The sequence below is a fragment of the Periophthalmus magnuspinnatus genome, chromosome 2 (assembly GCF_009829125.3).
Source record: "Periophthalmus magnuspinnatus isolate fPerMag1 chromosome 2, fPerMag1.2.pri, whole genome shotgun sequence".
Taxonomy (NCBI): Eukaryota; Metazoa; Chordata; class Actinopteri; order Gobiiformes; family Gobiidae; genus Periophthalmus; species Periophthalmus magnuspinnatus.
Genome location: NC_047127.1, coordinates 11,112,026 through 11,233,921, shown reverse-complemented (window position 1 = coordinate 11,233,921; position 121,896 = coordinate 11,112,026). Strand labels below are relative to the sequence as shown.

Here is a 121,896-nt window from a genome sequence, read left to right as displayed (position 1 = left end):
GTGTGAAATCAGGTAAAATGAGCCACACAAGGTTTGAGCTCCCTTTGTCTTTAAATATTCTCTCCCATTGTGTTGATTCTTCTGCATTTAATGAAAAAAACAAAACAAAACATTTGATTGGTGTGTGGTGTTATTGTTGCAGGGGCCAAGCTTCATATCGAACATGCAGAGCAGATCAGTGACTCTATGCACTAGTACTTGGTTGTAACTTGAAAACTTTAAGGTTCATAACTAACTTGAAAATGAATTTACACTTACATTAATGATAAGCAATACATGGTGTGACTGTGCGCACCCATTAATGTAATGTAGGCTGTTTAGCTAACCTATATTTTTTAAAAATCAAAGTGATGGTGGCTTAATTTATCAGCTAAAATGAGCATCACCATCATATATGAGGTTTAGAGTGTTGTATTTTGATGGTACTAATCACTTAAATAGAATGCATTGCACCTTTATGAAAGTTTAATAACATCATGCATGCCCAACTGTTGGAAAATGATGCAATCCTTTAGAAGGCCGCACCATGATCATAGTCATATACTGTTTTACTTTATGTATTTGACATTATGCTTCTTTTAAAACTATAATGGCCAGAATCGTGATTTAAAACAGTTGTCCTCACAGTTAAGGCAGTATTTTCAGTAAAACATGAGGTGTACAATGACATGTGCACCTCCTGCTGCAGGTTTCCATCAGGATCAGGGTTCATGCACAAGGGGCTCATACCAGTGTCTATGGGCTTTAGGTGGGGACATGTGTTCGAGATGTGTACTCGTCCAAAAACTGGAGCATAGGAGCTGTGATCTCTGGGTTTGGTCAGTGCAGTGTGCTGTGGAGAACAGAGAACTGAGAATCAGAAGAGGCAGAGCTGAGGGATCTGTGTTGTGTTGAAATTGTAGATGTAAATTGCATAAAATGTAGATAAAATGCACTTCTATCACTGTCTTTCCCCCTATTTCCTTCTACCCTATTAGTAATACAGATTTGCACACACTTTTAAGTCATGCAGCTTCAACATCCATCTCTGCACGTTTTTCATTTTAATACTTTGCACATGGCTTTTATTTTGTTTCTTTCCCGGATGTTTTGCTTGTTCATTTTGTCACACTTTTCTGCAGCATCACCGCTACATCTCTGGAGCAAAAAAAAAAAAAAAAAAAAAAAAAAAAGCGACAGATCAGCTGAGTTTGATGAAGCTTTTAGAGCCTAAACACTCCCGAATTCCACTGCGCTTATTTCTGATTTTTATTTCGCATCCACCAAGCTCAAAGTTCTACAGATGCTAAAGTTCTAGGAAAGAGACATCAGTCGAAAAAAAACAGTAACTTGCACCAAACCCGGCTAACAAAGAGGCTCCCAATTCAACGCCAACATTTTTCCTCCATACTCCATAGTTATGAGTCATGTGGCCGTCGAAAATGCACACGGTCTAGAGCAGCAGGTAAGCTATTTTATACTTTTTCCTCATCGCAAATTGACTTAAAGCATTGCAAAAAAAACAACGAAATGTCAGCGTGCCGGGTTAGCCTGGAAAAGCTAACGGATGCTACAATGCTAACTGGCGCTGGGGGCGTTTGATTTAAACACCGCGTAAGCGAAAAGCTAGCGTTTATCGCGGTTGACCTACTTTGTTACACAATTATAACAAATTCCCCTTTAGCTTCACACTTGTATTCTAACATGTGATAATCAACACGCAGTGCGCAAATATATTAATTTATTCTTTGGTCGTTAATATTTGTTTGTGCCAGGATACAAGGGAAATGTTTATAAATTATACGGTTTCCTATTAGAACGTCTACGTGGCTGGTTGTGGTGCGCAAAAGAAACGCACCCTTGAACTAATATCTTCTCTGCGTTTGTCTCTCAGTGAGCTAGGTACAGTAATAAAAATGGAGCTATGCAGACAGTGATGCTACCAAGTCGAATGCTACAAAAAACACTTAACCCGGACAGGTTTAATCCATGATAAATACAATAGTTTGGATAGATGCATCGTTTAAAATAGTTGCACATTTCTTCTGCGTCATCAGTAACGTAGACAACGCCATTTAGTCCCAGTCAAGTACAACATGTCCTTTATAAAACTCCACAAAACAAATATTAAACCTCCTCTTCCTCGATATTATCTATGCAATTAAATACTTTGCCCAGGGAGTGTTTCATGTGCGTTTGCTAACTTTAAGAAGGGAGCCTGTAGTTTGACAGATAATGCAAAGAACTACTATTGTTTATTTCTGCACGCGCTCAACAGTTGTATTTATTGATTTTTATTTTTTTTAATCATTTTTATACCTGCTTAAAAGTTGATATTATTATTATTATTATTATTATTATTATTATTAGTAGTAGTAGTAGTAGTAGTAGTAGTAGTAGTAGTAGTAGTAGTAGTATTAAATTATGAGTAAATCAGAAATGTATTCTAATAAACTAGGCATACAGTGTCAGTGGAGTCTAAAATTCTGCCCCATAGTCTAAAAACAACTTATAAATTATTATATATTAACATGACAAAATCAGAATTAAAACAGTATAGTTAAATCTAATAAATATAATATGAAGAATATGCAATATAGACAGTGTAAGAGGAGCATTTTACACTTGTGCTTGTTTGTGCCTAGTTTAGTCAAGATGTAGACTTGGTTTGATGCCAGTTTAGTTAGTTTTTGTGTTGTAGTCTGAACAAAATCTATGGATAACACTAGCACTACTTTTGACACATGTAATTGTACTCATTTAATAAATTGCTTGTATGATATTTGTTTTGCAGCTTGCTGTCCTAGACTTGAACGCATCAGACGGGCAGGGTGGGGGCACAAGCAGTAAGTAAACAGTGTAGTATTACTGTATATTATTCAACACAAATGTTTTGCAATTTTTGATTCTTAAATTAATTATAAATTTCAAGTTTATTGCCATTTATTGACTTGCTCTTGGTATTATAGTGAAATATGTGAGTTACTGTAATAATTACTTAGTGCTTAATTTGGGAAAAATAATGTAATGTAATTTTTTACCATTAGATTTGCCATTTATGTTCTAATTATAGGATTCTCTTCAGAGTTCACATTTTAAACGCGTCCATTCATAATAGATTGAAATATGAACTGACAAACTAATACAAGAATCACATTTCATAACAAGTTTGTACAGATCTAAACCACAGAGTTTAGCAGTTTCACACCAGTTTTTATGCAGAATAAGATGGGAGATTTTGTTGTTTGTAGAGGAAATAATGGTGCTTCATAAATTGCAGCCTTTGTCCTTTCTTAATTGCTCCATTCAAATTGCAATTTTGATTTATATTACTATCTATTTCTATCATTATTATCTTGCAGCCCAAAGCACTATGATAATCTAATACACATTTAAGCTGAAATAAATTTATTTTTATTTTTTTATTTTATTTATTTATTTAATTGCAGGTTCATTAATACAATGTGCTTTTTTAACAGGGCGATACATTCCTCCACATTTACGGAACAAAGATCCTTCCAAAAATGGTGAGTAGACTGAAGACATGTAATAGCAGTATGTTTATTAATATAGCAATAGTTCAAATCTATTTTCTGTATTTATTTATTTCTTCAGCAGGAAATGCTTTTGTTCCACGTCAGGGAGCTTATCCCATGGCACCAGCCGCCAACTGTAAGAACTAAACATTTACTTGAGTAATTTTTCGCCTTTCCAAAACTGATTGGCTCTGTAATAGCATGGTAATGGGATGGAAATAGCTAGGTAATGAAAATGATCATAATTACAAAGCCATTTAAAGCTCTTCCCATTTCATTAGTCTAAAATAAAAAAACAAACATTTATTTAATTACAGTTGTTTTTACTGCAAAAAAAAAAAAAAAACACATATAAAAACAAGCATCTTTACTGTTTTCTGGCTTGACTGTTAAGTTAGCAGCTTTTCTCATTCTTCAAAAGTTTGGCTTCTTGTGCCCACCACCAGAAATGTTACACAGTGGTGCTTTAATTACTCATGCGAAGAAACAAGACCGATCTGGTATCCTAGTTTAATTAACCCTAAACCAGTTGAAAGACTGTGAATGACCAGGGACCTCAGCTAGTGCTTTGTAACAGGGCCGGCTCTAGCTATAGATAAGAGTGGGCATTGAATTTCTTGCCCATCCATTCGAACCTACTACCTAATACGATTACACATATATTTGCCACCTTAACGTTTCAGTCTGCCCACACAAGTTTAGCTGGATAGAACCGGGTCTGCTTTGTAATAATATTCTTGGTTTACAGCTTCCTGTTATATGCAACATTTTGAAGAGTTTTTCCCCATTCAAAAGATATAATATTTAGTTTTAACTCTTAATATTTCATAATTCTGAAACTCATGGTTAAAAACAGGGCTGCAAAATGCTTTTATATCTTATTATTCCAAATACCATAGCGTTTCATCCTCTTATCATGTTATTACTGTTCTGTAACGTAAAGCGGGACCTTTTTTGTATGTGCTTAATATGTTTATTGAATTTAAACTGCATATGAAAGGTTAGAGTACTTTTTCACAAAAACATAGTCAACGTCATTATATTTAAGGTTCTGTCTATTATTTTTTATTCTGGCAAAGTTTACTATTTTACTTCCTGATTGGACATGGCCAGCCGATGTGACATACATAGAGGTAACTACATAACTGTTACCTAGCAACCATAATGTTAACAAGAGCCAAAATTTGTCTAACTTACACATAGTTATGATTACCTTTCTGGAATTAAATTAAATGACAACTATATTTTGTTAAATGAAGGTTTAAGTTGTCAGGAAAATGCCTTCCTTGTGCGGAAATTGTCTCTGCATTGGATGAAGTTTTTTGTATTGGTGACTTAGGTTTTAGAACTCAGCGCTACTTCCTGTATTTTTGTACTTTTCTTCTAAAACTGCCATTTAACTGATGTGAAACTATGATAAATATTTACCACAGTTTCTATCTCACCAAACCAAGTCAGAATTCGAAAAACATGAAAACCTGCCTTATGCGCTTTAAACATTTTCAACTATACAAAGTAAAGTTGGACAAGGTTTATTCCGAGATAGTTTTGCTCTGTCCTGTAGACGGTTGGGACGCCGCACGCAACAACTTCGTCAACGGTTTCCACGACACCCGGATGGCGGGCGGAAACACATTCAACCGCGGCCCTCCTCGAATGGAGCGTAACAGAGGGGGAGGCGGTTTCCGAGGCAACAGGGGCGGAGCCTTCAACCCCATGAACCCCACGCAGCCAATGGGCTTCGTCGCATTCGAGAACAAAGGTCAGGGCGGGTTTAGTTTAAAGCACTTTTTAGACTATTTTACTATCATAAAAATATGTAAAACAGAACTTGTTCACTTTAAACAGTTTACAGTGGTCCAAGGTTATTCCTCACTTACCTTATGCATTCTGAGCATACAAATTATTCACCATGAGATTTTCACAACTTTCAGAGGCCAGATCAGAGTTTTGCTGTCATGGTAATGCTAACAACAACTAGCATGCTGACAGCACACTTCCTGATTCTTGGACAATGCAAAGCTTTATAATTAGATACAAACAGTACAGAGCTGACTTATTTTGACGGCAAGAGCTGCTTATACTATACACACACACTGGGACAAGACATAAAAAATAGTTTATAGTAATATTTATTTATTTAATGTAACTGTCAAGAAATACACTGGCGCATTGGGTTGGATGCTTTCACACCACATCTACACATTTAATGCATTACAAAAAATACAGTACAATCATTCCGTGCTGTTCTAATTCAACTGTTTAAATGTCTTTGGTATTAGGTGATAGTTTAGTGGCCAAATGTTTTGTAGAAGCAGTGCTTCAGATGAGTGAGGTGTGTTGAAAAGTGTTTCTCTTACAGACACAAGTGGCTGGAACACAGCTAAAGACGCCTACAGTAACTTTGGAAACAATCGTGGCAAATCTGCTTTTTTCAACGACAGAGGCAACGCCAACAGGGGCCGGTATGAACACACAAAGCATCAGTAAGAAGGTTTTTTCTTTTATTAGATGTGGATTAAGCTTGAATTCTTTCTTCCAGGTTTGATCATGGAGGGTTTAACGCGGGAGGGAACAGTCGCTGGGTGGAGGAGCCCAGAGACGACGGAGACTGGTCCAAACCAACACCACGAAATGAGCGGCTCGAGCAGTGAGTTACCGTCTGTGTAAAGTCTGTTTAAGGCCTAGTTTGGTTTCATGTGGGTGGCTGTAGCCTAGTTGGTGCTCGTCCTCTGATCTGAAGGTGAGCATTTAGAATCATTTTTGGTAGAGTGGGCAAGACACTTAACCTGCCTTGTCCTGAGTCATACACCAGTCTGTGTACACTGGTGTGTACATGTGTGTGAGTGTGTGGTTTGTTGATGTGAGGTAGAAAAATGTGGTCAATGTGGAATGGTAATTGTGACATTTACCATTCAGTTTTTGGTAGCTTGAGCTGTGACTGATTTTCCATCAGTAACTTGTTGCGTGCTGCATAATGTTTCAATATTTATTTATTTTAGCTTGGCAAATTCCCCATAGGAGCATAATGAAATCGGGTGGCTACACAATTTAGTGATTGGAGCTAGCCCACACTCAAAACAAAGTACTTGATTTATAGGACAATAAAAAGAGAGAATTGAAAATAATACTTTTGAATTGAGTCTGAAAACAGATTTCTGTTTAATCCCTCCTTAGACTTGTCAGCCCTTCTTGATGTTGTTTTTGCCTCTACAGTGAGCTGTTCTCTGGCTGTAACACTGGCATTAACTTTGAGAAATATGACGACATTCCAGTAGAAGCGACCGGACAGAACTGCCCCCACCACATCGAGAGTGTAAGTTTTCTAAAGTGGCTTCTGTGTTTTAAATTTGTGATTTATTTTTATTTTATTTATTTTTTTACTCTGGAAGTACCTAGTGCATCCTTGTTAGTTTTACTATGCTATCCTATTTTTATTATCAATATACTTGGGTTAAAACTCATTGATTCACATTTTCCCCCACATTTTCCAGCTGCTGTACTGAGGAGGAATTTTGAACACTATTCTTTTTTATTAGAAACCTAAAAATTAGGCTGTTTTTATATAGGTAATATTTATATGCATTAAAAATGTGAAGATTGGGATGGAGATCAGTACTAAAAAACTGGATCAGGAGCCAAAAAAATTGGATTGAGACATCACTACTTTCTAGCTAACTAATGGTAATGGTATTGTTGTGTGCTGTAGTTCCAGGATGTGGACATGGGTGAGATCATCATGGGGAACATCGCTCTGAGCCGCTACACTCGACCGACTCCTGTTCAGAAATACGCCATTCCCATCATCAAGGGCAAGAGGGACCTGATGGCCTGCGCACAGACTGGTACAATATAAGACACATGATCACACACGTACAAGTCACTGGACCTTTCTACTGTCTTAACTAGTTCTGTTTTGCAGTTTTTTTAATTTTAAACTGTTTGTAGTGGTCCAATTTTTTTCCTCTTTTTCCATCACAGTAACGCTAACAGCCTTACTTCCTGGTGTGCGGAAAAGGTTTATTCATGGGTTTCATCTTCCTATTATATGCAACATTTTGAGAACTTTTTCCACATTCAAAAGATTCACTATATTGTCTTACCTTTTTAATGGTTACAGCAACTGCCCTAGATTCTCATGGTTCTGAAACCCATGGATAGTTAAATGAAAATAGCACACAGCTCTCTCATTCTGACTCCAAGAGCTGCTTATACAAAATAGCTGTACTGGGGCAAGACCAATTTTACTGTATTACATGAAAAGAAGATAGAGTACAGCCCCTTTAACATAATGTCAATGTAGTTTAATGAGTCTAATGTTCTGGTCTGATCTCTGTAGGATCTGGGAAGACCGCGGCCTTCCTGTTGCCCATTCTCAGTCAGATTTACGCCGAGGGACCAGGAGAGGCTCTGAACGCAGCTAAAGCCTCTGGACAGGTGAGAAAGAGGAGGAGACAAATGTACGAACAGTTCAGGAGACACTGCAAACTATACTTCCTTTTCAAAGCATTGTAAACTTCTTCACTTCCTCTTATTTTCCTACATATTTTGAATTAGTGCTTCATAATTTTAGAAGAACATCTAATTGCGTTCACAATTCGGATTGCAATATATGTTTAAAGAAGACCTATTGGTCTTGTGGTTGCTCTGCAGTTATAATCTCTGACACCCGTGGATCATTATGGGACAGTTTGGACATTTTAAATCACAATATTAATCTAAAATAGCTTAATAAAAGAGACAAGTCCACTGACTTCCACGTTAGAAATCTGCAGTGCCCAATGGGAGATGACATCATTGTAAACGTCACTACGACAAAGACACCTCCGATAGGCAGCTGCACGTCGTGCTAGAGAGTGGCGGATTTTTTTCGTCTGTACCAAAATGACTACACACCAAAACGGACACTGCAAATCCTTTGTGTTTCACCGATTAAGAAAATAAAATTGAAGAACAAAGTAAGTACGGGGTATTGGATGTGTACCTGAGACGGTGAAAACAGCGTTTGATCGGCAATATGGCATCTTGAAAAGCGATTAAAGATTGCTCAGACATGCACGAATCAATCCAAATAGAACTTTGAGAGTGTAAATGGTGACAGGAAATGACTATAACATTGTTAAAAGCTCTGAAAAGTCGATTTTGCAGAATAGATCTGCTTAAAAAGGAGGATTCTCTTCAGAGTGCACATTGTAAACAACTCCTGCAGCATTAACATTGGAGAGAAGATGTTTGTAGAGGTCTAAACTACAGCTACAATTTTTATTATTATTTTATTTTATTAATTTGAATATCATTTCATTAGACTCTGCATTCTAAAAGAGAAAAGAATTATGTATTAAATTATTAAAGGTGCTCTGTAACCTTTCTCATGGACCGTCACCTTCATAGAGTTTTTATATATTTGCCTGAAATGTTTCATAGCATGGCGTTAGATTTATATTTTGCATCTTTTTTTTTTAAATTTTAAATACAGGTGTTTTTATTTCTGAAACAACCTCCAAAAGCATTAATTGTTACAGTTAGTGGGCTCATCTCGCCATAGAGCTGACCTGTTACTTGACCTAGTACTCTCACCTGCTTCTTTCCACAGAGATAAATAAGATAAATGCCATAACTGTGGAGCACTCTCAGTAAAACAAAAAAACATCTCCATGACAACAAGCGGGTGTCCGACTGTCCACTAGAAGTTACATAGTGGACCTTTAATTTGAGTTTTCTTGGTTGTCTTTTCCTCTGTGAAGTTATAAAGGAAAAATATCTGGTATTATTCATGGATCTCTTTGTTTGTGTCCAACAGGAGAATGGAAAGTTTGGCCGTCGTAAGCAGTATCCCATTTCTCTGGTCTTGGCTCCCACTCGAGAACTGGCTCTGCAGATCTATGACGAGGCCAGAAAGGTGAATATATTATAGTTTTATCACCAGATTACAAAACGTTTTCATCCAGACTAGTTTTCCTAGCATTAGCTGATTTTGCATAGTAAATAGATATCATGCTTCTCTAATTCTGGCCTGGTTTGGTGGGATAGTATAGATAGTACATCAGTTAAGTGGCAGGTGAAGAAAAGTACAAAAATACAGGACGTAGTGGTGAGTTCTAAAACAGAATCCCTCTACCTCTGTCATCAACGTGGACATTCTATCCAAAACACAGGGAAGACAAAGAAGGCAGTTTTCTGATGGTTTAAACATTAATTTAACAAAAATAATGGTGTTCTCATTTTATTGTAGGAGTCTTATCATAAATATTGTGTAATTTAGATGAGTTTTGGACCTTGGAAACATGGTTGCTAGGTAACAGTTATGTAATTACCTCTAAGTATGTCATATCTGCTGCCCCGTGTCCAGCCAGGAAGTTCAAAATTAAAATTAAAATACAAAAATAAGGCCATATTTTTAGTACAATTGTAAATGATGTTTTAGTGAAATGAAATGAGTGTGAGTCATATCCACTTTAATTTGACTGTATTACAACTCGGTCTAACGTCTCTCTTCCTTGGTTTGCAGTTTGCATACCGATCCCGTGTGCGCCCCTGTGTGGTGTACGGAGGCGCTGATATTGGGGGGCAGATCAGGGACTTGGAGCGAGGGTGCCATCTGCTGGTAGCCACTCCGGGACGCCTGGTCGACATGATGGAGCGGGGCAAGATCGGACTGGACTACTGCAAGTGAGAAAACACAAAACTGATCTGAACTGAACTGATCTGAACACCTGACCCTAGTTCTATTCCATCCTTACTGACCACCAGAACTCCCTCAATGTCATAGAACAATAGTTGCATTCATAATCATTCATTTTCGTATTCTAGCTTTGTGTTATGTGTAAAGTTTAACCCTTTTTAGCAATGATTGTCATATTTCAAATGTTAAATTCAAAGTGGCTGTAGTTGATTTCTTTCCATGTAGTTGAGCAAAGTTGTCTTGCCCCAGTACAGATATATTGTTTAAGCAGCTCTTGGGGGTCAAAATAAGTCTGCTGGGTACTGTCTGCATCTAATTACAAGGCATTTTATTGTCTGATAATCAGGAAGTGTGCTGTCTGCATCTAATTATGAGGCGTTTATATCCTCCGCAAACTAGGCCTCCACTGTGGCCTCTGAAAGTTGTGAAAAGCACTTATAAACTTCTTGCGAATGTGAATAATTAAGATGCTAGGAATGTGTTAAGAAAGTGTGGAATAACTTTGGACAATTGCAAACTGTTTAAAGTGAACTAGTTCTGGTTTGCATGTTTTTTAGACAGTAAAAATCAGGTACAGCGCCTTTTAATTCCTAGTGTTTATTCTGTGTACCTCTATGTTTGTGCAGTTACCTGGTTCTGGACGAGGCTGACCGGATGCTGGACATGGGGTTCGAGCCTCAGATCAGACGGATTGTGGAGCAAGACACGATGCCCCCCAAAGGCATCAGGACAGGACTATGATGTTCAGCGCCACCTCCCCAAAGAAATACAGGTGAGTCCCATTCACACATGCAGCCTGACCCTGCATCTGGCCTTTTTCCCGGATAATTACTGACATGCAGCAGAAAGGCTTTGGCTCGTGAATAAAGTCTTGGTTTTAATGCAGTCAGGCTGGCCTAAAAGATAAATGACTGTTTATTCTCTTGGGCTCAAACATCTTTTAGGGCTGCAAGAATAATCACAATCAAAACAAAATCACAATTTCAATGGACACAATTGGCAAATAGCCAAGACTGCAGTTTCCTCCACAAACAACAAAATATCTTGTTCTGCATACAAACTGCTAACCCTGTAGTTTAGATCTGTACAAACATGTTCTGAAATGTGATTCTTGTGTTAATTTGTCAGTTCATGTTTCAGTCTTTGTTGTCAGTTCTTCTGGATGAGCTTAAAATATGAACTTTGAACAGAATCCCATTATTAAAACATAAATCGCAAGTGCAATGCATGCTTGTCAGAAAGATCACAGTTGGATTTTTTCCCTAGCCCTAGTTCAGCCCTTGCATCTACAGTTTTTGAAACAATGTGTCCTTCTTGTTCTTTCAAAAATCTCCCAGCTAACTTGCTATCCTGTCTTCCAGATCCTCGCCGGGAACTTCTTGGAGGAGTACATTTTCCTGGCCGTTGGTCGCGTCGGCTCCACTTCGGAAAAATATCACCCAGAAAGTGGTTTGGGTCGAAGAGAGTGACAAAAGATCTTTCCTCTTGGATTCTGCTCAGCGCCACCAGGTAAGAACTAAACTGTCTCACCTGTACAATACCATTCAAATATGTGTGTGTACTTAGTCCCCATTACAACTGTTCAGTGTTTTTGAGTCCCAGGACAAATTAAAAGTCCCTATATCATTTTAGGTGTGGTAAAGGTCCTATATTATGCAAAACTGTCTTTATTTTAGCTTTAAGCCATGTCATATTGTTGTTTCCTCATCAAAATCATATCTGGAGTTGTGTTTTTTGTTTGATTATTTCGTGCAATGTTTGAGAAACCCTACTATTTGATCTCTCTCTCCTCTCAACATCATCTGTTGGTAATCCAGAAGTGCTCCTCAGTGTTTTTAAAGTCTTAGCATATAACATTTATGCCAAATAATAGACTCAAATATGGTGGTGTGCTGTGCATTTCACCCTTGGGCCTTCAGTCACGTCCCACTTACACATTACAACATCACCTCAATATAAGCTGGTCAAGAAACACCTAATTTCAGGAGCATTTAAAACCAATAAGCTGCATTGCATTCACAATTAAGAGTAGGAGACTAAGTTCACAGATACTGTCAGAAATTAAAAATAAAAATGGGATTTAAAGATGTCGAACAAAATACCACCAACAATACACTATGTGAACTTAAACAAGTCTGTCCAGTAATCTGCACAATGTCGCTGTTTCATATAAGACACCAACCAGACAATAACAAAACAAACTATTCTTTCAAAATAAAGCAAACGGATCATTTGCATTTTTTCGCAATAGGTTATTCAACAGCAAATAACTGAAAATGTGGCACAGCTGACTTCAATGCGCCACGTTATTATTAACATTATAAACTCACTTTTTCATTGTGGAGCTCTGTCTTCCTGTGTGTCGCTGAGCTGCAGGTCCACTTGAGTGTCTCCAAACAATTTTAAACGCACCGTAGCTTGTAAGTGCCCAGCCGTACAACAACAGTACAATTTGCAGCTGTGAGCCACGGGTACTGTTCATAGTTGCTCATCTGGAAATTACGGACAAACCCTTTTCCTTGCTGGGACAGTTTGCTAGTGCAGGAGTTGGCTGACCTCTTCTCATAATATCCAGCTTTTTGTGAAAGGCCCATCTTGAAAATGGTGTGGAAAGTATCTGCAACCAGATCAATCTCTTCTCCTCCTTCGGCCGTTATGTGTTAAAAATACAGCGATAGCTGTTGGATCTCAGGGTTTAGTTTGACATTCTGCAAACTGACGCCTTTCCGGCTCTAGCAGTGCTCATCCAATCACAGGACACGTACATGTCCAGTCTGCATCGGGCCTTCTAGGTGGCCCTGAAAGGCAGAATCGAGATCTGATCGTCTATTGAAACTGACCGTGTCTGTGTCTTACAGTGGGCGGGGCCTGCTCTGTTTACTCTGAAGGCCCCAGGAAAATGAAATTTGCCGAGCAGCTGAAATATAATAAAATAAAACTCTAAAAACTCTACCACAATAAACAACATTGGAAGTCACTCAACGAAGTGGATATAATATGACATAAAGAGAACAGAGAATATAGAATATTTTAGTTGACATATTTATGAAAATAAAATAAATTCACTTTTCTGAGCATGCTCAAATATAAGCTATGTTGTTTTTTTTTGTTTGTTTTTTATTGCACTGAAAAACCTACAAAAACTTGTGAGCGGGCTTACATCTCCACAAACCTGACACTTTTATTTTGGCCTTGAGGTGGGCCCTGCTTGTTTCCATGGAAATGTTGTTCCTTTAGCAATAATCTTCCACTGTATGACATAAAACACAGCGATCTCCCTGGAGACTGCTCCCATGTAAGGCTTTAACTTTATTTGTATAGAATCATGCAGGTGATGTCCTCCAGAAAGTTAAATACTGTTGCTTTAAAGTCAATATAATCTAATCGGTACTTTGCTAATTTCCTTCACTACACAGCTGACCAACTTTTGATATTAGCAGCTGTGTTCAGCCTGATTTAAACACTTTAGCTCCTCGGCACAGAGACAAGGCTCAGACAAAATGTACTTGTTTTCCATATACATTATTTTAAGTTATGCAATGTGAAATTCCAATGCTATAGTGATGCAATGCATAATATAGGACCTTTAAGGGCAGGTACATAGCAATCCACAGTGTAATTTGTTTTCATGTATTTCCACTGACTTATTTATGAGCAAATGTATAGAATTCTAATATGTTACCAAATTGTCAGAAATCAAATCTAATCAAATTAACTGCCTTTTACAAAGGATTCTCTCAACCTATGTACATTATTATTGTTTACATGTCCTTCACCACTAGATGTCACCTTTAAACATCTCTAAGCATAGGTGAAATGATACTACCACTATGTTCTAGTCAGATTCTGGCCTGTTCTCTGGTCACTGGTGTCTGCCCTGTGACCTTCTCTGTAGTGTAATGCTCGTACTAATATTTGGTGGTTTGGTTTTATCTAAAGTCGTCCCCACTGAGGCACAGGACAATGCAGCAGACAACATAGAGAAACCTGGTAAGACCTGCACCTTAAAGTCCAATATTATTCAGATATTATAATTTTGCCTGCACTCTTCCTCTTGGGGGCGCTCTCGTCCTCAAGCCTCAGTTCATTTCATTGGTAAAACTCCATCAGCTCAGGTACATTATGCTGCTGCTACATTATGGTTTTGTCACAGTAAAGGGTTTGGTTAAGTTTGGTTTAATTTATTTAAACCACTTTACCTCTTCCACAGTGCCACGTTTTGACTAAGAATGGGCAGCAGATAAAGGGATTTTATTCATCTTAATAGCCTCAGCTTTCACTGGGATATTATATATCAGAGGAGTCTAGCGTTCTGTTTGGGTCAGGTCCTGGATCAATAAGGGCCTTGTGTCAGGAGGTGTAATGCCTGTGTTAGTGCAGATCAATGTGACAGGTGATCTGGTCCTGTGGAAGTCTGCTGTAGTTTCCTCAGCATGTGTTTCCTGTTGCTCGTGAGGCCAGAGACTAAAGTTTAATACAGCTCTCATTTCAATATAGAGAAGGTTTCAGCCGTGATCATCTGGACACTGTTTTTGTAATCAAGACATTTCAGCTCCCATAATGGCGACCCATGATGAGGTTAGCTTGTATATAACAGCAGAGCAGTTTCATTCTAAAACTAAAGACATATTTAACTCGCAGTAGGTTAAATCTCCATGTTTCAAGCCAGTACCGTCAAATTGAAAATGACTTCTGGATGGGAGCCGAAACATCTTGACAGCATAAACGGTGTCCAGATGAGCATCTCTGAATTCTTCTGTACATTGAACCACTCCTGGACAAATCACCATTTTCCATCTTTCATTTCAGCTCAAGTTTGTCTCCTCGCTCGCCCCTGTGTGGGCAGCAAACTCAAAACTACTGCACATTACATCACAGTGGTCCTTATTTAAATGTCTCTGACCAAACTCTATCACGGCTTCAGCTCTTGCATGAAACCACACGGTCTATGGCCATGCATTCATTCACTGATATTAAAGTTGTAGCCACACATTTATTTTGCACACTTTTGGATTGCTTTTTATACAACAGAATGCAGCGGGATGTAGCACTGACATGTTAGATTATGTCACATGTTGACTGAAAAGGGGGGGGTTCATCAAAACATACCTGGAGTTTTGTTTCATTCATGCATGTTTAAGTGATCTTATAATCTCTGCTGCTTTCTCTCTGTCAGCTGAACACTCTGCTACCTACTTTTTTTTATTTTAAAAAACGCCTGTTATGTAATTATTTCTGCAAGACGGATGCTCCTAATGCCACACTGTGAAACATTCCAAGGCAATAACCTCAGTAAGGAGAAAAGTTGCATAGTGCAGCGTTTAATAAATACTTGATATGATACTAAACTAGTTTTACAGAATGCTTTCCACACCAATCCTGGCCAATGTTGAGAGAGTTTTATCATTGTAAAATCCCTATAGTTCAACCTAATCTGGAGACAGGTCAGAATTCTATGGTGGAATTTGCTGTTTCACTGTCAGATTACAGATGTGTTGACCTAGTTTATGGTTAATATCTCTGTAATTACTGGGCTTATCCACATAAAACAAAAAGTGGCACAAAGTTCAACCTCTTCTCTGTCCATATAAATTAACAAAAGTGAAATTTTGTTTTCAAAATGGCTTCAAAAAATGGTGCCATTATTTAACCCCGAAGATGTGATTGTTGTCAGCTGAAAGGACTTTTAGACATAAGATTAATATGATAATTATTAATATAAGTTTGTGGAGCCCAAACAAATAATAATTCACAGTGAATCTCTCATAGAGTTGTATAGACCCCTGCCCTCCATCTGAAATTATAACATCAAATTCAACAATGTGAAGGCAAGCTGTTAAATATGTAAATTGTCTTGATGTTTTGTGCACTGTTTCAGGTAAAGACTCTCTGACCCTGGTGTTCGTGGAGACAAAGAAAGGTGCCGACGCTCTGGAGGATTTCCTGTATCGCGAGGGTTACGCCTGCACCAGTATCCATGGCGACCGCTCCCAGAGAGACCGCGAGGAGGCCCTAAACCAGTTCAGATCTGGCAAGTGCCCTATCCTGGTCGCCACCGCTGTGAGTTACTACTGCTACTATTGTTTTTACTTGAAATTTTAGTCACTCTTCAATGCAAACAATTCTACGTGTTTGTGAATTGGTGACAATTCTTGGGTTTTAGCCTTACAGAAAGTTTGCACCATTACCATTGTAAGTAACAATTCAAAACTACATTGTATGTTTTGAATGAGCAAAAGTCCTTAAAAGTTATTAATAGTCAACATAATAAGATACATAATATGCATATTTTTAAAGAAACTGTACACATCCTGCGCTTTTACTGTTTTAAAAAAGGTATTATAATCACAACTGAAGTTGCCAGAGCCTTAACCTGCAGATAGAGGACACAGAACTTCTATAATTCACTCACCGAGCTGCAGAGGCTGCACTAGCACTGATTAATGATTGGCTGCAGATGCTGGGGTTTAGGTACTAACATTCAGATCAGAGAAACCGTTTTAGGCTTAAAGCAACTGGATTTTAGCATTGAAACCAAAATGTGAGGCTCATTGTGCTTTCTGATTGGATATTTCTATTGAGAATTAAAACACCAAATTTTAACACCTTGGCATCATGTCTAGTGTTTTTGTAATTAAGAATAAATCAGCTTTACAATAGTTATTAGCAAAATCTATATTTGATTTCAACATGTCTGTCTCAAATCTGGTGTCACAGGTAGGTAATCTTTATGGAGTTGAAAATCTAAATCTTACATGCAGTTTCTTCAAACCAGCTTTTTGGACATTTCTTAATATTGTATTTATACATCTGTCCTGTAGGTGGCAGCTCGAGGTCTGGATATCTCCAATGTGAAACATGTGATAAACTTTGACCTCCCCAGTGACATCGAAGAGTATGTCCACCGCATTGGACGCACAGGGCGAGTGGGAAACCTCGGTAAGATGTAGATAGTTTATTTCTATTTCCAAGATTATATTTATTGAAATTAATACTTCATTAATAAGTAGATTAATTGCAGTTGGCTCTGTGGTAAAAGCCAAAAGTAAAATCTGTCAATTGGACAAAAGGTTGTAGGAGTGAAGACGTTCTTTTGGCTTTTACCCTGGATCCGACCTGGACAACAGAGGGATTATACAGATAATTGGCTCTGTGCACAACCACACCCAGCAACCTCACTGTTGGCGTCACTACTTCCTGTCCAGTGTTATCTCTGAGGTTTTTGCTGAGTCACGCTAAAATGAATAAATATTTAAAGATAGGGCATTGGACAAAGAGCTGCGGGTGGATATCACTGACAACATGTTAAACACTACACAAACTACAATTAATACCTCACCGGAGGACACTTCTGTGTTTACAGATGTTTGTGTCTCAATGCTAACGCTAATGCTAATTTTAGAGACATAATAAATATTAAGACACCACCACAAAGTACCACTGAATTATTTTACATATAAAAATAATTTGATTATTATTATTATATTTATTTATATTTTGTTTTATTTTAGGTTTTCATCTTATTTTTTTTTTTCCTGAACTAAAGTGGCTGTTAGCTTTGAGACACAGTGAGGTACCTAGCATGCTGCTGTGCACAGAGATTATTGGATCAAAATTGCTATTTTATTTTTGCTGTAGTTTAGACCTCTATAAATGTTCCGAAATGCATGGGACTTTTGGATTAGTTTAGCGGTTCAGATTTCATGTCTTGTCATAAATGTTAATGCCTCTGTGCCTGTTTTTTACTGTCTTAAAAAGATGAAAACAGACCTAACTCATTATAAAAGGTTTGCAGTGGTCCAAAGTTATTCCTCACTTACCTTATGCATTCTTTATTTTTTGTATTTTGCTCAAATACATGGAAAAAATCAGATACAGACTCTTTAAATATATATAGCTTGTAATATTTGTAAATAACTTAAATTAATTTGTCTTATTTTTAGGTTTGGCCACATCCTTCTTCAACGATAAGAATGGGAACATTACTAAAGACCTGCTGGACATTCTGGTGGAGGCCAAACAGGAAGTGCCCTCATGGCTCGAGAGTCTGGCCTATGAGCACCAGCACAAGACCAACAACAGGGGGCGAAAGAGGTAACGCAGCTTTAATTGTACTGCAATCACCTAGTGTTAGATCTTAGGAAAATGTGGATTCTGGATCCCAGGCAATGAATTATTTAAAATCTATTGCCCATCTTTTACTCTAATATAGGGGTGTCAGACACATTTTCGCCGAGGGCCACATCAGCAAAATGTCTGCCCTCAAAGGGCCAGATGTAAAATAAATGTAACAACTTTTTTGTTAATTAACTATTTTCTGTATTTATTACTTATTCAAATTACAAATATTGCATATGCATTTGCCTAGATGTAACAGCGTATCTCCTCATAAAATTACATTTTAAGACCATCATACATTTTAATTTACCCTGTTGAGGGCCAACTTAAAATGTTGTGAAGGGTCACATTTGGCCCGCGGGCCTTGAGTTTGACACCTGTGCTCTAATACTTTAAGAAGATGTGAGTCTCCCAGAGTTCAGATGGGTGACTGACAGGTGGATTATCCAATCAGGGACACACATGGTCCATCCATATCAAAACAAATATGACCTGTTCACAAGGAAAAAAAGAAAGAAAGAAAAATATCACAGTGGACTGAAAACATTACAGATTTCTGAAGAATTGATGAGCAAAGCACTAAAATGTTTGTTTAAATTCTCGTATTTTTTTAGGTTTTCTGGAGGTTTCGGGGCTCGTGATTACCGTCAGACCGCAGCCGGAGCAAACGCTGGAGGGTTCGGAGGTCGCGGAGGTCGGAACCAGACGGGACATGGAGGAAACCGTGGATTTGGAGGCGGTCTGTTTTACTTGCACATTTGGCTGTTTGAACAATGACTTTAAACACCACCAACCAAGATGTCTGTGTAGATCCTCAGTCGTCCAGGTCTGATCCATAGCAAAAAACGAAGTTCAAATCTGTCAACTGGACAAGTCATTGTAGAAGTTTCACTCCTACAACGAGGTTTACCCTTACCTACTTTAATATTTGTTCACATTTGGTGGGTCAGATTATTAAGCCCAAAGGGCCGTGTGTGGCCCCCAGGCCGTAGTTTGCCCATGTCTGGCCTAAGGGCTTCATAAGTTTACTTTCCCATTGTTCATTCTCGTTGTTGACAGCAGAGGGAGCCCCAGTACCTAAATGGAAATGGGAGTGTAATTTATAAAATGTATTTTCCAAATGTAGACATTATTTTAAGTTACAAAATATGAAGTGTTTATCCCAATGTGACCAAAAGCATGTTGTAAAGAAAATTAAAGCCACTAGTGTATTTGTCCTTTAAACTGGGACTAAACACTTAAACACCGCCCACAACCACATTACAGCTAAACTGAGCAGTACCTGCAGGACTAAAAAAAGAGAGTGAGGGGGGCGAGGGGGTCTGGAGGTATAAGGAACACTGATTGGTGATTGGTCTAACAGGTATCCACACTTCAAACTTTGCCCCTGCAGCCAGGTGTTTGTAATCAAAAACACCTCGATATAATCAGGGTAGTCATGTGTGATGTCACCAACTACTGGAAAGTGCAGTTCCCACTGGAGGCAGCACACACTTTGTGTTCAAAAATGTATAAAACTATATTGCACATTTACCTAGTTTGCACTAAAATTGCCCAAAAAATGATTTGGAACAGTAGATAATTCTATTCAAACACCATATGCACAGTTAAATCGTGAAATATGTGGATTTAGTGTTTATTTCCACTTTAACCATAGTTATAAATTTAATAACTTCTCCCAATTAAAAAAACTGTCTTTGTCTTTCAGGCGGATTTGGAAACTTCTACGCAGCCGATGGCTATGGAGGAAACTACTCCCATGCCCAGGTCGACTGGTGGGGCAACTAGACCTGCCCCTGCCCCCTGTGTGCCCCCTCCATCCACCCCCCTCATGCATGCGATAAAACTATTTATACTTATTTAGGTGGCTTCATTCCCCTCTTATATTTGCACCAGACTTCCACATCTTTTCCTCCTTTTTGTTTTCGATTAAGGTAAATATATTGTAGCTCTGATGACACTCGCAGGTGTACACTTTAGTTATGTTCACAACGCTTTTGGTGTCTGAAAAATTGAAAGAAAAATGCAGGATTTCTTGAACTGCCCGGTCCAAAAACATCAGTGTATTTTGACGATTTGTATTTATTTTTTATTGTTTTTATTTTATTAATTTAATCTTATTATGAACAAGTACTGAAGTTTAAAATATTGTTACTTCAAAATACCCAAGAAGTAATATATCAAATTACGTTGATTTCTAGGAAGAGAATTTTACATTTTTGTTTTTTATTTATTAGACTTTTTGTGTAAACATAAAAAGTTCCTCATAAAAATATTGCTTACTGAAACGCTCTTCAATTCATTATAAATTACTGAGTATGATATTTTTGGCTGTGACTGTAACTACTTGAACCCTTTGATCAAATGTATGCTACCTACTTTGCCACTAAGGACCAAAATGACTGAAAAAGTTGCAATTTCTCTTAGTAATATTAATTTGGCATCAGTTTTAAGCCAGATGCCCTACCTTTCATTTTATCTTGAAGAAATGGATCATCTTGTTACGACGTGTCGCAGGATTCTTTCTATTGTTATTTTTGCCCTCAGAAGGGCTACTGAAGTAAACGTATGTATTTAAAAAGTTGCATTTTTTCTAGTATTGTCAAAATATTTGGTGATCCTTTTTGGCCTGGGCAGTTGTTGATCTCAATACTAGCTTCAACCAAACGCTTTCCTCCTTTCACATTATAAAACTCCCATGTTGCGCCAGGCTCCGTGTGTCTTTCCACCTATTTGTAAATGTAAAAATTGCATGGCCAAGTTCCACAGGGCCCAGACTATTGTTACTTTTTCTTAATATATATAAACGTACATTGAAAAAAAACAAAAAAACAAGCAAAGATAGGCACATTTCTGAACTGGCTTTTTGGTCTTTTTTCACACAAAAGAGACCACGCTAAAAATATCTTATTATAACTCTTATTTTTCCATGTTTTTAAAAGGTTTTATGGCATTACAAATAAGCCAGGTCTACGGGAATAATACACACTGGTTGGACTTGACTGAAGAAGTCTACTTAGTGAGTTAAAATAATAATATGAAGGATTTGTTTCTATACGGTGCCTTTAAAAAACTGTCTTGTTGATTTTATTGACAACGTAATAACTGGCTACAAGTAAGGGCCGACTGTGACTAAAATGTAAAGGAGAAGTAAGTGATTATTTATTATTTAACTGAAGAAAAAAAAACGTTTGAAATATTGTACGCCCTTTCAGATAACCTTGCTCTCAATGTCATGTGATACAGTTATTGAGGATGTATTTTAGTATTGTTAAAAAATGACATTGAAAACTATGTATTTGATGCACTTTGAGACCTCTTCTGAGGCGTTGGCTCTGTCTCGCAATGATATAAAATTGAACCCAGAACTGAACCTGGGATAATAAGGGGTAAATACATGCGTTTATATTTTTAAGTCGTACATGTCGAACCAATGGTAAAGGATCCAAACCAAATTACTTGTGGCCAGAGTTGGTATTTTTGGCTCTATCTTGTAATTGGTACAGAATTCTCAGACAAAATTTTGAACAATAATGTTTGCGAACAACTTTTCCACAGACAACATGCGCGTTTTAAGTTACTAACAAGTCGCTTACTTCTCCTTTAAACTGTATTAATTTGTTTTTTGATTAATACTGGAAGGAAATAAACTAGGCTCGAACTAAATCAAACCTTGGCAACACTAAAAAAAAATATTTAAAACTAGCTGCTGTGAGAAAACTTGTCTCAAAGGAGCTATAATATCTGTTTCACATTTGCCAGAAAGTCTAACCAAAGTATATCACTAATTATTGCATCTCTAACATTTCAAAATCCACACGTTTTGCACCTTACATAGTCAAAATAAGCATGAAAAAATCGTAAATTTTGCAATATTAGTGATAGACTTTTGTGATTTAAATTAAAAATGGCGAACTTTCTGGAACTTTTCTGCAACCAAGATTGGAGCTCGAATTTCTCAAACACATCTTGTCACTAATAGTCGGCCATTTTATTCCTTGAGCCACTGAGAAGGCAGTTGAAAAGCAATTTCTATTATTATTTTTCTATAGTGAAATGCCAAAGATCCTTATTTTGTCATATGATAAGCTAATACTGTCTAGTTTTACCTTTTATACACTCAAAACATATATTTGTATAGCATCCTAGATAAATTATTGTGCACAGCTAGCTAGCGCGGTACAAACGCTAGCTTTTGAATGTTAGCTTGTTGACATTTATTTTGTATGCTAAATGTAGCGCAGGAACAATTTGAATGTCCTTTTTGCTTTCACAAGTAAAGCAAGAGAGGTTTGAAAAAAATGTGAAAAAGTAGCCCGAAAGATGCTATAGCAATTATTGAAATTAGTTATAATTCTCAATTCATGTGGCTATTATGCATTTTAAAGCACTTATTAGCGTTTTTTGTTTAGTTTTTTAACCAGTGGCTTTCTTAATGGACTTTTAGTGCCATTGTGATGTTGAGAAACTGGCTCCTGTTCCACTTGTTCCCTTGTTCTAAAGGGAAAAACAAAAACGACAAAACAAAAAATTCAAAAAGTTTAATTTCTTCTCGCTCACTCTATCCTGGAGAGGTACACGAATCTATTTCCCGTCGTTTAACTCGTAGGTTTTCTTCTCAATAGAGCTCGGGATGGAATGCCAAAAAATGTCCGTCACCATGGAAATCCGCCATGTTTGTGGCAGTAGTGTGAAACTCTCATACAGATATATTGGCCATAACAACGTTAAAAAGTAAACACAAGCAAGGTTGAACTGCTAAAGTGCTGTGTCACTACTGGTAAAGGCGTCTACCACTTTATAGTGTCAGATATCATTTGAATGAATGCTATCTTTAGCATTTAGCATCTTAAAATCTCCATTGATTTAACATTAGGCTAACTCAAAATTCTATGTTGTGTCACAATCCCGAGCTCTATAAGATGGCAGCGTTCAGGCATGGACAAAATGGGAACATTTAGTCACAATAAAATGGTAAATATGTGAAAATGCCACAATATTTAAGCACAGTTTTACATATGTGAAAATTGTGTTTTGCCAATTTATTATATGAATATAATCTAGGTTTTAAGTACCAAGTTAGAATATGTACATCTACTAAACTAGGTCAAAACCATGATTTAAGTCCAAACAAGGTCTTTACCAGGTCTTAACCAGGTGTTACCAATGTGTAAGTGAGATCTAAACAAAGCCTAGCATTTTCAGTCCCAAAAAACTAAAGCTTTACTTTTTTTCCTAATAAAAGCAAAGTTATTTCACCCGAATTATTATTTTTGCCCTTATGCAATGTTTAAAGTGCAAAAGATAACATAAATAAGCAAAAATTAGAATTCCACACAAAAACATGAAACTTGGACAGCTTGAAAATGGCATATGTGAAGTCCTGTTGTGACGATAATAGGAGCTGACTTTGTAATACACAACTTTGCTCAACTTTCCATAAATACGTTAATTTTACTTTTGGGATAGGACTATTAAATATACAGTTTTAAATGGTGGGAATTTAAGAATGGGTCACAGATAGTTTTTTTTGTCAAAGTTACAGTTGTGCAATATTCAGAGCACTTCTAGACAATCATCATGCAGTGTGGTAATGTTAAAATACTCTCACAACTGGTAAAATATAAGAGGATCACATTCAATTTAAATTATTTTACAAGTGCACAGAAAATCGTATCTCGTAGATGAGTTGTTAAGTGTGATGTCACTTCCGGGTCCAACCCATAACCACTGATTTCTTGCTTATTTTTTGTTCCTTATTCATCAAACAAGAGACAATTACCTTTAAAAAGCCTATGTTAAACTACAAATTGTATCAAATATGTAAATAATGTAGCATAACATAGGATTACTCAGTGCGTATATATCACTAACTGCCAGTCACTGCTAATGCTATCTTAGCCTAGCCTAGCTTCTTACCTCAACCTCCCTCGTACACTTTCTGTCACAGTTATTGTAAACATGTTCATTGTTTTCAATCAGCTGATGGACCCGGATATCACACTTAACAACATCTGTCTAAAACACCTAAAGGCTAACATGCTTTTTTAGGTTTAACAGCTTCCACTTCTTTGCAAGTGAAATTCAAGCGTCAAGTCACTAAAATTTGAAAATAAGGAGTAAATGTTACTGGATTTATTGTTGATAAATTTGTAAAAATTTAGTTTTTTGAAGTTTTATTTCATGTTTGTATTATAATTTATATAATTAGTATTTTTAAGTTGCATAAGTTGTTTTGGTCTATTGAGCAGTTGCAAATGACAATCTTAATTTACATACATTATGAGTTTTGTTTACTGTAATTTTAGTCAAACGAAGGATTATTTGAGTTAAATTTAATCACTCCTTGAATTGTTCGAGATATTTAGTTTTGATCATTTATGTGTTGGTTATATTGTTGTCCATCTTAATTGACTCACCAACATTTCACCTTCAGTGTGTAGCTAAACGGCTATAACACAAAAATGTTTGCGCGTTAAAGTGGCAGGCTACTCACAATATTTTATTAAAAACAGACGTATCACTAGTATCAGTTGCGCTTTTATTTTCTGAAAACAATCTTTTATCAATTTTAAATCAGCATGTCAAGGTACTATTATGATGGGCCTTAGTAAAAATCAGTACAACTTTCTTAAAATAATCCCCAAGTAATCAAAGCATTAATGACCAGCTTTAGAAATTTAAATAATTGTGTAAATTGCTTCTTTTTTTATGGCAATTTTATCATTAATTTTGAATAGTGATAGTTGTTAGTAAAATAGCTAAACCCTTTAATGCATAGGTTTTTCAAAATAATAGCGTGAGCAGGAGAGCACTCCAGACATTGCCGTGCCTTTGACCAAAAAATGGGCATTTATTGTGAAAAGCGTTAAAGGCGACCTATTATGTTAAATCACCTTTTTGAGCTTTTAATTATAATGTGGAAATGTGATGAGACACAGGACTTTATGAAATAACTTAAATTAGCTTCACAATAGGATAAAGTATAAGTGTTAGCATCATGTTCACAATAGTAATGCTGCAAATGTATCTTTTCAAAACAACACACAAGTTCCAAGGTATAAATCTGAAATCACACTGCAGAGTTGTCAAAATTTTGTCCCAAAAAGCTGGTTTACTATAAAGTGTCTCCCTTTAACAATATTATGCACATTGTCTTAAGAAATCACTCCGCAGGGATTGTTAGGACTAAAATCCGTATACCTCATTTTACATGTTAATAGCAGTTTTGTCTTGTTATACACTTAAATATGCAAATCATAGGTACAAATTTGTTGTTTTTTTGTTGATCCGTTGTGCCCAAAATGAACCTTTTACTTCCTATCGTGCAATATACATAATGTTAGCGTGGTGAGTTGTAGCAAACAAAATGAAGTTAGCGCAGTGCCTTCAGAAAACCACTTAAAAAGACTGAAAGGACCACATTTCTAGTCCATAACAAGATGTCTGTAGATATTTCAACAATTGTATACACAAGTTCATATGCAAAGGATTTAGTGTCGTTTCGCTAAGGCTAGGTCAATTTTGGTGTCAATAGGTTTGAATGTAGCATTAGCCGATTAGCTTCTCATGCTAATTTGGACAGAATTAGCATGGCGACTTAGATTTTTAAGCTACATAAAGATCCCATATTTAAGGCTTTACTTTAAAAGCGCTGTACCTAATTTTTACTGTCATGAAAAACTGAACTATTTAATTTTAAACAGTTTGCAGTGGTAGTTATTCCTCACTTACTTTATGCATTCAGAGCATCGTAATTATTCACCGTGATGAGTTTTTAAGCATTTTTCACAAGTCCCAGAGACCAGAGCAGAGTTTTGTCATTACAGTAATTCTAATAATAACTAGCATGCTAACCACACACTTCCTGATTCTCAGACAATAAAACACAACAATTAAATGCAGACAACATGTAGTGGGACAAGACAAATACAAATGCTCAAATACATGGAAGAAAATCTGGTACAAGCCCTTTTAAGTTTAGGTAATCACTAAGTGGGGAAAACTGTGTAGCTTACTTGATATTGAAGGTAAGGTATTGTTCTCAATGAGTAGCATTTACTGATAAAATGTATGTAATGTTTGTATTCCTTAACACTATCCGTAAGTATCTTGAAACAAAAATGGCATTGGAAAAGTTAACCAATAACATGCCATCATTTTGTGCATTTTATTTTTTATTTTTTTTATATTGAAGGTGAGATAAGGAGGTTACGTGGTGCTACACTCCCATTGCTGCAGCTATTTAAGATTTAAGTCCAGAAAATTATCCGTGGTCCGCTGTTTTTAAAGGACAAGGTTAAGTGTGAATGAGTTGGTTGTTTGTGCGTTTTGTGAATTTTTTCGAGGTCAGAAACTAGAGCAGCAACATTTTACGAAAAACTGTAGGATTGTAATCGCATAATCTTGTTATTTTGATTAAATATTGGGCAAAAATGTAGCAATTAATTGGATTTAGCTAAAATGTAGGCCTCCGCTTTTCCAAATGGTCATTACCAAAAAAGTAGTTACTAATATAACCATGGCTCTCTGAAATTCTGTTTTCACTTCAGGGTGTATTTCAAATTTACCAATAAAAGTTAGTCAGATAATTGGGTTTCTGCATTGCTGGTTTAAAATGATCTGTTATGCTATCATTAATTAGCTTGGTTAGCAACTGTTTAGCTAAGTAGCATTATAGGTTTACCATTTGCCTAAATATTAATCAAAAAATTGCCCACTAGATTGTAAAATTGAACAAGGGGCCTATATAAATAAATTCAACGTTAAAAATGTAAAATTGAAAAACTATTCTGACTATTTTGAAGATTAAATAAAAGTGAAATGTCCATATTTGGGTTAACAGTCGCCATAGAACCCGTACACAGTTCCGCGTGTTCCTGCTGCTTGTTTGTTGTAACTTAACAAGGTTTTTGTTTTGTTTTTTCCTTTTTTGGAGAAATATTTATTTTTATAACAAGAAACCGTAAATACAAGATTACTGTTTTAACATAAGATAGTGATCGTAATGAACAAGTGACTTGACCAAAAGACGGAAAACAACACTGGCTAACTGAATGTTGGATGTCATTGTATGCGTGCAAATTTCTATTTTTCTGGGGTAGTGTGAGCTTTTTATCGTCAAAAACATGCAACGTGTATGAGTCTTTCTTTGGATATGTCACTAAAAATGGGGGATGAAAAGTTTTTGTAATAATAATGGTAGATTTCATATTTTGAGCACTACAATAGTAAGATGCTGTAAAGCAAAATGTAACCTGGCAAACAACATGGAACAGGTATACCATGTATTGTTATTTCTAAATGGCTCAAGTTTTAAGCCAGATGCCTTACCTGAAGTAGGGATTTCCTAAATACAAATAAATTGGTTAAATAAATATAAGTATTGAACATATGAAGTTACATAAAGCCTCACTGTGTAATGTTTCAGCCAATAATTGTGATGGCTTTTCGCTTAATCCATTTATTAGCAGAAATGTTACACAATGGGGCTTTAAGAACAGTGAATTTAAAACTTTTAAAAATTCTTATAGGCAAGTGTTTTCCTAAATGTTCTACTTCTACCCCAAAAATGTGTCATGTTCAAAGAAGTCTGCTACAAAACTTCAAAATTTTGGATTGAATTTCTGATCCACAACTCTTTCCTTAAAACAAAACCGTAAAACTATCACTACATCCATTCACAATTGGCTAAATATGAATTTTAAATCTTAACTATGCCAAGGTTTGGATTACCTAAAAACTGCTAAAAATGTTCAAATAAAACATTTTGTATAAAAAATATACCCTACGGAAATTAGTCAGCTGTTTTGTCTTATGAGTTTTCCACTATTTCCTTCCTGGTAGGAGTAACACCTTTTGTGATTGTCTGGCAAAGTCTTCATGAACACGGTATAATAACTGTGGATTTATTGCTATGCTGTTGTGATTTGAATATTTTCAGGCCAATTTTAAACACCGGTGTTCAAACTAAAGATGAATTTGGACCAATCGGAATGAAGTTTAGTGAATGACCTCGTTTGATTCTCGTCTCCGATTGGTTGAATTGGTCCGATACCGACACGGGAGGTAACTATAAGCGGCCTGGTAGTTAGTATTTGCTTTATGTATTAGTTTAGCAGTTGTGCACGATTGAGGAGCACTGCACGAAGTTAAAAAATAAACGAAAACTGTGCATCTATTCTGATTTTACCACAATAAAAGTTTGAATTTGCAAATGTAACATGACTTCTGTTGTGTTTTGTTCAAATGTATTTTTCTATGTCTTGCCTGTCAATCAAAAATAGCTAGATTTTTGATTGACAGATTTTTGTCAGTACTTGTAATCTGAACAATCTAGTCTCCATGGAGATGTAACTGCTATGCCTAGAATGTTACAATGCCGTTGTTCCCTCATCAAAAACATGTCTGAAGATGTTTTACATGTCACCTATGCATGTTTGAGGAATATAGACATGTCTCCCGGGCGTTATTCGAACTCTCTCTACAGGATACAAAATAAGCATGATACAAAACAATATACTACAACTTTACAAACCTGATGTGATAGTAGTTAGTAGTAGCAGTAGTTTCAATAGTGGGATGCACACTGTTGTGATAGTGGTCTGAAAGAGGAATGACTTAGCACAGAGAGCAAAGGGAGGGGGGGACTCAAAACGTCAAAAACAACAGAAAAACTTATTATGTTGATATGTTGTTTACAGTGAATATAGCGATTAATACGCCCCTTTAAAAGAGCAATCTTGTCTCCATGCTCTGCCTAGAATTCACCGCTGTATAGCATTAAACTGATATATCTCATGTATATCTTTATAGGTCTTTCATTGCTCAAAATAAAAATACCTTAAAAACATAATTGCTTAATTTGGCACAAAAACAAGACGTCAGTGCATCAATTTTAAGTTTTTAATTACGAAAGATTTTTAAGCATTTTCATTAATCGTTCAAATTCTCTTAGAAAAATAAATTAAATATTACAGTTGTATGGGAAACATGATTAATTTCTTAATTTGGCTGTAATCGTTTGGCACTGTTGGTCCACAATACATTTAATAAAAGCTGCAAATCAGCCATAAATCAACTTGGCACAAATATTATGAATAAAAATACTCCAAAAGTGAAGTGAAACCACTGCCCCCTGGAGGCGGACAGTCAAAGTGCAGGTCGAAAATTCTTGGATTTAGGGAGGTTTTGTTTTTGTTCATCACTTGGATCAGGCCAGAAGTCGGAGTTTTCCTCGTACCATTTTACTGAAAAGGAGACAAGAAATTAAACAAGTATTTATTTTATGACATTAACAAAGGAATAATTTGAGTTAACAACAATTAACCAACATTTTGGGACTTCTGACTATTCAAAAGAATATTTAGTTTTTATTGTTAATTTGCTGTTAGAGAGACATACAAGATAAATCCTTATATATGATATTTGTGAGTTTGTGTAAACTCAGAAGAATCCATCTTGTCATGCTCCCACTGGTGCAATAGGGCCTAGGCCACTGGTGGTGAGAATCATGGGGCAATATCAGTGGTTTGAGTGGAGGCCAAAGGCAAAGTGCCCAAACAAACCAAAGCAAACATGATGACACCAACCAAAGTACTTACTCCTAACAGAAATATAGACTATTTTGTTTTTTAAAAACACGCAGAGGGAAATATACCTGTAGATTTAACCAGTTTGATTTCTCTGCTTGTTCTGCTGTTGTTACGCTTCAACCAATCAGCTGGAGATTCGTTTGAATGTCCCGATGGCTTTCAGTGAGAGCCATCCCAGACTGATAAATGTATAGAGCTCAATTCAGAGCAACAACTATTAATTTGGCATCAGTTTAAATTGCTATGGCAATGAGTTTTAATAATTGTGAAAGACATATTTGTGTTTTCATTTCACCTGTTTGTCTGATGCCCTCAATCCAGCCGACTTCAGCGCTCCACCCGAGTCTCTGCAGCTTCTCACAGTGAATGGGGTAACGCAGGTCCACCTGAGGCCTACACACAAACAAGGTACAAGATATTAGACTCAAAAATAGATTACATTTAAAGTACATATGACGGTTTTTATGATTTTCTAATTTTGACTTGGTGGGATAATCTGTGGTAAATATAAAGAATACTTTTACATTAATCAGATAGCAGTTTGCACCATTCATACTGCAATCTGCCATCATTTTTTTTTGTTACATATTTTGTGACCTAAAATGTAGACAGATTTCTTATTTAATCTTAATCTTTTTTTTTTTTTTTTAAGATGACTAGTAAATTTAAGGAAAAATACCTGTCAGGTACAAACTCAATCCAGTTGTTCAGTTCAGAATCCGGGACCTTCTTTACCTGGAAAAAAAAAAGACACATAACGAAAACTATGAATTAGCTTCAGTCAATTATTATCATTTTCTGTAATGAAGCAGGACTGTACCATTTTAATGAGTTCTGTAGCCAGTTGCATGATGGGAATCTCACAGCTAGACCCCATGTTGTAGATTTCTCCCACAATCCCTTTCTCCAGCACCAACAGGAAGGCACTGATAGCATCGTCAACAAACAGGAAGTGACGCGATTTAGGTAGCATTCCCTGAATTGTACTGATTTTTAAAAAAAAATACTTTTGTTATTCAGTTGAGAGAATTTGGGCTTTTTTGCTTTCTCAATAAGACGCACCATTTCTGACTTCTTTGCAAGAGACTGATAAATCTTGGAATGACCTGGAAAATGCAGAATAAACTATGAGGAACATAGGATTACATTTAAAAGGTCTTTTATTATATTTAACTGAATCCTACCTTTTCTGTATACTGCCTTGGTCCATAAATATTGTTGCTTCTTGTAATTATCACAGGAAACTAAAATGAAAAGCAATCAATGTGTTATTAAATGAAAATCAAACCTACAACCTTCTAGTAATTGGGCAAAACGTGTGTGCACATGTATTTTACAAACCTTGTATTTTTCCCAGTAGGACTGAACGAGAAACTCTGCAGCTGCTTTCGTGGCTGAGTAAGGATTAGACGGTCTCATTGGACTGCTCTCATCAAAGTGCTAAGAACAAAACACTAATATATTGGCTGGAATTGAAAATACCACAATACTACAATTACAATATTACAGTAGTATAAATAATCGTGCTTTCAGTATGACTTTTCTGAACATAAACGAGACAGACTTTTAATGAATGCCACATAAAGGTTTTATATTACGCTAAATGAACACTCGTGAGCTTTAAGTCAGGTTATAAAGTTGTTACCTCATCAAAAACATACCTGGAGTTGTGTTTTATTTCATTCACATGTGTTTGAGTAATCCTGCATTATTAGTCATCTGCATCTCCAAAGCTCAAAATGCTCTGTTCCACCTTGTCATGTCATGTAATGGAAGTTTTCAACATTGGTAATTCCAGGGCTGAAATTATCCAAATGATTCTAGTGAAGGTGTGTGAAGTTTAAAAACACAGTGGAGCACTTCCTGTATTACCACATGACATCACAGGGTGGAACAGTGTGTTTTCTGTGTGAGAGAAGAGCTGAGCCTAAATATGCAGTGTTTATGTGTTAAACATGTGTGAATGAAACACACCCAACTCCAGGTCTGTTTGTGATGAGGAAAGAGCATTATAACATAGATCAGAAAACAGCGGAATATAAGCCCTTTCACACAAAAAATTGCCAAATTTCTTCCTCCAAAATGCGAACTCTGCCCCAAATGAAAGATGGAACAATCATTTTCCGGGGGAAATATTTATCGAGGGTACTTTTTTTAGTTACTTTTTTGTAACTCAAAAAAGATTTGAGCTCTTTTAACAAGTCTACTTTAGGGTTCTTGTGTCAATGGCATAAATTAGTCTCAATGTTTTTGTTGACAATAATAATAATAATAATTTGAATGGTCTTGCCTGGTCGATCCCTGGTCCGTAGACTTCATCTGTACTGACATAAATAAACCTTTGTATTTTGTGCAGCGCTTGCTGAGCTGCTCTCAGTAATACTCTAGTTCCTTCAATATTTACAAGCTGGAAATCTTTCGGGCATTTGAATGATGACTCTGAAAAGAAATAAGAATGACATTTTATTTGGGTAAAAAGGAGAAATAAACTAGTTACACATAATTGCTGGGTTTCAGATGACATCACAATATTCTATAGGCCAATAACATTTAGCTAAAATTTATATTGTTAAAATGTAGATTTCTGTTGTAATACAGTGAGTTCTTGGATATAGTCACTAATAGAAATGATCAGGTTCAACATTTATATATTTTAGGGTTGAAAGCCTTTAGTTGTTAAGTCGATTAATTGGTCGATGGAGTCTTGGTGGTAGGACGAGCATAAGGGTCAAATTAAAAAAAAATTATGCAGGAGCTACGAGAATAAAGTCGTAGCATTTTGACATTAAAGTCGTAATTTTACAAGAATAAGAAGCCAGAAAATGTCGTAATATTACGAGAATAAAGTCGTATTTTTATGAATATAGGCTGCTGTGCGTGAATGAGCGACCGGGTGGCTGGGTGGGTTTGGTGGGTGGGACTGATTTTAATGCTTTGTAAAGCACTTTGTGTTACTTTTTTTTGTATGAAAAGTGCTATATAAATAAAGTTTGATTTGATTTGATCAGTGTGTTATGAAGAATTTGGAACATTTTGTTCAGATATAGCAATTTCTTCCAAATCTGTCTGGTTCCTCTGACTAAACAAACTCAAATACTTGTAGTGTCCCTTCAAAGTACTTATACTGATGATAGTGTGGTGATGGTGGGCTAAAAGACACAGTATTTCATTGTGCATAAACCCCAGTTGAAAGTTTATCTGAACAAAATGCTCCAAATTCTCCACAATGCACAACGCACTGGTCACTCATTCATGCACAGCAGCCTATACTCATAAAAATACGACTTTATTCTCATAATATTATGACTTTATTCTCGTAATATTACAACTTTTTTTCTTGTAGCGCCCGCATAATTTTTTTAATTTAAGTGACCCTTATACTCCGTCGTATGGTGGACCAAAATTTGAATTTGTTATTTGAACTAGTTATAATAAGGATTTATATGGGACAACAGCAGAAAGGAGAAGTTAGTGAGGGAGTTAACTGAAGATGTAAAAAGGCAGATTAAATTAATTCAGAAGTTTAATCTGTCTTGATACAAATACATTGTTTCCTAGTACTTTTCTCTGCATAAATAAGTAGTTTTTGCATGAACTCACCCTGCAGGTATAGTGCTGTGAGTGCCGTTTGGATCAGATACACAGAGTTAAGTAATAGTTTTGAGCTTTTGCCACGCCCCATTTTTAGTCAGCTAATTGATCCATGGCAGGTGTCCAACAAGAATTTCTTTAGTTGACTACAAGCCTAGAGCATTTACCTTTTAGATATTTTATACTAAGATACAATGTAATCAATAGAGAAAATGGTCTCTTTCCCCCCATCTGGGAGTATGACATCATCACGTACTAGAATCTAAAAACCACCAATATCGGTAAGAATAGAATAATATAACTTACCCACATGTGTCTTAGCTGCCAGGTGAAAAATTACATCAATGTTTTGGGTATTGAAAATGTGATGAACCAATCGATAGCTGCACACATCTCCCTGATTCAAAGAAAAAAAGTATATTTTAGTATGACAGGTTTGTTGAAGGTTAATGCAGGTTAATTGTCATATAGTTGCTGTATGTTTTGTCACTCTTTTTAACACACTGGAAGGGTTAACACAAACAAAATTAACGTTTGACATGGTTTGCTGATAATAAAAGCAATATATATGACAAGGGTAAACTGAAGCTGCAATGATTAAAGGTACACTGTGTAACTTTTCTGGCAGTTGGTCCGCAACCTGCTTGCCTCCATTGAGATGTTATTACTTTGTTTGTATTATGGCATTGAACTTATATCTTGCATGTATATTTAAGTTTTTATTGCTCAAAAACATGCATTCTTAGTGTCAGTGGGGTTGCCATTCCATAGATCTGGCCTGTAACTTGGCCTTGTGGTGTCAGCTGGCTGTCTACATGGAAAGTGATCTGTTTAATGCCATAATGTAAGACATTGTAGGCAACAAGCAAGTGGTGAACCCTCACCAGAAAATTTACATAGTGCATCTTATTATACAGCAGTAGATTATCACATTCTAACAGATCTGACACATTATGATCTATGAAGGTAACATAACAAAAGAATATAACTTGTTCAAAAATAGGACCAACTTGACTATATTACACAAAATGGATTCTTGTGAGCTTTTAGCCATGTTATAATGTTGTATTATTAGTCTGTATACATCTCCAAAGCTTAAAAACAAACAATTTTATCAATTAATTCATATTTTTACTTTGATGAATGTGTAGTTTGGGCTGTCCTCCACATTTTCCAGGCTTCTCGGGCTGCAGCAGTAGTCCAGCTATGAGAAACAAAGATACCATTCATTCATATCCAAAAACTCGCAATTCAGCACTGACATTGCTATTTATCTCATACTAACTTAATATTTTAGACTTACTATATCCAAATTAATAATCCTCCAGTCTGGATGTCTTTTGACCAGATGGATGACAAGATGAGAGCCTCTAAAAACAAGAAGAAGAAATTAATTTGCAAAAAGGAAAAAAAAAAAGTCAAGGGAATTTAGCGCAAAAATCAACAAATTTAGAGTTATTTAAATAAGAATTGCATGGGAAATAATACATCAATAACAAATCACATTTAATTTTGAATATATTGCTAAAAATATATATATTATTCAGGTATTTTAGAGCTCATTACTTACATGAATCCTGAGCCTCCAGTCACCAAAACAGTCTTGTTGTAGCTCATTTTTTGTCATTACAACCAAAATGTAAGCGTATATAATCAGTAGGACATTAAGAGCAACATGTTCGTATTTTTTTTGAAAAGTATTAGACGTTTGGTTTGTTGTCAAAAAGCCAAAAATGAGATGTTTTTTGGTAGACTGCTGCTTCTCCCGTGTAAATCCCGACAGTAGAGGTCCTTTTCCGGCAGCGTTGACACGTTGAAGATAGGCGGGTCTTAGTTGAATTTTAAGCGTTCTGATTGGGTAAAAATATTTGCGTCACAAATTTTACGCGTTTTGGTTGGAGGATTTTGATGTCACTCAAACTGTCATTCGTGCCGACTTGGCAGCAGCATAATGTAAAGACGTCTAAAAGAAAATTATTAACTTCCTGTTAGTGACTGACAAATAACGGTTTTTGAAACATTATCCGATTAATTTAAGCTTTTTGAACGTATATATACTTATATTTTATCATTTTAAGGTTATTATTGCTATATGTTCACTAAACGTTCTTTATTTTGTATTTTATTGACCGAAAAATGACAATGTTGTGCTTTTAATTTATTCTACTTCCGCTAAACTATGCTAACGTCAACTAGCTTTACGCTCCCGGTTTACTTCTGGCTTCGTGGCTCATTGAATTGGCAAACGATTATTGAAGATTTGCAGATATTTCCAGAACGCATTTCTGCTTAAAATGCGTCGTTTATTAGCCCTGTTTATGTGTGTTTTGCGGCTTCTTCCGGAGACTTGGGGGAAGACTGTGACGGGAGTTTTTAAGAGCGAAGTGGCCAGGGAAAGATATGGCCAGTACATCACTAAATTCATGTTTGGAGGTAAGGCGTGGAGATGTGCTAACGTGTCCTGTCTGCAACATCTAGTCTTACTTCATATTTATTACCAATATAATTAGCTGAATCATGGGGCTCGTCTATAGAGGTTTAACAATAGGTGTAACTAACATGTTATCAACAGATCAACAGAGATGACGATAATATTGTTTTAAAAGCATATTATCTGTCAATGAAAAACTGCCATATTTGTTCATATGTATACACATAGTATATTGTAGATGTTAAATACATTACTACAGGGTATAATAGAATTTAATGTAATTTTCAATGAAAAGTCAGAAATGTAAGCATGCTGAAACAAAAGTAGTATGTTTAAAAGTTGTCATACTACAAATTTACAAGACAAACTTCTATAAACTTACAAGACAAACAATGCTTTGCTATACAAATTCAAAATGTACCTGTTACATGACTAGATTTCACTTCTTCCTATAGTTTATTATGATGTATAGAGCCAGTATTCTTCTATTGCATATCATATTATAAATCACATCCATTACATTACCCAGGGGAGTCTAGTTGCACATTAACTGCGTAGACAAGTATATAGATTTTTTTTAAAAGCAAGTCATTTTAGAAAGGACAAAAGCTTTTCTATTATTTTAAATATAAATATCGAATGTTTTGTATTAGATCTACACATTTTTGTGAATTGTGAAATTTTGCATAATCCTTATGTTTATGTGTATTTTGCAGGTGACAGTGGGTTGCTGGTTTGCCGGTTGGATAATGCTGCTTTGGCAATGGAGCAAGAAGCCAAACTTCTGTTATATCTAGAGATGCAGCCAGACCAGGAGACACTGAGCTGCTCTGAAAAGCTTGCACGTGCCCAGTTTACAAGTAAGATACTACTAATTCTTCTGCTACTGCTTCTACTGCTACTGTACTGCTACTGCTACTGCATCTACTATTACTACTGCTACTAGTACTGTTTATAGTTTGACACATAGTTACAAATAAGATCATTTTCAATGGTCTTTGCTTTTTTAGATTAGTGTTGTCACAATACTAACATTTCAAACTGAATTTTAGTACTAAGGATTAGACTCGATACTGATCTTGATATTACAGTAATAATAAACAAGCATCCATATTTTGGCTGTAGGTTCTGTGGTTTATGCACTGTAACATGAGAAGAGGACAGGAACAATGTGACAATAAATTATTCAACAAGGTTAAGAAGACTCCAGCAAAATCTCAATATAGTACAAAGGGCCTACAACAACTTGAAAAGATGTTTTGATCTTCTGTTTTATATTATTTTGAATCCAGGATTTTATTGAATATTAAAGGTATAGTGTGTAACTTTCTGGGGGTGGTAGTTTCCTTCTTTGCTTCATGTAGAGAATGGTATTATTAAATAATACATTGTTTTTATTTTTGTTCTCTTTTGCTTCCTGTAGTTTACCTGAAACACGACGAGCACAACCAGACCATCCCAAAACAGTCTTCCCCCTCTCTATGGCACATCCTGTACTCAGACAGATACACCTGCCAGGTAAATGTGTTTTGTAATATTATAGAGGGGTCTACAGTACTGATTGAATCCTTATTTTGAGCTAATTAATCTATGTATAAAGTATTTGAAAATGACTAGGTGGAAGTAATAATTAAAAGACACTTTACACTGCCTCAATTAATGTCTTTTAAACACGTTTCTAAACAGTATGGTTATTTTTACTTCAAAACTAATTTTAATCTTGGTTCTGTCCTGGTTCTGTCCTGGTTCTGTCCTGGTTCTGTCCTGGTTCTGTCCTGGTTCTGTCCTGGTTCTGTCCTGGTTTAATCCTGGTTTAGTCCTGGGTCTGTCCTGGTCTAGTCCTGGTTTAGTCCTGGTTTAGTATTGGTTCTGTCTTGGTTCTTCCCTGGTTCAGTCCTGGTTCTGTCCTGGTTCTCTCCTGGTTCTGTCCTGGTTTTGTCCTGGTTTAGTCCTGGTTTTGTCCTGGTTTAGTCCTGGTTTAGTCCTGGTTTAGTCCTGGTTTAGTCCTGGTTTAGTTCTGGTTTAGTCCTGGTTTAGTCCTAGTTTAGTCCTGGTTTAATCCTGGTTTAGTCCTGGTTTAGTCCTGGTTTAGTCCTGGTTTAGTTCTGATTCTGTTCTGGTTCTGTCCTGGTTCTGTCCTGTTTTAATCCTGGTTCTGTCCTGGTTCTGTCCTGGTTTTGTCCTGGTTTAGTCCTGGTTTAGTCTTGGTTCTGTCCTGGTTCTGCCCTGGGTCAGTCCTGGTTCTGTCCTGGTTTAGTCCTGGTTTTGTCCTGGTTTAGTCCTGGTTTAGTCCTGGTTTTGTCCTGGTTCTGTCCTGGTTTAGGCCTGGTTTAGTCCTGGTTCTGTCCTGGTTCTGTCCTGGTTTAGTCCTGGTTTAGTCCTGGTTTAGTTCTGGTTTAGTCCTGGTTTAGTCCTGGTTTAGTTCTGATTCTGTTCTGGTTCTGTTCTGGTTCTGTCCTGGTTCTGTCCTGTTTTAATCCTGGTTTTGTCCTGGTTCTGTCCTGGTTTTGTCCTGGTTTAGTCCTGGTTTAGTCTTGGTTCTGTCCTGGTTCTGCCCTGGGTCAGTCCTGGTTCTGTCCTGGTTTAGTCCTGGTTTTGTCCTTGTTTTGTCCTGGTTTAGTCCTGGTTTTGTCCTGGTTCTGTCCTGGTTCTGTCCTGGTTCTGTCCTGGTTCTGTCCTGGTTTAATCCTGGTTTAATCCTGGTTTAGTCCTGGTTCTGTCCTGGTCTAGTCCTGGTTTAGTCCTGGTTTAGTCTTGGTTCTGTCTTGGTTCTTCCCTGGTTCAGTCCTGGTTCTGTCCTGGTTCTGTCCTGGTTTTGTCCTGGTTTAGTCCTGGTTTTGTCCTGGTTCTGTCCTGGTTTAATCCTGGTTTAGTCCTGGTTTAGTCCTGGTTTAGTCCTGGTTTAGTCCTGGTTTAATCCTGGTTTAGTTCTGATTCTGTTCTGATTCTGTTCTGGTTCTGTTCTGGTTCTGTCCTGGTTCTGTCCTGTTTTAATCCTGGTTTTGTCCTGGTTCTGTCCTGGTTTTGTCCTGGTTTTGTCCTGGTTTAGTCTTGGTTCTGTCCTGGTTCTGCCCTGGGTCAGTCCTGGTTCTGTCCTGGTTTAGTCCTGGTTTTGTCCTGGTTCTGTCCTGGTTTTGTCCTGTCCCTTACATTAGTATTGAATGTATTGTATTTCAATGTGGGACCAAGATGACTACACAGTTATCAAACATTATGTTATTCTTTTGATTATGATCATGTTTACTATATCTTCTTGTTTGTAGGAGTCTGTGCCGCTCCCCTCTCACCCTGATGTCCAGTACACAATCCTCCTGTTTAACCCAGACTCTGCTGGGAACCCACTGGACCATTTCAGCTCAGAGGAAGCAGGTCAGAAAACTACATTTACTATAACTAATGTTTGGTTTGCCCCTCTTGTGTCATTTTATATTATAATATATTATGTTGTGTTTTGTTATATCATATTAATTACTTCTCTTTCCCAGGCCTGCTCAGTTTCTACTTTGTGCTGCTGCTGGCGTACTTCGTGGCCTGTTGTATCTATGTGCAGCCTCTGGTCCAGGCTCTGAGGAAGGGCGGGCCCATGCACACAGTGCTCACTGTCCTCACTGTGGCTTTGGCACTACAGGGACTGTCTGCTCTCTGCAACTACACACACCTGTCCAGGTACAGAACACAACTACACACACCTGTCCAGGTACAGAACACAACTACACACACCTGTCCAGATACAGAACACAACTGCACACACCTGTCCAGGTACAGAACACAACTACACACACCTGTTCAGGTACAGAACACAACTGCACACACCTGTCCAGGCAAAGAGACAGGTCTAGTCCTGGCTTAGACCAAATGGTTGATCCATGGAGCGTCCCACTTCTGTTCCAGGACCATGAGACTTTAGAATTTAAAGTTTAGATCAAGGTTGTCCAAACTGTGGCCCGATGGCCCAATGTGGCCCTCAGAAATATTAGATTTAGACAAATTTTACTGTCAATCACATGCACAAGTGTGAACAGAACAACATTTACAATGAAAACATTTTCTTTTTTGTTTATTTTCAGATATTCAAGAGATGGAATTGGCCTCCCTTTCATGGGCAGCCTGGCAGAGTGTAAGAACTATTTGTCTCTCTGTGTTTGATATATAACGTCCTGATTTAATTGTGTTTTTATCCTGTTTAATCGTGGTTAGCCCAGGTGTAGCTCTGGTTCATTGACTGTGTTGTGTTTGATTGCAGTGTGGGACATGATAGCACAGGTCTCCATGCTGTTCATGCTGCTGAGCCTCTGTATGGGCTGGACTCTGTCTCGAAGGAAGCCTCAGTCCAGACCTCTGCAGTGGGAGCAGACGCCCACCTCCACAGCCGTCGCTGTGGGTGCCGTCATCACACAGGTACACTACAGGCAAATAAATAAGATCTAGTCCTGTCTAATATGAAAGAGAAGTACATTATGACAAAGGGATTTACACAGCTTTTGAATCCTTTTTGAGCTGGATGTTTAAATGCAAGATAGTCAAGTTTAACGCTATAGTGTGGAACATTCCAGTAAAAGCAATAACATCTCCATGGAGATAGTTTTTTTAAATAAGGTAAACTCTATGTATTATAGAACCTTTACAGACACTCACCTGATTTTTATTATCTTAAAAACTTGAAAAATTTGACACGGACAGTACACACTGGACATATTTTCACTTCAAGAGCTGCTTACACAACATGTGCTGGGACAAGACACAGTTCGCTCAGATACATGGGAAAAATTGGGTACTGCCACTTTTAGTATTTCATCTTTATACTATATTTGCCTCATAACCTGATCTTTTCTGTATATTCTCAGGGGGTTTTGCTGTTGTGGGAGCAGATCTCGGAGGCGGACAGTGAGCACCACAGTTTCCACGCTCAGAGGAGTGTCCCCGGGTTGCTGCTGCTCCTCCTCAGGGTGCTGATGGCTCTGGTGCTGGCTTCAGTCCTGTATCAAATCACCTCAACCGAACGCAGCACTCTGAAACGGGACTTCTACATCAGCTTCACCAAGGTTTATGCTATTGTCTTTGCATTGGCTTAGACCTAGTTTAGTCCTGGTTTAGGCACGGTTTAGCCCTAGTTCGGTCCTGGTTTAGTCCTGGTTTAATCCTGGTCTAATGCTGGTCTAGTCCTTGTTTAGTCCTTATTTAGTCCTGGTTCAGTGCTGGTTCAGTGCTGATTTAGTCCTTGTTTAGTCCTGGTTTAGTCCTGGTTTAGTCCTGGTTTAGTCCTGGTTTAGTCCTGGTCTAGTCCTGGTTTAGTCCTGGTCTAGTGCTGATCTAGTGCTGGTCTAGTGCTGATCTAGTGCTGGTCTAGTGCTGGTCTAGTCCTGGTTGACAGACTTGCATGTTTAAATACAGTTTGTATTGACTCTCTCCTCAGGGCTGTTTCCTGTGGTTCTTGTGTCATCCGGTGCTCGTCTTCATATCAGCCATTTTCAACGACCATCAGAGAGAAAAGGTCAGTTATCAATACTGATTGACATATCAGGATTATTAAATTTTACTGTGAACTGTGTTTTTACATGTCACAATATAATATAATATAATATAATATAATATAATATAATATAATATAATATAATATAATATAATATAATATAATATAATATAATATAATATAATATAATATAATATAATATAATATAATATAATATAATATAATTTTATATTATATTATATTATATTATATTATATTATATTATATTATATTAATAAATATAATAATGAGCAACTAAATCCAATTAAAATTCATTATTTTATGTAAAAAAAAAAAAAAAAAAAAGCTGAAAAAATTAACTTTAACATCACACACATAATTTACTAATGTTGACAGTGAATACAATTCTATACATGATTTTCACATTTTTGTCCACTGAATGCGACACTTAATGTCACTTTTCTGATTTGGGGTCCACAACCTGCCTGTCTCCAAGGAGTTGTTATTGCATTGCCCGGAATGTCCCACAGTTTTGCATTAAGCTATCCATCTTGCATTTATTCAGTAACGAATGTTTTTATCACTACAAAAACATGCATTCTTACTGTGAGCGAACTCCACAGACCTGACCTATAACTTGATCTGGGGACGGTACCTGCTTGTCTACACGGACATAGTTAACTTTAAGGCCTTACCGTGGAACATTTCAGGCAAAGCAAAAACACCACCATGGGGACAAGCTGTGGTGGACCCTCTACCAGAAAAGTGTACAATACATTCACTCATCTAATCCATCTAATCTTATTTTAAATGTTTATGAATCTATTTTTCTACTGATGAGTTGATTGAAACGTTTACTGTCCACTGCATTGGTGAATTTACCTTTTTGATATTTCATAAACAATGTTATTAATTGGGAAAACTAACTCTTGACCCCATGTGGGAGCATGACATCATCACACTGTAGAGTCTGAATTCACCAGCGTTGAACCTGATCACTTTAAGGTCCTACAACTCACTATATTACAACTAAAATTGGCATTTTAAAAATGATCTATTTGTATTCAATATGATGAACCTATTCATGGGCTTCAGCTTCCTGTTAAATGCACTGTTTTGAGTTGTTTTTTTTCCCATTCAAAAGATATAATAATTTGTTTTAAATTGTTAATAACTGTGGTTTCTGAAACCTGTGGATATCCATGGAAACCCAGCAACAGCTTGTTTTTCTTAATTGTTTAGGATATACTATGTACAATTTTTCTCTCATTTAAAAAGTCACTAATTCTTGATTGAAAGTGAAAGCAAACTAAGCTATTTCCCAAACATCGGTTGTAGTATAATTCCAGGAGCATAAACGTATCCCGTCACGGACAGGATTCGAACCTGTGCGGGGAGACCCCATTGGATTTCGAGTCCAACGCCTTAACCTCTCGGCCACCGTGACTCACATGATGTTGTTGTAATCGTAGTTATTGATTGAACATATTCTCTTTGCCCCAATAACATGTCAAAAGATACTTGAATATGTTTTATTGTAACGTCGTTGCACCAAATATTTATGCGCATGCGTAGTTTCAGTGTTGACGGAAGCCCCGGTAAAACCCAAAAACTGTTCTTGACCAAAATCACGTTTATTTACTTAACTTTAATACAGGTAATGCCTTTTAAATGTTTAACTTGTTGTAACAGTATATGTACTCATCTAATCATCTAATCTTAATCTTATTTCAGTTTAACCAAATACATCTCTGTTTTTGTCTTTCAGGTGATCACTATCGGTGTAATACTTTGCCAGTCTATATCTGTCGTTATCCTTTATCAACTTTTCCTCTCAAGATCTTTGTACTGGGAAGTCTCCTCTCTTTCTTCAGCATCTCTACCTTTAACCATGTCTCGGACCAACCATAGGGGGCGCTATTGAGAACCTTCGGGATGGATTATAAAGTTACTGTTTTTGAACTACGAGACATTGCTACCTCAGTGCAATGCAAGATTTGTAGCAATGGACTTCTGTGCAGCACAAATCTTGCAACAACTTTCAAATACGTGTTTTGAAATGTTAAAGTGGTAGCAAAAATAGAAGGGAGTGGTGCAAAAGAGAGCTACAGAGCAAATGCATAAAGAATAATATTTAGTTTTGATAATCAATAGAGAAAGTTAGCTGGATGAAATTTGACCTGTCACGTTTACAAGAGTCAGTGGAGTTTTGAGGTTATATTTATACATAACTGATCTTTTTGGATTGTACAAATCATTATGGGCATTTTATTTAGTGAAAATGCGAAACCAGAAATAAGCCAAGACTAAACTTTGGCAAAATCAGAACTTAATCAGGACTACAAGAAAAAGATACATCTTAGACCTACATCTAGACTGAACCTGGACTAGAACTGGTTGAATTTAAGACCTAATTTGGACCGGACCAGGACTAAATCAAGACTAAAACTAAAACTATTAAATGTAGAACTAAAGAACTATTTTCTAAACAAAACCAGGAATAAGGTAAGACTATATCATGATATAAACCAGTTCTTAAAGGTGCACTGTACAACTTTCTGGTAGAAGGTTTTCCGTCTGCTTGTTTCCATGGCGATGTTATTGTTTTGCCTGGAATGTTCCACAATATGGCATTACACACATCTATATATCATTTAAAAAAAGCCTTGAAAAAGATACAATCTTACTGAGATAGACCAGTTTAATGCCATACTGTGGAACATTCCAGGCAAAGCAATAACATTTCCATGGAGAAAAGAAGCAGATGACAGAGACTCCCCCTGAAAGTTACTCCTTTAAATCAAGATTAGACCAGGACAAACTTAGAATTTAACCAAGACTAAACCAAGATTAAACCTAGGACTAAAGTGGGTCTAACTAAACAAACAACCAAAAAACTATCAGTACACGAAGACTAAATCAGGTCTAAATACCGGGACTATACTTGGACTAAACACAGTCTAACCTCTTCAGATTAAATCAAGAAGACTAAAACAGAACTGTGTCTAAACAAGGACTAAACCAAGACCAAATCACGACCAAATCACGACTAAACCAGGACTAATCCAGGACTAAACCAGGACTAAACCAGAACTAAACCGGGACTAAACCGGGACTAAACCGGGACTAAACCGGGACTAAACCAGGACAGAACCAGTACTAAACCGGGACTGAACCAGAACTAATCCAGGACTAAACCAGGACTAAACTAGGACCAAAATATCTTTAAGCTTTTTTATTTTTTAAATGTATTGTAAGCCAAATATTCACAGTGGCAATACGCTATGTTATTGAGATCACTTTATTAAATTGAAATAAGGTTACTGTAATTTAGGTATTATATTTTTATCACTGTTGTCTTAAAAAGCTGTCCTCACATTATCATGACACTTCTGACTGGGCTGGTTAGATTCAGTGAAAAGAAAATATTTTGTTGCATGTTGAATTCTGTTGAAGCATGTCATTGTTTTATAAAGGGATGTTTGGTTTCCATTAAAAACAATATATATTTATTTTACACCAAATCCTGTGAAAATATGGAAACTGTGACTTTGAAATGTAATAAACTCATTGTACCATAAGGTGGAGTAATGTTATTTCAGCATATTAGGATAAATGTGCCTGCAGTGCTGTGTTTATTATAAATATATAGTTTTAATATATATTTAAACTTGTGCTTACATGGTTTGTAATTTGATATTGTAGATGGAAAAAAGTAAATATAACTAATCTGAGTATGGAATAGATTGGGAAAACCAGGACTCAACCTAGACTCAACCAGGATTAAAACTGGGACTAACCATCTTTAAACAATGACTAAACAGAACATTGATAGAATAGATTACGATTAGATTAAAGGTTCTATGTATATCTTTAAACCCAAAAAGTCATGTTATTTCTACTCATTTTAAATATTTATGAATCTATTTTGTACTGATGAGTTGACTGACACATTTACTATCCACTTCATTGGTGAATTTACACTTTTGATATTTCATAGTAAAGTGCAATGTTATTAATTGGGAAAACAGACTCTTGACCCCATGTATTCAGTATTATAAACCTATTCATGGGCTTCAGCTTCATGTTATATGCACCATTTTGAGGATATTTTCCCATTCAAAAGATATAATAATTTCTTTCAAATTGTTAATAGCTTTGGTAACTGTTCTAAATTTTCATCTTTCTAAAACCCATGGATACCTGTGATGTCATCTGAAACCCAGCAACAGCTTGTTCTTTCTTAATTGTTTAGGATATTCTATATACCATCATTCTCTCATTTAAAAGTCACTAATTCTTGATTGAATTTTTCCCATCATAGGTTGTAGTATAATTCCAGGAGCATAAATGTATCTCGTCACGGACAGGATTCGAACCTGTGCGGGGAGACCCCATTGGATTTCGAGTCCAACGCCTTAACCTCTCGGCCACCGTGACTCACATGACGATGATCACATGACCACTTTTAAGGCAGCTTCCTGTATATCTGTATATTTGTGTTAATTATAGCTATTTTTTGACATTTGCTGAAACAAATGCTTTCTTTTTACCCCAATAACATGTCCAAAGATACTTGAATCAAAAAGTAGATTTTAAAACGTTTTAGTGTTACGTCATTGCACCAAATATTTATGCGCATGCGTAGTTTCAGTGTTGACGGAAGCCCCGGTAAATCCCAAAAACTGTTCTTGACCAAAATCGCGTTTATTTACTTAATTTTAGTACAGGTAATGCCTTTTAAATGTAAAACAATTAAGTCTTTTACTAAAGAAATAAACTAGGACAAGACTGGCTAACTGGACCGTGTATTTTACACCGTATTCCATCGTCTTTTGCTAATAGATAGCTGGGATTTTTTAAATTTAATTCTTTTAATGAATTAATGAATTCATTATTAATTCATTATTTATTTATTTATTTTAACCAAAGGGAGCAAAAATACAAGTGTGAGTAATTTTCTGTCTATTGATGAAATTAAATATTGTATGTTCTATGGTAAACAGCGCCCTCTACTGCATACAATAGTTAACTATCAGATGTAGGCCTGCTATTTATCTTTTAGAACGAAATGTTTTATCCAGTACTTTTGAATAAATACAAGTACTAGAAGTTACAATAATTATGTATTACACGTATAGTATTAAAAAATCCATGTAAAAGTAAACCAAACCAAGTACGATAAATTGGAATTTCTGGATTAGATCTATTATGTATGACCCCATACAAGGGCAAAAATACTACAAATTTAAAACTATGTTAGTGAATAAGGTAATTACAGTAGAGATATTGCTGCCACCACTACTACTACTACTACTACTACTACTACTACTACTACTGCTACTAATACTAATACTACAACTACTAATACTATTTTGCATTCATACTTTTACTACTACTTACTTCCTTACTTGTGTTTCTAATAAAAATGCAAAAAGATAGACTATGTTTTCTGACTAATCTGATTCCAGAAACAGCCCTAATATATTCATAATCCATTGTCATTTGTACATTTTTACCATCCTGTCCTGTCTGTTCATGATCAAACTTTGAATAATTACATATTAATATTAGCCCTCATGGTTGAATCCTTTGTCGAATAGGACCTTGGTCATTAGTTGGGTCAGATTAACAATTATAATGACCGTAATGTCTCTTGTCTCTTCTTTGCAGCAAAAAGCATCAACAAAACCAGCGACCAGTGACGTCATCGAAAGGTCAGCGTCTGAAATTGGATCAGAAAATAGAACCATGAGTCACAGCTTGCATCGTCAGAACACAGTGGACCAATCACAGACCTTGATCGAGGCTACCTGACACGACTAGCCAATGAGGGAACGGTACTGTTTGACTGAGTGAGTTTATGAATGAAATGGATGGGTACACAGTGGAGTGATAATGGAGGGAAAGAGTAAAATTGGTCAAAACAGTATATCAAACAGTATAAAAGATTAGGCAAGGACTAAATTAGGACTAATGCTAAAGTTAGATCTGAAATGTAAACTATATCTTGTATATCTCGCATGTTTCAACCAGGATAGAGTCAGGACTCTGTCAGAATCAAACTAGGGTTTATATGTAAATAAATCAGAACTAAACTACAACTATTCCAGGTTCAAACCAGAACTAAAGTTGGGCTCAATCGGGAATAAACCATAACCAAACCAGGACTAAAATACGGCTCGGACAGGACTAAACTGTAAACTGTGGACTTAACATAACTTACACTTATAATTAAAACAAGACTTAATCAGGTCAAAACCATAAACCAGAGATAGACAAGTAATAGTTAAGCTAAGTCAGGACATAACATAAATGAAAACCAGGACTAAATTGGGACTAAAACTGAACTAAACCAGGACTCAACATTCACATATTTGATTAAACCCCAGCTAAGCTAGAATATTCCTCTGGATGTTTATAAATGATCTTGATAAGCCATTTTAACATTAAAGCTATAGTATGTAATTTTTTTGTTTGTGTTTATTTAACTGAAAAACTTACCCCTTATCCTTACTCTGAGTGGACTTGCATTTCCGCAAACCCGATTTTTTACTTGGTCTGGAGGAGGGCCTCTTCCCGTCTGTTTCTATGTAAATGTGGTTCCCTTGGCTATAATCTTCCATAGTATGACATAAAGCTTATCTGTCTTCATTGATAATTTTCCAAAATATTGACTTTTTATTTCCATGGAATCATGCTGGCCACAAGCCACCTTCAGAAAGTTACATACCGTACCTTTAAAATCACCTATAACTAGCAAGAAAAAAAATTAGAGACAACAAGCTTGAATAGATTCTTCTACAATAATTACTGAACTCATAAACCTCAGCTGTTTTGTCTTCCTGTTAGTCTGCAAATTCATTCCCATTTATGGAAGCTGCTAAACTGCTTGGAAGGAGGTATCACAGTTCACAGTTTTAAATATTGTGGGAATCCAGATTGTTGCTTCTCTTGTGCTAAAACCAGTTTTAATCAAATCAATAGAAATTTAAGACTTCAGGGAATTGACATATTTCCAGTTGTGTAAAATAATACTCCAAAACACAAGGTCAGGAAGCAAAGAGGAGAGAGGCAATGAGGAAAAAAGCAGGTTGTAAAGTTAGACGCAGTTGCATAAGAGGGAGAAAGAATGGCAGTCAGAACAGCTGATGGTAATCGTCCAAAGAGAGACGGGGGAGGACAAAGAGGCTGTATCCCAGGGGAGACACACCTTTTCTGGGATGACTCTGGGACAATCCGTGCCTCTTATGGACAGTATAGGAAGATATCGAATGCAACAGATAACAGACATTTCACAAAGATAAACAATTTTCTTAAATGTTCACTGTGAAGCTTTTCAGGAGGAGGTTCCACTGTTTGTCTCCATGGAAATGTTATTGCTTTGCATCTAATCTTTCACAGTATAGCTTTAAAACATTTTTCTTGCAGTGATTCAGTTACACATGTTTCTATACATTGAAAAACATGCATTATTATTGTGAGGGGGGTCATCTCTCCACAGATCTGACTTGTAACTTGGCTGAGTGGAGATGCCTGCTTGTTCCTATGGAGAGACATAAATTGAAAGTGAATAAAATTACATCTCCTTGGAAACTTCTTAGTGGTAGACCCTTCACCTACAGAGTTACATAGCACCTCTTTAAAATCAGTCCGCCATCTGCTTGTTTCCATGGAAAGTTACACACTATGGCATTAAACTATCTGTCTAAAATGGATTGAATATGTAGGATTCTAAACCAGAAATAAACCTGGATTAAATAAGGACTAAACCAGGATGCATCTTACGTTTTCCTATCATGCTAAATCCCTCATATACAGTAAATGCCAGTCGCAGTTATCTAAAGATAAATAGGTCGTCCCTATGGTAAACCTGGCCTTTCAGCTGTTACGATACGTCCCTCTCGCCGATACAATCATAGTGTGAGGAGAAAAGGAGAAGCACTAAACACAAAGAGATAAAGTTTCAATTTCTCTCTCAACAACGCCTTAGATCACAATAAGGTTTACAAAAGGTACTGGTTTCTATCGACCAAAACAAAACTATGACTGAATGAACATACCGGAAAAGTCCTATGTAATTCTATGTACAGTTAAAGGTGTAATCTGTATTTTTTCTATTATGTGCATATGTGTGGGTGGGTTGGCTTCCTACTTGTTGGCAATGGCAATATTATTACTTTGTGTAGAATGTTCCGCAATATGGTATTCAATTGAGGCTGACAGTAGCTCAATTGGTTGAGTGTCCATTGATTCACAGGTTGGCGGTGTGATCCCAGCTCCTACGAATAAATGCTGTTGCTGTGTCCTTAGGCAAGACACTTAACCCTCGCCCTGAGTGTCTGTATATACTGGTGTATGAATGTGTGTGTGAATGGGTGAGTGGAAAAGCGCAATATTAAATTGATCTCTCTTGCATTTATTTAATTACATTTTTTTTTATTGCTCAGAAATACTATGAAAAACATGCATTCTCACTGTGAGTGGGGTCGCTTCTCCATAGATCTGACCTGCCATTTTCATCTGCTTACCTCTATGGACATGAGATAGGTTTAATGCCGTACTATGGAACATTCCATGAGACAAGCTTGAGGCGGATCCTCCCTGTTTTTCTTCTATTGTCTACCACTCTGTCCTTGGGCAATACACTCCATTGTCCAGGAAGGCAGGGCATCTGGCATAAAATGTATCTGCATTTTGCTTATTATTATTCTTCATAAACACTAGATTTTCCTGGCAAAGCAACAACATCTCCATGGAGACAAGCAGGTAACACTATCAGGCCAAGTTACATATCAGATCTGTGGAGAGATGACCCCTCTCACAGTGAGAATGTATTTTAATTTATTATTTTAATTTATTATATTATATTATTTATTTATTATTTTAATTTATTATATTATATTATATTATATTATATTATATTATATTATATTATTATATTATATTATATTATATTATATTATATTATATTATATTATATTATATTATATTATATTATATTATATTATATTATATTATATTATATTATATTATGTATTTATTTATTTTTTAAATTTTTTTTTTTTTTTTTATTTTAGCAATAATACCCCTGGAATTGAATACATGTAAGATAGATAAGGTAAATGCCATACTGAGGAACATTCCTGGCAAAGCGGCAACAGCTCCAAGGAAACAAGCAAGTAGCGCACCCTACAGCAGAAAAGTTCCATCATGCATCTTTAAATTTTGCTAACTCACCTTTTTTTTTTAGCCATAGTGAGTGAGTATTTGGCTAAATCCAGTAGCTTCATTGTAAATTGCTGGCACTAAAGTCGTTCTGTCGTGTGCCGTAAAATCCAGGTGGGACTAATAATGTTTACGAGACTCTGCTGCATTTAAAAAGATTTTCCAGGAAGTGCCCAAAACCAGACTCCAAACGCCAATTAGAGCCAGACCAAACAGAGCGAGACCACTGCGATGGAGACAAGGGGATTTAAGGCAGAAAATGGCTGTCTCTCAAGTATTATACAGATTAAGTATTTTTCAAGAATATATAATTTAACTAACCATTTCATACTATTTCATTTTAATAGCCTCTCTATTCCACCCAATGTCATAATTTCAGATGGGAGATTCTAACTTAAGATTCACAAATGTTGAACCTTCATTATTTGTTTGGGATTGGCTCCATAAAGTTGATCTTATGGTTTGAAGGTCCTTTCAACTGACAACAATCATGTCGTTAGGGTTGAATAATGGCACAACATTCTGAAGCTGTTATGAAAAAAATCATTTCACTTTTGAGTATTTACACTGACAGAGGAGACGTTGATCTTTGTGCCATTTTTTTTTAAAAAAAGGTCAACACATCAGTAATATGACAGTTAAACAGCAAACTCCACCACAGGATTATGACCTCAATTGTGGTAGTAGAAGCAGCAGTATTAGTAGTAGTAGTAGCAGTAGTAGTAGCAGCAGTAGTAGCAGTATTAGTAGTAGTAGCAGTAGTAGTAGTAGTAGTAGAAGTAGTAATAGTAGTAGCAGTAGTAGTAGTAGTAGTAGTAGCAGCAGTAGCAGTAGTAGTAGTAGTAGCAGTAGTAGTAGTAGTAGTAGCAGTAGTAGTAGCAGCAGGAGTAGTAGCGGCAGTAGTAGCAGTAGTAGTAGCAGTAGTATTAGCAGTATTAGTAGTAGTAGTAGTAGAAGTAGTAGTAGTAGTAGTAGCAGTAGTAGTAGTAGTAGTAGCAGCAGTAGCAGTAGTAGTAGTAGTAGCAGTAGTAGTAGCAGTAGCAGCAGTAGTAGTAGCAGTAGCAGTAGTAGTAGTAGTAGTAGTAGCAGTAGCAGTAGTAGTAGTAGTAGTAGCAGCAGTAGGAGTAGTAGTAGTAGTAGCAGTAGTAGTAGTAGCAGTAGTAGTAGTAGTAGTAGTAGCAGTAGTAGTAGTAGTAGTAGTAGTAGTAGTAGTAGTAGCAGCAGTAGTAGTAGTAGCAGTAGTAGTAGTAGTAGTAGCAGTAGTAGTAGCAGTAGTAGTAGTAGCAGTAGTAGCTAATGCTGGCCGCTATTCATCCTACAGCTTGACCTATATCATTTTCAAATAGTATACACTAAATATGCAAAATTTAATATCCTTATTTACAAGATAGAATAAGTGACTTTATGACTAACATCACATCGTGTAGAATCTCTGGACCCATCTGACTCCTTGAGGGCGTTACTTTAAAGACAGCGGAGGGCGTGGTTTACGTGAATATTTACTGATTTCTGCGTAACGCGCTGACGCACGGCTCAAACGCACAGAAACAGCTGGGGATGGAGCTCTGACGGCGGTACACCTCTCTACCCCTATCCGCTCATAGACGCACCAGCATCGGCCAAGGATGTGAAAATACACCGCTCCTCTACTGGATCATAGCTGAATGAAATATATTTTTTGGAGAAGACGACGCAAAACATCACAAAATGGACGCTATTTTGGAGAGTTTAGCGGCAGATAAACTGTATCCATCCGTGAGCAGCAACCTGTTGGACCTGGAAGAACTCGATGGAGATTTTCTGTCAAACGTGGTATGTAAAATATATGGTACTTTGACAATGAACGAGGCATTTGGGGATAAATACAGGGTTAATTTGATATTTTGTTGCAGTTTTTTATTGGCGTAGTCTTTGCCTGGATCTGACCTGTTGAATCTAGGTGTAAATTGCACCGAAGTTCAACATATTTACATTTTTACGCAGATTGCATTCGTGTTTACGTTCGTTCCTGCGTGCTTTAACATACCTGGTGTTTGTTTGTTTTTTTACGTTTATCTTTATTAATTGTTTAGTCTTGTTTAATTTGAAAAAAAGCTTTGCCATAATTTTAATTTAGACTCGCCTCAGTTGGTTTTAGTATAATGGCACCTTATGTATTTTACGCATAACGATTCCTGCTTTGTTTTTGGAAATACCATGGACTTTTTTGGGTTTACCCTGTTTTGGACCGATTTTGACGCACGACGATTATAAAATCAGGCCAAATTGCGGCTCCTCAGTGCGTCAGCGTCGTGCAGCGAGCGTCCAGGGGGGTTACGAGCTGCCTGGCGAGATTACCTGTTTACGGTGAACGCGCGACTGCTGAGCGTGCGGCCGCAGGGATATCAGACATGTTTGATATTTGTGGCTTCAAGCGCTGCTGAAGCCGGGTGAGAGCAGCGTGTGCAGGTAAAACGTAGCTGCAGGCGACGTAAACACAGCTCTGGTGGATGGAGCGAGGCGCAGACGTAAACTCAGATGAGACATTTTTACGCGCGCCTGACTCGTTTTCTGATCCAATCACCGCACACACGAGGGGTCAGGAAAGTTTGGTGACAAAATCCTCAGACTTTTAAACTAACGAGTGCTAAAGTGAACAGTGGCAACGGTTTGTTAACGTGCTTTTATGATGTTTGGGTCACAAATGTGTCCATAGTCCTGCACACAGCCCCACTCTGGCTCTTGTGAAGTCAGTTCTATCGCACAGTGTTAATTTGGGAAGCTTTAGCGTACCTGTCCTCATTTAAACCGATTTTGGATCACAGTTTCGACCTATGCTTGCTTGTCAAATCTGACCAGGTTTAGTCTTTTTTGCAGTCTCCAGTTAAGCAGTTTGTACAGCCTATATGTAATTAGATACAAGTTGCAGTCTACGCTATTTTGTGCCAATTATTCGCTTCATTTTTGTTTTAGGAGTTTAATAGGCCGTCTTTGCTTTCTTTTTTATCAATTACCAAAAATACTGATGAAAAATAATTATCCAATATCCCTTATCCCATATATGCATTCGTATAAATACCAGGCTTACCATAATATAAAAACATTAGGGAAAAGCAGCCATAATATAATGTCTTCTCTGTGCGTAATATAGATCCATGGTGCGTAATGGTTACTTTGGTTTGGACGTGCCGTGGGCGTGGTCAGCTCGAGACCCACATCCTGGTCAGATCCGGGCGGACTCATTCATTTAACAGTCTAGTTTATTTGCGTTTGAACAATATAAACGCTATAACTATGTATACGGATGTGTTGTGGTTTTTAGTCTTTGGCACTGCCTTTGTGCCATATTACGCACACTGATAAATGTGTTTCTACTTATTTTAATGCATTTAAACTCAATTTAAACTTGTTTATGATCTAAAGACAATGTATTTTTTTTAAACTGTGATCAAATTAAACAAAGCAAATATGAGAGTTAACCAGGAGGGATTCATAAAGTATTCATTAACCTTTTCATATCACCTGGGACACATGTAAGACTGTTTACTTGTACTGTAATATTATTTTAAAGTAAAGTTTTTGGTTACTCATATCTAACCTGTAAATTGTCACCTGATTGTTTCCTTAGACATAGACGTGTTTAATGCCATATTGTGGAACATTCCAAGGAAATTCAAACTTCTCCATTAGGGCTGCAAGATTAAGATTATTAGAAATCAAAACAATCTGAATGGACGCAATTAGCAAATAGCAAAAGTTGCAGTTTTTAAAGTAATAATTTCCTGCCCAAACAACAAAATCTCCTGTCTTATTCTGCAAAAATGCTAGCCCTGTAGTTTAGATCTGCACAAACATGTTCTGAAATGTGGTTCTTGTATTAGTTTGTCAGTTTAAAGGCCTATTTGCCAATTCTTTTGGACAGGTTTAAAATGTGAACTGAACTTTGAGCAGAATCCTATAATTAAAACATAAATCACAAACCACAAAACATGAATCACAAATCGCAGTGCTGGAGAAAAGAAAAATCGCAATTAGATATACTTTCCAAATCATCCAGCCCTATAAGCTCCATGGGGACAAGCAGGTAGCAGACTCTACACCAGAAAAGTTCCATAGTGCGCCTTTACTAGTGGAGCGTGGACACCTGGACGCTTAACTGTCTGTTCAGCTGGTTTGGTTCTCACGCTCTGAACCTGATCATCACCTTCACCTCAGTCTATCATTAACAACAAAAGCACAAAAACACATGTATTTTGACAAATGGGAAAACGCTAACAGCTACGCAAAACAATGTGTGAGCCAGCGGTCAAAATACTCAGAGTTTAAATGAAGTTATAACTGGTTTACTGCAAATAAAATGCGGTGTCATATGTACTAGTTTTGTCCCAGGTTTATCATAAATAGTCCAAAATGTATGTGAGTAGTAGTATTAGTATTACTAGTATCATTGTTTAGTATCACATATAAAAACGAGGGTTGGTTTAGGAAGGGCATCTGACATAAAATCAATGTCAAATGAAAATGCTGAATTCTCACTGATGAAAAAATTGAGGAGTCATTATAAAAGGTGCACTGTGTAACTTTTCTAGTTTAAGGTACGCCGTCTTGTCTCCATGGAGATGTTATTGCTTTGCCTAGAATGCTCCACAGTATGACATTTAACTTATCTTTTAATCGCCGCGGTGACAAGCAAATGCCACAGTCAGGCCAAGTTACAACCAGGTCAGATCTGTGGAGATGCGAGTCTACTCACAATAAGAATGCATGTTTTTCAAGGTACTTATGAGCAAAATAACAAAAACAAAAACATTAACAATGAAATAAATGGTAGATAAATACTATACTGTGGAACATTCAAGGCTAAGAGCTAGCATATCCATGGCGACAAGCAGGTGGTTTATAAAAGTACACTAGGCAGTATTGTATGAATTTTAAATAACTTTTTAAGGACAAAACTTAAACTTAACAGGGTCACAGTCAGGTTAAACCGCTTTAAAAATACATCTTACCTCACACAGTTATACGGATGGTTAAAGCTGAAGTTTAAAGTTAAAACTGTCACATGTTGCATGTGTTTGGGGCAGTGCATTGTGGGTTATTGTGGTGACAGTCCCATTCATTTGGAGACACCACGCTGAGCCGTCCTCAAACCAGGATCCCAAAGCAGCATTCTTCACATTGTTAGAAGGAAGAGGACCAGGCCAAGATACATGTTTCAATAAGGATAAAATCAAGTTTACATTTTAGTTCTGATGTGGACTTGGTTGGGTCCTGGTCTAGCCCTTGTTTAGTCTCGGTCTAGTTCTTGTGTAGTCCTGGTCGAGTCCTGGTCTAGTCCTTGTTTACTCACAATCTAGTACTTATTTAGTCCTGGTAAGGTCCTTGTTTAGTCCTGGTCTAGTCCTTGTTTGGTCCTGATCTAGTTCATGTTCAGTCCTGGTCTGGTCCTTGTTTAATCCTCATCTAGTCCTTGTTTAGTCCTGGTCTAGTCCTTATTTAGTCCTTATTTAGTCCTTATTTAGTCCTGGTCTAGTCCTTGTTTAGTCCTGGTCTAGTCCTTGTTTAATTCTGGTCTGGTCCTTGTTTAGTCCTGGTCTAGTCCTTGTTTGGTCCTGGTCTAGTCCTTGTTTAGTCCTGGTCTAGTCCTTGTTTAGTCCTGGTCTAGTCCTTGTTTAGTCCTGATCTAGTCCTTGTTTAGTCCTGGTCTAGTCCTTGTTTAGTCCTGATCTAGTCCTTGTTTAGTCCTGGTCTAGTCCTTGTTTGGTCCTGGTCTAGTCCTGGTTTAGTTTTGGGTTTCCTGCTGGTTTAGATTTGAATGTGATGTTGTTAGTTAGAAAATGTACATAGTTTTGAAAGAGGCGGCAGTGGCTTCGATTTTAGAGCTCGCTACTACTTCCTGTATTTTTGTCTTTTACTTATGACTATAATACTTCAAATAATAATTCTAGGTGCTAAAAAGTAGCACTATGTAACTTTAATATTGATGGGACCACCGCCAGCTTGCTTCCGAGGAGATGTTAATGCTTTGTTCAGCATGTTCCAAAGTATGGCATTAGAACAAAAGCAGGTCATGGTCAGGTTAAATTGCAGGTTACATCTGTGGAGAGGAGACACTGCTGCTGTAAGAATGCAAGTTTTTCAATATGTCTTTGAGCAATAAAAACACCTTTAATTGATAAGAGATATGTTTAATGTAGTTAAAGCAATAACGTATCCATGGAAACAAGCAGGTAGAGGATCCCCCCGCCAGAAAAGTTACATAGTGCAGCTTTAATCGGTCTGTTAACCTCTGTCTAAACTAGTTCATTCATAAATGTAGTTCTGGTTTGAGTTGGCTGTATCTTCCATATTGTATCCTGTCGTCCAACCTCTGTCAAAACTGAACAGTTCACATCTCGGTTTATTCCTGTCTCTGATTCAGCCCATGACTGTTGTGGTTTTGGTCTAAATGAAGACCTTCTCTGGACCAGGACTTGGATCAGACCTGGTCTCTGGTCTGGTCTTTGGTCTGGTCTCTGGTCTGGGAAAAAGATGATGTTTTGTGGTTTTCTAATTCAAAGCAGTGGACCATTGTAGTCACGAGTGATTGTATTTTGGGTTTAGTCTTGGGTTAGTTCAAACTCCATTTAAGGTCATTTCTTCATATTTTCAAATAATCTTTAAAAAATTACATCATTACTGTGTTGTGTAAGAAAACATTTTTATCGACTTTTTTCTGTCTGGCCCATTTACTACTACTACTTATGTTAGCCAGCTACTACTACCATTTCTAATACTACTACTACTACTGCTACTACCACCACTACTACTACTACTACTACCACCACCATTACAAGTCCCGGTTAAGTCTTGGCATAGTCCTGGTTTAGTTCTGGTAAAGTTATTTTCTAGAATTTGTTGTATTAGAGCTAGTTGGTCCTATTTGAGACCTGTTTTAGTCCAAGTTTGATCCTGATTTAGTGCTGGTTTAGTCCTATTACAACAACTTCTACTTCTACTACTACTACTACTACTACTACTACTACTACTACTACTACTACTACTACTACTACTACTACTACTGCTGCTGCTGCTACCACTACTATTATCACTTTTACTGCTACTACCACTACTTCCAATGCTGGTTTAGGCTTGGTTTAGTCAGTTATTGCTATTAGAGCTAGTTGGTTTTATTTGAATCCTGTTTTAATCCAAGTCTGATCCTGATTTAGTCCTGGTTTAGTCCTCTCTCCCTCCCTCTCATGCTATTCCAAAACAATCCTCTGTTTCCGTTAGTTTTCACATAATTTATCACCATAACTTTTGCCTAAACTGCTCCATTCAAACCCTGTTCCCCAGCTGTCCACAAGCCCCGCCTGTTCACTTTTATCCTCCACTCTCATTGGTCAGAGTTCCTCATCCTGCTTTCTGATTGGTTGCCTCACTGCATAACTGGAATGTGAGAGCTCCACTGTGTGTGCACAATGCATGGGGTTCACTGAGTCTAGGCGGTTCAAGGAAAGTCCGACTTTTCCAAGTCCCGACCAAGTCCAGACCACAAAGACCGCACAATCCTGGTTCAGATCCCGGTTTAGTCTCAGTTCCAAAGGTTAAGAGATGTTCTGGACAAATTTCTCACTCAGTCGACACAGTCGTAAAAATGTGAAAATGATAATGTGAAAACTGCTTTGGGCTAAGTTTAGACACTTCATTGTTGTGGAATGGGAGTCACTGGGCTATATTACAAAACCAATACAATATAAGAAAAGATATTAAGAAATCATTTATAAAAGCAGCTCTTAATAGGGTCATCAAAAGTTTTGAAAATCAGATACTAACCGATACTAAAACTAGTATCGATACTAGATACTCATTTGAGCTCAGGTGAGCAGGACTACAAGTCCCATTCACAGGACATAAATTAACCTTTATTGAATAGCTTTAAAATGATCTTGGGCTGTATCAGAACAAGTATAAGACACATAGACTTATTATCACCGTGGTATCAGAATTGGTATTGAGTATTCAGTCTATTCCTTATTATCAAAATAGAGCTTAATAACAGCAGTTTGCTATAATATTCCTAAACAGTGCAGGAACATTCTCTATAGAAATAATTTTAACCATCTTAACAACGTGAAAAACAGAACTAGTGCATTTTAAAGAGTTTGCAATGGACCAATGTTATTGGTCCATTCAGAGCATCCTAATTATTCACAATGATGAGTTTATGAGCTCCTTTCACAACTTTCAGAGACCAGAGAGGAGTTCTGCTGTCACGAAACAACTGCTAGCATGCTAACCTGCACTTCCTGATCATCAGACAATAAAACGCTTTATATTTATAATATGTAAAACACACTTTTTATCAGATTTAGGGATGGTTCAATAATGTGTTTATTTTTTTTTTGTCAATATCCAACTTCAGTCTTGGTTCAGTCCTGGTTTAGTCCTGGTTCATCCTTGCTTAGTTCTGGTTTAGTCCTGGCTTAGTCTTGTGTTTTTTGTGGGTCTTTTTATCAATACTGAAACCCAACATCTGTCTTGTCTTGATAAATGTGTTGAACTCATTTCAGAATGCTCCACAGCCAAGCTATAAAAAAGTAAAAAAAAAAAACAATAATTCAATCTCATAATGTAGGAAAAAGCTGATTTGCTTCTGTCGACAATAGTAAACATATATAAAATTAGACCAGACAAAACCCACAGGACTAAACCATGACTTCACCAATAAAAACACGATGGCTTTGAGACTAAATAAATGTAGCCTGAGCGTTCTATTTTCAAGTTAAAAGAAAAGGAAATTATTACAACAGTGGCAAAACCCAGTCACCCTCTTCACAGCTTATTTCCTCCCTGTGTCATTATAACAGTGGTGGTCTCTGCTGAGGGGTAGACCAAAACAAACCGAACCTCGTAATTATGAATGAATCAAAACTATTATTAACCTGGAGATGAGTTGAGGCGCATCGTTGTCTAACACCGGCTTTCATTTGGGAGACTCAAGATGTAAAAGTAATATATAGTAATAGTTGTAGTAGTAATAGTAGTTGTAGTACATGTAGTAGTAGTATTGTGTACAGTTATAAATTTGAAGGTGTTGTGAAGTTATTTTAAGCTGCAGTAGTAGATGTTCTAGTTGTAGTACTTGTAGTAGTAGTTTTGGCAGTAGTAGTAGTAGTAGTAGTAGTAGTAGTAGTAGTAGTAGTAGTAGTAGTAGTAGTAGTAGTAGTAGTAGTAGCAGATGTTGTTGTAGCAGTAAGAGTAATACCAGCTGGATTGCTTTAGTAGTAGTAGTAGTTGTCAGAGGTGTAGCGCTAAATTCTGGGCCCTAGGTAAAAATCATCTTGGGGGCCCCGTACTACATATTATCTTATTAAAATTGCACATTACAGACTTTATGAGGGGCCCCTCTCTGTACTGGACCCTGGGTAAACAGTATCTTTTACCCCCCTCCCAGTCCGACGCCCATGGTAGTTGTAGCAGTTGTAGTTATAGTACTTGTGGTATTTGCGATAGCAGTTGTAGTAGTGTAGTAAGAGCGGTAAAAGTAACAGTAGTAGTAGCAGCGGTTGTTGTAGTGCTTGTAGTGGTAGTAGCAGCAGTAGTAGCATATGTGGTACTTGTATTAGCAGTAGTAGAAGTGGTAAAAGTTGTCATAGTAGTAGCAGCAGGGTTTGGCTATGCTTTGGAGGAGAAGAGTTTCCCATTTTGAAGTAACTTAAATACTACCAATACCAAAAACAACGTATTAACATGTTAGATAAGTTTCACTTTCATTTTTGACACTCTGAGTCTCCCCTCCCTTTGCTCCTCGCGCTAAGTCACTCCCCCTTCAGAGCGCTATGATAATGAAACTACTGCACATCGCATCAGGTTTGTGAAGTTGTAGTGCATTCTTTGTATCATGCTTTTGTATATTTATGGAGAATTGTCTTGTGGATCATGGGTGACGTAGGCTTGTGGGCAGAGCATTGCACAGCTAACCATAATTAGGGTTTGAATAGTGCCCGGGAGAGATCACTAGATTACTCAAACATGCATGGATGACATCTAAAACCTCTTCAGGCCTGTTGTTGATGGGGGAAAAAACATTTTAGCATTAAACAAACTTAAACAATAAAACACTTTGCATATGACATTATAAAGGTCGACTCCTCAGATTATTTTTATTACTGAGACATTTATAATACATTTTGTTGGTAGATCCTGTTTAGTCCAGTTGACAAAATATGATTCAAATAATTAAATTAGCAATTACGTCGAAGAATCTCAGTAGCCTTATAGCAACACAGACATAGTAGTGTATGTGAAGTCAAAGTCCACTTGGTTTGGTACAAGTTTGCACAAGTCAGCCATATATTCAAAGACAAGTTTACAAGTTAGTTTAAAATAGCTTCTAATTGTTTTTAATAAGTCCACTTATAGTAACTGTATTTAATGTTTATACCGGTCCACTCCTATTATCCCAAATCCTACTTTTCTCCATTTAGCTGCTCAATGTTTATTTTTGCCTGACCCATATTCCCAAATGGGACAAACTTAAAGGGGCGTGGCATTTAAAGGGATATTTTCCAGTATGGCCCACAGGAAAAATAACAAGGATACTGTGTTTGAGTACATTTTAAAGGGCCTGTATTAGACTATTTTCTGATCTATGTTATAATGTTGTTTCTTCATTAAAAACATACCTGGAGTTTTATTTCATTCACTCGTTTAACACAAATCTTGCATATTTAGGCTGGATAATTTCAGCCTGTCAATCTCTCCTGAACTAAAGGTAAAATGAGCTGTTAACAAAACTACCACTACATGACATCACAAGGTAGAACAAAGCATTTTGAGCTTTGGAGATGTAGACAGACTAATAACAAAGTGTTACTCAAACATGTGCGAATGAAACAAAACACCCTTAAAATTCACAAGAGTCAAATTTGTGTAATATAAAGCCTTTAAAGTAAAGTATACAGCAGGGATGGGCACAGACAGAGCCCAGGTGGTGTTTTGCCTTAAGTGCTCTCATGGTACATATTTTATAGGTTTAATATTTGCCTCATAAAGACAGCAGATGTGTAAAAGTTGTTTTTAACACTCAACATAGAATATAGAATGTCGATGCTGCTCCCAAGGTATGGCTGTGGTCTGAAATGCTGACATGGCAGTTTTTTTGTAATCATTTTATAATTTTGTGAATAGGTGTAGTAGTAACTAGCAACAACACTACTATTACTACTACTATTACTACTACTACTTAGTTCACTAATTGTTCATTCTTGGCTTAGTCCTGGTTCAGTCCTTGTGCAGTCTTTGTTTAGACTCTGCTTATAGTCCTGCTTTGATGCTGGTCGGTTCATTCATTGTCCAACCTTCACTCAGTCACGTTTAATGCTGGTTTAGACCTGGTTTAATTCTGGTTTAGTCTTGGTTCAGCCTTGGCTTAGTCCTGGTTTAGTCCTAGTTTAATCTTGGTTCAGCCCTGGCTTAGTCCTAGTTATGTCCTGGTTTAATTCAGGTTAAGTTCAGTCATAATTTAGACCTGGTATAGTCCTGGTTTAGTCCTGGTTTAATTCAGGTTAAGTCCTGATTTAGCCCTGGTTCAGTTCTCGTTCAGTCCTGATTTAGTCCTGGTATACTCTTGGTTTAGTCCTGGTTTCTTGTTTATATACTCGTATTTTCTCGTTTGCGTCACTGTGTCAAATGTCCCCATAAACCCTGTGTGACTCATGCATCAAACGCCCCTCATTCACTTCAATGGCCTCACCACATCACTGCTGTCTGACACTTATGTCGATCTCTCAGTCATCCAGGTAGGTTTCATAGTGGTCTGTGTGTCTTATACTTGCTCAAGATCACTTTAAAGCTATTCAGGAAAGGTACATTTTTGTCCTGTTAATGTGACTGTTTTGGTATCAGTACCTGCTCAAATTAATATCTAGTTTCGATATGGCAATAATTCTGTTACAGGACTGAAAAAATCCATTGATTAACTGACACGTGGACTTTTTTTTTGTTGCATTTGAAAGACAAAATACAATGAATTTTAAAATAACTTGCTCAATAGTACCAAATTTTAATACCAAATGAGGAATTAGGTATTTAAATCTGTCTATCCCCATAACTCTCACAAACTCTGTACCACATAGTTAGTATCCACCTGCATTCACTTTGTATGGCTTTAGAACAGCTTTTTTCAGTCAAGAGAACCTGGGGTGGACCGCCCAAGTGCAGCCAATCAGAGTGCAACCATTCAGAGTGCAGCCAATCAGAGTGCAGCTTTTGGTGCTTACTTCTGGGTTTATGAGAAACAAAAATACTAGTAGTAGCTGCAGACAGTGTGCATCTCATTTTGTCACAAGTTGGTCCTTTTACAATATACTCTTTCACTCTTATACTCTTTGCTACATTTTTTTTTCATAATTCTTATCAAAACCTGCACAGAACAATCAGAAACAAATCAGATTAATCACGTCAGATGTAACGTGTGAACGCAACCGAGGTCTGACCTGAACCAGGACTAGACCAAGACTAACGTAAAACTAAACTAAGATTAAACCAGGACTAAACAAGGAGTAGAAATTAACTCAACTTTCTACCACATAAAAAGTGGGATCAAACTAGAACTAAACCAGGACTAAACTAAGACTGAACAAGGACTAGAAGAGATGTGTGAATGCAGCTTAGGTTTGAACTGAACCAGTACTAAACCAGTACTAAACTAGGACTAGAAGAGGTGTTATTTGATCACGTAAACTAACACTCCCCTCTCTGTTTCAGCCGTTCTCTGGAGATCAGATGGAGGACTTCAGCAGTGACCTCTTCAACAGTTTCTTCGACGATAATTTTTTAGAGCGGCCATCTTTAAATGACCGACCCTCAATGTTACATCTAGAACTGGACACAAACCCAGGTCTGTGCTAAACTACTACTACTACTTCTGCTACCACTACTACTGCAATTACTACCACTGTTGCTACTACGACTACTTCTGCTACTGCAGCTACTACTACTGGTAACACTTCAGGTGCTATTATTGTGTCTATACTGCTACTACAATTGCTACTACTACTTCTACTTGTACTACTTCTACAGCTACTACAACTACTACAGCTCCACTCAAGTATTATGTAACTGGAAACACTGTTAACCCTGTAGTTTAGACCTCTACAAACATGTTCTGAGCTGCATGGGATTCTTGGATTACTTTAGCAGTTCAGATTTCACTCTTCATTCCTGGACGGGTTTAAAATATGAATGAAATTACAACCTACTAAAATATTCCGCTAATATATGTAAAAGTTCCACTACATAATCTGTCTGCATATGATCTGTTCTAACACATTAGTGGGTTTTGTAGAATAAGCCAGACTTAAATTCAAACCAGTCTCAGATCTACAGTTACAGTGACTTGGCTTGTGGTTTTAAAAATGAACTTGAATTTCCAGAATCGATTTAAAGCCTTTTCTTTTTTGAACTCTGGACTGGGGAGCAGGTGTAGGGCTGTGAGTGGCGGAGGAAACTTAAACAACATATTAAAGATGGACCAGTGTTGGCAAATGTAACGGCCTAATTCTTTTTTTTTTTTTTTTTTTAGCGTATCGGCTACCGGACTTCAATCTCTTGCACATGTTTTGTTTTGATTGATCGGCTGCCTAAAGAGTACACACAAAGCTTTATTTTAACACTTTAATGACGGCTATGGGTTAAATTACGGAATTTGAGTAAAATATTCAAAATTGGTCCCTTGCACTGAAAAACATGCACCGTTACTCTGAGCGGGCTTGCATCTACATAAACCTGACTCTTATTTGGCCTCCTCCTGCTTGTTTCCCAGGAAATGTTGATGTTTTTGCTGTAATATTCCACAGTATGGCATAAAACCTATCTATCTCCATGGAGAATGTTCCGAAGTATGGCTTAAACGTTCTATTTCCATGGAATCGTGCATGTTACGTGCCACCTCCAGAAAGTTATACACTGTAGTTTTAAATTTTGGTGAAGTTTATAAGTTGCTAAGCTGAAAATGTGAGTTATTCATAAATCTGTATGTTTTTAATAAAGACATTGTGGATATGAAATCCCAATGCCTTTTGTTATTCAGCGCAGTGGACACATATTGTATTGTGAGGCACCGAGCTCGAGTTCAAACCACAATATGAACCAATCATTTATTTTAGTTTTTTAATTAATATTGGCCAATGTTTTTAAATCCTAAGTGAATAAACCCCATATATGTCGCTACAGATATTCAAGCTGAGCACAGCTACTCTGTGAGTGAAGACTCCGCCCCCCAGAGCCCTGCCCTGTCAATCACCCAGGACCACGAGGCGGGTACGTCCAAACCCAAATAAACCCTATGTGAAAAACTCATAGAGATAATTACAGCCAGGGTCACCGCCTCAAACTGTACAAAAACATGAAGAAGCTGTTGATGCACTCGGGAAATTTAAGGTCATAGATAATAACTCTAATAAGACCATGATTTTCATTTTTTATAAATTACACTGAGAGAATTAGCGATAGGAGCCAACATGTCATACAACTTAGATTAGTATCTGCTATTGATACTTGACAACCCTACCTAGAAATTTCATTTGAATTGATTTGAAATAATTTCTGTACTTCTCTTCATAAGTCCAAATCAATATTTAAAGCTACAGTATGTGAGTTTCTGGAGGTGGTACATCACCCGCATTATTCCATGGAAACAGAAAGTTAAAACCATACTGTGGAACATCCTAAATGGAGATAAGTTAGTTTTATGCCATACTGTGGAATATTGTAGCCAAGGGAACAACATCTCTACCCACCCACTCCCAGGCCAAATAAGAGTCAGGTTTGTGGAGATGCAAGCCCAGTCACACTAGGGACACATGTTTTTCAGTACAATAAACGCAAACAAAATGAAAACAAAAAAACATGTTTTTATTTTAGTCAATTTTTGGCTAAGAAGTTACATACTGTGGCTTTAACAGGACTAAATTAGGTTTAAACCAGGACAAAACCAGGTCTAAACCAGAACTGTTTAATCAGGAACATTTGAAGCTCAGTTATAATGAAAGATATAGTGCCCAAACATTTAAATGCACGGCCTGTAGCTACAAATCTAACAACCAATCCTAGTCGTCCTCGCTCTCTCTATCACTGTCTCTCTGGTCTCTCCCTCTTTCTTTCTACCTGTCCTTCTCCTTTTCCTTCTCTCTTTCTCCCTCTATCTCTCTCCTCTCTTCCTCTCTGCATTTCTCCATTTGTCCCTTGTATCCCAGAGCTCTGCGCCTGTCTGGCCCTGCCCACCCACAGCACACAGGCACATGGATACAGCGTGCAGCAGCAGCGGTCACATGGAGCAGTGGAAACTCTCTCTCCCCCCTTCTCTCTCTTTCTCTCTCTCCATTTACCCCTCTATGTCTCCCTCTTTTGTCTATCTATCCCTCTGCTCTTTTACTCTCCTCTTTTTCTTATTTCTCTGCCTTTTTTACCCCCTCTCTCTCCCTATTTCTCTCTAGCTCTCTGTTTATACTTTTTCCCTACATCTTTCTTTTCACCCACTCTCGCTGACCCTCTTTCTACTACTGCTACTACTACTACTATACTACCAGTACTACTTTTATTTGGATATTTGTTCATTGTAACATCCTGGAATAATAATCATAATCATAATCATAATCATAATCATAATCATAATCATAATGCATTCAATTTATATAATGCTTTTACAGATGCTCAGAGTCATGTTACAATTTTGTGCATTATTCATTCACTTCACACTCGGTGGTGGTGAGTTTTTCTTTATAGCCGCAGCTGCCCTAGGGTAGACTGATGGAGGAGCAGCTGCCAATCTGTGCCATTGTCTCCTCCGACCACCACTAACACTCACACACTCACACACACACCATTTATACCAGTCATACTAGGCAACGTGGGTGAAGTGTCTTGCCTGAGGACACAACAGTTTCCACTATATTCACTGCTGCCCCACTGTGGCACCTCGGTCTCCCATCCAAGTACTAACTGGAACCAAACCTGCTACTATGACTACAATTACTTTTATTTGCATCTTTGTACATCATAATGTTGTAGAATAGTCCTGGAATAGCCCTCTTACTACTAGTGCTACTGCTGCTACTACTTCAACTTCTACTACTACTGCATATTTGGAGGTTTTAATTTCTTGGAATAGTGCTCCTTGGATCCCAGGCCAGGCCTTAAATCCTGCTACAACTACTATCACTACTTCTGCTACTACTGCTACAACTACTATTACAACTACTGCTGCTACTACTACTGCTTCAACTACAACTACTACTACTACTATTATAATGGCCACATTAGCACTACTTCTAAAATATTGCATTCCTTAACTTCAGTCATTCCCAACAGTACAAGAATCTTATCCTACTGCCAAAATTACTATTATTACTACTAATACTACTTCTATTAGCCCACTCCCAGGCCTGTTAACCCTGGTCTAAGTCCTGGTCTTGGGGTTATTCTGATCATTTGGTCTTTGCCAAAATACCAGACTGACTGGAAACAGGCAGATCACAGCTGCTCCTCTGCTCCTCATATGCTCCAAACCCACCGTGATGATAAACTATTCCAAAACATTATATCACAGTTCAAAAGGAGACATAGTTTAGTCCTGGTTTAGTCCATGTTTAGTTCTGGTTTGGTCCTGGTTTAGACCAGGTTTAGACCTTTTTCAGTTCGTCATATGCTCCAAACCCACTATGATGACAAATTATTCCAGAACATTATATAACAGTTCAAAAGGAGACATAGATTAGTCCTGGTTTTGTCTGTGTTTAGTGCTGGTTTAGTCTTGGTTTAGACTTGGTTCAGTTGTTCTTTTCTTACTTTATCTTTATTTACACAGGGGGTACCCAATGAGAATACTTACAATACTGCTCTACAATACAAACAGAAAACAACAAACAAGTACATAAGTCCATATAAAACATTAAAAACAAGTGCAGATTATTTAATTGCGATCGTGTCACCAAAGTATCCAGTTTTCCTTTTTCTTGGAGTGTATTCCATTTTTGTGACGCAAAACAGCTAAAAGCTCTATTTCCCGTCTCAGTTTTCGTTCGGCTAGTCCTTGGCCTTATGGCATTAAATGTTCCAGTATCAATGATTAACAAGAAGTTGAGGTATACTATTTCTTTTTTGTAATTTATTGGGATATAATATTTGTTTTTCTGTAATAAAATTAAAAGATTTTAGACTGTTTCCTAATTTCGAGATATGTTTATTAAAGGACACATTTTTGTCAAGTCAAAAGATAGTGTCGACTCTTTCAATGGGTGCACCATTTAGTGGATAAAGATTTGTAGCTTGCATGTTACTTAAATGTTTTTGTTTTTTTTTTTAGAAAAAATCATATACTTAGTTTTATTTGCATTCAATAATAATATAAGATTTATGAGGGATTTCTTTAAAATCTTGTTGCAGTTTTAAAAAACGCCTGATTAGCAGAAGGAGCACTTGCATATAAAACAGCATCCTCTGCTTTAGATATATGTGGCTGTCTCTTAAATTGCAACCAATTTAATTAATAAAAATACTAAAAAGTAGCGGGCCCAATATTGAGCCTTGGAGCAAGTTAAATCAGGAACATTTAAACCCATCGGCTACTACTGCCTGGGTTCTGTTTTCCTGGGTTCTGTCAGGGTTCTTTTTATGATCCAGACTCACTGTGATAATATTATAATATAATATTACTATTCTTATACTTTATATCATATCACAACTCAAAAGGAGACCTAGTTTAGTCCTTGTGTAGTTGTGTAGTGTAGGTGGTTTAAACCTGGTTCAGCTCAATCCTGGTCTTTTCTACTGTGATAATACACTATTCACACTATTCACAGTTCAAAAAGAGACATAGTTTAGTCCTGGTTTAGTCCTGGTTTAGACCAGGTTTAGACCTGATTTAGACCTGATTTAGTTCTTGTTGAGTAATAAACATCTACATTATATCAGAGTTCAAATAGAGGAGGATCATTTAAAACATGTTCAAACCAGGGCACAGCATTTTTGGAAAAAGTGAAGTCATGACCTTGTTAGCTTTTGTCTGGGGTTTGTTGTTTTTTTAGAATGAGGATAGCCCTATTTAGTTTTGGTTTAGACCTGTTTATTATTGGTTTTGGCCTAATCTAATCATTATTTAGGACCAGTTTAGACTTGGTTTTGTTCCACCATGGTCCGGTTTAGACTCATAATAGCCCTGGTTTAGTCCATCGATTAGTCCTGGGCAAGTCCTGTTTTAATCGTGATTTAGTCCTGGCTTTGGCCTGCCCCTAGTCTAGATTAAAGCCTGATTTTAGGATGTGTTCACTCTTGCACATTGACCACATCGTAACTAGGACTAAACTTGGACTAGACCAGAACTAAACCAAGTGTGAATACACCATTAGTTTAGGTTTAGTTATGATTTGATCCAGATTTAGTCCTAGGTTAGTTCAGGCCCTGTCTATCTGGAATAGTCCTGGTTAAAATAAAATATAGTCTTTCTGTTTCTATTAAGACTTTTCTTTCATCTTTTAAAATGCTCTGTTAAAATGCAAAAATGAGAATTAAAATCACTCAAATTTTAAAACAAGTTTAAGTTCCTCCTTTTCACTTAGTCATTGATAATTCTCTGTCAAAGAGCACATTTTACTATCTTTTCCTCTGTGTTATTTTAACACCACATCTCCTGGAGAGATCAAGCACAGCCCCCCATCCCGCGCCCTGAAGCCCGATCATTAGTGCTCAATCCTGGTGTAGATGCAGAGCCCAGTGCCTCTGCTGCTGGAGCCTCTGGTGCTGTTAAAGTCAATGTAAAGAGCTGTGAGAGATTTAAAGGGGCTGTGCTTTTATGAGGTGATGCTAAACCTGAACCATACATCAGACCAGAACTAGAGAATCTTATGTAAACTAACTACAGCAGAGTGCACATGTATGGCAGTTTTAAATAGGTCAAATATCTATATACCTGCCCATATTTGCTTAGAACTTAAACTAAGAATGGAAAAAAACTAGTCTTCAACACAGATGTCTGCAGCCTTAACCTGGCTAATACCAGATAGGTACATGTACCAAAAAGAAAGGGTTTGTCCTTATGCCCTGATGAAACATGTTGTTGCATATGTTTTTAAAGGCTTTTGAACTTTTCTAAACAAACGGAGTGCTGTATGATTTTCTACACATTTTTGAGATTTTACCTTACAGACTACTGAAATATTTTTCAGATATGTGTACCACTTTGAATTGAGTTCAACACAGCAGTCTGGAAAGGCTCTCACTGAAAGCCAGAACTGTTGACAAAAATTTGGGGGCCCCGGTGCTTATATGGGCCCCCCTCTAATATTAAGATCCTGGGGCCCGGGGCAACAGACCCCTTTGTCCCCCCTGTCGACTCCCCTGCTGAAAGTGATCAGGGACAAGGTCATGCCAAATATTTGAAGCTGATTGGATTAATATTGTGATCTAAAATGTCCAAATTATAACATAATGATCCACGGGGTCGATAATAACTGTATAGCAGACAAAAGCACAATATCTTCTTTAATGTTTGGACATCCCTTTATCTTTTTCCTCTTCTTTCTGTAGAGTTTGAGTGGAGTTTTAACCAGGACTTGTCGGCCATTTTGGTGAAGCAGGAGGAGCCAGATCTGACCCAGTCTATGGACACAGAGACTACAGAGGACACAGAGAACTTTCAAAACAGAGCCACACTTTGGCAACATTCGGTTAGTATTGGATTGAATTTAAAGCTGCAGTGTGTAACTTTTCTAGTCACCATAGAGATGTTATTGCTTTGCTTAAAATGCTCCACCTTATGGCATTAAACTGATCTGTTTTACATTTATTCAATTATAGAATATGTTGAAAAACCTGCATTCTTTCTGTGAGCGTCATTGCCTCTCCACAGATCTGACTTGTAACTTGCCTGGGTGACGTCCCTTTCTTGTCTCCATGGAGATAGATAGGTTTAATGCCAGGCTGTGGAATATTTCAAGGCAAAGCAATAACATTTAGGCAAGCACACGGCGTAGTATCCACCATAGAAGTTACATAGTGTACCTTTAATTGTATGTAGGTTTAATGCAATTTCTAATATTTATTAATTTTTATTTTGCTTTCATTTTTTAGGAGCACAGTGCAGAAGATGTCAAACCTGTGTCGATTAAAGATGAACCCAGAGAGATGGGGCAGTATCTCAGTATGAGCAGTGGTCAGTACATTCAGCCTAAGCCGTGATGTGCTAAATGCAACATTTGAACTGGTTTAGTTAGATATTGTCCAAGCTAGGATTGGGTCAAGTCACACTGGAATTTATAAACTGTAACGCATAAAAAAAAGTTGCAGTTTTCAATACAACAATGTGTTGTCAATTTTAAAAAAGATTTTGGTTTGGATGTGTTTCTTTTTGACCAGTTTTGAATAATTTACATACAGACATACTTGTGGCCATACAGCTTGAATGAATCTAATGTAAAAAAAAACAAAAAAAAAACCTTCACTTTATAAATATTCAGTGCCTGTTTTTGATGTATTTCTCTTTTTTAGTTTAGTGCTAGTACAGCCTCCGCAGCTCAGTGATTGAATTTAGGAGGTTCTGAGCATGAGGCCTGGCTTGTCCAGATACTGAGAATGAAAAAAACTTGTATCTGTCCTGTATCTGCATTTTAAAGTGAAACTAAACACTAAATCCACATTTTTCGCGATTTACCAGTATATATGGTGTTTTAATAGAAACCATAGTGCAAACCTTCAGTTGTTTCTGCAATTTCATGTACTATGTGACATCGTACAAGCCTCCCCTCTTAGCTCCCCGTTAGTCCTCCAGCTGCCCAGTTTAGCAGCTCTATTTGAAATGTGTTTGTGGGAGGAGTTAATGTTTAGGTGATTTTAAATAGAGACTAAATACATGTAAATACATGTTAATCTGTATTTACTTGCATGTGTGTGTCAGATGAGTCGCTGCAGCTTCCTCCAACCCCCCCAAGCAGTAACCACGGTGACAGTGATGGGTCCTTGCCCCCCTCCTCGCCCCCCCCTCAAAGACCAGGGCGAGCCACGGGAGCTTCGGCTGCGATATCCACCTCTCCTCTGCTCACAGCCCCACACGTGAGTTAAACACAGTATAAAGTAGGGTGACCAGATGTCCCGTTTTGTGCCGGACTGCGCAGCATTTTCAACTCAAATCCCACAGTACACATGTCACTCTCAGCACCAAAAACTTAATTTTCATCAGAAAACGTATAGAGCGCTCTACAAGCAGCAGCTCTTGCGCACCACTTCCACTCATAGTGTCCATCACGGTGTCGGGGCATGTAGGTTATGTGATGTGAAACAGGAGAGAGGTGAGAAAGGCACATGGTCGCCGGGGCAGAGCGGCCGCCAGAGAGTGCACGGCCCTCACCGCCTATGGCACGGCCGTAGAAGTTCACCTCCCCTCTGGCTCTGAGGAGTGGCTATTTGCATCCAACTCGTGCTTTCTATCCCTTGTTTCTCTCTGTTTAAGTGATCCTGATCCTGGCGTCACTTATATGACAACATATGACTTCCTGCGACCCTAAAATGAACCTTCTGCATTTACCTTCTGCATTGGCACAAATTAACATAAGATAAATTTAGGCCTTGCTATGAATTTTAAAAGCTAAATATCTGTATTGGCAAATATCGGTTATCAGCCACAGCAGCAGGCCAAATATCAGATATTTGTATCAGTTCAAAAAATCCATATCAGCCTTATCCCTAATGTGTTTGTTTTATAGGCAGGGCATTTCCAAAGAAAGCACTCTTAGTCAAGTTTTACTCCCAAATCTGGTATGGCTCTTACTGAAAGTTATCAGGAAAAGAACATTTAGACACATACTTCATGTTGATTGGTTGAAGTGTAGTGATGGGAAGAATACTTTGAATGTGTATTTAGTAAAAGATATTATATTGTGTAATATTCCAGCCAAAGCAATAACATTTCCATGGAGAGAAACAAAAGTTACACAGTGCACCTTTAATATGCATTGTGCTCCATTGATTGTACTATCTGCATTTTTAGACAAAACCTCTTAAACCTTGAATGTAAAAGTGTAAATCATGTTTGAACCTCTCATCTTGAGGCTATAATCACCCTCTGTGTAATTTGATGAGTCAGCTCAACTAAACCTGGATTTGTTTTAAGTCAAACTCAATAAAACTACCCCCTGTCTGGGTTTGCTGCTCAGATCGGAAGAAATGAATGAGATTAGACTCAGAAATGTTTTGAAAAGTCCTGTAATTAGTGAAAGTGATACTGATGTTTAATATAAGAATGTCATTTTACTGTCTAGAAGAACCTTTATGTCTACAAGATATTTAAATTATGGTGTATTAGTGTTTGATTCTGGTCTGTTCTGGTTAGTTCTGGTTTAGCCTTGGTTTAGATCTGGTTTAGTCCTTCTTTAGTCCTGGTTTAGTCCCACTTTAGTCCTTGCTAAGTCCTGGTTTCGACCCTGTTTAGTTCTGACCTGTTTTAGTTCTGGCTCAGTACAGTTTTAGTCCTGGTTTAGTCCTTGTTTGTGTAAACATATCTATCTTCATGGAGACAAGCAAGTGAAGTAATCAGGCCAAGTTACAATCAGATCTGTGGAGAGGCGACCCTGCTCACAGTAAGGAAGCAAGCAAAAAGAACATTTTGACCTGGTTTACAACTTGTTTACTCCTGTTTAAGTCTACGATAAGTCTATAGCAAGTTGGTCCTGTTTACACAAACTTTGTCCTGGTTTAGTCCTGGTTAAGCACTTTTTTGAACCTTGTTAAGTCCCGGTTTAAAGACATTATATGTAACTTTTAGCTAATAATAGACTAAAAATAAAGCATGTTTTATTCATTTTTTCATTTTGGTGTTAAATGCTCAAAAAACATTGAAACACATGTGTCCTTACTCTGAGCAGGCTTGCATCTCCACAAACCTGACTCTTATTTGACCTGCTTGTTTTCATGTTCCTGTGGCTATAATATTCCACAGTATGGCATAAAACATATGGAGAATGTTCCAAAGTATGGTTTTAACTTTCTATCTCCATGGAATCATGCAGGTGACATGCCACCTCCAGAAAGTTACACAGTAAGCTATATGTATATGTGTAAATGTTTATTTTTCTATTTATTTAATGTTTTTGTTTACAGAAGTTGCAGGGCTCCGGTCCATTGATGCTGACCGAGGAGGAGAAGAGGACTTTGGTGGCAGAGGGTTATCCAGTCCCCATCAAACTGCCTCTCACCAAGAGCGAAGAGAAAGCACTGAAGAGAGTACGACGCAAGATCAAAAACAAGGTCCGTGTCCTGGTTTAGACCTGGTTTAGACAAGGTTTAGTTATACTCCTGTTTTTTACATTTTCCAAACCCATTTGAGTTAATTGAAAACATCACATAAAATGTTTTCTGCTGTGATTCTTGGTTTACAGTTTCATTGTGGTGATATTTTAAGTTCCGCTGAATTTCGTAGTAAAATCATAAATAATCATACATTTGTTTCAGATCTCAGCTCAAGAAAGTCGAAGGAAGAAGAAGGAGTATGTGGAATGTCTGGAGAAAAAGTGAGTCTGGGGTTCAACATATAAATCTGGCTTAGTCCTGATTTAGACCTGGTTTGGAACTGGTTTAGACATATTAGGCTCCATTCGCATTAGCACTGGTTTAGTTCTGGGGTTAAGTCCCAGTTTAGGCCCAATTTTAATGTCGTCCGTGTGTCAGTGCACCTTTAGTCTAGACTTATTGTAGTTTAGAACAAGACAAATGTTTATGTAGACCCGGTTTTCTCCTAAATTTGTGCTAATTTAGACCAGTTTAGTCCTGGTTTAGACTTGTTTTAGTTCTGGCTTAGACCTGATTAAATTCTCGTTTAGACCTGGTTTACTCCTGGTTTATTCCTGATTTAGACCTGGTTTAGTCCTGATTTATTCCTGGTTTAATCTTGGTTTAGACCTGGTTTAATCCTGGTTTACACCTGGTTTAGTCCTGATATAGACACAGTTATATTTCACTATATGCCTTGTTTAGTCGTGGTTTAGATCTAGTTTAGTCTTGCTTCAGACCTGGTTCAGTCCTGGTCTAACCCCTGTTTCCTTCCATATAAATACTAATAGAAAATCCCACTTCAATGGCTCAGTCCCTCTTTCATTTCTCTTAAGAGTACTCCATCGTCTCATGTTAATCCTATTGATTCTTCACTAATCCTTTAAAACAGGTCCATTCTGCTCCTAATCCCATCTCTCTATTTCTCTATATGTGTCCAGTCATTTAAACCATGTTATTTCTAAATGAAAGATTAGCTGATAATCCCGGCTTTAGCTTTGAAGAGAAGCAAAGAAAATATATACGATTACATAGACGCTTGTCCTTGTTTGGTCCTGGTTTAGTCCTGGTTTAATTCCGGGTTTACTCATAATTTAGTCAGTACTAGGAGTAGTAGTAGTAATAGTAGCATTAGCAGAGGCAGTAGTAATAGTAATGGTAGTAGTATTAGTAGTAGTCGTTGTTTGGTCCTGGTTTAGTTCCATGTTTAGACACAGTTTAACCCACTTTTTTCATCCGGCGTGTGGTCGTGTGATAGATAGAAGATTTTCACTTATATCAGATCAGATTGGACCAATAAGGTTCATTTATTGAGGTAAAGCTAGAAATAGTTATGGATTATATTAAGCTATCAATGTAGATGTTTTAAGTATGTATGTTAGTATAGTTGTAGTTGTAGTAGCATTTTAGTACTTATTCTGTGTGAAACCAGCTAACTCTAGAAAAATGTTGAATGACTAATTGGAATGTTGTATTAATACGTTGCAGGGTGGAAAACTACACGTCAGAAAATGGAGATTTATGGAGAAAAGTAGAAAATCTTGAGACTGCAAACAGGTAAGACCCTCTGTACTCACAAAATATATATTTCCTTACTATATTCTATGATCACTAGTATTCCTGAAGGTGTGTTTCTTAATCTGTTGTTCTAGTGTTTTTTCCTCCTTTTGAACTACCTTTTCCTTGGTTCAGTGTCATTTCACACCACTGGTTTAGACCTAATTCAAACCAGATATCAGGGCCGCTAATCAGACCTTCTGCCTTATACACCTCTGTACCTAAAATGTCATTCTGCTCACCCACTTTCTAGTCTACTTCACAATTAAGCCTTTACTCTCACTGCTACTACTACTCCTACACTATGAGCACGTTTACATTTGTTTGATTCTGATGTAAGTCTAGATTTGGTCTAGATTTAGTTCTAGTTTAGCCTCAGTTTTAATGGTGTTGTTTATGTGAACTCACCCCAAAACTGGTGTTGCCGCCTGCTGATACTACTACTTCTCTTACTGCTGCTGCTACTACTACTACTACCGTTATTTTCTGGACTATAAGTAGCACTTCTTTTCATAGTCTGGCCGTGGGTGCGACTTATATGTGAAATTATTAAAATATATAATTTCACATCTTCGTTACTGTCACACTGACAACTGTGCGAGGTCACTCCAGACTTGTGCACCAGTATGACAGCCACACAGCAGTGGTGCTTCATCTACTTCCGGAGCTGGAATTGTTCAGAAGCAACACCGAGGATGAAGAATTCAGTGGATTTAGTTATTTTGAGTGAGATCGAGAGTAAACTTGTTTTATTATTATAACTTGATTTAAAGACAAAATGTCTGTTCTTGGTCTTGGATTTTGTAAAATAAATTTCCCCCAAAAATGCGACTTATAGTCCAGTGCAATTTATATATGTTTTTTTCTTCATTATTATGCATTTTTTTCGCTGGTACTTCGGAGCGACGTATAATCTGAAAAATACGGAACTACTACTACTACTACTACTACTACTACTACTACTACTACTACTATTGCTACTACTTCTACTATTTTTACTATCTCTAATCATCCTTCTTACCCACAATTTAAGTCTAGATTTCAACTCCCATATTAAACGCACATGTATATTGTTTTTATTTGATAGTTTTCTGTAACATTTCCCAAACTGTGTCAGAATTCTTCTACTACTACTACCACTTTTACTGTCCTTCTCCCCAATCCTTTAACCCCACAGTTATACCTCTAGCCCCATATTACATGTTTATCACATAGTAACCCACTTGTCTATTGTTTTTACTTTACAGTTTTCCATTAAATGTCCCAAACTGCGTCAGATGCTGTAGTACCCTGTTATTTGAACTCAGGGTGGGGTACTTTACAGCTTGTAATTAAACAAATTTGAGTTAACTGTAGTTTTCTATAGCCCCACTCCCCCAAACCAGACCACAACAACCCCAGTGCAGAACAATAGGGCAACTTCAGTCAGCAAAAATTCAAAAGATCTAAGAAATTTTGACGAAATCGGTTCATTTTTGTTTATTTGTTGTGGGGATTGTGTTTGAATTTAACTTGGGATGAGAAAGTGATCTACAACTTTAATTTGAGGATTATAAATGTAAAGACCCCATATTATGCTATTTTCTGATCTATGTTGTAATGCTGTTTCCTCATCACAAACAGACCTGGAGTTGTGTTGAGTTCTCTCAAACAGATCACCTTGTGATGTCATGAGATAATACAGGAAGTGCTCCGCTATGTTTATAAATTCCATAGACCTTCACTAGAGTCATTTGGATGATTTCAGCCCTGGAATTGCCAATCTCTAAAGAACGAAAGGTAAAAGCAGAGAGCAAGTTAGCGGTTAACTTGAACTGCATGAAATCACAAGGTGGAACAGAGCATTTTGAGCTTTGAAGATGTAAACAGACTAATAAAAAAAAGTGTCACTCAAACATGTGTGAATGAAACAAAACACAACTCCAAGTGTGTTGTGGAGGTAACAACATTATAACATAACTTAAAGCTCATAAGAGTTTTGTGTAGGACCTTTTGTTGTTAAAAATCAATTTAAAGATACACTATGGGTCTGCAACCTGCTTTGCATAGAATGTTCCACCGTATGGCATTAAGTGGACATAAGCATGTGGTGTGATCAGGCCAAGTTACAGGTCAGATCTGTGGAGAGGCGAGCCCATTCACAGTAAGAATGCATGCTATGTAAGGTATTTTTAGCAACAAAAACTGAGATTTAATAAATGAAAGATAGGTAAGTTTAATGCCATATTGTGGAACATTCCAGATGTAGCAACAAGACCAGAAAAGTTACATAGTGCAACTTTGATTATTGACTATTGAAAATATTACAAATATTTTATCATATTGTGTTAATGGAATAAGTACAGACTCAAGAAAACTAAGAGTAAACAACCAAACTAGATCTTATATTATTTACAAAACTAACTTTATTCAAACCAGGATTGTGTAATAGTAAAATAAGGCTGAATCTATCACAAACTGTTACTACTACTGCTAAATAGAGATGTCAGAAGTGTCGAAACTCAGGTACTAATGGACACTAAAACCTTTGGTGTAACATAATAGTAAAAGTACTGTACTTGTGTACAACTTTTAGGTATCTGTGGTTTCTACTAAGCAGATTTTAAGGTTTTACTTCACTACATTTGAGAGCAGGTATCTGTACTTTCTACTCTACTATGTTTTTTAATTGGGCTGAAAAGTAGTTTTTATTATTCTGCAAAAAAAAATGAGGCACAGGAGTGCTAGTTGGATGTGTAGGGATTGTGCAAAACTGTCCCTTTGGTGCTCTTCAGTATAGTGACCAGCCCAAAACAAAGTTGAAAAAACTGAGGCACTCAAAAAGTACAAAATAATTAAAAGCCTTTATTACCACATGGCAGATAAAGTTAAAATCATGCCAACACATTTCGGGCCTGATGAAGGCCAAAGGGCTGAAACGTGTGATTTTAACTCTGCCATGTGGTAATAAAAGCTTTTAATTATTTTGTACTTTTTGAGTGCCTCAGTTTTTTCAACTTTGTTTTTCTCAACTTTGTATTTTTTATGATTGTTTGAGACCAGCTGGAAAGTCTGAGGGGCTTATTTTGAACACATTCATAATTTGAGCAAACAAAAATAAACTGATAAAAACAGCAGGAAAAAACAATCAATTGAGTTGTTTCGGCAAAACAAAATTCAGCACAAATCTTTTTCAAAATCACTACATGTGAAGCTTCATAAGACTTCAAAATCTGCACGAAATACTTTTACTTTTTACTCTTTAAGTACATTTTTAAACAGGCATTTTTAGTAGTTTTACTAGTATTTTTTACTATCTGTACATTTACTTCTACCACCACTGACTAAAACTAGAATCAGAGCTAGACACTCATTTACGCACATATCAATGCTAAAAAAAAATCACAAATCTGGATAAAATGTGATGTTTCGAGTTTTATCAGAACCAGTGTAAGACCACATGCTATAATAAAGAAATACTAATACTTTGTGTCAGAATACTGTCTGAAAACTTTATCATTTGGGTATCAAAACTGGTAACAAGTGTTGGTCTATTGTATCAAAGTCGAGGTTGAAATTTTAGATGATTTTATTAACATTATTTCTGGTTTAGACATGACTAAACCATAAATAGACTAGACTTCAGTACCTCTTATATAGTATACTTTTTACTGCCAAATCTTTAGAGTGCAATATCCAAAAGGTATAAATCTCCATATGTTATCATTATCATAGTTTTGCTTCAAGCTGAATCCCTCTACCTATGTCATCACTGAGACAAACTGAAACTCCGTCCAAAATGCAGACACAATGTACACAAGAAAGCTTTTTTTTTGTTATTTTAAGCCTTAATTTAACAAAATAAAGGTGGTGTTTTCTGTTTTATTAGTCTAGTCATAACTACTGTGTAATTTAGACAAGTTTTGGCCTTTGTACTTGTACCATTAGCACCCTGTTCTCCAGATCCTGAATGAAATTTAGACAAGTTTTGGCTCTTATTAACATCACAGTTGCTAGGTAATGGTTATGGAAGTACCTCTATGTATATCGTATCTGCTGCCCGAGTCCAACCAGGAAGTAAAATGGCAAACTCCATGAAATTTCAAACAGCTAGGCAAGATTTTAGTTATTATTGTTAACTAGGCCAATGTTTTAGTGAAATGACTAGTAGTTTAACCTGTCATGTGCACTTTAAGTTGTTTAAAGAAGGTATAAATTAACTAAATTATAGATACACCCAGAGTGGTTAAGTGGTTGCCACCCTAAACTGGGGCTGTTGTGGTGTAAACTGGTCAAACTGGTTTAAACTCAACTCAAATTTTTAAAAATAAAATACGTGTATCTGTCTCCACCTAGAGGCAGAGAGAGGTAATTGTAGCAGCTCAGGGCTTGTACCATTAGCACCCTGCTCTCCAGATCTTGAATGAAAGTTGTGTTTAAGGTTTTAGAGGTTACGCAGTGCATCTTTAAAGTCAAGGTTAAGGTTAAGGTTAGGGTACACTATTGTCCCCCAAGAAAAATTTGTCCTTTGCATTTGACCTCATACTTCTGCTACTACTACTACTATTATGACATCTCTCACATACTTTTACTACTATTACACCACCCCATACTTCTACTATTACTACATCTCCCTCATACACCTACTACGTACCCATATTTTAACCCCAGGTCTTGAGCTGTCTTGTCCAGGACTATCTTAGCTGGAGGATTTGGCCTATAGTTCATGTTTTGGGTTGACGAGGACATATTTTGATCGTTGTAACTATATGGACAAATGAAAAGACCTTTTATAACAAAGACTGTGGTGTTATTAAATCAACATGTCAAAAAAGTATAAACGATTTCTGATTTTCATTAATAACATGTTTTATTTGTTAATATTCTCTGGACACTTATTTTGCTGGTAATGTATTTCAAAAGTCTCATTGTCCAATAGAAATAATCGTTTGCCTAGTTTACTGCTTGTGCTGGTGAACTTCAGATGACCTTTGCTGACCTTTGACCCCTTTGTGCCATCAGGTCGCTCTTACAGCAGCTGCAGAAGCTCCAGTCTCTGATCTCGGGGAAGGTGGTCCCTCGCTCCTGTAAAATTGCCTCCACTCAGACCGGGACCTGCCTCATGGTACAGACACTTTAACTATACTTAAATTAAAGGTCCTGTGCCTGATATTTTGAACCTAAAGTGTTTTATTGTCTGAGTAAAAGGAGGTGTGCGGTTAGCATGCTAGTTGTTATTAGCTTTAACATGACACTCTAGTCTCTCAAAGTTGTGAAAAGCACTTCTAAACTCATCACAGTGATCAATTAGGTTGCTCTGAATGCATAATGTCAGTGAGCATTAACTTTGAGTCACTGCAAACTGTTTAAAATGAACTAGTTCTGTTTTTCACATATTTTAGACGGTAAAAATCTGGTACAGCGCCTTAAACTTAGCAATGTCACATTAGTGCGATTCTTACTAGACTGGCCACCTCTTTTTAAATTATTCTGTATTGATATTGTTGTCTGTGTCCAGATGGTGGCGCTGTGCTTCGTCCTGGTCCTAGGCTCCTTCTCTCCCTGCTCGTCTCCTCTCTCCTTGCTTCCTCTCTCCTCCTCCTCTTCATCGCAGCCTTCATCTGCACAGCTGCAGTCAGCAGAACTTTACACTACCAGCCACGGTAAATAAGAAAACACTTCTTGCTTCATGTATGTCTACGGAGCCATGTTCAGCGGTTACCATGGTGACCCAATGCACACATTAGCAAACACAGCCTGATAATTTTTAAGATAGTTTGAAAACTCAAGAAATAATACAAAATTCAGTATTTTGCAATCAATATGAGGGTTCATGGTCCTGTTTAGGAGTGAGAGTGATTAACTGAAAAACTGTCATAGCAGGCCTTCAGACAGAGCAGTGCCTTCAATTAGCATCACACCCCCAGGGAATGTTGATGACATCAGCTCCAAAGTATCAATAACATGACTGAGGAGAGGCTTATTATAACATTGTATTCACCGGTGTAATCTAGACTCATCCAACTGCATGTATTTGTATATATTTCAGTGCGTTCGCGCAGCCTCCTCTTCTTCAGTGAGGAGGACCCAGACACAGAGCCTCAAACATCGGCTCAAGTCCAACTGTCCAGAACCATCTCAGAGAACAGGACAGACCGGACACAAGCGCTACACAGGTACTACGCCTCATAGTATAACAGTAAATTTAATATTTGTTTACCGTGAGCAAAATGTGTCTTGCCCCAGTACAGATATATCGTAATAAGTAGCTCTTGAGGTGAAAATAAGTCCGCCATGTGCTGTCTGCATCAAAATATGAAGCATTTTATTGTCCGAGAATCAGAAAGTGTGTGTTAGCATGGTAGTTGTTAGCGTTACCTTGAAGAAAACTCCACTCTGGTCTCTGAGAGTTGTGAAAAGTGCTCATAAACTCATAGCATTGAATAATTAGGATGCTCAGATTGCATAAGTTAGATGTTGTTGTTAGTTGTGTTAGTGCTTTGCCTGGAATGTTTCCCAGTATTGCATTAAATCTATTTGCCTGGAGAGAAACCAGGACACCATACCACCAGGAAAAGTTACGGGTCAGATCTTTGGATAGGCGAGGCTTACATTGCAATGGAACCTGGGGCAATAAAAACAAAATATAATTGAATAAATGCAAAATGGATAAGTTTACTTTGAATTATTTGAAACTTTACTGGATATGTCATATTTTTTGCTTTATTTTCTTTATTTTTCTTACAAGAATTGATTAATTTTGATGTTCTTTTGCAGAGATCCTAAAGAAGAGGCCCCTGATGTTTTCTGACAGACAGCTCTCCTCCCTCCTCAGGCAACCTCTCAACTTTGACCTCTGAAACTTTTCTCATCATCTCAGTTAACGCTTTACTTCTACTGCCATCTACTGGACACCTGCCAGTTCTACATCTGATCTTATCCATTCAACAGCCAGCTCATTTTTATTATCTGGTAAAACTTGACATGAAAGGGCCAAGCAACTAGTATTTTAAATTGTAGTGATTAGACTTTTCAATACGTTTATTTTAGGGCTACAGCAAATTAGCCTGGCTAGTTATCGACTTTCTTATACATTTTTAGATACCAACGTCATATTTTAATTGGCTTATTAATTGGTAAAATTGTATCCAGTCAATTATAATGATTTGTTTCATTGAAAAATAATATGAGAGGCTAAACTAAGCTAAACCAGGTAGCAACTGTCAAAGAAGTTAACCCAACCCAAACCTTCACATAGAATATTAAGCTATGGCTATAGATGTTTAAAATTAATGTTAGAAATTTAAAAAAAAAAGTAACAAAGAATTTTTACAGGAATTCAACAGAAATGTTAGATTTTAAATGTATTTATTTAAGTAAAAGCCATGGAAAAACCACACTTGCCTCTAATAGAGTAGTAGCATCATTAAATCTCCAAAACACTATACATTTTTATAATAATCAACGTAACTGTATCAGACTGTATTGTGGCAATTTAGTTTTCAAAATCAGAAGTGAAAAGACATTGTTCCTTAGCAATCGTCTACAAATGTTCCAATTTTAGAATATGAATTTGAGAATTGCCATAACGTATCAAACTAACTCACCGGTGCCTTCAACTACGTCTTTACATTCAAAACCTTTAGCCATTTCAGAGAGTCCCGAATGAGGGTGGGAATATTTTTATGAGAAATTGTCTTAGCAGCATCAAAAAATTGCATATTTATTTATGCACAAAAATATATGGAATTGTATGTTTTTATAAATAACTTTTGCAAAAGAAAAGAAAAAAAAAGAAATGTGTCTATAATATATTCTGAGCATTGAAAAAAGCATATTTATTTGAATGCACCAAAAAAGAAAGGATTGTATTTTTGTCTTTTGCGATGTGACATTTTGGACAAAGGTTGAAAATGTTGATCTAATGTTTGTGTTGCACTGCTGTCTCGTGAAAAAAACAAACAAAAAAACTAAATTTACGGTTAAAGCTGCACTCTGCAAATTTTCCTGACCTGCTTGTCTCTACAGAGATGTTATCACTTTGCCTGGAATGCCCCACAGTGTGGCATTAAACATCTCTATCTTATATTCAAATATAGATGTTTTTATTGCAAAGAAAATACCTTAAAAACATGTATTCTTATCGTGGGTGAATCACCTTTCACTCAGATCTGACTTAATGCCATACAGTGGAACATTCTAGGCAAAGCAGTAACATCTCGGTGGAGACAAGCACGTGGCAGATGAGGAAAGTTACACAGTGCACCTTTAGAATGCAAAAAGATTAATATTTTTGTATTTTATCACCAGAACTTAAACTTCAAACGTTCAATCAAATTCAATTCTGTAAATACAAAACTCTCCCATATAATTTTTAATACTGAAATAATATTTGATTTAAAAGCAAAAAAAATCTAAAATATTCCAAATGTATTCATATTTTACATATAGCAAATCATTTACTAACCCCAAAATATGTAAATTGGACACATTTCAAATTATTGTCTAAGCCTACCAACTGCCAACTGATAACTTAAGTTTATAATTAAATGCCAAAACTTAAAGTGGAATTAAACACTAAATCCACTTTTTTCACTGCAAAACTGTGTGTATGGTGTCTTAATAGCATTATCTACTGCTCATAGTCTTTTTTTGGGGCAATTGTAGTGCAAACGTGTTTAAAAAACGCCTAAATCTAAACTTGTGCTGCCTTCACTGGCCTCTGCAATTTCAAGTACTATATGACATCACACAGGACTGCCCTGATCACAGCCAGGTATTTCTGATAACAAATACGGCAGAGTAGGGCAGAGTTTGACATTAGGTGTTTAGTTCCACTTTAAGACTATAACTTAAGATCTTGCATGTAGGCTTGTATTTACAATCTCATTTTTTAATTTCAAAGAGACAGACGTTCGTGTATTTATTTGTGTTGTAGAAAGCTTGTACATATTAGTGAACGGGGACGCCAAGTTAAACCACTATCGATTTAAACATTACCACTATTCCCACTGACAAATCAGCAAAAATTACCCAAAAATAGCCATAGAATCATATCGTTATCATATTTTTGTTTTAATTTACATTTTTCTTTTTTCATATTGCCAAAACCAGTGAAAATGGACCAATGTACATAAATGATGCCAAATTACCGTGTTGTAAATAGGGGCCTTGTTTTTGTATTGTGAGATTTTAACCTGTGGAAATTAGAAACTAAAACTGGAAAATTTGGGGTAAAATTTTGGTTGGGTTTGGAAAATTTGTTTGAGGGAGGGTTTTAAAATTGTAAAGACGCCAAGACGACAAAATGATAATTCTAGTTTAAATGAATGGATAATGATTGGTTATTCAAATTTCAATTCAGAGTATTTCCCTAATATGATTTAAATGTGCACTGCTATGACCAACATTGACAGTGAAAATGATAAAAAATGAATGTATTTTTTACTAGACAAAATCTCTAAACTTAAATAGTAAGCTAACCTCAAATTCAAGAGAACCTGTTATAAACCAGGCCTAAACCAAGACTAAATCAGAACTAAAAAAGGTCTAAACCAAGCCTAAACCAGGACTAAATCAGCACTAAACTAAGTCTAAACCAGGTATAAACTAGGACTATACCAGGACTTAACGAGGACTTAACCATGAAGTAATAGTAGTAGTAGTACTTTGAACAATATCCCGTCAGAATAAACCATTTACATATTGTCCATTCATTTAAAGCAGTTCTTGTTTTGTGGTCTTGGCCTTGTACAGTACTGCATGTCTCTCATATATCTCTGTATCGTAGAATAGACCGTAGAGTAGTAACAGCAAAATATTAAAAAATGCATCAGCAAAAACTTGTGTCTTTTGATTTTTTTATAGATTTTACAGGAATTTGAAAGAAAGTAAACATTGTCTTCACTGTTGATGTGTTAATTTCAGTATCAAAATTACTCACAACTGAAAACACTTTGAGCCACATTTGAATAGTTGTAGTTAGGTCATTTTAAAAGCTTCAATTATTGTAAGCCCCAGTTTGTTTTAGTCAGAAATTGACTATAAAAGCATGTTTCTTTTTTTTTTATTTTGGTTGTGTTAATTGCACTGAAAAACTGAAAAAACACATGTCCTTACTGTGAGCGGGCTTGCATCTCCACAAACCAGACTCTTACTTGACCTGCTTGTTTCCATGGAAATGTTGTTCCTTTGGCTATACTAGTCCACACTATGCCATAAAACATCTATTTCCATGGAGAACGTTCCAAAGTATGGTTTTAAGTTTCTGTTTTCATGGAATCATGCAGGTGACGTGGTACCTCCAAAAAGTTCCATACTATACCTTTAATATAATATAACATCTTCTTTCAGAGCAAAATGTCCCTGTGTCTCCATGGGGTCTTATTCTGTATAAAAGCTGTTAACGCTGTAGTTTTGACATCTACAAACATGTTCTAAAATACATGGGATTCTTGGATTAGTTTAGCAGTTCAGATTTCAGTCTTCTCTGAAAAGTGAATCCTCCTTGCGTACTTTACAATGTGCATTCTAATACTGATTACTTGTTCAGCAGTTCAGTTCTTGTCCAAATAATAACCATTTTTAGCTAAAATGTTTAAGTATAATTTCCTTTCGTATCTCGTAGGCTTTGTGGTCTCTGTCCTCTAGGTTTTCCTGGACTCTTTCGGGGGGCTCTCGAGGGTCAGTTCTTTCTAAAGTCCAAGCATCGAGTCCAGACTGAAGTGACGCGTTATGTAAAACACAACAGGCCAATATAATAGAGGAGCTTCTCTCTGGTGAATACTGGAATGATAAGAAAAACGCAGGCAGATGTGGTTAGTACTTAGTTATTTATTTGAGAAATTGCACTATTGAGAATTGCATGCTGTTACTCCTACTTGAATCATATTTTGTATGAATTTTTTAGTAAAAATTTTGGTTACACCCACTGTAAGTAAGTCTACAAGTGGCCAAAGCTTCAAGTTGACAAGATTTGACCATTTATGTTTCTCTTTTTTCAAATTTTTGTGGTCTATCCTTTGAGTCATTTCTTAACTTAATGTTTATCTGAGTATAATTTTTGGCTACTCTACCCACAAAACATAGAACATGCTTCAATTATGTGAGAAAAAATAAAAAATAAATAATGCCCAAAATTTCATTACTACAAACCACAACTATTCTGTGTCTAAACCTAAACAAGAACTAAATAATGTTTGTATAGACTTTACCTGTAGATATCCCTTGCTGCTGTCCAGACACTTAAAGCGTGTCTGTATGGCTCTGAAGGTCCGGTCGACGATCTCGTGCGTTGTGGTGTGGGACAGATTGTACCGGAAATCTGCAGGGCATTCTGGGTAATCTACTGGAGTCATCAACCACTTCCTCAAAGGGTATCTGCTGTCACCTGAGAGAGTACGTCAGAATAAGTCCAAAAGAGACTAGCAGCAAATGACATGAATCATAATAAAATGTTTGGCACCCCCATAATAAACACTGACCTCTGCAGATCAGATCTAAACAATAACAAACATCTTATATGGAAAGAAAAAGATAGGATAAAAAATGAGAGACTTTAAATAATTTAAATTTAACACAAATTTTTTTTTTATTTCATCTCAAATCACACGCTACTGAACTGTGTATATGGTGTCGTAATGGCATTATTTACAGTTCGTAGTCATAGCAGTTTTAGTGTAAACTAAGTAAATTTGCAGCTTTCGGGTCAAAAAAATCTAAGTGTGTGCTATCTCCAGTGGTCACTGCAATTTCAAATACTATGTGACATCATACAGGACTGCCCTGATTAAAGCCAGGTAATCTGATTACAATCACCTGGCTGCAGGGGCGGAGTTTGAAGTGTGGATACATGTTAGACCAGTCACACTGTTCTTATACCTCCAGACCCAGCCCCTCCTCCCCCCTCACTCTCGGCTCTAGTCGTCCAGGTACTGCCCAGTTTAGCAGCTCTATTTGAAATGTGGTTGTGGGTGGAGTTTAGGTGTTTAGTCCCACTTTAAGCATCTCATTGACAATTGGAAATGACTGAATCTTAACTGAAATCCGATCGACTCCCCAGCCATTATCGTGATGTATGACTTTACTCACCGAGCAGCCACCCCTGGTCTAGATCCTCCATAGTTTTGTAGAGTGCTGATCGTTGCAGCACATCGAAGTCCCTCAGAGCTCCGGGCCAGTGCGTCTCTGCACTGAGGAGCAGCCCCCTGGAGTCACACACCAGCTGCACCCCGACCGAGTGGAGCCCTTTCTTATTCACATACGACTGGTCCTCACTGTTTGGAGCTTTGATTGCCACCTGCACATTCAAAAAGAGGGGAAAGTAATAGGGCAAAATATCTAATTACAATTTTTCTGACAAGCATTGGGTTAATGATTAGATTTGTTTCATTCTGTTCAAATTTCACATTTTAAACACATCCACAAGAATTGACAAACAGACAAAAATATACCAGCTAATACAAGTATCACATTTCAGAACATGTTTGTACAGACCTAAACTACAGAGTTAGCAGTTGTTTCTGCTGAAAAAGACAGGAGATTTTGTTGTTTGTGAAGAAAATGATGATTGGACATTTACCAACTGCATCCATTCAAATAGCAATTTTGATTAAATTTCAATTAATTTGCAAATCTAAAAGATAATTTTTTTTTTTTCTAATTGCACAAACCTGAACAAAATCGAGGACCCCGATGACACCAGGAAAACCAGCCACTCTCTCAAACATCTCCAAGGACTGCTCTTTGCTGGACTCATCTCTGTGTTAAAACAAAAAATGATTCATTATTACCATCTCTCCTCCTATATCCCTGTGTGTCAGATGCCCTCCCATCTTAGCATTATGAAAATTGGTCATAATGTTAACAAACAACTATAAACAGCAATTTGTTCATTTTGTTCACATCACTTACCTGAAAAAAGAGATGAAGTGAGGAGCCTTTTCCACCAGTGCTTTGGTCACATTGGACACACATCTGGACATAGAGGCCTGGCTGATCCCGATCGTGTCGCCCATTGAGGTCTGATATGAACCCGAAGTGTAAAACCCTAACGCGGCCATAACCTGCACCTCGGGACTGATCGCTCTGGATCTCTGAGTACGACGTGAAAGGCTCTGAAATACACACAAGAATGATACAAGAACAGAGAAAACCAATACCAGCGTTTAATAGAAGAGACTTCGATAAATAAAAATAGATGCACAGTACATATCCATTAAAAAAAAAAAAAGATGCTATAAAGGACATTTATACTCCATATTATATTAAATACAATTATTAAAATATGGATCATTTGTCCCATCATAGTCTCAGTATGAACCAGTGGGAAACACTGCAATATGTATAATCTAATTTAGTAGCTAACTAAGAAAGAAACTATTTAGCAATGCCGTCAGTAGTAATAATGCGTCCATGACCAGTTTTAGTGTTCAAATTTGTAATGATTTTAATTCACAAGTAATATAAGCTTAGATACATAAAACAATATTATTAAAAAATGCATCTAATATATTTTTTATGAAAGGGAGGAGATATTAGTAACAGAAGGTATGTGAACGTTTTTATTTTGAATATTATGAGATAAATAAATAATAATAATAGGGCCATGGTTTGATGAATTCATAAAACAACATTAAGTGACATTACAATTCTTATACCTTAAATAAAGATAAAGACTAGACTAGAACATGATAAATTGCGTATAATACAATTGTATTACAACAATGCAACATCTTCCTGGTTGTTCATAAATAATGTTTGTAGATATATTCATTTACCATACAAAAATACTTACTTCTCTTAATAGCGCCACCAAATACAGTATGAATGTCTTGGGAAAGCCAAAATGTGTGATTAGAAAGTGATCAGACACAGAATCCAGGTCGAATCGGTCCATGGTCTTCTGCCCTCGTCCGTGGAGCAGCAGATCACAGTCCAGGATGGCGATCGAGATGGCCATACTTACAAATCTACAACAATGTAATAAACATAATTATAGAAGGAACACACTAAAATCTACATTCAAAGTAATAACGTATTTGTATGTTGCCAGGCTATCTATTCTATATTTTTGAGTCAATTGATTATTTAACATAGCCACTCGAACACCCAAGTCATTATATTTCTGATAAAGTCTTAAAAATGCATGTAAATGAAAAAAAATATTGCAACTAAAGTTATTATAAAATGAATAGGCTACTTACCTGCAGCACTGCAAATTATGAGTAATTGCTCAGAATCAATATATTCATAGGATTACACATTCATCACAGCTTGTGTAATTTATGATTGGTCATTACAACAATTTTACATTCGTGCACTCAAAAAAGAAGAACTAGTGGTGAGTTTGAGAAGAATGCAAGTAGCTGGCTAGTGGCTAACAATCAAAACAAATACGAGATAAAACTACCTAGCTGTACGCATCCGTAGATTCAACAAAATACACCATTCTTATTAATACGTTAATAATGTATGTTTTAATTTAATATACTGCTGTAGCACATTTAAATATGTTGTACATATTTAAAAAGCAATATGTTCACTTTTAAATAAAATTGTTCTAAAACGTATTGAAAGTGTTCACGTGAACGTTACGCCACCCAAACAAACAGAAGATAAACAGTGCAGTTGCTCGACTGCAGATGTCGATGTGTTAAATGTGTAATTTTAAACGTATAAATTCATACGTTATTCGTTGTTGAATGTAATCTGACTTGTACGCCTTCATACCCCACTAAAACTACACTAACAAGGAAATATCTAATGTAAGTACTCGTATATTTGCTTTGGAGCAAAATGCGTGTGTGTTAGCTTGTAGCGTTAGCAGCAGAGGTTAGCGTTCGGACTAATGACTCACCTTTAGCAACCACGTCTCTTCCACAGAGAAAATCGTAGAAAATCTCACAAAAATACAATTATTGCTCCTTTATTCCACGTTTTGTTTATTTTAAGATAGTTGTCATTGTTGTTGTAAAGAGATTAAACCCCAAAATTGCGATCCGTATGAATGTGGCGATGTCCTAGGCCCGATTGCTATTGTTTTTACTATCACCTCAAACAACTACAATAACTACTATAATACTACATTTAAGACTGTCCAAATAATGCTGTAATTCTGTATTTTTTATTTATAGAATAGATGTAATGTTTTGTTGTCAATCCTCAGCCTTCTGTAATTCATATATTGCACAATGACCCTATACCAAAGGTTTGATAAGACCTTTTATTCAACTATATTTAACTGTTTGACTATTCTTTATGTTTGTTTCAGGTTCTGGTTACATCATGGACAGTGACTTAAGTCCACAGGATAAAAAAGATCTGGACAAATTCATCAAGTTTTTTGCTTTGAAGGTGTGTGTTTAATTGTTGTATAAAATGTTTATTCAGTTGAAATAGGGTTGTATGAAGTAAAGTAAATAAAGTATAAAAATCAGATCCTGATCTGTACTAATATAGATAATAATCTGAGGAAAAATCACATTAACAGGACAAAATTTGAGCTTTACTGAACAGTTTGGTATTTGGTATTGGTATTGTCAATTTCTTAGCATCAAAATGGAGTTTGAAATATTAGTATCGTAACACTAAATTCAAATGCAAGTAACCAATAAATGTATTGTATTTTTTATTATTCATTTCTAGACTGTCCAGGTAATAGTCCAAGCACGACTTGGGGAGAAGATATGCACTCACTCATCTTCATCACCAACAGGTTCAGATTGGGTAAGTTGCTTTAAACAGCTAACGTGTTGCTATATAGACCCATAGCTTGCATTTGTTACAATATTTGTGTATTATTTTCTTTTTAGTTCAATTTAGCCATCAAAGACATCCCAGAGGTGACCCATGAAGCTAAAAAGGCTTTGGCCGGACAGCTCCCCGGCATTGGGCGCTCCATGTGTGTTGAGATTTCTCTAAAAACATCAGAGGTATAACATTTTACCAATATTTTAGATCTACTAATACAGCAACTACTACAACTACAGCAAATACCACTACCCCGACTACTAGCACTATTGCTACTACTGCTACTAAGAAGTGAAAATATGCAAAAAAAAATGCACAAAATTAGTAATTTTAATTTGTACCAAGAAACACAACTCTGGACTCAAAATGGGCCTTAATCTCAATCAAATAATGACTAAACAAGGTGTGAATTGAAATTGAACCAGGACTGAACCAGGAATGAACTAAGATTAAACTGCGAATAAACCTGTACTGATCCGGGGACTGATCCGGGGACTGATCCGGGGACTGATCCGGGGACTGATCCGGGGACTGATCCGGGGACTGATCCGGGGACTGAACCGGGGACTGAACCGGGGACTGAACCGGGCACTGAGCCGGGGACTGAGCCGGGAATAAACATCTGTATAATTACTTACTACTATTTTTCCAGGGTGACTCTATGGAGCTGGAGACGTGGTGTTTAGAAATGAATGAAAAGTGAGTTCTTTTTTGTCATTCATTACTAATACATTAGTATAATTTATCAAATAGTCTTATGATAATTGTCTTCATTCTTCCAGATGTGACAAGGACATTAAGGTTTCCTACACCGTCTATAATCGTCTCTCTGTACTCCTGAAGTCGCTATTGGCCATCACCAGAGTCACACCTGCTTACAAACTTTCCAGAAAGCAGGGCCATGACTATGTTATATTATATAGGTGAGTGGATTTTGTAAGTATTGTAAGTATTAAGTATTATTTTAGAAAAGACCTTATACCTTTTAAAACTACAAATTCATTCAATAAATGAGTAACAGACCACTATTTTGAGTTGTTGTATTATGTATTTGATCTTAAAATAAATGTAAAATTTTAATACAAAGCTAAGCACTGGCAGTGTTGCAAATAATACTTAAGCTTGGATTGCAATTCAATTTTGCAAACTACAAAAAGTTGCACCCCTTTTTGTTAATATGTTTCTTCTTAACCTAATAATATAATACAACTTATCAACTTAGTTTTAATAAATAATAATTCATATATATGTATATTTTTTTTCATAGAATCTATTTTGGTGAAGTGCAGCTCAGTGGATTAGGAGAAGGTAAGGCTTTCTAGTGGTGAGCATTTGTTTATCATTCAAATATCCTTGATAATTTACTCAAATGTCTTATTTGTTATATCTTGTTCCAGGTTTTCAGACGGTGAGAGTTGGTGTTGTGGGGACTCCAGTCGGCACAGTTACCCTCTCCTGCGCCTATCGCACAAACCTAGCATTTATGTCCAGTCGGTAAGCCACGAATATGGTCGCAGGATATAAAAAAAAAACAACAACACATTGGTACATGCACCCTAGACTCTAGACACTTTTCTTTTTGCAGTTTTGCCCATTTCTGCAATTATGGTTCCAAGTTGCAACAATTATAAATGTAACTTGTAGTAAGAAACTGTTTTACCTCACTGGCAAAAAGAGAGAGATAAATACCTTTAAATCTTGTTCCTGTGTGGCTCTAATATTCCACTGCATGGTTTTAACTTTCTATTTCTATGGAATAATGCAAGTGATGTGCCAGCTTCAAAAAGTTACGCAGTGCTGCTTTAAGTAAAAAATACTCAAATATTAACTCCCTGAACTGAACTTTCTCAATCTGTTTCAACTTGTTTAATCAATACTATTTTGTTTGCTATTGACGCCATGTCAAAATGATGTCAAAAGAAATAAAAATTTTGCACACTTTAATGTTAATGTTCTTTCATCTACAGACAGTTTGAGCGGTCGGCTCCGATCATGGGGATCATCGTGGATCATTTTGTGGATGGTTCATGTGGTCAGAGACCAGTGACAATGGGACAGCCCTGCAACTACAGGTACCACATACAAAATACACAAAACAATATTAATCATGTGAATTCGGAAGATTTTAAGGGACTTTTTTTCAGCATACTTGACAATAATTGTACAGATCTAACTAGACATAATTGAGGTCTACTCTTAGTGCAGTACAGCATTAAACTAATAACTAATTTGGTACAAAATGGATCTAGACCGGTCCCAAGCCATGACTTAACCACGATTTAACCATGACTTAACCACGACTTAACCAGGAGTTAACCAATTTAAAAGAGAGCCACATTTATATGCAGATGATGCTGTTTTATATGCAAGTGCTCCATCTGCTGATCAGTCACTTTTAAAACTGCAACAAGATATTAATGAAATCCAAAATTCCCTCATAAATCTTAAACGGTGTTTGAATGCAAATAAAACTAAACTTTGGCTTGATGAAAACTTATCCTTTAAAAAACATATTTCAGAATTATGTAACAGTTTAAGATCTAAATGATCATTTTATTACAGAAACAAATATTGTATCACAATAAATTACAGAAAAGAAATAGTGCACACAACCTTTCTCTCCATGCTGGAATATGGGGATGTGTTGTACATGCAGACTTCAGCCTTTACTTTGAAACTGTTGGATCCACTCTTTCACTGCCCTTCATTTTATTGCAGGTGATGGATTTGAAACTCATCACTCTTTCCTCTATGAAAAACTGTCTGTTAGAGGGGAACAGCACTGTATGAAATTTATCCAAAAGGGACTATTTCAAACTGCCAGAATACCTCACCTGCTTGTTAATCATTGATACTGGAACATTTAATGCCAGATCACATGACTGCATAAGGCTAAGGAGTAACCGCACCAAAACTGAGATGAGAACGAGGGCATTTAGCAGTTTTGCTTCACAAAAATGGAATACACTCTAAGGAAAGGCAAAACTAGAGTCATTGGTGACACAATCGAAATTTAATAATCTGATAACAATTTGTCATACACACCTGCTCCTGTTTTTAATGTTTTATATGAACTTGTTTGTTTTGTCTGTTTTTTCAGTTTGTATTGTATTTTAAACAAGGCACCAATGAAAAAGAGGGCCCAGGTGCTCTCATGGTGTTCCACTGTATGTATAAATGAACTAACTATACTAACTAACTAGGACTTAACCAGGACTAGATCAGAAGGACATAACCATGCAAATGAAGGACACTCTCAGCAACCACCAGAAATCTCTACCAATGGTTAATCAAGCTCTTCTCCCTTGCTTTCTCCCCTTCGCCTCTTTCACCTCCTCTTACTTTTATTGTCACTTTCTTTTTCACTCTCTCCTTTCTCAGACCTCCTGACGATGAAGACACTGGACCATTCCCTGGAGTCCAGGATTCACAGGAGGTCTGCACCACCTCCTTCTCCACCTCTCCTCCCTCACAGGTACAAATCACTTCACTTTTGATTATTTACTCTGACCAAGAAGACATTGAACTTTGTGCCTGTTTTTGTTTCATGTGGATAGACCCAGTAATTACAGAAATATTAACCATAAACCGTCAACAAATCCTGCTAGTTTTGTGTAGCCACGTGGACCCAAACTCTCAAAATAAAGAAGGTTAATACGACAGGATCTATCCCGCAACTAGTTAGTTTAGGTTTTTAAATTTCCTAGCACCTGGGTGCGCTATGTAACTTTCCTGGTGGAGGTCTGCCACCTGCTTATCTCCACTCAGCTGTTTCTCTTTGCTTGGAACATTCTACAATATGGCATTTCACTTGTCTATTTGCATATATTAATAAGAGTTTTTTTGTTTCTCTTTTTTTTCTTTAATTTTTTTTTTTTTTTTTTTTTTTAACCCTACCTATAGATATTATGTTTTATTGTTAGCAGGGTCACCTCGCCACAAACCTGACCTGTAACTTGGCCTGTAGGCATCATGGTTGATTCTATAGAAACATAAAAGTGTAATACTATACTATAGAAGAATTCCAGGTAAATAATTAACATTTTAATGGAGACAACCAGGTGGTGGCCCTCCAGTCAAAAAAATGACATAGTGCACCTTTAGGTAATAGTTTATTATAATATGAACAAGCAGTTTTTGTTGGGTCTTACAACATTGACAAAGGCTTAAACTTAAATCCCTGTTCCAGCTTTACCCCCTTTTTACTGTTACTGTTTCTCACTGTCGACCTGTGATTTCTCTTTCTCTTTTTTTCTTCTTTTATTTTTTTATAAAAAACATTTCCTCTCACAAAAGTGCGTCTGTACCCTGAGTCCGTCTCCCTCCAAACTGTCTAAGCCCCTCCCCCTGGACAGTCTCCCGCTCCCATTGGCTCCTGGACTTGTCACTCACAACAATGTGAGTCCCTCCCCTGTGTGATGTGATGGAACTTTAACTCCTTTCATGTTTCAGGATTCACTATGTAACTTTTGTGTGGGGAATCTGTCACCAACTTGTTTCTATGGAGATGTTTTTAAGCTTTTATTGCTTAAGTGGGACTAAACACCTAAACTCCGCCCACAACCACATTTCAAATACATCTGCTCGACTGAGCAGTACCTGGAGGACTAAAGGGGACTGAGAGTGCGGACAAGTGGCAGGGTCTGAGGTATAATGAACAGTGTGATTGGTTTAACAGGTATCCACACTTGCAGCTAAGTGTTTGTGGTCAGAAACACCAGACAGGGCAGTCCTGTGTGATGTTACATATTACTTGAAATTGCAGAGGCCATTGAAGGCAGCACACACTTGGATTTAGGTATTTTTGACCAAAAAGCTGCAAATTTACCTAGTTTGTAGCAAAATTGCCCAAAATGACTGTGAACAGTAAAAAAACAGAAAACACCACATACACAGTTTAGTAGTGATAAAAAATGGTTTAAGTTTAGTTCCACTTTAAAAATACACAGATTCTTACTTCTAAGTGTGCTCACCTCTCCACAGATCTGACTTGTAACTTGGCCTGCTTGTCTTTACTTACTCTCCACCATAAATGTTACATAGTGCATCTTTAAATACACCATGTTTGATTTTTATTTTAAAGTCACATCAAGTCAAATGTGTCTTGATATTTTTGCATGTTATCTCTAAACCTGTTTGTAAATGTCTTTTACAACAAGTATCGCACAAAACATGAATTGACTTTAAAATTATCCACAAAAATGCAAAAATATCACGGTGTAATCTTCTTAATGATGATATAAAGCAAGTTCAGCAGCTTTTTTGGTAGTATCCTGAATACATGCAATATTCTAAAAACGCATTATTATATTAAGCTAGTTATAATGAGGGATGCACCAATACCAGTATTGATATCGGTGCAGATACTGAAAAATTGCATGGATTGGGTATCAATTCCCTATCTTCTGATACTGATCTGATACTTACCATTAGCCATTTTGAGAATTCACATTTTTGGCAATTTCAACCCAGTAAATACTGATGTGTGATACCTGATTTTAAAGCTTAGAGCCTACATAATTCAGTTACATGGTAAATTAGTGTATGAGTAATATTATTAAGGAAAGTACCCTGATATTGATTGATATCAGATAGATTTCCAAATCCCACGTATCAATATTGGTGTTGAAATAGAAAAAGATGGATTGGTGCATCTGTAGTTATAATGCATGCCAAGTGTTAATCTAGTTTTTAATTTAACCTTTGCTAAAGGACACATTTTAACTTGTTTTTTAATGTTTTCTTTGTAGATGTACAGTTCCCGATTGTGTTGTCAGCCTCCGATCATAACAGGCCCAGAGCTATGTCACCCCAATGCCACCAATCAGGTAACAACTCCTCAGGTATTTAAAATAATTTAAACAACCAATATACCGTATGTAGCCTGCACTCTTACATTTTTTTTTTTTTTTTTACTAGAATCACAAGTGAACCTGTGTTGCCAGAGCCTTAACCTGAATATAGAGGACACACACTAGTGTGTTTCATTCTCAGGCCTTATCTTAAGTGAAACCTCAGAACCTCCAGAATTCACTTGCTAAGCTGCAGAGGCTGCACTAGCACTGATTCATGTTGGTTGCAGGTGCTGAGGTTTCGGTAGTGACCATTCAGATCAGAGAGGCATTTTAAGCTTAAACTGGATTTCAGAATTGAAACTGGCAACCCAATACAGAGACTCATGCGAGGCTCATTCTGCTTTCTGATTGGATAATCATCTTGAGAAACAAAACACCAAATTAACAACTTGGCATCATGTCCAATGTTTTTGTAATTAAGAATAAATAAGTATTAGAATTGTTATCAGTAAAAGCTTTATTTGATTTGAACTTGTATACGTCGCATTTGGGGGCACTGTCTGGTCATGTTTATGAAATTTAAAATCAAAATCTTACACACAGTTCCCTTAATGTGCAGGTGATGCATGCTGGGAAAGAGGGCACTGTCGTGCTGTTGCCGACACAAACACAAGAAGCTCATCTGACGTTGGAGCAGGCGCACAATACTTCCACCAGCAGGTAATCCCATTATTATTATTACACCAGTGAAAACATTGATAATACACCAGTGAAAACATTGATAATACTTTATCTCCTGTGCAGTGGTGATGAGGAGGGATTGAGTCACAATGGAGATGGTCGAAGTGCGTCTCCTTCGGATCCGGTCGAGTCTTTGTCAAATTTCACCAGAAAGGTCGGAGCGTTCGTGAATAAACCCAACGCACAGGTAATGAACAGGGATAGGTGGAAAAATGCAGCTGATACATGAATCTAGTAAATGACAAAATGACAATGTGGACATAATTCACTGTGATAAATTATTCAGTTCTTAATGTGACTGTTTGCTCTGCAGTTGACGGCAGCCAGTTTGGACCTGCCGTTTGCAGCCTTTGCTCCCAGAGGTTTAGATGCTGAGGAGAATGACAGAATGGTATGATTTAAACCTCTTTAAAGTGTACCTATGTAGTATCTATATCAGCAGGAGCTGTTATTTTTTCCTGTGGGCCTAATAAGCATTTTTTGTAAAATATAGATATTATCCATTACTGTGCTTTTTATATATAATTATTATCAAAAATAGGCGGGGGGCCAGATTTAAAGAGGCAATAAAATATCCTGTGTGTAATTGAATGTGTTGTTTATGTTACAGGTGCAGCCCCCAGACTCCCCCTCCTGCCCCTCCCCTCTCCAGGGCAGTCTGCACTCACAGGGTTCAGAGGGGTCAGGGCCACAGGACGACTTCGTCATGGTCGACTTTGTACGAGACACAGTATTTTCATGTTTCACTTTGCACTACTGTTACCTTTGACCTTTATCAGACTAATCACACATGTATTACACACATGCACTCATGTCTAACCACACATATATGTCACTGTTTCAGAGGCCGGCGTTCTCCAAAGACGACTTGTTGCCAATGGACCTGGGCACGTTCTACAGAGAGTTTCAGAACCCTCCTCAGCTCGCCTCGCTGTCGCTCCACATCAGCTCACAGTCTATGGCCGACGACCTGGTCAGTCATTACTGTCACTTATAACTATTGATTTAACTAATTTCGACAGAAGGGAAAGTTGTACCACTACAACAGATTCAAAAGAGTCAAAACATTAATAATTTCCTATTTACAATTATATTATTAGTACTTCAAGGTGCTGTACCTGATTTTTACTTTCTTAAAAATGAGAAAAAACAGACTTAGTTCATTTTAAACTGTTTGCAGTGGTCCAAAATTATTCCTCACTTACCTTATGCATTCAGAGCATCCTAATTATTCACCACGATGAGTTTTTCAATCACAATAACGCTAACAACAACTACCATGTTAACCGCATACTTCCTGATTATCAGCCAATTAAAAGCAGACGACATGCAGCAGACATACACTGCTTGGCCAAAAAAAAAGTCACACTAATATTTCGTTGTTCCGCCTTTAGTTTTGATTACAGCGCAAATTCGCTGTGGCATTGTTTCGATTTTGCTTCTGCCGTGTCAAAGATTTATTTCCATCCAGTGTTGCATTAATTTTTCACCTCTTCCATTGGTGATGGTGGAGTCTGACGCTGCACAAAGCTTCTCCAGCACATCCCAAAGATTCTCAATGGGGTTAAGGTCTGGACTCTGTGGTGGACAATCCATGTGTGAAAATGATCTCTCACGCTCCTGAACCACTCTGTCACGATTTGAGCCTGATGAATCCTGGCATTGTCATCTTGGAATATGCCCGTGCCATCAGGGAAGAAAAAATCCATTGATGGAATAACCTGGTCAACCTGTACCTCATTTTTTGAGCACATACTGTTGCTGAGCCTAGTCCTGACCAACTGCAGTAACCCGTACCTATTTGCTTAGTTAAATCCAGGTGGTGACTTGTTTTCTGGCCAGGCAGCATATTTTGATCTCAAGAGCTACTTTTACAGTATAGCTATACTGCGGAAAGACACGCTTTGGTCAAATACATGGGAAGTGTAAGTTTGGAAATAGTGAATTTTAAAACAATGTCATGATGAGTGTGTACCATTTGACTCATGTTGTGTAATTTCTCACAGGCTATGTAGTTCACCCTCTGTTCCCTTCTCTGTTCCCTTCTTTTCAGGACTCTTTACCTGAAAAACTCGCCGTCTACGAGAAGAACATGGACGAGTTTGATGCTTTTGTTGACATGCTGCAGTAACTCAATAAAACCTGGACTGAAAAATAAAAACTCAAAATAGTGAAGATTCAGGAAGCCCCCAGGGACAAGGTGAAGTTAGTACAAAAATCAAACACTAAATCTTATAGTAGCTCCATTGTAAATATTCAGTGAACTTAACCAAATGCACAAGTTACTTTCCATCAGGTATATGATCATTGAAGGATTTTACTACATCTATAAATACTCTCTCAGCAGCACGCTAGAAGTATAGAGTTAAGGGTGATGTCACTTCCCGGTCCATCAGCTGACTGAAAATAATGCAATCTCTTTTTAACATGAAATCTGTTGTCAGTCACTTAATGCTAACAAGCATGTAATCATGGCTCTATGGTTATTATAACTGACAGAAAGTGTACGAGGGAGGTTGAGGTAAGAAGCAGGGCTAGGCTAAGATAGCGTTAGCAGTGACCTGTGTTATGCTAGATAAGTACTACATTATTTACATATTTGATACAATTTGTGGTTAAACTTAGGCTTTTAAAAGGTTGTCTTTTGTTTGATAAATAAGGAACAAAGATGAAGCTAGAAATCAGCTGTGACGTTTCTGGTTGGACCTTGAAGTGACGTCACACTTAACATTTCTATATAGACAGATTAGCAGATTTTAATTTTAAATGTTTGAATTTTTATTTTGACCATTATTAATGCTAAAATAACATTCAATTTTGTCACATAATTCAAATTTTCTTTCAAGTAAAATGTGTCCAATTATGTTTTGAACTAAAATTTGAAAAGTCTGTACAAAAAAGTGACAAAAATTCAGTTAAAATTTAGACATTTAAAATATTCCATATAGAATTTTTTCCTTATTAATGGAAAGCAGTCTGTGGAGCGCAACAGTGACCGTCTGCTCCAGAAGTAAATTTTACATTCACCAATTTCCCATAGACTTTTAGGAAAATTCAAATATTATGAGTTGAAAGACATTGCAGAGACTAACCAGCTACTTGCTAAGTAATATTACATAATGTGGTTGTTTTAAGTCCAGAAAGCGCATTTAAAACTCAAGATTTGGTGAAATGCTTTGATAGCTTAGTGGTTTATAAAGTATCCCAAACTGATTTTAAATAAAATTATAAATCTTGTGGTTGTTAGTTAACACAGAGCCGATTAACCCTGAGCGAGATTTCAAACCTGTAATATAATTTTTTTTCAAGTCTATGGGGAAAATGAATGAGAAATTTACGTCTGGAACCTGGGGGTGGGCGGCCACTGTCGAGCTCCATTCAGTTTTAATATTAAATGAATGGCACCATACTAATGTTATTTCTGATTAGGAGTATCAATATTTGGATAACTTATGTTTTTGACAATATAATTCAGTTTAAATTAGGGTACGATAACATGACTTGCCATCCAACTCTTTGATTTCAATAAGTTATAGATTAAAGTGCATATGACAGTACTAATTTCACTAAAACATAGTTAACCTAATTATATTTAATCTTGTTTTTCAATTGGTGAAGTTTATCATTTTATGTCAGAAAAATGCTAACATAAATTGTCCCTGGATTTTGGATGTATATTTCCGTGGTGATGCCATAGGTAGAGGGATTCTGTTTAAGAGCTCACCGCTACTTCCTGTATTTTAGTTCTTAACTTTTTTTTGCCTTAACTGATGTAAAACTGTGATAAATATTGACCACCAAACGCAGTCAGAATTAGAAAAACATGAACACCTGTCATATGCACTTTAACTTCACCTCGCAGTCCCTTGCCTAAAGAAAATTAATCTTTGAATATTTTTTGCCAAACTATTTTAATTTCTGTAAAAAAAAAAAAAAAAAATCGAATTCTAAAATCAGAATGTTAATGTTCTGATTCCCAGCTGGTATGGGAGTTCATAAGAGGAAGACTGATTTTAGGCAATCTGTCAAACTTAACCATCTATGTTTAAAATATTCATTTGTCAATTTAGAAGCAATCAAGTTTTGAAAATACTGATTAAAGACCCCATATTATGCCATTTTCTGATCCATAATTTTTTCATCACAAACAGACCTGGAGTTGTTTTGTTTCATTCACACATGTTTAACACACAAACCCTGCATATTTCTTCTACTTTGTGATGTCATGTGATAATTCAGGTAAAGTCTAGTTAAAAACACAATGGTGCACTTTCTGTATTATTTGGATGATTTCAGCCCTGGAAATGCCAATCTATTGAACAAAAGGTAAAAAATTGTTTTCAGGTATCACTTAATGACAGCACAATGTGGAACAGAGCATTTTGAGCTTTGGAGATGTAGACAGACTAATAAAGGATTACTTAAACATGTGAATGAAACAAAACAACTCCAGGTATGGTTTTGGGGCCATCTTAACATGGCTCAAGAGTCAATTTTTTTCATAATATAGGATCTTTAAAACATGATTCACCAACTCAAGCCAAAACGTGCTACATTTTCAAAAATACTGTGTACATTTTCCATCTTCCCCACTATAAATGTGTATATTTTTGTAAAAAGGTAGAGAATTATTGCCAACTTGAGTTTCATAATTCATGACTGTTTGGTTAAAGCTTTTACTGTTTAAATTAAATAAAGCATGACTGGTCTACCCTGAATACCTTAAATCTTTTCACCAATTATTTTAACAATGGAAAGAATCAGTTTATCAACTATGAGCTCAGTTACTGAGCAGAGTACAAGATTCCTTCAATTTTTTGAGTAGAATCAGACACTGGGTTTGAACCTTGACACGTTTAGGTAGCTATCATTTTGCAGAACACGTCTTACACTGAGCAGTGTCACCTCTTCACAGATCTGACCTGTAACTGCCTCATTATGCCACCTGCTTGTCTCTATAATGTTTTACAATATGGCATTAAACTCTAAACACTAACATTTCCACAGAAACAAGCAACAGCTGAAGTTAGTGTACCTTTAAGAAAAACTTTTTGTCAATGAAATACTCCTACATGCATTTCGACTTTTTGGAACTTTCTACCATATTATAATGTTCCTTAATTTTCAAAATAAAAGGTAATAGGGTGATGTTAATACCCCCTAAGTAGCTAAAACATAATTTGTTTTACAAATGAACCAAACCATGCCTTTCGTTTCTTTCAAATGGAATTTATTGTGGTGGTTATTATTCCATCGTAATTTCTGCGGGGCTGCAACAGGGTGGAAAACCTTCACGTTTTTTAGCATTTTTTTATTTTTATTTTTTAAACATACAACCCTAAATTTTCATATCCCTCCACTTGTCACAATGTCCACAAATGCAGCCCTTTTAAACCAGCAATATGCTATTTTAGGCTGTCGAACCGTTCAAAAGTTTACCTTCAAACTCGGATGAGAGAGTAGCAGCATTAAACCAACTCTCCAATTAACCACATTTCTATTTGATATTATAATGTCTAGAGTTAGCCACTATTAACATGCCGTAACTTCTTAGACTCCTGAAACGCAAATAAAATACAAAAAAAAGAAAAAAATTCACAGAGACAGTGTAATTTGATGTTCAAGTCCACGTAAAAATATGCTAATCCCATTTTTTTTTCTCCCATTTCAGTTATTTTAATGTAAAATCTTTCATAAGGAATGGTTGGGATGCGTAATAGTGGATCATAAGGCAGGGAAAAAAAATCCAAGATGGCTCCCCGATTTTGAAAGTCTTCAAAGATGCGTTCAAAGTCGGTCCGAAATAATTGGTTAAGGTGTGGCGTAGTCCCGGAGCAGCAGAGGAGGGAGAGTTTTCGGTCTCGAGTTAGCGCTAGGAGGCGAGAAGATGGGAAGTAGGAGACTAGGATCAGGCTGTGTTGAGCAGATCCTGAATGGCTTTCTGCTGTGTCTCATTCAATGTGGAAACGCACTGTGTCCATAAACCGGCAGAAACCTGAGAAAAAGGAAAAGTTGTTTACATGTGTAAATAATACTGATGCAGCCGATAGAATCACACCCAGAGAATGTTGATGAAAACTGTAGGCTCTGCCCTGTGTGTTAAAACAAAGCTCAGATTAAAGTTTAACAGCCTCAATCTGACCATAAAGAGCTAATTTGTGCTGTTAAACAAGCTAGTTAGCACTAGCCAACAGTTTCAGTTAGTCACTCAGCTTTCTTTTGAAACTCAAAAAATCTAGTCTAAATGTAGGCAAAATATTTTTAAGGATTAACACTGGCAAAATGGTGAACCAATTTAACAACTGGTTGAGTTAGCAAAGATTAATTTTTAAGTTTGTTTTTTTAAGCTTTTGTCGAGACCCAAATTTGATTACGTTTGGTTACAAGTTGACTTTTTCCTAACTACAGGTCCATTGGAAAGGAGGACAATATGTAAAAGTAAATGGACAGTTACATTTAGAGATGATCCAAATCTGTTAAAAAGGGATGTCTAATGTAATGTAGTGTTTTAGGACAGTTTGTTATACTACGACAAACAAATTTTTCCCAACATTCCTCCCCTAATTAATCCTTTAGTTCCTCAGTCCTGACCTGAACTTGTCGAATGACGTTGGCCAGTCTTTTGCTGCAGGCGTCTTCACATTTGATGGATTCACTGGCGACTCCGTCCGCAATGATCAGGAAGATTTTAGGAAGGTTTGCATTGTCTGGGCCCAGGATTATGGGATTGTTACTGGAAAAGAAAATGAGTTTAGCGTGTTTTAATGAGCTCACATTTACTTTACAGTTTAAACAAAAGTTACTTTTCGATGAGGTCACACAGGAAGTCAAAAGTATGCACCGCCTCCTCCTTGTCCTCTTTGAGTGGCAGCCAGCTCAGCCAATGGGGGAGCACCTCATTGACATTGACCCACTCTGGTTGGAAGCGCACAACTTTTCCGACAGCGGAGATGCAGTTTTCTGTGGCGTTCACATTTTCTTTGGAGCGTGAGTCTGGGGCCTGGATCACGCCCACCAGCCGCGGCATCGCCTCTGAGAAGGAGAGGAAATGCGTTCAAGCCCTGTTAAACATAGTGCTGTGCGAGCGGGCAAATGATCAAAGTGCTTGGCCCTCAGTCTCACCTTTGCAGAACTTGCAGTAGTTTGCTCCTCCATACTGAGCCATGACCCCGACTCCGTATGCAGCCGCCTGCCGCACCTCAGGCACCGGGTCGATCAGAGACTGGAGCATGGGACCCAGGAAGTAGTCTGCGTATTTAAAGGACGAGGGACTGCAGTGTTCAACTACATCATCAAAGATACACAAACCCCACTGTCTGTCTGCCCACGGCCGCTCTGCTCTCTGAGGGGAGGACAATGAAAGGTTAATGCACGTTTGTTATGCCAGATTAACTATAGTATCTATAGTAGAGTACAGTATAGTCTAGAGACTAGTAGTCTGTATTGAAACTGACCAGTAGCTCTATGATGAGGGGCAGCAGCTGTTCAAACCAGATAAGCACATTTTCTTTATGGGAGCTGAAGATGGAGTGAAGGATGTCTGATACTTTAGTCAAAATGTACACGTCATTCTCGTCCTGAAAGCAACAGGTAAACAGACTTTAAAAGTTTGATTTTAAATAAACTACACACAGGGGTGGTGGGGAAAAATAAAATTATAAAACAAATCTATCTATAAATAAGTCTTTACCTCATCTTGTAGCGTCTCTTCCACTTGTTCGTCATAATCTTCATCTTCTCTTTTGTCTGAAGAAAAAATGTAACCATTTTAATAGATGCTTTTGTACAAGCACTGTATATTTCCCCATTTAAATGTCTTACAGCACTTTGGCCTCCTGAGATAAAATAATTTATTATTTATAAAGCATATTTAAAACTAATATTGATGTTAACTTCACTAGTTGTTAGCAAAATATTACATTTTCTAATATTTTGCTATTTTGACAAGTAATTTCAGCACAATTTTCATATTATCATATATTAAACAGACATAAAAACATTGAGATCATATTTGTTACAACTGTACCTTGTCTGAGTCTCTGGTTTTTGAAATGCTCCTCTAGCTTCCCCTTCAGTATTCCTCCGAGCTCCTCAAACTGTGCCGGCTCCAAACAGCCGTCTCCCATCAGCTCGATGCACTTTGCAAATGAATGCATGATCTCTGAGAGCACGTCTGAATCTGGCTCTGTCCCGATGGATTTGATCAGAGGGTCGCTCATAAACTTCCACATGCCGGAAAGATACTGAGGCCCGCCCACCTGAGCACACTCCAACAAGAGAGGCATTGACTCCGCAGCAGCTACTCGAACACGTGGAGAGAAAGTCAAGGAGGAATAAGGCAGAGAGATACAAGTAACACTGGTGCTATAACGGTGGGTAGTACTCAGTTACATTCATTTGGGGGTCTCTACCAGACTTCTGTGTAGTTTTCAAACAACATACTTTACTACATTTATGTTTCTTGCACAGCTCCTTCAGATATGATTTACAATTTTTATAGTCCATGTTCTTTGGAAATACCAGATTTTTTTGCATTAATGTTTTGTCCTTCCAATTACATTAACTACAAATTATAAGCGCTGAATAGTAGTTTTCCCAAATACTTTTTTTACTCTTAAGTGCAAGTTTGTATTAAAAGGATATCATCATGGAAATAGAATTTGAGCAGAGGAACCATGAGTTTGGCCACATCTTCTGCGTACTCCACAAATCCCTCTTTCAGCTCTTTGGCATAGCACACCTGGGAAACAAAGCATCATTTCAATTTATATACATTTATAAATGAGTATATAAATTATAAATGTATAAATACATAACAGTCCTCACCAACATCTGACAGGCCGTAGCCTTCTCCTCCAGTCCAGCCGTCTTTATCCCAAAGCTCTGCTGATCTCCCAGATTCACAAACTCCCATCCATCATCCTCAGAGATGCTCTCCATGTCCTGAGCTACAAAAAAAAAAAAAAAATTTTATTGTGTGAGCGCCCCTGGTCCAGGAGCTATTGAACTGCCAAACTTTTTCTTGACAGAACAAATTTTAATGTTAACAGGGGACATATTGAGAAGGTAAATAGTTTTTTTTGTAAATGGATCTGTGATGAAATTGTCTAGTTGGCACAATTATAAAAAAAAAACAACAACAAAAAACTCCCTTTGAGGTAATTGTGAATGGACAAAATTAACAAAGTAACACTGGGACTAAACTAAACCCACTGAAGGGTCAGGTTTGTCAGACTTTGGACTCTGGAAAAGTGGTATAAGTGTCTTGAACAGTTTTCCTGCCAAATATTTCTGATAATTCGATAGGTACGCATCTCTTATAAATGTGACTTACTGTCAAGTAGCGCCACCTCTGGTTTGATTGAGGCAGTTCTCATGAGCGGCCCCATCACAACAGGGAGGTACTGCTGGAACTCTTTACCCAGGATCTTGCACATGCGCGCCCAAGCCGAGATCATGTATGAGGTCTATGGGGAATCAAGAAGGATGCCGTTATATGGTGCAAGATATTTTTATTAAAAAAATTTAACCTAGGCGATTTATAATTTCACCTGTGGGTCATCGTCTTCCAGGTCACTGAAGTCTGTCTGTGTTTTCAGGAGCAGCTGCATCACTGCTGCAGCATCCAACATGAACTGAAAAAAATAACACAGACCATAGTTGAGCAGAACTCCTTTCTTGGATTCAGACGTTTTAACAAAACTGCAGATTTTAAACTCAAAGGCACTATTCTGTCTTTTCAAATGATTTAAGACAAAATTGAACTTCTGTTCTACCTTCTCTTTTCCCACAGCGAGACCGATGAGGCTGATGCACTCGATGGTTTTCCCTCGAAGCAGTCGCAGCTCTTTCTGAACAGCACTTTCGACAATGTTTTTGAGCGAGGGCATGAAGAGGTCATAGTACGGCACAAACTTCTCCTCCGCAGTATCAGCCACAGACGCGATCGATGTCACCACCTGCTCCAGAACCAGCTTAGTGCCCTTCTGGATCAACTACAGGAAGAAAACACAGGTCAGTAAAGTCTCATAACTTGCTGTGAAAAAGACCTGCTAGCCGTTTCAAAATGCATGTGATGCAACTGTGGTACCTCCTGTAGTTTGGCCTGCATGATGGCACAGAGGTGCTGTACCAGGCTGTCGAGGTACGGCACCAGCAGAGACTTGGGGCAGTCCTCAGTGAAGTTTATGAGCGCCGCTGCAGCGTGAGCCTGCACCCTCGGGTGCCCCTGGTCCTTCATGGTCTCCAGCAGAGCCACAATCACCTAGAACACAGGACAAGGTCAGGAGATTTATAATTATTTAAGAGAAACACAAATGGATTCATTTATCCCTTTCATTGACAGCACGCCAAATAAAATCCTGATAATTCCGCTTTGACTAAAGAAACTAGATAGATATGTGTCCATTTCTTTGGTCAGTTTCTTTGTACCTTGTCATGGAATTTTTTCTGGAAGGTGGGAGCGAAGTCTGTGGCCATTTGTCCAATTGCATTACAGGCGGCATACCGAACCCGAGGATGCTGGGAAGAAAGCACAGATCAATACAACAGAAAACATTCACCGTACAGTAAAACTAGGATTTAACCTTTGTAAGTGTTGCCAAATAATGTACATTTAAAAAGTTGTATACATCTTCATGAAGTGAATTATATTATGATCTTACTGGGTCTGCGCAAAATCTGAGCACCACACACACGATCTCGTTCAGAATAGTCTCCATCTGTTGGTGGCATCCTTCTCCGATCGCAGACAGAGCCATGAGCCCGGCGTGCCGGTACTTCCAGTCCGCTAAAACAACACAGAAATGTTTGAAAGTCTCAAACTAAAAATTAGGTTCTAGTTTTTCACACTACAAAATAAATCCACATAGACTTATTTGTACGATCACAACATTTGTATTAAACGTACGGTTCTGGAGCATCTGCATGATGTGTTGTTTGATTATTGGTAAAATGATTTTTCCTCCGAGTCCACAGGCGATTCTGTCCAGGGCGCTCTCCCCAGCTACAGCGTTACTACAGAAACAAGACAAACATTTAGCGCCATACAAGGAGTTCTGTTTTCACTATCCATCAGTTGGCCACATGTCAACGATGGCAATTATGTCCAAAACAACAGTAGCATAGTGATTAAAACAATTACCCAGCAGACAAAATGAATACACATTAGTGGTGCGAGGGCCAAACCAATGTTTTATGTAAACCGTAACATCTATGCTTAAATAGTCATTACTTTATTGTGCTTTTCCGAGTGATGGACTAGATTGGAAACGGTCAAATTCAGCAAAATTTTATCAGCGGATACTCCTTTACAAATCTCAGCACACCGTTGTGGACCAAATTAGACCCCCTGGAGGGCAAAGTTTAGCTTAGGTTTAGTTTACAGGCCGCACTTTGAGCACCTTTGATACAGACACTCAAAACTAAGAAGATATAAACAAAATGTGCCAACAACTTAAAATGCAAAATAGAACTTTTATCCATGTTACCTGTCAAAGTCGTCATCTTCGAGCTCGTCCGCCTGAGCCCACTCGTCGTCCTCTTCCAAATCCACCATCATGGCCAACATCTGGGGAACTGAACATAACACCATCTGATCAGTACAGACTCAACACCTGGAACAGAGAGTGAATATTCCTCATCTCATGTATATAAACACTTTAGTCTCACCGCTCTGAGCCACTAGAGCCTGGTGCTTCCTCAACATTGCCGCCGCTGTCTCTGATAACGTGACAATGACCTCCAGAGAGAGCTGCCTCTGCATGTTCGACAAGTTTGTGTCTGCGCACAGCTGCAAAAACAAAAGCCAGTATAGGGTCAAACAGAATACAAGTGGATGTATTAGATATGAAATAGTTTCTATAAGGCCGTACAATAAAAACTAAGTTGTTGCATAGTATTTAACATGTTGTAGCGGCTCACCTATTTGCATACATTATATTTTCTCTCTATGCAGGTGTTCTTGCTTTGCCGGTAATGTTCCACAGTATACCATTAAACTAGAGATAGACCCATATATACTGGTTGGCAGATATATCAAGCTGATATTTGCACTTAAGGTAGCAGGTCCACCCAAAAAAGCAGGGAGCTAATACGCTATAGAAAATGAATACAGCTTTATTTGAACACTTTAGTCACATTTTGTCCTGTCATCTTCCTACTACACATCCCTTTTGCATGTGTGGATGAGTTTGTAGAAAATTGAAGTTCGAGTGTAGTTAAAATTGGCCCTACATTTCTGCAGAACTTAACGGCCATTAGTTTCCCTGGATTCTAAAAAAAATCCTCTGAAAATCCCGCAATAAAAAGTACTGATTCTGACCCTGAGACAGAGCTGTAGCGTGGCCTCTAGATTCGGTCTCAGATATTTAGGAGCCGTGTCTGCGATTTCAACCAGAGACTTCAGCACCGAGTCGTCGCCCTGGTAACACGAGTCGTTTACTGACTGCAAGGAAAAAAAAAAAAAGTTTAAATCATATTTTAAAATTAGCATACAACAACCACCACGAAGTGATTTATTAGAAAACACTTAATTATAATCAGCGCTAGACAGTATGAACACTGAAAATAATCCAGGCACATTCCTACTTATTTTTTAATTACTCCTTATTTTAGTAAAACAAAATAACTACCAGTATTATATATAGTCAAATTTGTTTTACTTGTAATATTCCTGGAAGCAGGTCTGAGAAGTGTTTGAGGAGCACTGCATTTCCTTCATTGGCCAAAACAAAAGAGGCTGCAGCTCGAGACGCCAGCATTTGGATCTGAAAACATTTAAATATTCAATTAACATTTATATAACTTAATTAATGCAGATTTAAAGGCATTACATTTCCATACCTGTGGGTTGGCTTGGTCTTGCATGCACTGAACCAACATTCTTTTAATAACGTCTAAATAGTGTTGCTGTTGGTTACCGAATATTCCAGGGAAATTCCTGAAAATGTCATAGTTACATATTTATATTTGCCTTTAGACATTGACATGAGTGATTGACAAGTTGAAAGTCTACTTAAAGTCCATTTTAAAAGTACTTACCAGAATATGTGTAGAGCGGCTTCTCTCAAACCGACGTTGTCAGAATTCACTGAATCAAACAAAAACTTGAGCACCTCGGGCCACTGGTTGTTCCCATCGTCGTCTGGGGAAAAATGCAATACTTACTAATGGCACGTGTAATTTTAAAAAGGTGCACCATGTAAATTTTCTAATGGATATACACCACTCGGTCGTTCCCAGGGATATGGTGTTACTTTGGCAGGAATGTTCCACATCATGGCATTAAACTTATGTCTGGATTGCGTAACACATTGCATATATTCAATTACAGCATTCTTTATTTCATGTAGTTATAGTGTGAGCGCCATCACCTCTCCACAGATCTGACCTGGTTGCAAGTTAGCCTCCTGGCATCCTGCTTAATGCCATAATGTGAAACTTTACAGGCAAAGCAATAACTTATCCATTCAGACAAGCAGGTGGCAGCCTTCCACCAGAAAAATTACATAGTTTTACACATTACCTATTCTGTAATATTAACTTTTCAGAGCTTTTACCCATGTTATAGTCATTTCCATCATTTAAGTGCTCTGGTGATGAATGCATGTGTGATTTTTCCATTTTTCTAACCGATTCTGTGCTGTTTGAAGCCTAAATTACATGATCAAATATCTGATCCTTTGATTTTCAGAAAAGTAACTGTATTCTGAATAACGTTACTTTTTCCATTTGGTGGTTTTCAGTTAGTCAAAATTAGTATTCAAACTACATATTCTGGGTACATGTATTCATTTACTTCACATTAAAATGGAGCTCAACAATGACCGCCCACCAGTGCTGCGAAGGCATTATAAAGTTACCACAGAGTGCACGTTTAACTCTGTATTTGTCCTTTTTTCAGTCCACATTTAAAACCAAACTGAATAAATTGTCTTCTCACCGATCAGGTTCCTGGACAGCTCTGCGGCGATGTCACACACTTTCTTGCGGATGTTTGGAGATGTTTCGTGGGAGATCGCTGTGAGAAGCTCTGTTTTTATGGCCATCTGCATCTCCACCGTGAGCCCCGGGAACACCTCCTCGAACGCAGACGACAGCAGCCTCCGCAACAACACTGCTGCCATCTGTCTAACCTGCCCGGCAACAGCAGAAAACACAGGTAAGGTTAAAGTGCATGACAGGTTTTCATGTTTTTCTAATTAAGTGGCAGTTTGTGGAGAAAAAAGTTGAATAAAAAATAAAGTACTGCCAAGTTCTAAAACCGAATACCTCTACCCATGTTACCGACACGTAAAAATACATCCAAAATAACTAATACAGAAGCTCCTGTCACATGTTTTCATCCAATCAGGCATATTGTTACTAAGAATCACTTACTTGGGCATATTAAATATTCTGATATGGCCATTAAAAGGTAATCTAACTTTTTGGGGTCTGCATGTGTGATGTCTCCATGGAGATGTTGTTTTGCCTGGATTGTCCACAGTATGGCATTAAAAAACACCCATAATGAATGAATGCCAGATAAGTTTTTTTTTTAACAGTGAAAAAGTTTGGCTCTCCACATATCTGACCTGCAACTGCCTGAAAGAGTCATCTGTCTGCCTCCAGGGAGACATTCAAGTTAAATACCATACTACAGGGATGTACAGACACTGATATTGGATATATTGGTGCTGATATTGAAAAATATGATGGACTCAATATCTGAAAAATAGATGTTTTGGGTGAACACTGTCCAAAGTTGTTCTGTAGTCACTTTAATAAATAACGGTTTAAAAAAATCCATGTGTTCTGTAACTATTTGACGTTTGTGTTTAAAGGAAATAAATTATATTTTCAGTCTCTGCCCCAGTATCGAGGATTGGCAGATACTTGAAGCCAAAGTATCGACATTGAAACAGGAAAAGCTGGAATGGTGCATCCCCAACTAAGGAACAGACAAGCCGATTGCAGACTCTCCACCAGAACTGTTACATAGTGCACCTATAAGAAGTGTAACACTATAATAAACTTTGAAGTTGCAACTGAAATAACTATCAAATGTCATTTTTGACAGTCTAACAAGTAAACCTGTACCTTAGAAAAACTATTGTTGCACCCCGTTTAACATGTTGACAATATGTTTGGATGATCCCAAATTTAAGGACGCATTTTCACCTGGCCCTCTATAAATAATCCATGGTGTGTCCCTCTGTGTCCCTGCTCCAATTTCAAGAAATCTAAAAATATCACAATCATAAACAGCTGCCAGAGTCTGAGAAACTAACATACCACAACAGGCTCGTAATGAGTCTGGGCCAAGTGACGAAAGAAAGTTTTGTGAGATTCTGGAAAAAGTTTTATGTATAAATTAAAAAGACGGCACATGTTGAACTAAAGTGAACTGCTGGAGATTTTTATCATGTAAAGCAGTTAATATGGTTGAGCAATTGATCAATGTTGGATCATAATTTGCTTAAACAGGTCCCATTCCTATGGCAACAAAATCACATTGTTAAGGTGCACTATGCAACTTCTCTGGAGGAGGGATCTGCCGGCTGCTTGTCTCCTTGAAGATATTGCTTGCCTAGAATGCTCCACAGTATGGCTTTAAACTAATGTTTCTTGCATGTATTAAATTCTAATTGTTTCTATTGCACAAAAAACAGCCACCGTTACTGTGGACCTGTAACATGTCCTGGTGGCATCACTTTTTTGTCTCCATGGAGATCAGTTTAATGAAATACTGAGGAACATTCCAGACACAGCAATGACATCTCTCTGGAGAAAAACAGGTGGTGGTCCCGAAGTCATAGTGAATCCATATACTGGTTTTAATAAACAATAATAGTAAGTTATATTTCCTTTCAGTTGCTCTAGCTGAACAGGTCCTTGCGCCCTCTACTGGCATTTTGTATAGAGAAATTTTACAAGGCATGTAATTTGACTTGTTTAATAACCACCGGTACTCATGTTATTCCAAGTTAATCTTTAAAATTGCAACACATGAATAAATATACGCACCTCTTCTGCGACTGACACATCTCGAATGGCCTGCAACAAAAATGTGATCTTGTTTCCTCCAGGAATCGAATCATACGTCTCCTGTGAAACAAACAGAAAAACAACATTGAGAGACGCTTCAGAGGGACTGAGGAATTCATAGTTGGAATTTTGGACATGCTCAAAATGCCACTCTCCCATTTCAAGAAACACTGACTAAGGGACAGTTTGTTTCCCAGGGCTGTCACACTCCTAAACTTTAAATACATGCACTTTAGTCTATGTAAATGCAATGAAATGAATGAACCTACCTGTTACACAATATTTAGTTATATGGATATTTTTATCTAGTACTTGCTGATCGCACATTAGTTAGATGCCAAAACTGCATTTCAGTAACATGACAAAGTTGAATCTGATGTTATGGTGATTTTTTTAATGTATACTGCTACTTAAAAAGAAGAGAAATGAGACACTACAATACAATGGAATAGCAACAACTTAAAATACTGTATTGTTTGGTATTGACATGCAAAGAAAACAAATTTGCAACAATAAAAGTAGAAAATGTATTTTAAAAAAATTACAATTAAGGGAAAAAAAAAACAACTTGACCATAAACAGGCATATATATTCAAATACTAGCTGTGAAAACAAAATGAGACACTAGGATATAATGGATGTTTAGAATATGAGTGTATTTTAGTATTGCCAAGTTTAGCCAAAACTGCAATCCTAGGTTTTTAGACACGTGAACATAATATTAATTTAAGCATTTTAAAAAAGCTGAAAATGTGTTTATATGAGAGATTGTTGATATAAAAATTATAATACCAGCTCACAGCAGGTGTATTCAATTGCAAGAACAAAATAAGACTAAAATGCAGTCAAATATCAACTACTTAATAGTACAAACATGAGTATTGTTTTGGTGTTGTCAATTTACTCCCAAAACTAATTTACGTTTTTTAGACGTTGAAAAATCTTACTATAAACTGAGCCTGAAGTTTCTGGAGTCGTCTGCACTGCTTAAAGTTGAAATGTCCCTCTGTCTCCCCTTTTCAGTCTGGGATCTTTTTGTTATGTAAATTATTTCCTAATGGTGCTTTCAAATGTGTTCAAAGCGCTGGAAGTTTCGCCACTTGCAAATCCTCATGGGGGTTCTGTTCTAAATAAAGGGGGTTTAGTGCTAGGTTGGCGAGAGGGAAGTAAAATATTTTAATTGGTGTTAAAAATAAGAATGAGTCCATCTCTTCTCAATAAGTGCAAAATGATCTTTGAGAAATCAGTGCTGGAATCCATGATCCATGTTTCCTGTTATATGATCATATGACCATTCAAAAGAAGAACTTGTTTTGGGATATTAACAAGGCTAAAATGGTTATTGTTTCTAATAAAGTAGTTTAAAGTAGTCTCCGTGTCTCCATGGGGTCTTACTCTGTGTAAAAGCTGCTAAACCTGTTGTTTAGATTTCTACAAACATGGTCTGAAATCCATGGGATTCTTTGATTAGTTTAGCAGTTCAGATTTCACTCTTCTCTCAAATGTTAATGCTCCTGTACTTTAAAATGGACACTGTTAACTAAATATTTTAAAACATGCAAACAAATCTCTTCCCAACTTGTTAGTCTAGGATCTTTACTCCTGAAGTATACAGGCTATTAGGTTTGGTTGAGTTAATGGTATCAAAAAGTCAAATACTAATCAGTACCAAAAGTAGTATTGAAACTAGATACTCATTTGAACAAGTATCAATACTAAAAAAGTCACAGGACAGAAAAATGAACCCTTCCTGAATACCTAAAAAATTATTTTGAGCTGTATCAGAACAAGTATTAGACACATACTAGTGTACACCTATGGACCACTATGAATCTACCTGGACGACTGAGGGATTGCACTGTTTTTTTAAATTATATCATATAATATTATATATAATATAACCATTATATTCATCGTAGTATTGGAATCGGTATCGAGTATAGGAGGCTATTCCTTAGTGTTGTCGCTACAGTAAAATTTCAATACTATGATGAACTTTAGCCCTGAAAACAATACAAATGCAGTATAATTTGGAATTTGAAGAGGTGATTCACTGCATTAGTCCTCTGTATTAAACTGTCAGGATGAGGATGTGTTGTTGAATGAAGAGTGGATTCGTTGAGCTTAGTGTCACTGGAGAGGAGCAGACAGCAGCGTTTTGTCCTTAGAAGTGCTGACGAGGGGGAGAGGGAGAGCCCATGACGCAATACTAGGAAGTGGAGCTATATATTTGGGGCCTCATACATTACAGAGACAGGAGAGTACATCTAGGGCAATGCAATTAATCAAATTTATAAAAAGCAGGACTTCAATTATTGTACAGTTTAATTACAAAACGTATTGTAATCAAAAATACAATTAACTTCAAAATTATAAGTGCTACACACTTTTTGAATTTACAGTGGTCTGAATACAGAACAAAAATATTAAGATTAAATTATATTTGGTCTATTTCCCTTCAAGATCATTTTGACAAGTCATTTTTTGAAATAATTGTGATTTAAATTTTGAGCCAAATTGTTAAGGCATCCACAGATAATAAAGCAAGATAATAAAGATAATAAGGCAATGAAAGTGTGTTGATTTGATGCGGGCTTTTAATATTAAACTACGCAGGAGTTTGCGTGTAGCCACTAACCAATATACAAGACTTCTCATTTTATTCATATTTTAGGACCAATGCCTTTCAAATTATGTTCCGCCTAATCATTTCATGCACAACTTAATCTCCATCCATGCATTTCCGAATGATGAAAAATAAGGACTGTTTAAGACTAATTATCTCTTTGAAGATAACATTGGTGCCACAAATGCACTCTAAATCTGGTGATAAACATTTATAAATCACACCTACAGCTTTTTTAAAGTTTTAAATGTAAGCATGTAGTTTTTCTGTATTTGAACAGGGCAATCATGAAAAAGAGTGATTGATCGCATTGGTCTTTCTCTGTATAAAAAAAAAATAAAAATGGAATTGGTAGTGAAAAGTTAAAGGGTCAAATAAAAGTCAACTATAACAAGAAGCTGAAATCAATGAATAAGTCAGAAAAGTACTGCAACTGTACACATTTTTACATTTACTAAAAAAAAACCTACAGCCTACAATATAATGTATTCTAGATTAGCATGCCATGTAATTTAGACTTTTATGTTTTGGTCATATTAGTTTTGCTATAGGCTCTTTATTATATAGGTTTTTCATTGTATTATATTTTTTTTTAAGTGTTTGTCATTTTCTTTAGTGACAATATTGAAACCAGGATATTATGACTTAACAGTTTTAGTGCAACCCCATTTGTTAATAGTGTCAGTGGAGCAGAGAGCTATCTAAAGACCATTAACGTTACATAAGAACCAAAGCTTTACCGCCCTCTGAATAAACCTGCCTGTCCACTACGCTAAACTTTCCACAATATACAAACATGTTCTTAAGATCACCTCACATTTCAACAAAGCCAAACTCACATTGTCAATAAGACTTGGCTAACTAGCCATTGAAAGTGACTAGGTAACTCTCACTAGCATATTAGCATCGCTACCTGATTTGTTACACTCCAGCTGTCTGCCATATTGATAACGGAAACTCTACTAGGACAAATATCAACAAACCGCCGGTCATGACAATTTATAATCACAATAAATAATCTCCAATACATAAGCGTTAGCTGTACATATAGAAGAAGAATGGGGTTTTTATTGTTATAGCTTGTGAAGAAATATGGGGAAGTAGTGGACGTCAAAATTAGCGTTTATTTTTTGTTAATCTCAGTCTACAGTGATTATAGTGCGATTTTATCATTATATCTTTGACCGCTTTTCGCTTTAATGTGGACAAGGCATTGCTCAGTGATTAAAACATGTTTTAATGATTTCTTCAACCCAAAACAGCAGCTAACGAAGCGATACAAATCAGGCAGCGACAGGCCATGTAGCTAGCGCCGTGGTGCCACTTCCTGCCTAGCCCTCAGTCAGCTGGTGAATCAAACGTCCACGTAGGGCCATTTATCGGCTTAATCTGAAGTAAATTGCGTGACACAGAGGACCTAAGAACGTAAAACTGTATCCATATCGAAGTTTAGGTTCGTAAATGTAAAAAATGGGCAATAAACCGCATAACTACGCAACATGGAGACAGCAGTTAGCAGTTTCTCTGCGTATAGTGCAGGGAGTCTCTGTAAATTTCAGGCATTTCGATCGGCTGACCATGGGTTAGAGACATTTTTTTGTTGGTTTTGACAATAAATATTAGCTTAATGGTCGAAATACAGACGATTGGGATTAAAGACAAATTTGAGAATACGGTTACTTCACGTTGATGATTGATAGCAGGTTTTTGTTGATTCATTTAAGGAGTTTTGTACATAAATAGAGGTTATACCAGATTTGTCGCAGTTTCGCTTCAGATTCCGTAATGTTCATTCAAATTTAAACCAAGCACAACTTTTGACAACTATTAACTAGTATTAACACATTTATATTGGTTTCTAAAGCTGATATTTCATTGTAGACCCTCCCCGGAGTGAAACGCCTTGGATGTAGCAAGTCCCCCTAGCCATACACGTGGGCTTCGGTTTCCTACGCAGCCGCTAGTCCTCACGATTACCAAACCGATCTCCTTTAAAACAACAAAATCCCGACATTTCTCACCTCCGATTGTTTCCTGATGTTGTTGTCCGGGCTCATCAGATTGCCCAGCAAGATGTAGAACTGCTGCTGCTCCGCCATTGTAGTCAAGATCTGAAAGAACCAGCCCGGGAGGGGGAAAAGGAGAGGCGAAAAGACTGTGCCCGGGTCGGCTTCGGTGCACCACTCGCTTCGGTCACACTCACGGCACTCTGGTTCACGATTGGCCGCGTTTATCAGCTTTACCGAGCGCCTATTCGTCCAAAACGTGCAGAAGACGGGGCTTAAAGAGCTTAGACAGATCTGCAAGCTGCTATTGGATCAGAAAGGCGCAGAAAGTGAATACAGGGCTGTGGTTGGTTAATGGTAAAAATGGAAAACGCGGGAAATTGCTGTGCATGTTGCGCGTGTTTTGCACAAGCAGTAGGGGGATGGATGCTTGGGTGGGTCTCTGTGTGCACAATAACAATGCAGACATGTGTGTATCAGCAAAACAGGGGGAAAACAAAAAAATAAAATGCATTTGATCAAGTTGTATAGAGTCATTCTTGTTCTTTTATGCTTTTGGCAATTCAGAATCATCTTGCTAGTGTCAATGAATAGACTGTACAAACCAAGATGATAAAACACATCATAGAATTGAATGTAAAATGGACAAATAGACTATATCTGAGTAAAATCTAAAATATAGGCTACTATATGAACTAAACTGTATAGGTTGTGCAGCATAATTTAAGGATCATAAATGTACAACACAACTCAAGTTAAGCACAGAAGCTGTTTATTTTTTTTATTTCAATTTACACTAAACACTTTTAATTAAAACAAAAAATATATCGTTTTATTATAGGAGCAGTGATTTTTTTCTGATATTATAGTTTAGTAGCTCAATTTAAACAATGGACAACATGATGATAGAAGATAATATTTGGTTTGTAAAGTGAGAAGTAGCTTTCAATCGTGTGAATAATTATCTGTTTATTTGTTATATTCCAATGTGATGATCTATGATAAAACTACATATTTTCCCTCAACACGTCATATCGATTAGTAATACTCTAATGAGACACCAGAGGGCGCCACATCCTCAGTTTTTGGTCTGTCACATGTTTCTCCTCAATATCCTGTGTTGTTGGGCACTTAAAAAAAACTCTTCTATTTAAAATATTTTATTACATATTCTATTCAACTTGTTTTGAGTTTGGAGTTGGTTTGGCTATATTATTATAAGCAAATTCGTAATTACCTCAACATTTGTTTTTTGTTGACTTATGTGAAGCACTTTGGTCAGCTGAACTAGTTTTAAATGTGCTATGTAAATAAACTTGCATTTTATTGCATAAATTTAATTTAAAACACGTTCAAATGTATTTTTGAATCCACATTGAGGCTCAAATATTGATCTGATCTCAAAATGATTTTCCCTTCTTTCTATATGTGTTGTTGTTGTTGTTGTTATTATTATTATTATTATTATTATTATTATTATTATTATTATTATTATTATTATTATTATTATTATTATTATTATTATTATTATTATTTAACTAATGTAATGCATTATTCTATTACTATTCAACACGTTTTATCTGTAAAGAATATTCCAAATGTAATAGTGGAAAGTAGTTAGGCCTATGTTGTTATATACTACAAGACAATTATAGGCTATACAAAATCCCTAAAATCCCCCCTTTTTATTATTATTATTATTATTATTTTTTAAATGTGAATTTTATGATGATTATCTGTGATTGTTTATGTTTTGATTTGTGTGATTTTAATGTCTTTTTTTTATTCTGTAAAAAACTTTGAATTACTTTGTGTACGAATTGTGCCATACAAATAAACTTGTCTTACCTTGCCTTGCCAAAATTTTTGACAGAATTACACAGAAAAGCCTTAAAATGTAAAAAAAAATAAAATAAAATAATAATAATAATAAAATATATATATATACACAAAACAAGGCCCTCTCTTATCAGTTCAAAAAGCCTTTATTAGCTATGACATGTTTTCACCTATTGGCCTTAATCAGGGCGCCCTCTATCGCCCGCCGCGCGCACTGCACCGTCCCACAGTCTGCAGCCTTGTTCGGTCCAGACTCGGTCCAGACTCGGTCCTGATCCGCCATAGTCCGCTTCGTCTCCGCCTCAACCTGCAAAAACCGACATTAAAACCCACAAAAACCGGACCTACAAGACTCCAGCCGTGTCACGAATGTAGGAGGTAAGCTTTTCTCTAAATACATTTGATTTTGCAGGTTAAATTATGCTCGTATTAACTTTTTTCACTTTTCAAACGGGCGCTACTTTTTCCGTTATACGTGTATTAAACAACATCGCTGCACGTTTTGAGGAATAAATAACGTTTTTTCTTTGTATAATTGTTTAATGGGTACACGAAAATGCGTTTAAAATAAAAAAAATAGCACGATAAATGATGCGAAGTTGGTGCAAGAAGAAGAAGTAAGGTGCAGAGTGGAGCATGTGGCTTTATGCTAATTAGAAGAACACATCAATGCTAGCACTTTTTCCACAAATACACCAATTATTATCATTTTTAACATTAGAATCACATGCAATTATTATAAATATGTGTTACTGAGTGATGCAGGCAGTGGAAGGTGGAAGGTAACCAAGTACAAGTAGTAAAATATTGTACTTAAGTAGGATTTTGAGGTATCAGTACTTTACTTCAGTACATTTACAGTGGATACTTGCTATTACATTTGTGAGATTTGACATTTTTTATCTGGAAAGGACATTTTGAGCAGGACTGAAAAGTAAAAAGCACTTTTCATATGATTTGAGGGGTCCATTTTACCATATTTGTAGTAACATCGTGACTAAAGTTTTCCAGTTCAGGCTGTAGCTTTGGGCAAACACAAGTAAATACACAGAATTCATAAGAAAAAATGAGAAAGTGATTTGTATTGCTGCGGTTGACCTAAATATGTGTTATTTCTAATCAGAATCACTACATTTAACGCTTTAATAAATTAACAACACTTGTGTGAAATACTTTTTTTTTTCAACTGGTACTTACATACTTTTATTTAAGTAGATTTTCTCATGTGATTTTTTTTTTTTTTTTTTTTTTTCCCTTGAGTAACTTTTTACCTCTGTATCTGTACTTTTACTTAAGTAACAATACTGAGTACTCCATCCATCACTGGGTATAGGTGGAATTCTTTAATCCTTGTTTGACCCAGTTTAGACTTATTTTGGTGTTGGCTAATTGTAACACCTGGTCTACTATCTCTTTAGTGTAAATTACTTGTGAGTTCTGTGTTGTGTTGAATATTTCCCCTTTTAGCTGTGGTTTATCCATTTTATATAGTTAGCTTTTGTCATGGTCCTGGTTTAGTCCCTGTTTTAGACTGATAGGTGATATGAAGTTACATCTAAAGATTATTCATACTGGGTACTTACTACTATTAGCAATACCTATTTTGTCCCATACTGTTGTGTTTAGTAGGGAGGGTTTGATATGGATTTTTATTTTATCTTATTT

The 121,896-nt window shown here is 36.9% G+C and overlaps 6 protein-coding genes, 2 non-coding genes and 1 pseudogene across 11 annotated transcripts; 4 read left to right on the top strand and 5 right to left on the bottom strand.

Annotated features, from left to right (window-relative positions):
* Nucleotides 1-1,162: 1,162 nt before the first annotated feature.
* On the top strand, nucleotides 1,163-28,537 carry LOC117380268 (putative ATP-dependent RNA helicase Pl10; annotated as a pseudogene).
* Nucleotides 28,538-29,300: 763 nt separating this feature from the next.
* LOC117380260 (dTDP-D-glucose 4,6-dehydratase-like) lies at nucleotides 29,301-35,281 on the bottom strand. The gene is made up of 12 exons (XM_033977039.2): nucleotides 35,071-35,281; nucleotides 34,804-34,870; nucleotides 34,636-34,704; nucleotides 33,807-33,897; nucleotides 32,200-32,348; nucleotides 31,251-31,349; nucleotides 31,094-31,153; nucleotides 30,972-31,015; nucleotides 30,730-30,895; nucleotides 30,589-30,644; nucleotides 30,205-30,302; nucleotides 29,301-29,564 (listed from the first exon to the last, which is right to left on the bottom strand). The coding sequence occupies exons 1-12, from the start codon at nucleotides 35,115-35,117 to the stop codon at nucleotides 29,467-29,469; spliced, it is 1,044 nt and encodes a 347-aa protein (XP_033832930.1). The 5' UTR covers nucleotides 35,118-35,281; the 3' UTR covers nucleotides 29,301-29,466.
* A 461-nt stretch (nucleotides 35,282-35,742) lies between these two features.
* On the top strand, nucleotides 35,743-43,604 carry gpr180 (G protein-coupled receptor 180). The gene is made up of 10 exons (XM_033977063.2): nucleotides 35,743-35,933; nucleotides 36,648-36,791; nucleotides 37,355-37,449; nucleotides 39,195-39,300; nucleotides 39,417-39,597; nucleotides 39,999-40,048; nucleotides 40,175-40,329; nucleotides 40,776-40,973; nucleotides 41,345-41,422; nucleotides 43,170-43,604. The coding sequence occupies exons 1-10, from the start codon at nucleotides 35,795-35,797 to the stop codon at nucleotides 43,323-43,325; spliced, it is 1,302 nt and encodes a 433-aa protein (XP_033832954.1). The 5' UTR covers nucleotides 35,743-35,794; the 3' UTR covers nucleotides 43,326-43,604.
* Nucleotides 42,767-42,848, bottom strand: trnas-cga (transfer RNA serine (anticodon CGA)). The gene has a single exon. It is a non-coding gene; the product is annotated as a tRNA-Ser (tRNA).
* A 2,155-nt stretch (nucleotides 43,605-45,759) lies between the features above and the next one.
* trnas-cga (transfer RNA serine (anticodon CGA)) lies at nucleotides 45,760-45,841 on the bottom strand. The gene has a single exon. It is a non-coding gene; the product is annotated as a tRNA-Ser (tRNA).
* Nucleotides 45,842-52,152: 6,311 nt separating this feature from the next.
* creb3l1 (cAMP responsive element binding protein 3-like 1) lies at nucleotides 52,153-85,276 on the top strand. Of its 2 annotated transcripts, XM_033981420.2 has the most exons (13): nucleotides 52,153-52,441; nucleotides 63,362-63,494; nucleotides 64,829-64,915; nucleotides 70,178-70,317; nucleotides 70,721-70,802; nucleotides 71,544-71,698; nucleotides 73,742-73,888; nucleotides 74,093-74,151; nucleotides 75,398-75,466; nucleotides 80,468-80,570; nucleotides 80,964-81,108; nucleotides 81,495-81,621; nucleotides 82,223-85,276. In XM_033981420.2, the coding sequence occupies exons 1-13, from the start codon at nucleotides 52,337-52,339 to the stop codon at nucleotides 82,254-82,256; spliced, it is 1,386 nt and encodes a 461-aa protein (XP_033837311.1). In that variant the 5' UTR covers nucleotides 52,153-52,336; the 3' UTR covers nucleotides 82,257-85,276. The 2 variants fall into 2 exon arrangements, with proteins under 2 accessions (XP_033837311.1, XP_055084147.1); XM_055228172.1 differs by lacking the exon at nucleotides 64,829-64,915.
* A 96-nt stretch (nucleotides 85,277-85,372) lies between these two features.
* harbi1 (harbinger transposase derived 1) lies at nucleotides 85,373-89,815 on the bottom strand. 2 transcript variants are annotated; one of them, XM_055228213.1, is made up of 7 exons: nucleotides 89,650-89,815; nucleotides 89,241-89,415; nucleotides 88,358-88,560; nucleotides 88,117-88,204; nucleotides 87,536-87,743; nucleotides 86,659-86,834; nucleotides 85,374-86,230 (listed from the first exon to the last, which is right to left on the bottom strand). In XM_055228213.1, the coding sequence occupies exons 2-7, from the start codon at nucleotides 89,403-89,405 to the stop codon at nucleotides 86,030-86,032; spliced, it is 1,041 nt and encodes a 346-aa protein (XP_055084188.1). In that variant the 5' UTR covers nucleotides 89,406-89,415; nucleotides 89,650-89,815; the 3' UTR covers nucleotides 85,374-86,029. The 2 variants fall into 2 exon arrangements, with proteins under 2 accessions (XP_033838231.2, XP_055084188.1); XM_033982340.2 differs by lacking the exon at nucleotides 89,650-89,815 and having other exon boundaries at nucleotides 85,373-86,230; nucleotides 89,241-89,423.
* A 223-nt stretch (nucleotides 89,816-90,038) lies between these two features.
* On the top strand, nucleotides 90,039-102,455 carry atg13 (ATG13 autophagy related 13 homolog (S. cerevisiae)). Of its 2 annotated transcripts, XM_033981401.2 has the most exons (18): nucleotides 90,054-90,210; nucleotides 90,717-90,799; nucleotides 91,091-91,171; nucleotides 91,258-91,377; nucleotides 91,848-91,894; nucleotides 91,978-92,118; nucleotides 92,463-92,503; nucleotides 92,593-92,689; nucleotides 93,163-93,267; nucleotides 94,577-94,670; nucleotides 95,492-95,593; nucleotides 96,946-97,023; nucleotides 97,610-97,710; nucleotides 97,795-97,918; nucleotides 98,045-98,122; nucleotides 98,342-98,449; nucleotides 98,576-98,704; nucleotides 99,785-102,455. In XM_033981401.2, exons 2-18 carry the CDS (start codon nucleotides 90,731-90,733, stop codon nucleotides 99,860-99,862), a joined length of 1,593 nt encoding a protein of 530 aa, XP_033837292.1. In that variant the 5' UTR covers nucleotides 90,054-90,210; nucleotides 90,717-90,730; the 3' UTR covers nucleotides 99,863-102,455. The 2 variants fall into 2 exon arrangements, with proteins under 2 accessions (XP_033837300.1, XP_033837292.1); XM_033981409.2 differs by lacking the exon at nucleotides 95,492-95,593 and having other exon boundaries at nucleotides 90,039-90,210.
* A 484-nt stretch (nucleotides 102,456-102,939) lies between these two features.
* Nucleotides 102,940-118,617, bottom strand: kpnb3 (karyopherin (importin) beta 3). Its single transcript, XM_033981390.2, has 25 exons — nucleotides 118,408-118,617; nucleotides 113,740-113,820; nucleotides 111,674-111,866; nucleotides 110,773-110,875; nucleotides 110,575-110,671; nucleotides 110,394-110,498; nucleotides 110,054-110,176; nucleotides 109,402-109,522; nucleotides 109,221-109,308; nucleotides 108,641-108,747; nucleotides 108,396-108,520; nucleotides 108,163-108,252; nucleotides 107,822-107,995; nucleotides 107,508-107,726; nucleotides 107,283-107,366; nucleotides 107,066-107,198; nucleotides 106,558-106,679; nucleotides 106,375-106,471; nucleotides 105,758-106,042; nucleotides 105,422-105,477; nucleotides 105,186-105,308; nucleotides 104,854-105,073; nucleotides 104,535-104,763; nucleotides 104,323-104,464; nucleotides 102,940-103,726 (listed from the first exon to the last, which is right to left on the bottom strand). The coding sequence occupies exons 1-25, from the start codon at nucleotides 118,483-118,485 to the stop codon at nucleotides 103,640-103,642; spliced, it is 3,282 nt and encodes a 1,093-aa protein (XP_033837281.1). The 5' UTR covers nucleotides 118,486-118,617; the 3' UTR covers nucleotides 102,940-103,639.
* Nucleotides 118,618-121,896: the final 3,279 nt, after the last annotated feature.

Excerpts from the sequence above, each read along its gene's own strand:
- LOC117380260 (XM_033977039.2), bottom strand. The coding sequence starts at position 35,117 with ATGAGCTACAACAAGACTGTTTTGGTGACTGGAGGCTCAGGATTCAT. Across the intron at positions 34,705-34,803 it reads GGATTATTAATTTGGATATA|CTGGACTACTGCTGCAGCCC; the intron begins GTAAGTCTAAAA and ends TGTTTCTCATAG. Across the intron at positions 32,349-33,806 it reads GGCAGCTAAGACACATGTGG|AGTCATCATTCAAATGCCCG; the intron begins GTAAGTTATATT and ends ATTTCTTTTCAG.
- gpr180 (XM_033977063.2), top strand. The coding sequence starts at position 35,795 with ATGCGTCGTTTATTAGCCCTGTTTATGTGTGTTTTGCGGCTTCTTCCG. Across the intron at positions 39,598-39,998 it reads AACTACACACACCTGTCCAG|ATATTCAAGAGATGGAATTG; the intron begins GTACAGAACACA and ends GTTTATTTTCAG. Across the intron at positions 41,423-43,169 it reads ACGACCATCAGAGAGAAAAG|GTGATCACTATCGGTGTAAT; the intron begins GTCAGTTATCAA and ends TTTGTCTTTCAG.
- creb3l1 (XM_033981420.2), top strand. The coding sequence starts at position 52,337 with ATGGACGCTATTTTGGAGAGTTTAGCGGCAGATAAACTGTATCCATCC. Across the intron at positions 70,803-71,543 it reads GTATCTCAGTATGAGCAGTG|ATGAGTCGCTGCAGCTTCCT; the intron begins GTCAGTACATTC and ends TGTGTGTGTCAG. Across the intron at positions 80,571-80,963 it reads AGACCGGGACCTGCCTCATG|ATGGTGGCGCTGTGCTTCGT; the intron begins GTACAGACACTT and ends GTCTGTGTCCAG.
- harbi1 (XM_055228213.1), bottom strand. The coding sequence starts at position 89,405 with ATGGCCATCTCGATCGCCATCCTGGACTGTGATCTGCTGCTCCACGGA. Across the intron at positions 87,744-88,116 it reads GGGTCCTCGATTTTGTTCAG|GTGGCAATCAAAGCTCCAAA; the intron begins GTTTGTGCAATT and ends TTGAATGTGCAG. Across the intron at positions 86,835-87,535 it reads AGACCAGGGGTGGCTGCTCG|GTGACAGCAGATACCCTTTG; the intron begins GTGAGTAAAGTC and ends GTACTCTCTCAG.
- atg13 (XM_033981401.2), top strand. The coding sequence starts at position 90,731 with ATGGACAGTGACTTAAGTCCACAGGATAAAAAAGATCTGGACAAATTC. Across the intron at positions 92,504-92,592 it reads GCTCAGTGGATTAGGAGAAG|GTTTTCAGACGGTGAGAGTT; the intron begins GTAAGGCTTTCT and ends ATCTTGTTCCAG. Across the intron at positions 92,690-93,162 it reads CTAGCATTTATGTCCAGTCG|ACAGTTTGAGCGGTCGGCTC; the intron begins GTAAGCCACGAA and ends TTTCATCTACAG.
- kpnb3 (XM_033981390.2), bottom strand. The coding sequence starts at position 118,485 with ATGGCGGAGCAGCAGCAGTTCTACATCTTGCTGGGCAATCTGATGAGC. Across the intron at positions 109,523-110,053 it reads CGCTACAGCTCTGTCTCAGG|CTGTGCGCAGACACAAACTT; the intron begins GTCAGAATCAGT and ends TTGTTTTTGCAG. Across the intron at positions 106,043-106,374 it reads CAAATTCTATTTCCATGATG|GTGTTCGAGTAGCTGCTGCG; the intron begins ATATCCTTTTAA and ends CTTTCTCTCCAC.